At 35.2% G+C, this 101239-nt stretch overlaps 7 protein-coding genes, 1 long non-coding RNA gene and 3 pseudogenes across 15 annotated transcripts; 9 read left to right on the plus strand and 2 right to left on the minus strand.

Annotated features, from left to right (window-relative positions):
* Positions 1 to 2942: 2942 nt before the first annotated feature.
* LOC132192048 (glutathione S-transferase U8-like) lies at positions 2943 to 4035 on the plus strand. Its single transcript, XM_059607236.2, has 2 exons — positions 2943 to 3369; positions 3499 to 4035. Exons 1-2 carry the CDS (start codon positions 3058 to 3060, stop codon positions 3850 to 3852), a joined length of 666 nt encoding a protein of 221 aa, XP_059463219.2. The 5' UTR covers positions 2943 to 3057; the 3' UTR covers positions 3853 to 4035.
* A 1765-nt stretch (positions 4036 to 5800) lies between these two features.
* On the plus strand, positions 5801 to 7122 carry LOC132191993 (glutathione S-transferase U8). Its single transcript, XM_059607164.2, has 2 exons — positions 5801 to 6252; positions 6534 to 7122. The coding sequence occupies exons 1-2, from the start codon at positions 5941 to 5943 to the stop codon at positions 6885 to 6887; spliced, it is 666 nt and encodes a 221-aa protein (XP_059463147.1). The 5' UTR covers positions 5801 to 5940; the 3' UTR covers positions 6888 to 7122.
* Positions 7123 to 9788: 2666 nt separating this feature from the next.
* On the plus strand, positions 9789 to 10861 carry LOC132162642 (glutathione S-transferase U8-like; annotated as a pseudogene). Its single transcript, XR_015909310.1, has 2 exons — positions 9789 to 10157; positions 10283 to 10861. The product of XR_015909310.1 is annotated as a glutathione S-transferase U8-like (transcript).
* A 58-nt stretch (positions 10862 to 10919) lies between these two features.
* On the plus strand, positions 10920 to 11968 carry LOC132162448 (putative glutathione S-transferase; annotated as a pseudogene). Its single transcript, XR_015909382.1, has 2 exons — positions 10920 to 11309; positions 11439 to 11968. The product of XR_015909382.1 is annotated as a putative glutathione S-transferase (transcript).
* Positions 11969 to 18846: 6878 nt separating this feature from the next.
* On the minus strand, positions 18847 to 20039 carry LOC132192327 (Adenine nucleotide alpha hydrolases-like superfamily protein). Its single transcript, XM_059607625.2, has 4 exons — positions 19665 to 20039; positions 19469 to 19578; positions 19219 to 19337; positions 18847 to 19119 (listed from the first exon to the last, which is right to left on the minus strand). The coding sequence occupies exons 1-4, from the start codon at positions 19837 to 19839 to the stop codon at positions 19032 to 19034; spliced, it is 492 nt and encodes a 163-aa protein (XP_059463608.1). The 5' UTR covers positions 19840 to 20039; the 3' UTR covers positions 18847 to 19031.
* A 17053-nt stretch (positions 20040 to 37092) lies between these two features.
* Positions 37093 to 39789, plus strand: LOC132161811 (TIP41-like protein). Of its 2 annotated transcripts, none has more exons than XM_059572007.2 (5): positions 37093 to 37714; positions 37811 to 38146; positions 38240 to 38618; positions 38921 to 39043; positions 39153 to 39789. In XM_059572007.2, the coding sequence occupies exons 1-5, from the start codon at positions 37370 to 37372 to the stop codon at positions 39263 to 39265; spliced, it is 1296 nt and encodes a 431-aa protein (XP_059427990.1). In that variant the 5' UTR covers positions 37093 to 37369; the 3' UTR covers positions 39266 to 39789. The 2 variants fall into 2 exon arrangements, with proteins under 2 accessions (XP_059427990.1, XP_059427991.1); XM_059572008.2 differs by having other exon boundaries at positions 38243 to 38618.
* Positions 39790 to 43932: 4143 nt separating this feature from the next.
* PAS1 (FKBP-type peptidyl-prolyl cis-trans isomerase family protein) lies at positions 43933 to 52908 on the plus strand. Of its 2 annotated transcripts, XM_059607205.2 has the most exons (21): positions 43933 to 44082; positions 44364 to 44490; positions 44600 to 44684; positions 44954 to 45023; positions 45598 to 45695; positions 46077 to 46199; positions 46565 to 46597; positions 47245 to 47303; positions 47412 to 47496; positions 47763 to 47921; positions 48445 to 48502; positions 48745 to 48893; positions 49083 to 49180; positions 49373 to 49442; positions 50116 to 50175; positions 50413 to 50469; positions 50990 to 51058; positions 51236 to 51313; positions 51709 to 51810; positions 51894 to 51965; positions 52055 to 52908. In XM_059607205.2, the coding sequence occupies exons 2-21, from the start codon at positions 44417 to 44419 to the stop codon at positions 52319 to 52321; spliced, it is 1866 nt and encodes a 621-aa protein (XP_059463188.1). In that variant the 5' UTR covers positions 43933 to 44082; positions 44364 to 44416; the 3' UTR covers positions 52322 to 52908. The 2 variants fall into 2 exon arrangements, with proteins under 2 accessions (XP_059463188.1, XP_059463187.1); XM_059607204.2 differs by lacking the exon at positions 43933 to 44082 and having other exon boundaries at positions 44249 to 44490.
* A 1316-nt stretch (positions 52909 to 54224) lies between these two features.
* On the minus strand, positions 54225 to 55055 carry LOC132161729 (copper transporter 6 pseudogene; annotated as a pseudogene).
* A 4382-nt stretch (positions 55056 to 59437) lies between these two features.
* LOC148583485 (uncharacterized) lies at positions 59438 to 70877 on the plus strand. Of its 4 annotated transcripts, none has more exons than XR_015909335.1 (4): positions 59438 to 59711; positions 60083 to 60166; positions 61783 to 61854; positions 61973 to 70877. It is a non-coding gene; the product is annotated as an uncharacterized LOC148583485 (long non-coding RNA). The 4 variants fall into 4 exon arrangements; XR_015909337.1 differs by having other exon boundaries at positions 68996 to 70877; XR_015909336.1 differs by lacking the exon at positions 60083 to 60166.
* A 12122-nt stretch (positions 70878 to 82999) lies between these two features.
* LOC132162450 (protein NUCLEAR FUSION DEFECTIVE 4-like) lies at positions 83000 to 84752 on the plus strand. Its single transcript, XM_059572687.2, has one exon. The coding sequence runs from the start codon at positions 83000 to 83002 to the stop codon at positions 84707 to 84709; it is 1710 nt and encodes a 569-aa protein (XP_059428670.2). The 3' UTR covers positions 84710 to 84752.
* Positions 84753 to 92280: 7528 nt separating this feature from the next.
* Positions 92281 to 93618, plus strand: LOC148583486 (uncharacterized). Its single transcript, XM_088510859.1, has one exon. The coding sequence runs from the start codon at positions 92434 to 92436 to the stop codon at positions 93616 to 93618; it is 1185 nt and encodes a 394-aa protein (XP_088366985.1). The 5' UTR covers positions 92281 to 92433.
* The last annotated feature ends 7621 nt before the right edge of the window (positions 93619 to 101239 follow it).

The raw sequence follows: 101239 nt of genomic DNA on the forward strand, positions 1-101239 counted from the left end.
TTACAACTACGTCGTTTTGGCAAGGGTAAGTTACCAAAATGCCTTTTTTGGGAAAAAAAAAAAAATCATATTGAAACAAGCAAGCAAAACAACGCCGTTTTTGCTTGAAATTAGGGTTTCCTTACACTTACCAAAATAGTGCCGCTTTGGTAAGTGTTAAGAATTAAAAGAAAAAACCCTAGACCCTACGCAGGTGACCCACAAAAAAACCCCCAACCCTAGTTTATCTCTTTCCCCAAAACACCGGCCACCACGTCGTTCTATCTCCGGCAGCCTGTAAATCTTACCCATAACTCAATTTTTTTATTGTATTTCGTGGTATAGCTGTCGGATCGGTGTTGTTTATCTACGAACGTAGTTTTTTTGTTTAATTTCTACAATGGGTAAGAATTTTTCGGTGGCGCTTTGTAGCCACTGGATGGTGTAGCCGGCGGTGATAGATGGTGGTGGCAGGGGCAATCGGTTTTGAGAGAGAGAGAGGGGCGTTGCGTTTTTTTCACTTGAGGGAGAAGGTTGCCGGAGATAGAACGATGTGGTGGCCGACGGTTTGGGGGAGAGAGATAAACTGGGGTTGGGGATTTTTTCTGCGTGGGGTCTAAGGTTTTTTATTTTAATTCCTAACACTTACCAAAACGGCGATGTTTTGGTAAGTGTAAGGAAACCCTAATTTCAAGCAAAACGGCATCGTTTTGCGTGCTTGTTTTAATATGATTTTTTTTTTCTAAAATGGCATTTTAGTAACTTACTCTTGTTAAAACGACATAGTTTTGAATTTTTCATCATATTTGATAGTAATTACTAACAGAATTGCCAAATTGCAACTGTTTAGTAGTTGGGGGGCTAGTTTATCACTTTCTGAACATTATGAGGCTAAAATGAAAATGGCTGGTAGTTTGGGGGGCTTTTTTATATTTTTCCCAAAAATAAAATTTTCATAAAATGGCATTGTAGTAACTTACCCGTAACAAAACGACGTCGTTTTGCAGTTTCCGTCCAGATTGACGGTTTTGACTAACGGAGTGGCCAAAATGCAATAATTTGGTAGTTTGGAAGGCTACTTTATTACTTTTGGAATATTATGGGGTAAATCGAAAACGACTTGTAATTTGGGAGGCTTTTTTATATTTTTCCTATGTTTTTTAATGAGATTTAGCATCTAAAAGAGAACATTCCGTCAAATTTAACGAGTTTGATTAACGGAATGAGAGTTTTGGGAAGAAAATGGTAGTCTAATGAGGTCGGACAATAAAGTTGGCAGTTCATAGAAAAAAATTGACAAGGAAAAAGGTAATTTCAGTCTAATATGACATGAGAAGGCTGCATCATCTGCATATGGAATTTCCCTCTTTATCCAGCATATATTTTATTCTCCCTATGATCCTATCTAATTTTTTTTTTTTTTTGTTTATTTGGCTAACATACTCTATATATAATATATGTTATCATGTAGATAAGAAAAAATAAAATAAAAGGGTTCTGTTGGGATCGACTGGGATTTGCCTAATGTTCAAGGATTTGCTCATTTACTTTTTTATCTTTTTTTCTTTTTTAATTGGTTCTAATCATTCAAGCAATAAAAAAATCATTCCTAAGAGGTAGTTCAATCGGCTGAAATTACTCCTAATAAAACAAAAATTACTAGTTTGAATCTTCCTCCCCTCCACATCAGTTACGTCTCTTGCAAGCATAAAAAGAAAATCCATCTCCTTCCACAGGTCTTTTGCTAAAAGTAATAAATTAAAATTATATTTTATTATTATTATTGAGCGAAGCCTGGCCGGTGTACTATAATGGTGCATGGTTTGGTCCACTGCTCTAGAGCATTCGGATATGTGATCGTCGGTAGCTGTCTAGCTGACATCATCCCTGATCTCAATTTCTTCAGACGTACAACTTACAAGAGACCAGTCAACGTTCTCCGTGTGAGTCGCCATGAAGTACCGCTAGCCGAGGACAAGTATACATTCATCTTTTTGGATTTTGGAAGAATTGGAGGAAATTTTTTTTTTTTTTTTTTTTTCTATGTACAGTTGTTTTGTTTTTTTAAATATTCTTTTAAAAATAAAAATAAAAGTTGCCAAGATTACTCTAAGAATTATATATTGTAGCCGAGATGGAAGACTCTGCATGCCCGAAGAGTAAACTAATTCTATAATAGCTCTAAGAGCGTCATCAATGAGCGTATAATTTTTTTTTTTTTTTTTGGATGTTAGACTTGACTCTTGAGTAATACATAAGTTTTGGGCCCAAATGTAAGAATTCAAAGAAAGAATATGTTGAGCGTTGCGAAATGATCTAAATTGATCTAAATTTTATAAGTTTTGGGCCCAAATATAATTTTTATTTCTACAAGTCCTTATTGATCTAAATTGTAATTTTTACTGTCACACTATCATAATTTTATAACAATTATATAAGAATCTACTAAATAATGCGTATTAAAGTAAAAATTGGTTTGTTTGATAATAATAAAAAAATAAAAAATAAAAACACAAAGAGTGCCAAAATACACTTATAAAAAAAATGAAGCTTTTAGAAAGTTATTAAGACACATATTTTTCAACGCAACCGACTCTAAAAATCTGAAAACATAAAATAAATTTAATGATTGGCTTTTTATCCAAGTCTTTTGTTTGTTTTCTTTGTTTATGGATAAGTACTGCTTCCTCCCCAAGGCAGTAACTAGAAGTCTCCATGCTGCGAAGTTGCAACAACCACCAACTCCAATGTTTAATCATGAATAATGACCATGTAATAAATTTAATGACTAGCTTCTTCCCCAAGTCTTTTTTTTTTTTTTTTTTCTTTGTTTTTGATAAGCTCTTCTTTCCCAAGGCAGTAACTAGAAGTCTCCATGGTGCATGCGGCAACAACCACCAACTCCGCGATCCAATGTTTAATGAATAATGAATATAATAACAAGCGTAGAAGCTTATCGGCTAAGTAAGCTCTTGGATCGTGGCTCTATAAAAGGGCATCACACCCAAAAGAGAGCCAAGCACCACAAAAATTACACCACAGTACTACTCTTTAAACTGAAGTTCTCCAAGTCTCGTAATGGCAGAAGAAGTGTTGTTGTTTGGTGTGTGGGGAAGCCCCTTTAGTCGCAGAGTAGAGTTGGCTCTGAAACTCAAAGGTGTTGACTACAAATACATAGAGGAAGATTTGACCAACAAGAGTCCTTTGCTTCTCAAATACAATCCCATTCACAAGAAGATTCCGGTTCTTGTACACAACGGAAAGCCTATCGTGGAGTCCCAAGTTATTCTGGAATATATTGACGAGACATGGCAAGGCTATCCCATATTGCCCAAAGATCCGTATGAGAGAGCCATTGCACGTTTCTGGGCCAAGTTCATAGACGACAAGGTAATTAATATCTTTTCGATCTCTTAGCTTCCTTCAATTATAGTGTTTGTTTGCTGGTTTTTTATAATCTTTCTTCAATTCAGTCCACCAAGAAAAATTTTGAGTTTTTCTTTTTATTTCTTTGGTCAGTGCTTGCCGGGGACATTTAAAGCTTACTGGGGTGAAGAGAAAGAGCGTGAGAAGGCTGTGGAAGAAACGTGGGAGGCTCTTAAGATTTTAGAGGAAGAGTTAAAGGAAAAGAGGTTCTTTGGAGGAGAAAGTATAGGAATGGTAGACATTGTCGCTAACATCATTGCCTTTTGGGTTGGAGTTTTTGAAGAAGCTTCGGGAGTAAAGTTGTTGACAAGAGAGAAATTTCCCAAACTTACCAACTGGAGTCATGAGTTCGTGAGCAACATTGTTGTCAAGGAATGTCTGCCTCCAAGAGAAAAACTAATTGCCTATTTGCGAAATCGCTTTGGGGGCGCCAATGCTTCGAAATAGACGAATTTACTATCAACACTCACAGTAAAGTGAAAATCGCTCACATAATAATCCACCATTGTAAATTTGTAATAAGTGGGCTTCTACCGTGTGCTTGTAATTTCATCTTATTTTCTGTCATTGTGTCAAGAATTTTTTTCTTTTCTTTTCTTTTTGTTTTGTAATTTTCAGGCTTTTAAAGTTCATGTGTGAATAACCTATCTTGTAATTCCATGGTTTCTCATTTCTTTTATCTTAGATGAATTTATGTTTCAAAGATTTGGGTCCAAAGATTACCAAATAATACTTAAAATGAATGGTAAATTATAAGCGCCAAAATGAGGACACTACAAGAAATTTGGTCATTAGCAACCAAACTATTAGTGACGACCCAAATGTTGCCGCTAATGAGGGGTCATTAGCGGCAACTTTGAAAGTCGCCGGTATTTAGTTTTACCGTCCACTTACTACCAACCACCAAATAGCGGTCGCGTGTTGCCGGTATTTGTAAATAGCGGCAACTTTTTCCTCATTAGCGGCAACTTGGGGTCGCCACTAATGACCATAATTTTTGTAGTGGGAATTTGTTCTCAAAGGTCGAATTATGCATATTGGAATCCACTTTTTATGGTTTATAAATAAGAATTATAATTTGGATGAATCTTATAAAATGATATTGTTAGGCATTTACCATGCATTAATATTTAAATCATTTATTCCATTAAGCTTTTTATCTCTTTAGGGGTGGGCTGCATGGGTTGTCTATCTTCAATGAAAGACTTCAAGACAAATTATAATTTTTCAGAAATGTATCCGATGGAAACTAACTACAGCGTCGATAATTACCCTTATTTGTAGCACAAATGTTGTACGTTGTAGACTAGCCTCAGTCTTTTTTTTTTTTTTTTTTCCTGAGGCCAGAATTGAGAAGAGATAGATAATATTTCATTAAAAAAGAAAAATAAATAGTTTATAAACATACCAATTTCAACCGATTATTGTGGGATTACCTCGTGTAGAATCTATTGCCTATTAATTAATGGTATATGGATATCATACAAATCTGTCGAGGGCTTGAGAGCCAAAACTCCCTCCTCCTATGGCAGTTTGTGTATTTGGGTTTTCTTAAGAGAGAGACATTGGGGAAGACAAAATGATTCAATCCCGTTAAATATTTGTTAATATGTGATTAGAAAGAGAAATGCACTCTATTTAATTATGACCACAAGCTAATAATTATTTAACAAATGTGGTGCACAAAATTATGGACAAAGTTATCATATAATTTACATCGGATAAAATTTTTTTACCCTAATCTATTAAATTAATATTTGTCTTTAAAGAAACGTAGGCATTGTAAAAAAAAAATAATAATAATAATAAAAGAGTACAAAACTGGATTATTTCAATTTGGAGAAAAATTTTAGTCTCAAAATCATACTAGTATTCAATGTACTTTTCATTTTTGGTAAGTTTTGTATTTAAGATATCATTTAATAATATAGTTGTTTTAGATGCTATTTTTTGTTAAAAATAAAAAATCTACAATATTTTGAATGGTAGTTGGTTTCAATGGTTTTGAGTGGCATGTGACCGTCGGGATGACGCATTCTACGATGGTTCTGAGGTAAGGAATGACGCATGAAATTGTCTACCTTCCCGGAACCTAAGCTATTGTTAGATCTGTGTGATTTTTGGCTTTTGACAAATGGAATCTGAAAGTTGACCGTTGACGGATCCATTTTATAGCATCACTGGGAATTTCTGTATGCAACCACCGACAACTCCACGATTTAGTAGACCATGTGCTTAGAAAAAAGTTGTTTTTATTGACTACGTGACAGACACAAAGCCTTAATTATCGGCTAACAATAACAAAAAATAGTATTTAGAAAAATTCATAAAAAGAATATCATATCCCCAAGACAATAGCTACAAGTCTTCGTGCAACAACCACCAACTCCAGAATTTCATGACCATATAATAACAAGCGTAGAAGCTTATCGGCCAAGTAAACTCTTGGATCGTGGCTCTATAAAAGGGCATCACACCCAAAAGAGAGCCAAGCACCACAATCTTTCAAAGCGCAAGAACTCGCAAGTGTCTTAAATGGCAGAAGAAGTAGTGCTGTTTGGTACGTGGGGAAGCCCCTTTAGTCGCAGAGTAGAGTTGGCTCTGAAACTCAAAGGAGTTGAGTACAAATACATAGAGGAAGATTTGACCAACAAGAGTCCTTTGCTTCTCAAATATAACCCCATTCACAAGAAGATTCCTGTCCTCGTACACAATGGAAAGCCTATCGTGGAGTCCCAAGTTATTCTGGAGTACATTGATGAGACATGGCAAGGATATCCCTTGTTGCCCAAAGATCCGTACGAGAGAGCCATTGCACGTTTCTGGGCCAAGTTCATAGACGACAAGGTAATTAATATCTTTTCGATCTCTTAGCTTCCTTCAATTATAGTGTTTGTCTTCTAGTTTTTGGATAATCTTAGCAGCTCATATGTATATGAAAAAGATAAATCCAAAATTCCTTTCTACATTGCAGTCAAAAATATTATAGCACATGGGTCCGCTAATGTTGGAATTGTCTACCAATTTTGCATCATTTCTATAAACAAACGTTAAATAATCAATCCACCGAGAGACATGGAGGGAAAATGCAGCTGATCAGACTAAAATTTGAGTTTTTCTTTTTTCAGTGCTTGCCTGTGATATTTAAAGCTTTGTGGGGTGATGAGAAAGAGCATGAGAAGGCAGTAGAAGAAGCATCTGAGCTTCTAATGTTCATAGAGGAAGAGCTCAAGGAAAAGAGGTTCTTTGGAGGAGAGAGTATTGGAATGGTAGACATTATCGCTAACATCATTGCCTTTTGGCAAGGAATTTTTGAAGAAGCTTCGGGAGTAGAGTTGTTGACGAAAGAGAAATTTCCCAAACTTATCAACTGGAGTCATGAGTTCGTGAGCAATAGTGTTGTCAAGGAATGTCTGCCTCCAAGAGACAAACTAATTGCCCATTTACGAAAGCGCTTTGGGAGTCATAATGCTTCCAAATAGATGAATTTATCATGGACACTCACAGTTGGTGAAAATCGCTTGCATAATAATTCACCACTGTATAGCAAATTGGCTTTTGCGCCCCATGTGCTTGTAATTTCATCTTATGTTTTTGTCTTTGTGTAGTGACACTGTTTTTCTTGTTCTTTTCGTTTTCTATTTTTCAAGCTTTAAGTTTATGTCCGGCAAGCAAAGCTCAATCTTGTAATTCTTCAAAATGATGGTTTCTCATTTCTTTATCTTGGATAAATTTATGTCATGTTCAATGTTTTGGGTTCAAAGGCCGACTTACGTATATCCGAATCCACTTTTTATGGTTTATAAATAAGAATAAGAATTTCGATAAATTGTTTAAAATGATTTGTTAGGCATTTACAATGCATTAATATTTAAATAAGTTATTCCAACCCAAAAAAATAAAAAATAAAAGGAGTTAACTGTGCTACAGTATCATAGAACACGTTAAATACTTGTTAATATGTGATTAGAAAGATGTACTCTATTAAATTATTTTAAAAATGTGATGTACAAAATTATGGAAAAAGTAAGGGGAAACTTCACTAAGGACCTCCAAATTTCACCCGTTTTGAAATACCCCTCCTGAACTTCAAAATCTCTCAATTTAGTCCTCTGAACTTTCAATTGCTTTCAATTTGGACCCCTCCGTTAGATTTTAAACGTCACATGATGTTTATACCCTTGACTTTTGTATAAAATTTCAACTTCTAAAATGTTTTTTTTATTTTTATTTTTAAAAAAAAAAACAAAAATTAGAGATATTTTGGTCTTTTTTGAATTTTTAACGGCTAAAATTAATGGAATGGTTCAAATTGAGAGCAATTGAAAGTTCAAGGGACTAAATTAAAAAATTTTGAAGTTCAGGGGATATTTCAAAATGGGTGGAAGTTTGGGGGTCCTTAGTGAAGTTTTCCCAAAAAGTAATCTATAAATTAGAGAAAAAATTTTACACTCCAATCTATCAAATTGATTTTGGTCTTTAAAGCAAGTAATAGTGACCTGCATTTTTACTTACATGCTCTAAGAATAGAACTAGGTACCGAAAAAAAAAAAAAAAAAAAAAACTGTCTCGAAAATATACTTGTATTCAATGTACTTTTCATTTTTGGTAATTAGTTTATTGTATTTTGGGTTTAAATAGTTCATAAACAAGGAAGCCCAATGCAGAAATGGATCCAAGACCAACTTATTTGTCAGAATCCGATAGAAACTAACTATAGCATCGATAATTATCCACCTATTTGTCGCGGAAATGTTGTAGTAGACTTGTAGTAACAAGTTATACATGAAATATCATAAAACGTTTAAAATTATTTTAAATTTTGTCGCATCAAAACTAAAATGTAAAAGAGGTAACTTCACTGAAAATTCTTGAACTTTCACTTGATTTGATAAACTTCCTCCTAAACTTCAAAATCTCTCAATTTAGTTTCATAAACTTTCAATTGCAATCAATTTGGACATCTTCGTCAGATTTAGCCATTAACTTTTAACAGCAAATCCTAAAAAGACTAAAATACCCCTAATTTTCATTTTTTTTTTTTTAAATAAAAAATAAATAAAAAGGAAAAAGACCACGCAGGTCAAGCTGGCCAAGACCCGCGTGGGTCCCTGCCAGAGACCTAGAGACCCTTTTTAAAAAAATAATAAAAATAAAAAATAAAAAATAAAATAAAATAAAAAGTGAAAGTGAGGGTAAATTTGGATTTTTTTTTTTTTAAAGTCATGGGTATAAACATCATTATTTTACTTTTAACGTTTTAAATCTAACGAAATGGTCTAAATTAAAAGCAATTGAAAGTTCAAATAACTAAATTTAAAAATTTAAAAATTTAAAAAGAATTTATCAAATCAAGTGAAAGTTATTGTTGAGCCACTACACTAGGGCATTGGGAATGATAATTCATACATGTCATCGTCAGTTGCTGACATCATCCCTTATCTCAATTTCTTGAGACGTATAAGAGATCATCACTGACCCCTCTGCAGTCAACGTTCTCCCTCTATTAAGTTGTTGCCCAAAAAAATCATCTATTATTAATTGGCGTATAATTTTATTTTAGAGTTGACTCTTGAGTAATATATTTTGGGCCCAAATGTTACCGACACTTACTAAAAAGAATTCGGTCATTTTATGGCCATTTTATGAGTGCTGTGAAAGGACATTTTATGGCCATAAATATTGGTCATTAATTTTTATTTTTACAGATTCTTGTTAATTTAAATGTTGATTTTTATTGTCACATTATTATAATTGTACAACAATTATATAAGAGTCTATCAAATAACACAATTACTCTGGATGTAAATTCTTTCCAAAGTCCATATCGTGAGCCGTGAGGGGTTTGTTCCCATGTTTGACTTGCTAGTAAAGGGGATCAAGCTTAAAACAAAAAATTACTTTAACAGTTTTACTTTTCAACATACTTTCAAACATAATCTAAAAGTGAATTACTTAAAGAATTTAAAAAGTGCTTTTAATACAAAGTTAAAATTGGTTTGTTTGATAAAAAAAGAAAAAATTATAAAAAATTAAAAAAAAAATAATGAGACCTATTAAAATACACTATTAAAAAAATGAATCTTGTAAAAAGTTATGAGACCTATATTTTTCAACACAACCGACTCTAAAAATCTAAAAACATAAAATAAATTTAATGATTAGGTTTTTCTCCAAGTCTTTTGTTTGTTTTCTTTGTTTCTGGATAAGTACTGCTTCTTCCCCACGGCAGTAACTACAAGTCAACAACCACCAACTCCAATGTTTAAATGTTTAATGAATAATGACCGTGTAATAACAAGCATAGAATCTTAACCGCTAAGTCAACTCTTGGATCGTGGCTCTATAAAATGGCATCAGACCCAAAAGAGAGCAGCCAAGCACCACAAAAAATTACAGCACAATACTACTCTTTAAACTGAAGTTCTCCAAGTCTCGTAATGGCAGAAGAAGTGTTGTTGTTTGGTGTGTGGTTAAGCCCCTTTAGTCGCAGAGTAGAGTTGGCTCTGAAACTCAAAGGTGTTGACTACAAATACATAGAGGAAGATTTGACCAACAAGAGTCCTTTGCTTCTCAAATACAATCCCATTCACAAGAAGATTCCGGTTCTTGTACACAACGGAAAGCCTATCGTGGAGTCCCAAGTTATTCTGGAATATATTGACGAGACATGGCAAGGCTATCCCATATTGCCCAAAGATCCGTATGAGAGAGCCATTGCACGTTTCTGGGCCAAGTTCATAGACGACAAGGTAATTAATATCTTTTCGATCTCTTAACTTCAATTATAGTGTTTGTTTGTTGGTTTTTTATAATCTTTCTTCAATTCAGTCCGCCAAGAAAAATTTTGAGTTTTTCTTTTTATTTCTTTGGTCAGTGCTTGCCGGGGGCATTTAAAGCTTACTTGGGTGAAGAGAAAGAGCGTGAGAAGGCTGTGGAAGAAACGTGGGAGGCTCTTAAGATTTTAGAGGAAGAGTTAAAGGAAAAGAGGTTCTTTGGAGGAGAAAGTATAGGAATGGTAGACATTGTCGCTAACGCCATTGCCTTTTGGCTTGGAGTTTTTGAAGAAGCTTCGGGAGTAAAGTTGTTGACAAGAGAAATTTCCCAAACTTACCAACTGGAGTCATGAGTTCGTGAGCAACATTGTTATCAAGGAATGTCTGCCTCCAAGAGAAAAACTAATTGCCTATTTTCGAAATCGTTTTGGGGGCACCAATGCTGCTAAATAGTCGAATTTACCATTGACACTTACAGTAAAGTGAAAATCGCTCACATAATAATCCACCATTGTAATAAGTGGGCTTCTACCGTGTACTTGTAATTTCATCTTATTTTCTGTCATTGTGTCATGAATCTGTTTTTCTTTTCTTTTTGTTTAGTAATTTTCAGGCTTTTAAAGTTTATGTGTGTAATGACCTATCTTGTAATTTCATGGTTTCTCATTTTTTTTATCTTAGATGAATTTATGTTTCAAAGATTTGGGTCCAAAGATTACCAAATAATACTTAAAATGAATGGTAAATTATAAGCGCCAAAATCAGGAATTTGTTCTCAAAGGTCGAATTATATATGCATATTGGAATCCACTGTTTATATCCGATAGGAATTTGTTGTTTGGTGTGTGGGCAAGCGCCTTTAGTCGCAGAGTAGAGTTGGCTCTGAAACTCAAAGGAATTGACTATAAATACATAGAGGAAGATTTGACCAACAAGAGTCCTTTGCTTCTCAAGTATAACCCCATTCACAAAAAGGTTCCTGTGCTTGTACACAATGGAAAGCCTATAGTGGAGTCCCAAGTTATTCTAGAATATATTGATGAGACATGGCAAGGATATCCCTTGTTGCCCAAAGACCCGTACGAGAGATCCATTGCACGTTTCTGGGCCAAGTTCATAGACGACAAGGTAATTAATATCTTTTCTCTAATTACCTTCCTTCAATTTTAGTGTTTGTCTGCTGGTTTTTTATAATCTTCCTTCGATTCAATCCACCAAAAAAAATTTTGAGTTTTTCTTTTTTATTTCTTTCGTTAGTGCTTGCCAGCGACATTTAAAGCTTGCTGGGGTGAAGAGAAAGAGCGTGAGAAGGCTGTGGAAGAAACGCACGAGTTTCTTAAGTTTCTAGAGGAAGAGCTAAAGGAAAAGAGGTTCTTTGGAGGAGAAAGTATTGGAATGGTAGACATTATCGCTAACGCCATTGCCTTTTGGCATGAAGTTTTTGAAGAAGCTTCGGGAGTAAACTTGTTGACGAGTAGAAATTTCCCAAACTTACCAACTGGAGTCATGAGTTCGTGACTAACAGTGTTGTTAAAGAATGTCTTCCTCCAAGAGACAAACTAATTACCTATTTTCGAATTCGCTTAGGAGGCGCTAATGCTTCCAAATAGACAAATTTACCATCGACACTCACAGTTGGTGAAAATCACACACATAATAATCCATATTGTAATAAGTGGGCTTTTGCCGTGTGCTTGTAATTTTATCTTATTTTCTACCTTCGTGTCATGACTATTTTTCTTGTTCTTTTCAGGCTTTTAAAGCTTATGTGTGTAATGACCTATCTTGTAATTTCATGGTTTCTCATTTCTTTTATCTTAGATGAATTTATGTTTCAAAGATTTGGGTCCAAAGATTACCAAATAATACTTAAAATGAATGGTCCGAATTTGATTGCGTTTTTTTTTTTTTTTTTAACAATGACTAATTCAACAATTAATTGTAATCACCATATCAGCATTATAAAATACTTTATAAAAAAAATATAATTTTTACTATTACTCTTATATTTTAATAATTTATAACATTACTTTTTTTTTTTTTTTTTTGAAAAGAGAATCCAGACTTGTATTGATTAACAGCATTCCTGCTCAACAAGAACAATCTCCTGGATACATATAGGACATTCCAGAAACCAAACTTGCTCTACAGTGGAAACAAAAGCAAACTTAGCTAATAAATGGGCAGCCTCATTGCCAGTTCTTCTAACATGTTTAGCCTCCCAGTGGGCTGCCGTGTTAAGCAATAATTTTGCCCCTTCAATCAGATGTCCATAACTCCGCATGCAAATTGAATCTGTACGTAGAGATTGTACAATCTCTAGTGCATCACCTTCCACCTCAATCTTATGGAAACCCCTTCTAGAACAGAAATCAGCCAACTTCCACGCACCATAAGCTTCTGCAGATGAAGGGTCAAGCTGAGCAGAAAAAAGAGTACTAAGCGCTGCTACAACCTTTCCTTCATAATCACGAATTACTATACCAATACCTATCTTCCCTCTATCTCGATCAACCGCAACATCCCAATTTGCCTTGACTGAACCCATATTCGGCGCCTTCCAACTAGCTTCCAGCGAGATGTTTGGCTTGAATAGGTTATCACGACGGACTTGGTCAGCAGAATTGGAGGCCTCTTGCTGCTCTTTTGCTCTACGAATTAACAAGGAAGGAGACAGAAATTCGCCACCAAAAACAACATCATTACGTCTAAGCCAAATGAGCCTTGCTGTAATAGCAATAAACTGTAAGTCTTCCATTTCAAACTTGTCATGCATCTGTTTAAAAATGTTCAAAAAAGAGTCCTCAATCACAGCACATTTTTGGATCCGGGAAGGGCATTCAAACCAAACATCCGAAGCTGCTGGACAATTCCAAAGAACATGACTTACTGTTTCAGGTTCCATCTTACAAATGGGGCATATAGGATCTTCAATCACACCTCTTCTATGCAGATTCTCCCTTGTAGGTAAGATATTAGCACAAGCCTTCCAAATAAATGACATTAATACTCGAGGTCCCCTTACACGCCAGATATCCCTCCAGATTTGGATGCTATGGTCTGTATTGGAGCTACTGCCTATAGTACTTTCCATCATGGATTTAGCAAAATGATAGGCACTTCTCACACTGAAATCTCCCTTAGAAGATCCTACCCACACCATACGATCACTTTGTTGTCTAGGACATATAGGCATACTACATATAGTATCTGCTTCTTCCTTCCTAAAAATGCTATAAACCAGTGCCTTTTTCCACCATTTAGTATCTTCATCAATCAAAGAACACACCCTAGCATCATACTCAAGAGTATTAACAGGAGATTGTACTGCATAAGTAGTTGGTAAAGGGATCCACCGATCCTGCCAGACTTTAATTGACTTGCCATCTCCTACTCTCCACATCATACCCTCCTGAAGTAGTTTCCTGGATGACCAAATACTTCTCCAAGCATATGAGGGTCTTCTCCCTAAATTGGATGTTTGAAAAGATGCCTTAGGATAATATTTCTCCTTAAAAATCTGAGCAACCAAGGAGTCATTATTATGAATGAGCCGCCAACCCTGCTTAGCAAGAAGAGCTAAATTAAAACATTCCAAATCTCGAAACCCCATCCCACCTTTCTCCTTTGCCCTTCCAAGCTTCTCCCAACTCATCCAAGCCATTTTAGTGTCATTCTCCTTATGCCCCCACCAAAACTTAGACATCATGGAATTGATCTCATGGCAAAGCGTTTTAGGTAGCAGAAAAACACTCATCGAATATGTAGGAATCGCCTGGATAACTGCTTTAAGCATAATTTCTTTCCCAGCTTGAGAGAGAAACTTCTCTTTCCAGCCACTCATTCTATCCCAAATCCTCCCTTTTATACTAGAAAAAGCAATCCTTTTTGATCTACCAATTAAAGCAGGAAGCCCTAAATATTTCTCATACCGTTGTGTGGAAGAAACCCCCGCAAGAGATAGGATATGAGCTCTTGTATCTGCCGGAGTATTCCTACTAAAAAACAAAGAAGTCTTCGTCTTATTCAATTTCTGACCTGAAGCTCTCTCATAGGTCTCCAAAATCTCCTGAATATGCTCCCATTCAGTCCTATTCGCTTTACAGAATAGAAGACTATCGTCAGCAAAAAACAGGTGGTTCAGTCGAATGCCCCCTTTAGTAACCGGGAGACCTGTGATTCTTCTTCCCCGTTCCGCCTTTTGTAATAGGAAACTCAGCCCTTCCGCACATAGTATAAAAAAATAAGGTGAAAGTGGATCTCCCTGTCGGATGCCTCGGGTCGGTATAATTTTGCCATAGGGTTGCCCATGAACTACCACTGAATACGAAACAGTACGAACACAAGTCATGGTCAGATTAACCCACCGATCATTAAACCCAATCTTACGCATCATCAACTCCAAGAAATCCCACTCCACCCTGTCATAGGCTTTGCTCATATCCAGCTTAAGTGCCATATGACCCTCCCTCCCCTTCATTCTACTATCCATGGTATGTAGAGCTTCAAATGCCACCAATATATTATCTGTTAGAAGTCTACCTGGTATAAAGGCACTCTGGGTAGAAGAAATAATATTGGGTAACACCCTCTTCATTCGGTTAGCTAACACTTTAGCAATAATCTTGTAAATAACATTACAAAGACTAATTGGCCGAAATTCTGTAATTCTAGTAGGGTTGCTAACTTTTGGAATAAGAGCTATATTGGTAGCATTGATATCCTTATCAAAAACATCAAAATTGAGAAAATCAAGCACTGCATGACATACCTCTCCTTGCACTGTTTGCCAAGAGTTTTGATAAAAACAAGCTGAAAAGCCATCCGGACCCGGTGATTTCAACGGATGCATTTGATGGAGTGCACATTCCACTTCAGCAACTGTAAAAGTCCTAGTTAGTGTGACATTCATCTCCTCCGTCACTCGGGCACCCATACCCTCCAAACACTCATGCACACCTTGGACTTCCCCTGCCGTAAACAAGGCTGTATAGTAATGAACAAAAGCTGCTCCAATTTCATCTTGCTTCCTCCACATGGTCCCAGATTCATCCACAACCTGTTTAATCTGATTAATTTTCCTTCTATGGCTCGCCCACGCATGAAAGAAAGAGGTATTCCGATCCCCATGTTGATACCAATTCTGTTTGGCTCTTTGCTTCCATTTGAGGTCCTCCTGCTCCATTATAAAATCAATCTCATGCTTCAATATTTTAATTGACTCACAATTTGCTGGTTCCTCATCCCGCTGCAGCAACTCCAGCTGTTTAGTTTTATCTTTGATTTTCTTGGTAGCATCTCCAAATTTACGTGAACTCCAAGAAGATAAATCAGCTTGACAGTTAGCCAATTTCTGCTTTACCACCTGCATTTTGGACCCTCCTAACCCGCCACTGACCCAAGCTTCTTCCACCACCTGCTTATAGTCTTCGTCTACCATCCATGAGGCTTCTATTTTAAACTTCTTAGAATAAACTGTACGCCTCATCTCTCCACCACCCAGCCGCAAGCAAAGTGGTTTATGGTCACTGGATCTCGCCGCAAGTACCCATACTTCAGACATCTGATGCCCTTCACACCATTCACGGTTCCCCACAGCACGATCAAGACGCTCTTTTGTGAAATCATCCCCCTCTCTACAGTTGGTCCATGTAAATAAAGACCCTCTATAGCCTAAATCAGACAATGAGCAGTCTTGTAATACCTCCCTGAAAGCTTCCATCTGCCCCTCTCTTGTCATAACCGTCCCGAATTTCTCAGATTGTGACACAATCTCATTAAAGTCACCGATCACCAGCCATGGTTCTGGAGTGAAATACTGCAAATGCCGCAAGAGTGCCCATGACTCATATCTTTTTGTCCAATCGGGATGCCCATAGAAGGTCGTAAGCTTCCAAGAACTGTCACTGTCTTCCTGCATGACTATGGAGTTAATATGTCTTCTTGAAAAGTTTTGTATTTCCAGCTTAATATCATTCCTCCAAAAAAGAGCAAGACCCCCGCTACTCCCCACCGGGTCCACCACAAAAAGACCCATGTAACCCATTTTCACCCGAAGAAATTCCAGCTTATACTTCTGACACTTTGTTTCCATAATAAACAAAATGTTGGGATTATTCTCCTTTACCAAGAGGCAAAGGTCACGAACTTTCCGAGGGCTCCCAATTCCCCGGCAGTTCCAACTTAACAGATTCATAATGCTAGGCGGGGCTGCTCAACAGCCTCCGCCTGTGTGGATTTACTTTGGTAAGAATCAGCCATTATCTTTCTACTTTTCTTACCTGCATTCACCCCCTGCTTTTCAACCACTCCGCCTACTGCTTTCCGCTTCTGCTCACCAAAGGAACCCGAAGCCCTTCCTTCTTCTGAAAATTTCTTAAACCGAGCTTTCTTCTTCCAAGTGCGTACACTCTTCAAACCTGGCCGTGATATCCCTTCCTGTGGTACCTCTGTAGTATCTCCTCCATTCGGTTCCATTTCATCACCACATGATATAGACTTCTCTGCATGCAAAGTATCTATTATCAAAGCACTAGAAGGGGACACGTGAACCATAGTTTCATCCTCCATTATGGGAATCTTCTGGACCACATCTTGGAATGTGGGAGTCACATTGGTGTTCTTGAAGATTGGAACATTTCCACACGTGCCTTTCAACTCTGTTTCAATTGAAACGTGGCATATTGGGGAGACTTGAGTTAAAATTTCCTTACCCTTACGTGGAACTTTATCTACCAACTTACTCTTTTCAAGCATTCTAGCACGAGGTACATGATCTCCCCCACATGACCCGTAATATCCTAAATCTTCTCCACCCTCATCACCACGTGTATGGCGATTATTCCTCACGTTCCCGGTAGAAGAGGAGCTACGTGAATCAAACTGCTGCTCATCACAACCGCCGTCATCAGAATTCTGCTCCTCCCCCATTTTGGAATTCCTAGGCCTACCACCGCTGCCATTTGAAGAATTTTGCTTACGCACCTCCGCCCTCAACGAGGTTCCCCACTCTTTCTTGTCCTCTGCCGCATGCACCCTTGAATCTTGCCTTGCAGGACACCCCAACCTACCATGGACCACCCTCCCACAGAAGAAGCAAAACATTGGGAGTTTTTCATATTTAAAAACTACCCAATAGGACTGATCACCCAAATGCAAAGCTCTCCCACGCTCCAATGGTTTTGAAAGATCAATATGCACCCTTAATCGTAGACAACGTCCCCAGCCAGCCCCATCCCCTGCTAAATCGACATCCTCCAATTCCCCCATAGATTCACCAATCTTTATGCCCACCGCCTTAGACATGCATAATAACGGCATCTCATGAACCTGAATCCATATAGGAGAAGACATGAATGTCATCTGTGATGGAGGAGTCTTCCCGTCAAACTCAGTAATGACCAAAATCTGTCGATCAAAAGCCCACGGCCTTCCTGCCAAGACCCTCCTCTTATCAATGGCATCAGAAAATTCAAACAACCATAGATTGTCTTGAATTTCTTTGAATACTACAGTCCCTATAGTCCTCCAAATCCTAGTAAGGACAGTTTTAAAAGCCTCTTTATTTGTAGACTTCTCTGACCATAATCTGCCCACCAGACATTGTTCACCTTGCTTCCTTACAACAGAGACCTCCCCTTCTGTGATCGAAATCCCTTTCTGTTCTCCGCCAGTCAGTGTTATCCGACTACATAAATCTTCCAAAGCTTCGACCATCTTCTTTCTCCACACCCAACTACTCGAACTAACCACCCAAAAAAACCCCCCTCCTGTCAAAACAGAGAGAGACTTTCCCCTCACCTAGTTGTGCCACTCCAAGAAACCCCAAAAAGAATCCCAGAGAGAAACCTAGAGAGAGACGCCAGTTGTTTTTTTAGTAGTGAACTTGATTTATAACATTACTTTTATACTGTACAAGTTGAATGTGGAGTCCAGGAAGTGCAACTATTGTTTGGACGTGTAGGATCTAGATCCTTCTCACCCTTGCAGAAACTTCCAACAATGAAGAAAATCTAGTAAGTGGATCTGGGGTTGAATTGATTGGTGGAAGGGACTAATCAAAGTCAACGCTGTGGTAATAGCTATGAAAATATTTATATTTTTAGCAGGCAGGGACCTCGACTAACATCTTTCAAGCACTATCTTTTGTAAATATTCTCTGTAGGCTTGCCGAGATAAGAAATGATACATGAAATTCAGATTTTTGTTACAAAAATAAAAAAAATAAAAAATATAATAACAAGCAGAGAGGCTTAATTATGGGCCAAGTAACCTATGAGATCGTTGCTTTATAAAAGGGCATCAACAAAAGGTTAAGTTGATTAAAAAAATTGTAAACTTAACCATTTAAATCTTCAATTTCAAATCCTATCAATTGCAATATTGGAAAATGGTTTAAATTGTTATTCATCAAATCTTGTGTATATCATAGTGCTAGCTGCATCTTCTTATCTTCATCATAGATAAGAAGATGTGTGTTATTTTTGAAAATGCTCACAAAGATTTCTTCAACATTAACAACAAAATGAAAATTCACGGTAATCGGCATATACATATTTACAAACGACAAAGAGATTAATAAATGACAAGACAAGGACCTTAAACAGCCCGTGTCTTATGGCCATTAAAAATCTGCAGAGTGAGGCCGAATTAAATACGCCAAATATAAGTATAAAATATTCTTCATAATTGATGAGCAGAGGAGTACATATCCATGATCCATCCATCTATTTAGTGTTCAATTGTCCTCCAAAAAGGAAATTCACATGTATTCAGGAAAACATAAAATGGAAGCAGGGGGCAAACGTAAATGATAACAACAATAGATATCGCTCAAAATCAAGATCCAAATTACTTGCCAAAGCTTGGATCCTTGACTATGGTGACAGGACAAGTAGCATTCACGATCACATAGTTGCTCACACTCCCAAGCAGAATCCTGTTCCACAAAGGCACGATTACAATCACCCCAGAAACGACACACGATTGATATTTTGATTGATTTGAGAAAAAAAAAAAAAAAACTCCATGTTTTTACCTTCGGATGGTACTGAGTCCCCTGCTTCCCATTACCAGAGAGTCCAGCTTCAGATCTTCAGCAGCATCTACAAGCTTTTCCCTCGCATCTCCCCAGTACAGTTTCGTCAGAATGTTCACCTAAAAATCACATTCATACCCACCCAATAAAAGCCATAAACATTAACACTAACATGCTATTTAACAAGAAAAGAGAAATTTTTTGGATCCCACCAAAGAAAACTCAAAAACAGAGGAAAAAAAAAAAAAACCTCTTTCTGTCTCGCAGCGGTGTCAAGGGTATCAAGAACCTCGATATCAGGCTTGACATCGTACTTCTTCATAACCTCCGGCTCTCTGAACTCAACCAGAGGAATCAGAGCTACAAAAACCCCATATCAAATTTCAGATCAGATCAAAGCCAGGAAAAAAGAAACGAAAGATCGACAACATGAAGAAGACACTTACGAGCGCCAGATTTGTCCCAAAGCTGGCTACGAGACTCGTCGAGTTTGTTGGGGTTAATGTGGATGATGAAAATGGTATCACCTTTATCGGCTAAATTATCTACAGCCCATTTCAGGGCGTTCTTGCTGCTCTTTGAGAAATCCATGGCCACTCCTATTTTCCTATCCTTCACCATTTTTTCTGTCTCTTAGCTTCTTCTACTTCCCCTTTCTGCTACCTCTGGCTTTTGTAATCAGAGGAAAAAAGAACAACGGCGCTTAACGCGTGAGTAACGTCAAAAAGCTTGAAGATTCCCAGAAGAAAAATTGGTTTTGGTTCGTCTCGACTCTTTTACAGGGACAGGTTTCTGATGCCTTTGGGCTTTTGGTTTAAGCAGGTAGTAAAGGCAATAAGATATGAATACTTGTACGCTTCAGTTTGATCCAACGATTCGGTTTAATTGAATCAGAGCCGTCTACGTTTCCAGTCGGGTCCACTTGATGGTTGGTCCGGATTCACCGACAGTTGATGGGTGCCTGCTCCACATTGTTTCCCACTACGGCACTACCCCAAATCCGCGTGGCTAGGATTTCTTCTATCTTAAAGTTAGAAATGAGAAATTTATTTTACTAACAAAAAAATAATAATAAAATATTATTTTATATTAAAAATAAAAAATAAAGAGTGGTTAGCTACTCTAATCTTTTAGCTAAGGGTGGTTCTCAAGCCACCCTCAATGACCGGCTAAGGGTGGTCCAACTATCTCCTATAGCCAAACTAAAAAAAAAAATTGTTTGGTCCTTGGGGGTAGGGCCATATGAAGCCACCCTAAACCAAAGCCACCTCCAACCTCAAATGAGGTAGTTTGTGTACTCTTAATTTTTTATAATTTTATTTTATAATTTTTTTAAAATATATATAATATTTTATTATTATTGTTATTAATGGGACAAAAAATAATAATAAATGAATATAAGAAGAATAAAATTAAAGACAATTCAACCGGAGATTGAGTGGATGAGAAGGCATAGGATTTTTTTAGGAATAGAGATTATTATACCCAAATCAGAAGATCAGCAATAGGATTGCAAATGGAAAACGGAGAGCAAGATAAGTACAAAATTTAAAACAAGAAGCTACTCGGAACCTTCCCTATTCCTTTTCATGCGCATAATATTTACACGTAATCACATGTGACTATCTCATCCTGAATAGCTCCTACAATTCCACGAATAACATTTAGAGAAATATGAATATTGCAAAATGCTACAAATAACTCTTGGGTCAAAATTTAAAGATGGCAATTTGTGTTTATTGTCTAATTGAGATAAAATCAGGATTTTTTAAAACTATATAAGTTAACATTAATACAACTAATTTAATTAAACAGATCAGACTCTTCAATCCTAACTTGCTAATTTGATGTTTGGTTAATGCCGTAACACAAATCATGTCATAAATTATCAATTCTAAATGTCATGAGTGGAGTTCATGCCTTATCGAAGTATGAATATAATACTATATATGGGTCAACTATAATCCGATTCGTTTAATTAAATATATTGAACTCGTCAATTCTAACCCGCTAATTTATTTTAAACTACAGCTTTTATTAGGTAAAAATATATCCTCTAATCCCATGCAATAATCTGAATTTTTTAAGTTTTAATGAGCGAACAAAGAAATAGATGGGATTGATTGGTGCTCTAAGAATTTAGATCATGTGAGATGAAGTTGTCCTATTACATTGTAATAAAATAGCCTCATTGTACAAAATCCCCACCCTGCTTCAAACTGGCATAGCAAAATTGGCATCATCAACCTGCCTATTAAGCACGTGGTCATAATTTAGGCAGATGGTCCTCCACGCAATTTATTTCGTACAGAATATGCAATTCCCATGTCAAGAAATACACAATTTGTAGGAGAAAATATCAAGAAATAGTCGGAGATTCCCAAGTGTGTGGCTCTGGCTTAGGGAGAAAAATCATCGATATTAATGTCGCCATGAAAAATCAGATAACACAACGTCAAACCAAGGATTTGAAGATTAGATGAGATATTAAGCAATAATATCTTATCCAACTACTCCATGTTTTGAACGACTAAGTCTTATGATTTTTCAACTCTACATAAGAAGAAGAAGATGATTCGAACTAGTGACCTCTGTTTTATACGATTTCTTGTATCCTAAGAGGTGGTGGCGGGAAAAAAATAATTTTGAAAAAATTCAGTTATTAATTTGTAGAACAAACATAAGTAAACATGGGAGTTTTATATATTTAATAATTGATTTTTAAAAATATATATAGAAGGAAAGGCAAAATAAAGATAAATAGCAGTTATCAAAATAAGAAAGTACTCGTACGGGATTATAGGTGGAAGAGTTCGTCTAATATCTTTTTGTCAAATACAATTTACAAAGATTCGTGTCAACCGTTTGGTACCCGTACCACCATTGAGACCCTGACATCCATCAAACTCACGTGGTTGAAAACTGTCATATTAGTCTCGGGTAAAGATAAACAGCACGCGTACAAAAAATTTAAAAAAAAAAAAAAAAAAAAAATTTGCACGGCGTACCACGCACGCCGCGTGCTGTGAATCAGTGCTCGTTAGTCCCCACCACTAACCGTTTTTCTTTTTCTTTTTTTTTAAAAAAAAAAGAATGTTAACCAAAAAAAAAAATCTACTTGAACTTTGGCCCATCTATTGAATTTAACGAAATGTTAGAAATTATATCTTTATTTTGTAATTATTTTATACTAAAATGGCAGTAATAAACTATTGAATTAGTCTGTATAATGTAATGCTAAAAGGAGAATTATAGTTCTTTTTGAATTCTCTCAAATTTTTTTTAAAAAAAAAAAGATAATTGATGGAAACGAGAGAGTGTTCAGTGTTGGAAGGCGAGGATACAGCGAAGAAGTCGCCTTTTGAGGATAATGTTGTCAAGCTTGTGATCAAAGAGTGAAGATACAGCAAACAAGACCCATAGGCCTATTGGGCCGTCTGAATTTGAACCTAATTGGGCTTGTGGGTTGAGTTGAACGAAGGCACACCAAAAGATGACCGATACCAAGATATTGTTCGGTTGGAGGCCTCTCTTAAACAAGCCAGAACTAGCCCCAAACAACTCCAGAAGAGTTTGGGCCTTACTCGCAAAAAAAAAAGCATTTTGTACGCCTGTTTTTGTTTTTGTATTTGTTTATATATATATATATTGAAGTAATTAAGGCAAATATAATAGTTTCATTATGATGCTAACATAATTATATTATAACATTACACATTAAAGGAAACAACCATTGGCAAAACACAAAATAAATTACCTACGTTGTTCAATCAATTGTTTCTAGCTTCTAGCAATATAAAAAGTTTAACCAGGTTATTTGTACCACGCTACACAAAAATAAATAAATAAAAAATAAAATAAAATAGAAGAAGAAAAAGAGGCCAATTTTCTGAAGTCTAAACTATATTTTTGATTAAATAGTTTAGTTTTTAGCGCCATATACGAATGAGTAACTAGAAATAATCTTTATACACCAATAAAAAAAAAAAAAAAAAAATTTGAATGTTAAGACTTTGTTCTTTATTGAATATAAACAACAAGAAGTCTTTTGGTGCACTAAACAACTATTAAAAATATATAAGAAATTTAACATTGCAATTTAAACTGATTTAAGATAATGAAGAAGAAAGAACATTTGTACAAAAGAGAGTTTACAATACTAAAAGAGATAACTAGCAAAGTCACCAAAAGAAGAGAGAATGATGAAGAATGTTTCATATTTAGATGAAAAAAGTACACTAGCTAAAACACTTCAATTTAACCTCAAAATGAATGAAAAACACACCTAGACTTATCCCATATATATAGCAAAGAATAAGCGCAATATGTCTTAAGCAAATACCGTAATATAAGGAGAAGAATATTGTCCGTTGAAATCTATAAGTGATTCATGCATTTGGAAAAGAATATAATCTTTTTATATAAATCTAATATGCCAATTGGAGCATTTTCTTTTATTTGTAAAATTTATTTTTTTTGTTATGAAAATAAAATCTAAACCATTAATTCAGTTTTTTATTTGGTTTCTTTCTTTGCCTTGTTATGAGAATGGAACATTTCAATGATTTCATCATCTTTAACTGTTTTTCCCCATTTTGAACGTATAAAGGAGATGAATTCTATTTTTCCCATCTCCTTAGCATTTATTCCAATATTCAAAAATGACTTTAATATTATTTGATTCCCTTATTTAATGTTATCGATTTTTTTAAGCCTTATTTTAAGAATGTAAGGTTGTTGTCCCCAAGAGGTAGTTCAATCGGCTAGAACCACGCCTAATGAAACAAAGGTCATTAGTTCGAATTCCCCTCCCCCTCTTGTGTGGACATGTCAAAGAAAAAAAAAAAAAAGTAAGGTGGCATATAATTAAATTTTTAAGAGAATCAAATAATATTAGTGTATTATCTAATTACTTGTTTACCAAATTATTGAATAATAAATATTTATTAGTAATAAAATCGTATTCTTTTATGACCATTGGGATGCTATGTTTTTTTCACTTCAAAAATTGTTCCATTAATGGTTAAGAATGATACAAGTTACAATAGGACCGTAGCCAAAATGGTCCCGAGTAATAGTTACACAACAAACGGCTGTCTGTTTCTAGGGAAGATAAAAGAAGGATCAGATTCTTTCAATTTTTAGAATAATTTTATGATAAATTCTTAAAATACTATTTTTTAAAAAAAAAAAATTAAACAGCTAAATTCAATGGTCTTATGTTAAGATAGAATGAATCAATAAATAATTAATAGTCTTACAAAGATGATAGATATTAATAGTGAAATTGGAATAATTATATTATATTATATTAGAAAATTTAAAAGGATTTTGCTCGATAATAAGAAAATGTTGGTGGACCGCCGTTTCAAGAAAAGTGGGGTGGGGGGGAATGACTTAACAATTTTTAGTGATGGCACGGAACACTCTAGCACAATAGCAGGCAGGGTATGCCTCCCCGCTTTGAAATTTTTCTTTAAATTTTATACATGTAATTAAATAAATATATTTTTTGGGATAAAACTTAAACCTTTTTTATAAAAAAAAAAAAAATCAAAAAAATCAATCTCATTGAATAGGATCACGAGTATAACGCTCTTACATCACAGAGTAAAAAACTCTGAAAAATCATAGCCAAAGCTATGAGGTTACAAATCATAGATGCTTATATAAAAATCAAACATTCAAGATCTATTTATGATATCTACATCTGTTAACCACTAATTTTTAGTTGTAACACCAGATCTGTTCCAAACAAACTCAACTCAATGCATATGTAACTTATCTTCCTCGCTCTAAAAACATATCACATCCACAACCCAAAGGTTTGAACAATCCTTATTCAAACAAAAATACAGACAACAAAAAACAAAGAAAACCCAGCCTCAACAAAAAAAAGCCATAAAAGCATAGATTTGCTCCTGAGAAGACTAGATCTATTCCTCATCAACCCAAAACGGTCGGAAAACTACATCATTTTCCTCATAGATCACTCACGAGAGCAGATCTAAAGATAAAACTATTATTCAAAACAAACAAAACAAGCAACACAGCTAGCAAATCAGTAGTGACCGGAGTGGAGGAGATATTGAGCACTGGCCAACGTTGGCACGTGGTGGAGTGAATGGAGGAGAATGGAGGCACAACACCTTGGAGGGTGGGCGGTAGCGGCTGGAGTTGCTAATTTCTAGTCGAAAAATACTTATAAAAACAAAGAAAATTATGGAAAAACGCGCAAAAGGCGAGGGGGGATTAGGAGGGGGGAGAGGGAGAGGAGGAGGGAGCTCAGGATAAAACTCAAACTGAACCCACTTTCGTGAAAAAAAAAAAAAAAAAAAAAAAAAAATCCTACCCTTATTAAAACTAAGCTTGATTTTTCATTTATACTTCGACTTTTGAAGAAATCGCACACCAAATCTTAAATCGATAGAACTTTACGAGTGAGCTTCTTTCTTTCTTATATTGTGTGTTTTCTTGAATTTGGTTGGTTTTAGATGAGGGTTCATGAGAAAATTGATTTCATTTTTCTATACAAAAAATTCAAATTTTATATCAAATCAATTACTTTTTATTACTATTCAAACCAAAAATTCACTACACAATTATTTACCAAACACACCCAACATATCTCTATTACTTATGCGCTCGTCCATCTAGACTTGGCCGGATTCGGTCAGTCCATAGGGTTAATTAAAAATGAGTTTACTCGGGCAAACCAAATGATCCGAAGAGACCCGCATCCAATGAGTTTATCATTGGATACACCAACTCCGACAAAAGAAAATTATCATTTCATCCCCGCATGAATGGATGTGGTCAAGCATATAATGGATGGTTTTATAAACAGATAAAAAGACAGATATATTGATACGACAATTAGCACCAAGTAAAACAGGATTAAGGAAGATTGGGTTTAATTAGTCAGGTTTCCACTAAAGAGAGACAATGGCAGAAGCCAGAATCCCTGTTGGGTTGTGTTAGTCAAAGTGGTAGCTGCCAATTGAGGGGGACAGATGGTCAAACTTCTCGAAAAGAATCTCCAGAACACTTAGATGGACAGCCAGAGCCAGACAGACACTCACACCATCAAAAGGTTAACGACACTCTTAGGACACAAAACCCATGCTTCACCGCTAATCAAGGGGACATGTTCCTCGATATTCTCACACCCATGCTTCCTTTTTCTAATTAACATATTTAATCTATATGATTAATATTGGATCACTTGGACTTTTATAAGTTATAAAGCCTTATTTTATACACACGCCACCACTTTACACTCACTAATCTATCTACCTGAACAGAACTACGAGATTAATTTACTATTTTTATTATTATTTGTATGAGCAAAATAATTAGACTCTGTTTTTTTTTTTTTTTAACAGGAGAATTATAAAATAATTAATAATAAAAGTTCAAAATCTTTTCTTAAAAAATTACTCTTCGTGTCATATTAAAACTTGTAAACAGAATTCTAGATCTATTTCATTAGAAAAGTGAGAATAATCTAAAAGAATGATAAAATAATTTTTTACAATTTTTGAACATTTAAAAATAAGAATATCATATTCATTTGAAGGCTGATAAAATATTTAATTTATATCATATGTAAATTAGGGAAACAAACAACGTAAAATGTCTTTTGTTGATAAATATTTTCAATGAAATTATTTTTCATAAAATATGTTTGCCTCGTACAAAAAATGAGTGACAACGAAAAACGGTCGATGGCTTCAAACAATCTCTGTTGTAGCTCTAGCAGTTTTGAGAATAAAAAACTCAAAATCAAAAAATATTCAATGAAATTTAAAAATATAAGCCATTTTTTTTACACTAAAGAAAGTTTTTTAGTCAAATCAAAAATCGAAAAATACCAAATCATCTGAAAACCATTTTTAAAAAATATTTTACAACAAAATAAATAATACCAAACTCATCCAAAATTAACTAATGATGTTTTTTAAAAGTGCATGATCGTGTATTAATGAGTATGGTGACTAATTCACGTAGCCACACACTGGGACCTTTAAGCCATAACTTGTTAACCACGCTTTAATGATAGAAAGACTGCCCCACCCCCACTGCCTCATTTCTCATCTTTCTACTGTATCCATTACTTTATTACCTCATCGAGATGGAATTGATCATTTGCTTCGCATAAATTTATCATAATTATATAGATTAATCTGCTCATACGATTAATTGGAATAAAATAGAGAGCTGAGATCGATTCTTACGTGCCAGCTCTTACAGAGATCGGACGGTGGCCGTGGCCCCCTGAATTCCCTAATCAATAAAGATGAGTAGGGGCTAGAGGCCTGCAAAAAACAAAAAGGTTTAGCTCTGTTCACTTAGATGATAATAATTGGATGAATTGATTCCCATGTGCGACTCTTTCTACGTACCATAACAATAATTGTGTATGTTCTTAGCCTTCAATACGTGGATGGATTCTGCAAATTGAGAGGAAAAAGAAGAGAATAGAATGAGAAATGCTTCATCTTTATTCTCTTTTATTTATTTATTAATGTAAACATTATATATACGTTAAAAATGCCTACTAGGTTTGACTCATCCGCATCCTTCTTTTGGCCGCCCAATTAGCGTTTATTGTGATGATTTCCTTTTGATTGCATTCACCACCCACAAAATCTTCCTTGGATCCACTTTTAAGACATTCCTTTGATGAGCATAGGCCGCTAGAATCATATGTCAACTATTATCAATTCTTGAATTAAACTCAATTTCTTAATTGATTAGAAATTTTTGTTACGTACAAAATAAACAACTCTTTGAAAATCACATGTAAAGAGTTGAAAACATTGTTTTAATTCAAAAGTTGAGTCATATCAATGTCAATCCAATAATAGAAACTTAAATAGTATCCCCATATGTATAGACGATATTATCCAAGATAAAATCAGAGGAAAAATATCGTGATCATTGTCATTGTTGTTGCTTTCTAAGATTTAAAATACATAAAATCACTCCCCCTCTCTTGGAATTTTTTTTTTAACTACAAGAAATGATTGACATGCATGTAGGTTGAGAGAAAGGTCATATCTAATTAAAAATATCATTTAAAAATGACACATCAAGGAAAAAACAAAACCAAAAAAAAAAAACCTATAGAGGAGCATGGTTTAGCTGCTTCTAATAGCCTTTGGGGGTTGTGAAACGATTCAACTACCTTCAATTAACCCTTTGAGAATATATCAACCACCCTCGTTGAATTTTGAGGATAGTTCGATTACTCTTACCAGGTAGTCTCTAAAAATGGTAGTCAAACTAACCTCAATAATTTTTGGAGGTGGTCAAACCACCTGTATAAATCAAAGAAAGTGGGTCGAATCACTATTAAAAGTTACTAGGGTCGAACTACCCCAAAGGTGATGGTTCAATCACCTCCAATTACCTCTCTCGAGCATAGTTGGGGGTACTGACTATAATATATGTACACATTTCGAGCTATAGTCGGATATAACATGGGTATGAGCATAGTTGTCATTACTCGTAGTTAAAGCCATATAACCGAGTAAATGTTGAGGAGATGTTAATTTGATTCGTTTAAAACTTTAGATAGTAATTTGATAAAATATCAAATAACATGGATCTATACAATAAAACAATTAGAATAATTTATTTATTCCTCAGCTTTTATTTGATGCGTTGTATATGTGTAACCTGCCTTGCATGAACACCCATCACAGTTCACACAAGAGAATTTGGGAAATCAAAAAGGTTGCATGTAAGAACATTTGAAGATAAGATCCGCGTATATCATTATGGCGATTCAACCAAATCACTTTAAATATCTTTTTTCTCGGGTCCTACATTAAAAGAATTCTAGGAACAAAAGATGTCTCTACTCCAGCCAATAAAGTGGGAAATTTGAAGCCAACGAACAGGGAATAGGATCCTTCTGTTTCATTTTGGAATACTCATGAGTTATTTCACGGTAGATATTATATGTTTTGTTATGTATTTATATTTAAAGGTGTATGTGATGTTACGTGAAGTAGTTAACATTATTAAATCACCACTTGTCACAAAAGTATGAGTTTAAGCTTTATTTAATAGGTCAAAGTTTGAATTCATGACTGCTAATTCCGATACTATGTTAAACGACAACTTACTCCAAAATTTTTGTAAGAAGAAATTTATTTAATCATTTATTTATTAAAGGGGACACCTATTAAGGGTTTGAGCCCTTAAATGGGAATTGTCTCGTCTAGACATATTGTCTTCCAAGGTTTCATTGGTGTAAGACACTAACTTGAAACGATGTAGAGCAACAGAAGACCCATGGCACCGGAAAAAAAATGCAGAAAAAGGCAGGAGAGTAAGGAAAAATGTGATATAGAACATGTGCACTAAGACTTTTTTTTTTTTTGGTAATTACCTTTTTCCTATCAATTATAATGCATTGTCACTTTGCTCTTATGAACTGACAACCATACTACCCGACTCTATCAAATTACCATTTTGTGTACAAAACCCCCCTTTCATTAGTCAAAGGCGTTAACTTTGACGGTCAACCTGTTACGTGTGCCTCACATGCCATCTTGAAATTTTCTATCTCACTTTTGTCCACAGTAAGGTTGTCAGTTTATGGAGGCAAAGTGACAATGTATTGTAGTTGATGAGGAAAAATGTGGGATATAAAATTTCAAGATGGCATGTAGGGCACACATGACGGGTTAACCATCTGAGTTAACGCATTTGACTAATGAAATGGGGGTTTTGAGCACAAAATTGTAGTTGTTTGATAGAGTCGGACAATAAAGTTGTTGGCAAAGTAATAATGCGTTGTAGTTAATGGGAGAAAATGTAATTATTTTTATTTTTTATTTTTTGTATTGAATTCAATATAGTATTAATCTCAACAAACATTTTTGTTTTGTTTTTTGTTTTTGTATTTAAAGAGAACACATGAACCAATGTAAAATACATATGAAACACAAAAATAAACACAATGATTATAAAATAGCTCTCATTTTTATCCGAGGTAAGGTAAAGAGGGGTTCCCTACTTTTACACAGCAAGGTTGGAAAAGCTAGAAAGAGAAGATGGAAAAGGAAAATAAATTTTTTTTTTTTAAAAAAAAAACAGAGAAAAAGCAGTGAGGAAAGAATAAAATGGTAAAAAGGCAGCAAGCTTAACGGACACTCAAAAGACCCAAATAATGAGAGTAACACAACACACACACATTCTCTCTCCCGTGGCCCTCCCAATGAGCCGGCGCCCATCTGGACTCCACTCAGCCACCGACTTTGCCACCACTCACGGCTTCAATTATAAAAATCTCAACATAATATGTCTCTCAAAATTATCCTTCTGTCACGTCAATAAGATCTGACCAATAATGAAAGATAATTTGGGGGCTTTTTTTTTTTTTTTTTTTTTTTTTTTTTTTTTTTAATTCAATTTTCAATAAATAATTAATTAAACACGATAAATGTCAATCACGCGCCGTTGAAAGCGTAAATGGGATCTCAATGGTGGGATCTTGTGTCATCAGTAGTTGATCAGAGGAGTTCACTCATCATCTCTCATTGCTTCACCTTGTCCGCTGGTTCCACCAAGTTTATTGCAGCTTTTTGACCTACCAATGTGGATAAGCAGACGTTTCCTTTTTAAGGTTACCACTTTGCCCAAAGAAAAATGTAAAGAATTTTATGCAGTGAAATTGTTTATATGAAATTTACTTTTCCCCAGCAGATAATCCATTTATATTTACTTTCTGAATTACCGAAATTGGGATCGTCGATCCATACCTTTTTTTGTTATCTTTGCGATTATGGAATGATAGATGTGTGTTGGTTATTGGTGTTTGTTGGTGCCATTTATTGTGTTTGTTATTCAATGATTTCCTTGATGACTAAACTATGAATAACTTTATCTATAATAATGAGGTTCTTGCAAAATAAAAATAAAGTTAGAAGGTCTTCGATTGAGGTCGAAAGCTCTCAAATACTTAAGTTAATATTTTTATCTATAAACCAATATGTGTTTTGTGAGGTATGCGAGAAATGACTCATTACCGTAGATATACGAGAGAGAGAGAGAGAGAGAGAGAGAGATCCTTTTAAATAATGAAATATAAGAGCAAGACTGCAAGAGAGATACAAGAGAGAGAGAGAGAGAGAGAGATGCGCATGAGAGCAAAAGAGATCCTCGGGGAAGAGAGGATGCATGAGAGAGAGAGACTTCAGGGAGAGGAAAAAGATACCCTTCTTCTTATTTAAAAGTATAAACAATGATATCTATACGTGTCATTAAGTGAAATGGGTGAAGATATGTTTGTAAATAAGCGTAAATTAAAATGGAGCCCACTTAGAGATATTTTCTCCCCAATCGTGTTTATTTTTCTTTTTTATATATATATGTCAACTTTTAATTTCATGTAAACTAAAATTTTCGTTGGTCCTTCTTATTCTTTCATGTTAAAGTTATTGTAGAAATGTACTTTGTAAAAATGGCATGATTTTTTTTTTTTTCAACCTACTTAAATGAGTTGAATTGGAACTTTTCTTTTTTCCTCCTTAAAAGGGAAATTACATGAATCTTTTCCTTGTCTAATTAGAGTGAAATATATCAAGAGTGTTGAGGTGTATTAGTACTTCCGAGATTCTTCAATTACAGCATAGCTATCATCAGAAGCAGTACTTTCGAGTCACTCTATAACTGAGAGCTTGTAGTTGGGGATTTACCAGATCTTTAAGATAGAGTCTATCCAACGTATCACCCGTAATTGGGAGTTCAAACGAGGCCTCAACGTAGATGCTGGATGGGAACTTTTATTCTACTTGGCTTATTTCGTGGACGATTCTTAAAACGTGTCTCGCGGAATACGATTTCAAATGCTATAAAAGGCTTTAATTTTCTATACTGAACACCAATTAAAAAACAAGATGATCAAAGACTCGATCCTACAAAGAGAGATGATGAGTGAACTCCTTCTACACACGACAAGAAAGCAGCCCATTTTATTAATTATAGAGTTACATAGAAATACAATGCCCATTTTTTTATACGATGTCATATATATAATTTAGGAAAAATTTTACTTTACACTTCTAAATTATCATATGTTTTGAGAAGACCTTCTAAATTTTAAAATCTCTTAATTTAATATCCTAATATTAATAGTAGAGATATGCTATAGTGCAATAAAAAAAACCATTTTTAGCCCATAAAAGTCCTAGGTGTTAAGAGGTCATAGGCTTATCAATAGGTGGGGCCACAACAATTATAGATGTGACCTATGATCTCTTGCCACCTAACACTTTATGAGCCAAAAATAATCATTTTATTGCATTATAGCATTTCTCTTAATAGTAATATGGCGGAGTATTTTTGACACTTGTCTTAATTTAAACCTAATATTAATGGGGATATGAGAGGGTAGATTATTAAATTTGTACCCTAGAGAACACCTTTGCAAGTGTCGTACAAGATGTTCACTAAAGAGGCTTTCCACGTAATCAAGAAAGGTAAGTCAACGGTGGATCAATTTGGTGGTGAAACAAATCAATTCCTTTCGCATCGAAAACTTGGATCATAGGGTTCAATTTTTTTTTTTTTAAACTCCTGTTAGCTACGTTAGAAAGAGTGGTTTTGGAAATGTTATAGTTTTTTTGTTTAATAAAAATATTTAGAAATTGATATAGTAGTTAATTTATAAGTTGTAAAATAATTAAGTGAAAAATATAGTTTATCAATTTTTTATAATTATTTTACAAATTATAAAAATGAAGTAATTGTTAATTTACCTCATAAATTGTGATATATAACCACCCGTATAACGAATTGAGATCCCCTCTAATTGGAGATAAATTAAAGATTCTCTAATTGTTAATCGTGGCCCTTCATTTTAAATTCAATGGTATATAAAATACTAGCTACTTTTGTATCACCTCGACATTAAATGCTAGCTTTTATTTTTCGAAGGTTTAAATGATTTTATAGACCATTGAATTTAAAACGAAAGGCCACGATTAACAATTGAAGAATCTATAATTTCTCCTTAATTGGAGGGAATCTGGATCCACATATAACTTGCTACAAATGATGAAGAAATATAACTTAATAGATACAGTTTACTTATTTTACTCCTACTATTCCATCTCTTCTTATTAATCCTGAATTAATATACTCTCTGAAAAAATTATTAACAAAAAACTAAAACACAAAACATTCTTAAAATGATAAAAATTTCATACAAACTTAATTATTGTTTGTAGGAAATTTATCTTCTTCAAAACACAAAAAAAAAGGGTTTCAATATTCATGTCATATTATAACAATTTTTCAAGTAAAAAACAAAAAATAATGTCAAAACATATTAACAAATACTTTTTTTTTTTTTTTTATTGAGAAAAATTGTAAGAAGAAACTGAAATTTTTATTTTGTTTTTTCTAATAAGAAGAAACTGATTGATCATTGCAATCTATATTTCTATATAAGGGTTGTTGATGCAACGTTCAATCACGGTTACTTATTAAAATAGAAACAAACAAACAAAGAAAGTCCAATTGTGAATGAGGTCACAACACCACTCTCTTAAGTTAACCAAATAAACTCATTAAAAAAATAAATAAAATTAACCAAAACAAGTTATTTTGTGTTGACACGTAACATGTCAAGATCAACATTAAATTAATAATTCGAAGAATGATCAATTATCAAACCATGCTTTTCCCATAATTATCAACTCCGATAATGCATGCCATTGGATTTTTTTTTTCCTCCTTTAACGCATCGACAGCAGATAGACATGTTAGTAGTTGTTACCCACAAATTATGGACAAAAAGAAGGGCGCACGCCTCCTTTTAGCTACTTATGCTGTTTATGTCCTCCTTAATTCCCACCCAAACGTGACAAATCTAACCAACATACCCTAATTTAATCCGAGGTGGCTGCTTGGTCTAACTTCCCACTCATACTTTTACACATAAAATAGTGTCATATTATAATCATATGCTGTGCTTTTTCTTGAATAAGTACCTCGGAAACAAATAATAATATATTACAGTTTCTATTATAGTTTTCTTTTCTTTTCTTTTTTTAATTTTTTTTTTTTTACAGATTTACGTTATAAAATTTGACATGTTTTCGTAGGTTAATTAAGTGGCAAAGTCACTGAGTTTTCAGTGATTAGACTCACGTTGTGCAGATAGTCAACGAATGTGAAGATTACGTTTTAATTCGATTCTCTCTTTCGGCGGCCAAAGCTTTGGAATTGCACGAAAACCAGAAGCAATTTGTTCTTTTACATTAATTTACACAAGGAAACAGAGAAGCCGCTTTTTTTTTTTTTTTTTCTTCTTTCTTCTTTTTTCTTTCTCTTTTTTCGCTTTTTCTCATTTTTCTGCTTCGAGGGACAAAATCGTGCTCAGCATGCCGATCCCGTCCGACTCCTGAATGCATCACGTTGTGGAAAAGCGAGTGTGAACACGAAACGATCTTACGGCCAATAAAACTATTATGGACGGCCAGATCTGCGAGTACGGAAAACTATTTCGATTTCAGCAATCTGCTTCTTTTTTCATTGGGACGTGTCATTGTGCTATACCTTTCCGCAGGTAAGCACGTCCCTACCACGTCCTCCATTTCTTTTTCACTGTTTTTGTCAGACACTTTTTAATCGAATCAATTTAATTTACGATTTCTAATGTCTTTTTTTTTTTTTGTTATATAATCGAGAATATTGTTTTAAATATTAAATTACATAATTAAAATTTGAGAGATTAGTGTTAAGTGATTTTTTGATTACGAGAATGTGACTTGCATGAGCCTTACAAATGGAGTTCTTGATTATGGAGGGGGTGTTGGGTGACTTGGGTCCACGACAGGGAGAGAGGACAGCGCCGACCAACGACGGCAGTTTGGCAAGTGGATAACGACACGCCGTAAAGAGGTGCACAGTAGACGACGGCCGTCAAAACAAACGGATGCAGCTATGGCTTTTGAGTGGGTTTGACCAGAGCAATGAGAGACAGTTGAGCTGCCCAAGTATCACACCGCATGTCACCACGTCACCCAGATTTAGATTCCCTCTCATTTATTAAATAAAGTTTTGGGTATTATATTATAATATTTGTTCATACTTGACAAAGATCCCATATGCATTTCGGTTCCTGATATATTCATACTTCTTTGACCATTACTTTACAGACCATATTTTTAAAAGAATTCGTGTGTCTTAAGTTTTACATTAAAATTTTATTAACCGAAATTTAATTTTATGAGTTATTATTTAAAGAACTTTTATTGTAATTTTTTGTTTTTTATAAGTAGTTTTAATTGTAACTAGCAATTTTTTCAAGATTCAAAGCAGATTTGTGCTGAATGATGGGGGGTTTTTCCAGTAAAGTATTGAGAATGCAAACAATGATTCACCTTTATGCATTACATTCATAGCCTTCCTTGCATATACGATACACTGATTCTCTTGATGAACTTATCATGTTATAATGCCATAAATATTGCACTAAAACGAATGAAATGTTGGGAAAAGAAAAGAAAAATAATGTTAAATTATACAATTTTGTAATAGACTAATGCTACAAACTACTTTTTTATTCCAAAATTACCATACCATGATGACATGCCAGTCAAATATTTTTTAGACTAATATTATATACTATGTTTTTATCTCATAATTATCTTGTAATGCTAAGCTGGTAGTCTTAACCAATCTTTGATTTTATTTTTTAATAAAAAATAATCCAATGGTTGGTTATGATTTTCATGTTAATTACTATTGTGGAATGAAAATATAGTTTATAGCATTATTATTATTATTATTATTTTTAATAAAGGCTAATACCAAGGTTGATTGAAAATATAATTAATAAAGACTAATTACCAAAATCTTATTATAGATAAGACATTGATTCGGTTTTTCAGTTATTAGTCTTATTTGTACTTTTGGTAATCTTATGCACAAAAATTGTCAAGATTATGCTCCTCCTTTGCCCCCCCATTCAAATGTTTTTCTCCCCCACCCCTTCCTCTTATAGTCTTACCCTATGGGCTAAGGAATCTTACTATTATTGATAATTATCTCCTATGTCATTTCACATGTAGACTAATTAAAAAGATAGGGAGAATTTTTGATTGTTGGACAGACAATCCCTGCCAATCGCATTGTCCACCTTGATGCCTCACAAAATGTTTGCTCCTTCCGGAATCGGGATCTAGATCAGCTTGTAATGACACCAAGAACAACTGTATTTATCCAAAAGAACAAAAACAGAGAATATTTTTTGGTGCCTAATAAAAAAACTGTTTGCAATGTGCAGGACAGCGAGGGCAAAAGAGTGAAGAGAGGTGGTGGTGGAATATCAATGGAAACCGGATAGGATGACTTGTAGGACAAGGATGAGGCCCTGGAGTGCCATGTGGCCTGCGAGGAAGGACAAATGTCTTCTACTCCGCAACGCTCTCTGCCTCAACCGCTAAGCAAACGAGGGGTGAGTGGGGAGTGGGGAATGGGGAGTGGTCAGTCGTCAGTGCCGCCCACGTCGTGCAGAAAGAGGGTTGTTTGTGATTGTGAGAGAAAAAAAAACTAGTCCCACTCACAACTCACTAACGTCCCCCAAAAAAGGCAAAAATTTCTCAAAGGCGTGGCTTGGAGAGTCACATGCAGGCCAAGTGCCCTCCTGTTGTCAGATGGCCCCACCGCGTTCCGTCTAATATATCTTACCTGGCGGCAACTTTCCCATCCTGTGGAGTCGGCGCGTGATCCACTTCCCTATTCATCGCGTATGATACGCCACTTTCCCAGGCTCCTCCCTAAAAAGCACAGATTTTTCTCTCTCTCTCGTTAATAAAGAAAGAAAGCAATTAACCAAAGAGCCAAATCACTCTACTCTTGACTGTATTAAAAGGGGGCTTGAGGCCCTCGTAAGCCCCAGTTTCCTTCAATCACTCTCCTTCTCTTTCTCTCTCTCGCTGCTTTTTGATTTGGCTGGGGCCCCGAGGTTGCACATCCAGCAAACCCCAACTGGGTTTGTGATTATTAAATCTTAACCAAGCAGCAATCCCGCCCATCTCTCAGCTCATCAAGACCCTCAAATATCAGATACTCTCTGTGTTTGGTTTCCGTATTAGCTGCTTCTCTCTTCCTTTGAGTCTTGAGGATGGCTGTGAGTTTGGACGACGCCGAGTTTTGGCTCCCGCCTGAGTTTCTCACTGACGACGACTTAGCCGTCGAAAAGAATGGTAGCGGCAAGAATGAAGGAAATGGAGTCGGCTCGGACACCGAGGCCATGAGGGCTTTGTTCCCTTACGACTTCCCTTACCGGTTTGGGTCTTTTGGGTCTTCCTCTGATCTCGGTTCTCCGGTTGAGTCAGTGGTCGGTTCCAGCGAGACGGAGAGCGACGAGGAGGACTACCTCGCTGGATTGACACGCCAAATAGCCCGCTCAACTCTCCTTGACGATTCCAGGAACATCGACCCTGTTTTTGCTTCTGAGAAAGCCAAGGCATGAGATATTAAGAGGTTTTTCGTACTTTTTACGCTAATCGACTCCTATTGTGGTGATTTATGATTTGGGTTTTTGTTGTTGCTCGTTTTGCAGGCTTGGGTTGTGTCCGGTTCGCCGCAATCGACTCTGTGCGCGGTGGGGAACGGATGCGGATGCAGACAGGGCTCGAGCCATGGAAGCCCAAACGGGCCTTCCCAGGCCTCTTCCCCACCGGCGACCTGGGATCTGCTTTACGCTGCTGCGGGGGAAGTAGCTCGGATGAGGATGAGCGAAGATGTGTACGGATTCAACCATGGCAGAGGTCTCTTGGGTCCTCTGAGAAAGCCCTCTCCAGTTGTTCTCCCTGTGAAAAACAACCCCAACTCTGATGTTGGATTTGTTCCGCACCAGTCACTCTCTCACCAGCAGTTGCAAATGCAAGCCACTCAAGTAACCTCTCGTGCACTGTGCTTTAATCAGACCCTCGAAGCTTTTTAATCTTTGTTGATTATTTATTGGACTGTTTCTGTGTTTTTATTGTAGCAGTTTCAGCAGCTGAGACAGCAGCAGATGATGAGGCAACAGGGCTCGGCGGCTTGGGGAGCACAGGCGAAGGGGACTGGACGATACCAACAGCGCCAGACAACCCAGCAAATGGTCCAGAACCGAGGGAGGAACAGCGAGTACGTCGGAACCAGAAACAGTCGCCCTCTGGGTTTGTCCCCTTCTGCATGGCCCCCTCTGCAACAGGCTCAGCCACAACCACAGCCACAGCCACAACAACAGCAACAACAACAGCAAAATGGGTCTGGCATGAGAGCTGTATTTCTTGGTACTCCAGGTGGCAAAAGGGAATGCGCAGGCACTGGTGTCTTCTTGCCTCGCCGAGTCGACGGCCCATCTGAAACCCGCCGGAAGCCAGGTCGGCTCTCTGACTAGCTTCTTTCGCAGTATTTCACGGACTCTTGATTGGTTTTGTTTTGGGAAGTTTCATTTAATTTCTGTATTTCTTTGGCTCGAAGTTTTAATTATTTGTATGGAATTTGACATGTTTAGTATTTAGAAGTTTTGGGTGTTGGGTGGGTGTCGAATTTGTTGTTTTATTTTATTGTTTGCTCTGTATTTCGTCAGATCTGGTCATGTTTGGAGTTGCTGTTAATCCTTTCTGGAAGTTGTTTCGCTTCAATATCGATATGCTGATTGTTTTTCCCCAATTTTTTACAGCGTGTTCAACTGTTTTAGTCCCAGCGAGAGTGGTGCAGGCACTGAACTTGAACTTGGAGGAGATGATGGGCGCTCAGCCTCAGCTTCAGCCGCGGTTAAGTGGGACGCTCACTCCGGACGGTGGTATATTTCTAGTGGCTCCCATTTCAATCTTTTCAGCTCATTTAATACTATTAATTGGTTTTTACTCGCTATTTATCATTTATTTTGTTGCTGGCGTAATTGATTGTAGATGCTGCTTTGAGGCTTAGGAGTAATAATGCCTTTCCACATCAGAAGCGCAACCTACGGCCTCAGCCTGAAATCAACCATGAGATCCGGCTACCCCAGGAGTGGACCTATTGACCCCTAATTTGGATCTTGGGTCCTTCAGTAGTTTCGTTGTTTTTGTTGGTTGTTTTTAGGAAACGAAAGAAATTGGAAGATTTTAGTTTTGCTATAGCCTATAGGGTTAGTCTTATAAAGAAACAAAGTAAGAAAAAGACGGTGACGATGAAGAACAGCAAGAAGGAAAAAAGGTTTTTTGGGTTAGGCGTAGATGATAATAAATGTCTACATTAGGGAAAGTGAATGATGCTACAGCTTTTGTTCTTTTTGGTTTGGGCTCAGGGAAGGAGGAAGTGGTGGATGGAGAAGAAAAAAATGAACTTTTTTTTATTTGTTTTATGTATTTTGGGAAAATAAGATTGGGGAAAATCATAGGGGAAGAAGAAGGGTTGGGCTTTTGTTTTGTGAATCCACGACCCTTCTCTATTATGTGAACTAGTTTGTTACTTTTAGCATGTTGTGTCCCTGGATTTCGATTCCACCCTGTCCACCCGACATAGCCAGGAAGTAATAATAATATCGGATTTATATTTTTTTGCCCATTTCTCCTCCTCCCTTGTATGCTTCAATGGTGTTGAGTTGGCTGCCATTATTATTGTTTCTTGCTTTTTTTGACCATTGGAATTGTAAAAGGATTTTGATTCTGTATCTCGAGCAACGTGTGGTGCATGGTCCAAGATGACATTTTCGTTGCAAGTGATTAGTCTAATATATGTTGCTACTAATTAATTACATGATTGAAAATTAAGCGCTGTTTGACTGTTCTAAATTCTTTGGAAGAAGCTGTAAACAGTAGAAGTAAGAAAAGACTTGTGTTTTTCCCCGAGGTCTGGCAGCTGGATTTCTCAGTTGCTTCTGTACTAGGTACTTAATTTTATGAGTTAACAATAATAACTTTTTGGGTATTAAACTAATCAGTTGTTTAACTTCGGTCACAGTGAGGGTGAGAGAAAAAGAAGTGAGATTTTGCTTAAGAGTGAAGTTTCCCCGAGTAGTCTTTTCTTTTCCTTGTCTCTCGCTTTATTTATAGCGGTTCTTTTTATATTTTTTTGGAATCCCTCTTGGAACACTCGTCTCGTCTACAGGATGTTGCTTTCACTTCTGCGTTAACGACAAACGGCGCGTGGCCGGCACTTTTTTTGGGTTGGGGTGATTGGCCAACGGGCTTCATTTGCCGGCTAGTTGAAAGGTGAACAACATCAACATGGCGCGCACTAAAGGGGGTTTGGGAACTCCTGGCGAATAGTTTGTGGGTGCATTGGGAATGCGCCTTATCGAGTCGGTTGATGTCCTTGGTGCTGGCTGGCTCTACATCTTCCGGGGAGGGGGAGGTGTGTGTTTGACTCGGTCGTGCCATGTCATATTTTCTTGACGCCCATTCATATTTTTCTCCTCTTTTAAGCACAAAACAAACCAAACCAAAATGTTCAAATTAAGCGGTGGTTGAGGTTACTCAACATTTAAACTTGCAGATTAATCTTTAATCATTACTCTTCATTAACATGGTCAGTGACAGAAGCATACTGATGGGCAAAGTTATTTGAGGTTAAAACTTAAAACTTAAAACCCTAACCTAGTATATTGAAATTTTCAATATAAAGGGCCTTTGTACTTCTTTATTCAGAATATGAGCCATGATGTTTAACAAATTGGACTTTTAACCATCTCTATCTCAAGACCCTCCATTTGTTCCTGGGTCCACAAAATGTGGGAGGCTCATCTCTTTTTCTGTCTGCACACAAGGGTTCCTATTCAAAGGTTGCTCAACAAACCCACCCATTTTGGGAGCACAACAAGCCGGTGGTTAATGGGGACACATAGAAAGTAATTTGAACCTTCCAATATCGTAGCTTTTTATATTCCCCTTTGCCTTTTTTTTGCCTTTCACTATCACTAAAGATTGCAAATTTTACCGACGTGAGTGTTAAAGTTAGTTGATCAAGCATGTTATTCAATTAAATAATTAGATTAACTATTTTTTATTAGCTTAAACTTTTAAGATTAATGACGATTTATGGTATGAGAGTAAATGTCCAAGTCCAAACATTATTTTTATGATTCACCTCTTATTTCAATTTGTTACAATTTGTTAGATTGGACATTTGATCATTTTAACTGGAAATCTATTGGTGTCCAGTCGCACCATACAAGACATGTTTTAAGAGCAGTTTGAGAGTGTCTTTTATCCGGATATGGTGTAAAACCTTTTTTTAAACCTTCAATAGAAATTTGACATATCAGGTAAAAACATCAAATACAATAGAAATGAAAATACTGTATCTTTAATTCAAATCAATCTTGTGGACTTTTCCATTCATTCTAACTCAACGCCCCCACCACCCCACACCCACCTTCGAGCCCCCGAAACCAGAGTCTCCAAATTCCAAAATCAACTAAGATGGTCGCTCTAGTAGTTTTGTCGATGAGTATTTTGTTTATGAGGTTTTTTGTTAAGAAAATGAAAATTATTTAGTGGGAATGTTTCTATTATCTTTTGATGTTTTAAGCATCAAGTGTCTATTTCTGACTAAAAACCCAGTTTACACCACGACCTAATTGAAATTATTTTTAAACCGTTTACATAAAAAGAGCCACACTGCTACACATTAACACATTTCCTCGATTATTGGTCAATGTTTGGGTTGGAAGGGACACTTTGTAAATCCATGGAGAAATTTAATTAGAGTAGATGAAGTGGGCTGCTACTGCTACATATATAATTGAAAAAAGTTCCTACTCTTCTATCTACTATTTATAACAAATAGCAAACACTTGAACCTAATTTTCGCCAAAAAGATCGTTTTGGTTCTTCTTTATCTTCCCATTTATTGTTTGATTATGTTATGGGGATGAATCCTATATCTATCGATCGTCACTCTCAAATCTTATCTGTACACATCATCAGACAAAGGAAATGAAATGTTTGTTTTCTTCAATACATAATAATTAAAGACATTATTACCTGGAGTCTACAATTAATGATCTTAGGGGTAGGCAAATTAACCGTTACCGTTTAACCGGCCGTCTACCGGCTTCGACCGAACCGATATAAACCGTAGCCGATATGCCGATATCCTTATCGGTTAAAAAAAGTATACCGGAATTCGGTCCGGTCCGGTCCGGTCCGGTTAAGCGGTTCTTATCGGTTAACCGGTTAACCGATAAGAAACCGGAATTTTTTTTTTATTTATTTTTTTTTTTTTTTAAGTCCTAGTCCTAAAACGGCGCCGTTTAGTCTTTTAGAGAGGTTTCCAAATTCCCACAAGTGACACAGGTTTCTGAATTTGTGTAATGGTGTTGCCCATGACTTATTTTCCTTTTGCTAAGTGACTTTAATTAGTTAATACTTTGTTTATTATTCATTAATGAATTTTATTTTAATTTGGGTTTGGGTAGGTTTGATGTTTTTTTTTTAAGTGATGGCATTTGATGAGATTTCTTTGCCTTTGGTAAAAGCATTTTTCATTAACTAGTTTTGCTAGTCTAATTAGCATTCATTATGTTAATTAGTCCATTTGCTTTGGAAAAATGTATTTTATAATATTAAAAAAAAAAAAAAAAGTTGAAGTGGATGATCAATATAAAAAAGCTTCAATTTTTAGCTCAAAAAACAAATATTTGGGTCCCAACAAAAAGTATTTGATCCCTAAAACAACTTATTTTTAATAAATTATTTTAGCCCAACAAAAAGTATTTGGGCTCTCAAAAGTTAAAAAAACTCATTTTTGGTTTTTGGCTCAACAAAATAAATCAATATAAAGCTCTCGGTTAAATCGGTTAACCGGTTTAACCGGACCGTTTAACCGTGTACCGTTTTAACCGAAATTATCGGTTAAAATTCTTATTGGTTCGGTATCGGTTAATAAACCGTTTAACCGAAAATTATCGGTTAATAACCGATAAGGTCCTTAACCGGACCGTTTTGACCGATACCCAGGCCTAAATGATCTTCTTCCTCGGAGTTGTGATGTTGGTAGCCAAGAAAGTCTGGGGTGTTGAGGTTAGGTGAACAAATTAAAAGCACCTGGAAGACAGACAATGGAGGCGCCACATGGAGTAGTTGTATGCCTCACCAAACCCTACTTTTGTGTGTTACCATTTACTTCAACTAAATTCATAATTTTACTAATTTGTTTCTTGTTTAAAAAATTATTTATTATAGTTGGCATAAGATTTGTTTTTCACCTTTAAAGAAAACAAACCGTTGCTCAATTTCTTTATAAATAAATAATGATTTATTTAGGTTTTAATTTTTTAATTTTTTAGAACACGTGGCATTTCTATGTGATGACACGTGTGACAAAACCTAACGAAGATGCTAAGTTGGTATTTTTCTGTAAATCAAGTACTAAAAAAAATAAAAATATGCAAACTCATATACTAATAAAATATTTAACCCATTATTTTATTTTATAATTTGTTATTTGAAGATAGAATTATAATTTAGTAATAATTATGTTTGAAAAGTTGACAAAATTTGCACCAAAGAATGGATTTGATCGATCCGAACATATCACGAGAATTTTGCGTCATAAAAATGAATTTGAAATAAATCCAAATATTAACATCAATTCACTAATTTAACCTGAGAAAAAAAAAAAAAAACTAATTTTAATTTGAGAAATGATATACAGATATGGCACTGAGTGATATGGTGCGGGACGTACCACAGAGTGATCGATACACCCAAGAAGCTATGATTGAAATCTACGGTGATTAATGAGCCCCTCTAGTATTCCCTTGTCGACAAAACCGATGCAATTGGACAGCGGGGTTAGAAGTTCAACGACTTTTGAATGAATCGGTTCCGATTCGTCTTCAACGTCTAAATTCAGGTTATTGTCCTTTCAATTCATTTTTCAATTATTCCATCAGTTTGGTTACCGAGGAAAACGAAAGTTCATTTCAATTGCGACCCATTTGAATTGTGCTTAATGGTGTGAGAGTTCTTGCTCTGCGAGCTCCCGAATGCAGAAAGAGTAGGATAATTACTATAAAAGGCGTTTCGTTTAGCTTTCTAAGGAAGTGGAGCATTAGGGTTTTGTGTCGCTTGAACTTAGTTATAACTATCTTTGAGCTCAATTCACTGTGTGAAACTCTTGTAATTGATATCTAGGGTCCGGATTATATTACACTGTTCGTCGATTTTGCGGCAACTGGTGATTGACTATGGCTTTGGACGAAGATACGGCGCAGGAAGTTGCACCACAGAAGAAGAAACCACCTACTGAGGATGAGAAAAGGTAATAATTATCTTTTTAGTTACACCTTTATTTGTTTTCATCATAAAAAATACTTTGAATGAAATTCTATTCGAAACATTTTTTGATGTTTTCACTTTGTGATGAAAAGGAGAAAGAAAATTGTGCCTGGAAGTTTGATGAAAGCTCTGATGAGACCTGGTGGGGGTGATTCAACTCCTTCAGACGGTGATCAGGTTACTCTTTTGTTTATTACGCTCTAGTTGTGGTTGATTGTATTCCTTCTATGTTAAATGTTGTAGCCGGTGTAACACGAGGGAATGAAGTAACTCCCGTACAAACATGCTCAACTATGTATGTTGGTGGTGCTAAATGTTTCAATATGTAAATGTAGTATGGCCTACTAGATCATCACAGAACATGGGCCATCATCATCACGGAACATGGCTATTTGAGAAATTGGGAGGTGAAATTTGAGTTCTAAGTTGTGTTTTATGTTTTTCAGGTCATATATCATTGCACCGTCCGGACGTTGGATGGAGTTGTCGTCGAATCTACTAGGTCAGAATCTGGAGGTGAGTTGATTTTATGCTTCTAAGCACATTTTTGGGTAGTCTGAAAATTATGCTACTATTTTTTCTTCTGGTTACATATTATATGTTTTCTTTGCAAAATTGATTGCTATTCCATCCTGTGTGCTTCTAGTACCTATATGGTCAAGTCGATTTCTTTTGGTTCAGTTATACTGCATTTTGCTCTTATGACTGCCGAAATCACATTGTCGGGGATGGGTTAGAAAATTGCATTTGACTTCTTTGTGTAATACTTTATGGCTTTATGGTTCAACTGCATTTCAAAATTCCATTTGAAGTTTCAAAATATTTGAAGTGAAGTTATTTATTGAGTTGTTATTTTGCATATAGTCTGTATGAATGCGCTGAAGTTGTATAACAAAGTTTTCCCATTTGAAGCTTCAAAATATTTTAAGTGATTTATCAAGTTGTTGTTTTGCCCTGTATGAATATACTGAAGTTGTGTAACAAGCTTTTCCCTTAGCCTCCAACACAATATTGATCCTATTTGATTTCATTGTTAAAATGCCTTCTACTGCAGTTATTGGCTTGAATAAATATTTACTTTACATGACAGGAAAAGGTACCCCGATAAGACATGTTTTGGGGAAAAGCAAGATGATATTGGGATTGCTAGAAGGAATTCCTACAATGTTGAAGGGTGAAGTAGCAATGGTAACGTTTTCATGGTTTCCAAAACTCTGTGTATGCCAAAAAAGATACACAAAGATACGGCTAAAGCTGAAGTAAAATAAACTTAATGTAAACCTATATATTTCAAGACAAGCATTTGGTATCTGTTTTTATTCCTATTAAACTTCCACTTTTAGTTGGCATATCTGACAATATTATTTTTGCTTCCTGGAAAAGGACCTTCCGAGTGGGAGGTCAAATTTCAAAAATGAATGGAGCTACGCTGGTAATTTAGTTCATTGATGGCAAAATAAGAAAAAGAATATAATAGACCAAGATCTTTTGGGAAAATTAAGTTCATTGATGGTTCAATTATGCTTGTAATTTTTACCCACTTCAAGAATGTAACGTGTTTTATTTCAGTTCAAAATGAAACCTCAATTGCACTATGCTGAGGATGATTGTCCGGTTTCAATTTCCAATAACTTTCCAAAGGATGATGAACTTCATTTCGAGATTGAGATGATAGATTTCTTCAAAGCCAAAGTAAGCCTGTCAAATTTCAATTCTTTATCTTGTTGATCATCTTTTAAATCATAATATTCCCTTATGGAACTTTACTCCTAGCATGCAGTGATTTTTTTATTTAAAGGGTTATTATAAGCAATATCAATTCGGGTTACTGGAATTAATTTGTTCAAGATCATGGAACTTCATTTGGTTGGTGATTGTTGCTCCAGACCTTTGACATATATGGGCCTCCATATCTGTATTGGTGTTTTCTTGTCAATATATATATTAAAAAAATCTAATTTTGATTATTTTAAATCTCAGGAATCATTCAATAGTTGCAACTGTCTTCTATTTAGAGCTAATCTTTTGTTTTTTTTTTCTTATGTGCTGATTCTCAGGTTGTTAGTGATGATTTGGGAGTTGTAAAGAAGGTATTGACAGCCATACGATTGTTGCATTATTTATGATCTTGTTAGGAACATCTCATTATTATTTTAGGGACCTGTATTGGGAATTTGAGATGCTTTCAGACAATGAAAACACTGAAAATTTCATTAAGAGTAATCTCTTTAACTTTTATTGCCTGCATAAAAAGGTTGTGACTCTATCCGATGCTGGCTGCAACCTTTTAAATTTGTGCTTATTTCTTTTTAGTTCAACAGTGAGAGTATCTGTTCTGAATTAGTGCATTGGCTTTATCATTCCTATATTGAAGTTAAGGAGAAGCCTGAGGACATTCTATTATATCATTAGGTCAGTAATAATTTTGATTAAGATTTTTTTTTTTTTTTGGTAGATTGTAGAATTGAGAGAACACAAAAATTCTATTGGGTCAACATGTTTTCTATTGGATTTTTGTTTAAAATATGTTTTGCACCAAAAAGAAACATAAATAGACGTAAGTGTATCTATGTACTTTCTGATAATAACCATTTTAATTTTCTGTTCACAAAAAAGAAAAGGAAAAGAAACGTGCTGGCACTCACATTCTCTCTCTCTCTCTCTCTCTTTTATTTTTTTGTTTGTTTGTTTGTAAGCATGCAATATCTATAGACTTAATAGACTCCTATATGAACAGGTAATAAATGAAGGGCAGGGTTGGGAATCACCAAGAGAACCCTATGAAGTAAAAGCTTGGTGGGAACTTATTCTTGTCTCTGTATATATTTTCCTTCTCCTTCTGTGTTATTATTGAACTGCAAAATGGAATGCTTGAAAATTCTAGTAGAATATGATTATTTCCAGGATTTCAGCGAAGAAAGGTGATGGGAAATTGATTATGTCACATCTGGAGGGAGAGCCATATTTCTTTACTTTGGGAAAATTAGAGGTCAGTAACACGTTTCCCATCATTTACTTTATCCAATTTGTTTGTTCTTGGTTTTCTTTATGTGCGTAATTTTCGTTGAGTTTTATATTTGGCCCCATATTTTAATTCAACCAATTTGTTGAGATAAACTTGGGAAAAGTGGAACTTTTTAGCTGACCAGGAGAACTATTTTCACTGGGTAGAGCTTTAGAGGATCCTACTATTTTTTGCACACTAACTTATGCTATTTTCTGTTTGGTGTTTATCATTGCTTATCCATAAATTAGGTACCCAAAGGTCTTGAGATGGGAATTGGAACGATGACACGGGGAGAGAAGGCAGTTATATATGTCACTAGTCAGTACTTAACCCAATCCCCTTTGATCCCCATGGTAGATGGTTTTGAAGAAGTTCATTTTGAGGTGGAGCTTGTCCACTTCATTCAGGTCTGAAGTTCTTTGTCATTGCAAATCATGGTTGTTTGTTCATCTTTCTGTATGCTAACTCTTTGCTGTAAACAAGATGAGTTCTTGAGAATACAAGTCTTTAATTTGCAACCACTTAATAGTGTGGCTTCTTTTTTTTGATAATAGTGTGGCTTCTTGGTGATGACTCCTTTTGCAGTGGTGCATTAAATGCTTTAACAGGGATAATTTTTCCCTTTTCTTTATGCATAAGTTGTTCATAGTGTGTCCCCTCCCCTTGTGTGGACATGTCAAAAAAAAAATTTGTTCATAATGTTGTCTCGTTAATTTAAAGTTAAATAATTAATTAAAATCTCCATTTTATTTGAAACATTAGATTCTTCTCTATGTCTGAGGTCTTAATTTATGATATTAATTTTATTTATTTTACTGTTCAATTCCTGCATCACATGCAATATAATTTGATTCAGCATTTTTAAGTTAGCCCTAGATACATAGATCCTACTGGAAAAGATGATTTTACTTTCTACTTATGCATTGTCAGGTGCGGGACATGCTTGGAGATGGCCGCCTAATAAAACGCAGGATTCATGATGGGAAAGGTTGGGTTTCAGAAATTTTCTTTTCCCCATTGGAATTGGTCTAAAGAATGCTACATGATTTGTCTAGTTTCAGATAGTTTAGATTTCTGTTACTGCTTTTCAGCTACTTTCCCAATTCTCCCAATGCTTCTTTTTCAAGTGGTGCCCTTGAATTATCTGATGCATGGGCTCTACTATTTACTTTTATTATAATTTTTCTGAATCAAATGTGATGCTTTTTCTCTATTGTTTGAATCAATTAGGCGAGTTTCCAATGGATTGCCCTCTTCATGACAGTCTTCTTCGCGTTCATTACAAGGGTATGCTCCCTGATGAAGAAAATAGGGTCTTCTATGATACGAGAGTTGATAACAATGGTCAGCCTTTGGAGTTCAGTTCTGGAGAAGGGCTTGTGAGTGCTATGGAGAATTTATGCTAAATTTTGATCTTCAAGTTGGGATTTTTATAGCATTGAAGATCACATTGTCATTATCAATCAACCAACCACCAATGCCTCATCACACAAATTTCACCAAGTTGTACTAAACCCTTGCTTCTGTTATGCAATTCAGCAGACTGAGAATCTGATTGTGTATGCTAGGTGCCTGAGGGATTTGAAATGAGTGTTCGTCTGATGCTGCCTGGTGAGATAGCTCTTGTGACATGTCCACCTGATTATGCATATGACAAATTCCCAAGGTTACTTTCAAAAATCTAGTTTTCCTCTCTGTTCACTACCATATTTTGACAAAACAAGACATATAGAGTAATGTGGGTAAAATTTGTGACTTGTTTAATATTTGTGTTTATCATTAATACATCATTTCTATCTTCTTCTTCTTCTTTCTTCTACTTCAAAATATGTGCTGATTTTTCCCCTAATATCATCAGGCCAGCTAATGTACCTGAAGGTGCTCATGTTGAATGGGAAATTGAACTTCTTGGTTTTGAGATGCCAAAGGTAATGTACAAATATCTTTTTTCTTGCAGTAGATCGAAAAATTGTTTGAAGCGACTGTAAGAAAAACCCTATCATGGCAACCACAGCATATTTTCAAGGATGTTGCCAGAAGTGCTATTGTTGACCATTAGACTAGTGCTTACTTGGACATTAGAACTCTCTCATTGTTGATAATGTTCAATCAGATTTTTCAACAGTTGAATATACGTTTGGCCCTGAAATTTGGTCGAAGTTTGATTTTCGTCCTTTGGATTTAAAAAGTTCCAATTTCGTTCTTGAAATTTTTTAAAGGTAGCAATATTCTCCTACCATTGTGCATCCCACATCAGATTTATACCATCCAAATCAGCCTTTCTTCAGTCATGTGCAATTTAATTCACAGTTGATGGATGAGAGGACGGGATTGCTAGTTATTAAATTTTTCTGGGACAAACTGAAACTAATAATTTTAGAATTGAAAATCAAAGACTAAATGTCAAAGACCAAAAGTGCATCTCAGAATTTTTAGACACAAATTTGACTAGCATCTGATAATGAACCATGGGTGCTTCGAGATGTTTACCCGGTTAATTGATAAAGCACCTGATACTTATAGTGCATCAATTTTTTTTTTTTCCTGATGAATACTTATAGTGATTGCGCTTTTTATACGTGACTTGAATTCACATTGCAGGATTGGACTGGCTTGAACTTTAAAAGTATAATGGATGAAGCAGAGAAGATCAGACACACGGTATGCCATTAAATGTAATTTTGCTGCATCTGGCCATCTAGGAACTGGATTTTTTTTCACATATTTTATCACATCAAACTTACATATATGCTATGGTTGCAACGTGTCACAAGTCTGTCTATTGATACAACCCATGTTTTGTCATTCTGTGGTGATGAATCACATTATCATTTTAGTGAAAGCATCTAACTTAGGACCAAAGAACGTTAGATCCCTAATGCTATTGTTCATTTTCAGGGTAACAGACTCTTCAAAGATGGAAAATTTGAACTTGCTAAAGCAAAGTATGAGAAGGTAAATATTGTTTTCACTTTTCTTTTTAGTATTTCAGGTGGGACCATTCTGTTCCATGATTTTGGTAGATGTTATCAATCAAAAGGAAAACTTGCATTGACCTCAACCAATGTTTGTGGGTGAAATTGCTATTTTCATGTTGAAATTTTGATTATCATTTGAGTTACTTTAATTGCTGATATTCGGCAACTCTTTTGCCCAATTTGGCTGGTGCCATACTTCAATATCACAAATAAATAGCATTTATTAAATGTCAGAAAATCCTCTATGGTAATGAATTGACTTTTATGTGACCTAGAATTGTTAATTCTTTCAACTAGCTGTTTCAGAGGCATTAAAATGCTAGGACATACTTAACCACTAAGTTCATGAATAATCTTTTTAACAAACTTATGAAAACTGAACCATTAATATAAGAAGTTAATCTGAACCAAGAAGTAGAATTGGTGCTTCAATAGGCTAAGATTATATCATTTGTTCTCTCAAGTTGTCATATAGTTGTATGGTAGTTGGTCTACAGGTGCTTCGGGAGTTTAATCATGTCAATCCACAAGATGATGATGAAGGGAAGGAGTTTGCAAATACCCGAGTAAGTGTTTTTTATTTTTTCAATTGAGGAACGAAAAGGAGCTGCAGTTTGATTTTTGCGTCATGTGTTAGTGTGAAACATCTTTTATTCATCTTCTGCTACGTTAGCTACCTAATGTTCAAGTTGGATTATTGTGTATTTATTTAAGATTATTTTTCTCATTTTATATGTTTGAAGAATCTACTACATTTGAATGTGGCTGCATGCCAGCTGAAAATGGGAGAATGCAGAAAGTCCATTGAGACATGCAATAAGGTATGGTTCGTGACTTCTGAATGTGAGTAGGGCTTTCTGTCTCATTAGAAAGAAACAAACTTAAGCAATTAAAATCATTTGCTTAGACACAGAAATTGTTGACAATGAAGTGTCCATCTTTTGCTGGGAACAACAAATCCTTTGCTTGGCTTTATCAATCTCTAATCTCATTGACAATTAACATCGGGAGATTTAGTTGATCAGTGAATAAATGGAAACAATATCTAATGAGGTAATACGTTAGAAAATTCACCCGACTTTGAAAGGAACCCATCATGCTTATAGGTGTACCATCCTTACGTTGTACATGTCCAACTGGTTTTGGCAATTGATATACAGGTCAAGTTCTTAAAGTTTTGTTTTTTATATTTATTCCTACTGATGGGACCATGTAGGTTTTAGATGCAAACCCTGCACATGTGAAGGCTCTGTATCGCCGTGGAATGGCCTACATGGCAGCTGGAGATTTTGAGGAAGCAAGGGGTGATTTCAAAATGGTAATGCTTGTAATTCAGTTAAAGTGGTGGTTGAACATTAAATTCTTGACACCATTTTAAAACTTGCTTCTGAATGCTATTAGATGAAGAAAGTTGACAAGTCATCTGAAGCTGATGCAACAGCTGCTCTTCTAAAAGTGCAGCAGAAAGAGCAGGTAGGTTGGAAGACCCTCAAATTTTCTATTCTAAGATGGAGTTCAAATGCTTTAATATCATACTATATTTCAAATCACTTGATGCACAGGAAGTTGAGAGGAAGGCTCGGAAACAATTTAAAGGACTATTTGACAAGAAGCCAGGGGAAATTGCTGATGTTAGTGAGACAGAAGAAGATCATAATACAGGTGAAAACCAGAACAACGTTGATAAGGATGATTCAGATACAGAGAGTTCAGAGGAATCACACGAAGCTGCAGCAGATGCTGGACGAAGGGGTTGGTTCTCCCTGTTCGGGCCTACTGGTAGAAGACTATTTTCAGGTCTTGGACTACAAAGATGCTCCATATTATGATTTTACTGCCCCAATAATATCCCGGGATTAGGCATCTTACTTGTGTCCGAGTTGGTCCTAGCCATTGGTTGCAGTGGTTCTTTAATTTGGTTGGCTGCTGGAGAAACCAAGTACACTAAAGAATGAAGTGGAACAAACATAAATATAATAAGAAATACAAAATAGCAAGTTAATGGACCATCTAATATGTCAGTGACTCCTTTTAGATTTATGCATTCGAATGATGGTTGGTAGCCGAAGATCCATGTTCGGCGCATTTCTTACCATACTTCATGAGTTGGGTCACAGATTTCCCTTCTTTTCAACAAGTAATAGATTCGTTGAGCTCCAAACACCACAGAAACCTCTAAAAGGTCTGTTCAAACCTTCTATCTTTTTATTTTTTTTTTAATTTTTTCCTGTTCAAACCTTCTATTGATTTGGTTACCACTGTAACAATAGCCGTCAGCATGGTTAATTTCATTGTGTACTGCTGCTGGTTATGCACTCCCTTAGTTTAGGTAAAGTACTCCTTTGGGGCAAGAGTAAGATAAAAGATTACATAATGAGGGTTCTCTTTTCAAAAATGAAGTTGATATTTCACGACAGGTTTTGGTGCGTTTCGTTTTGATGTGAGATGTTGTAGGCTTCAAAAAAAGAAAGAAGGTTGTAGGCTGTAGCTGCAGAAGGCAGATGTAAATAGTACTAAATACTGTACCCCTGCTGACGTCCATCAGCTATGGCTTTTATATACCTTTTTTTCTTTGCTTTTCTTTCTTTGCTTTTTTTTTATTTTTTATTTTTTTTAAGGAAACCATGTCACATTAGCTTTTGATTGATAGTTGATACAAAGGTGATGTTATAACATTAATCTTTCACAAATATTCAATAAATGTAACGTAGCAGAGTAATTCTCTTCATCATTCCCCTCTTTTATCACCCAAAAGTTTATATGACGTGGTCTCTCAACCAAAAATTAATTTTTATGCATCAAATGTTATAGAAGATCACGTGGCGATGGATAATGATGTATTATAGTATTGCTCAATGTAGCGTTGAATTAGCCATTGTTACAAAAAATAAAAAATCCAATGACTAATAGACCTTGTTACTTCAATTTTGTAAAATATTTGTGAGGTCTTTGTATAGTATATACTCTTGCATTACATTTTCAATTTTGTGCTGGGGATGCAAAGTGAATCAGTCATTGGAAAGGTTATGGTTCATATTAGATTTTACGAATAATGCTGCTCATCACACTCATGTGATACGGTTAACGTATTATGTTTGAAGTAGTTTTTCATGTCAGTTACTTAAAAATAATAAAAGAAATGCCACTTTAAAAAAACAAAAAAAGATAAAATGAAAGCCAATTAATTCATCATGTCAACCAATGTGATATGAATGTAAGAAATAGTCATGAAGAGTAACATTACTCTTGATTTTATAGATGAGTAATGCTACATACAAACCACACAAACATTCTGTAAATATTCTACAATATTAATGTCGTAAGATTTAGTAGTCATTGGATCGGCTATTGTTAAAAAAGAAAAAATTAAATGATTATTAAAATCCTTAAAATAAAATGTTTATATATAAATATGATATGTAACATTATTTGTAGGTGTAAATGACGTGGCATCAAAATAATAATAATTTTTTTGTCTATTCCATTTGTACTGAAATATAGAGGAAGAAATCCTACCCGGCTACCCGTGTTGATCACTTTGCAGTTTGCACCAAACTAGCAAAACTGGAATAGGAAAGAAAAAAGTAACATCGTACACTGCGTTGTTTGTCACGCCTATTGGATTTTTTATCTTTTCCTTTGTCTCATTGAAGTCTTTCCAAAGTCTTTTTTTGAAATAATAACCATATAAAATAAACAGCTGCAAGTTGTTTAACAATGGCACTATGGCAGTGACGATGACGATGATAACAATAATATTGAATACAAAGTACTCCACATTACAATTCCACAATACCCACCAGGAATACTCATGCAAATACAGACTTGAATTAGATTCTCACATCCAAACAGAGAAAAGAACATTACAATTATATATGTACAAACGACACTGAAAAGACAACATATTCTTTTGAGAGAAGACACGTGGGGGGCATCGACATAAAATCAAACTTTTCGAGTGATACCGGTGGGGGAGGTCAAGGTCTCCTCACGTCCGGCGGTGGCAAGAGCCCGAGCCTTGATAATAAAGAACCCAACGGCGTGGCCGGCCACGGCGGCGATGAAGATTCCAAGGTTGAAGGACATGACAGAGAGCATGACTAAGTAAGCGAAACCCATCCGAAAAGCGTAGACGGTAGCCTGAGTCAACCCGCCAAGAATCGGATTCGTGCCCGGCTTCACACCCGGCAAGATGGACAAGACCTCGACAGCGAGCGCTAGCAAAAAGACGAAGAAAAGGGACAGCACGTACATGCCCAGCTTTTGGTCAGGCCACCCAGAGAATAGGACTATGGCAGCTTTACCCCAGTAAAAACTCATCTGCATCATCATGTTCGTGCTACAACCCGACATGGAATCCGGAGGAGTCATTTCCATGTCCATGCCAGCACCATGATAATGTTCTTGAGACATTTCTCAGAGAAAGAGAGAGAGAGAGTTGGGAGAGAAAGGATGATTTGGCTCTGGGAAATGAAAGTCAGGATGATAATTATGTATATGTGGAGGAGCTAGAACCAATGACTTTGGAGGTGATGGCGAGGTCTGATCGAGAGGTGGATAGCCGTTTGACAGCTTTGATTAATTGTTCAATTTTTTTTTTTTTTAAATATATTTTCTAGGCCTATTTATTACGAGGGTTCAACGAAATTGGTAAAGGAAGTGTTTGAAGGTTTGTGAAGAGTGAAATTGACTGGACGGGCCTCTAGGAATTAATGAGTCTTTAATTGGTCTTTCACGGCCACGTAAACAAGCACGCTAGGAAAAGTCCAAAAAAGATAGTTTATATCATTCAATGGTATGACAGTCCTTACATGGGTAACTTTATATATATAATATTCTCATATAAATTATGCACTAAAACAAAAGGCTTATTAACAAATATTAGCATGCGGGCTATGAATTTTGCTTTCATAAAGTAGTGATGTTAATTTGTTTATATATATATAACTCTTCATAAATATATTGTGATATTCAACCTTAAAAAAAAAAAGAAAAAGAAAAAAGGAAGTATATATGGTTGAAAAATTAGCATGCATGTAACGGCAATTCACTTGGGCCAAGTAAGTACGAGAGGTTAAAAGTATGATTACTATATATAATCAAAAGATGTGTTTATATATATATATATATATATGGCCGATCATGTGAGTGCTAATATATTATTAACAATATATCAAAATTTTCTTTATTTTTTCGATGGAAACGTTAAATGCTCTCCTTCGGAAGCTGATAAATAGAGAGGGCACTTCATATATATATATATATATATATATATAAAGGGACATCTGGACTTGGTCAAGGAAGTGAAAAATAATTTGAGAGACCAACCAGTTACTAATCAAAGATAAAAACAAAATGAATTAAATGAATTGAAGTTCCACATTTTCGTGCCCGAAAAGGAATCCTCTCATGTTCATTTCATGTAAATGGGAGGATATAATTGTAATTTTACATTTTTTATTAAACAATTTTACTCTCCTATTTACATGGATTGGATCCTCTCCGGTTCAATGATCAATTAATCTCCGGTTTAATGATCAATTAACACGAGATGATCCAAATACTTGGTGCCCCGCCATTTGCCTTTTATCTTTGGGCATTTGCTTAAAATAAGCAAAATCTTTTAAAGCTAGGTTGTTATGGTTACTTCCTAGATACATAATTTTTTGAGGGTTTTTCTTGGCGGAATGGAGTTAATTAAATTTTAAAGGATAGAAGACGAGAGCTTCCCCAATGTATCTATATATATATATATATATATATAAACCCTGGATCTGTTTTAAAATGATATAATTAGCAAGCGAAAAATAATTAGATTGACATGCCATCGGACTCCAACAGATGCATCTAGCTCGATACTCGGAGACTGGGGGATTTGTGTCGATCTATATCCTCGAGTAAAACCAGGCCAACAATGAAACCTATATAGTAACTGCCTATCGATTTCTCACGTTGGATTTTTGGACTTGTCTAGTTGTTGTTACTACGAGGATCCCCATCTCGCCTCCAACACTTCTTTCACAATATATAACTAGTTACTGCCTACGTAACTCTAAAAAAAAAAATAATAATAATAAAATAAAATAAAACTTCACATGATTTGTATCCAAGTTGCAAGTTGCCTTAAAATACTGAACACGATTAAGGTGATTTCATTGTTAGTTAGTTGGAACAAACCTGCGGAGCAACAAAAGATAATAAGCTAGAAACACAATATTATATTTTGTCAACAATTTAGAATCCAAACACATCCATATCAATTACATTAGCATTTCATAAAAGGAAGATCGGACAATTTCTCAAAATGCGAGCCAGGCACACTAGACTTCCTAAAAGCACGACTCCCAAAGACCAAGAATCCCACCATGCATGCGTTCACCAACCGTTGCAAGAAATACGCCACCGTTGAACGACATCATGGCGAGCATATATGAGCATGTAGTCTGCCCTTGAGCGCACCGTATACAACATAGTCTAAACCAATCCTGCAACGATGTTGTTTGTCCTTGGCTTTATGACTTTGCAGTGGGAGCCACTCGATGAGCACGACGATAGCGAAGACAAAGACCAAGGTCAGAGCATACATTGCGTGGCTCGTCCCTGACAAAAGAGGACCTCGATTTTACAGCCCCAAAAGAAGGACATGTGTATTATCATTCTCTTGCGGTACTGCGCGCCGCCACCGGTGGCATTGGAAGCTGTGAATATGTGATGTGACAACGTTTCCATGATTGCAATTAAAAGTTGGATGTGGTATGTTAGCTCAGAAGTGAAAGCAAAGAGGGTTTAAGAACTCACAGATGAGGAAACAGTTCACGCTCTTTTGCTGGGGAGTGTGGACTACGAATTCGAGGAAGCGTGCATAAATGCTATAAATTAGAAATGTTTTTAAAAATATATTTTAATATAATGATTAATATTATGTTGATATAATTAAATTTTATAATTAATATCTAAAAGTTGATGTAAAATAAATATTTTAAAATGGATTTAAGGATGTAACCTTAGTGGAAGAGGAATGCTATTGAATTATTAGGAGGGGGCTGTGCGTGATACAAGCGCGCCACAGATAATCCCTAGACAACTCTCGCTCTGTATCATTATCAAATTAATGGGGCTTTAACAGCAATAAAATTAAGGAAAAAAGGCTATAGTAAAAGCTATAAATTATTATTATTTTTTTAAAAAGCTATAGAAAAAAGAGAGGCTATTAATGGGGTGAATTGCCATTGTGTCGGTTGAAATAATATTTAATATTTAGTTAATTATATTTGAGTGATATTTTTATTTCTTTTACTTTCTCCGAATTATCCAGTTGAAAGGGAGAATATTAATTCAAAAATGAGCTGCTAGCCTACTAGACCTATTGTACGTGTTGGAAAGTGAAACCTGTAAATATATTCAGGGCTATAAGCCCCCACAAAAACCTAAATAATAATAAAGACGAAAAGGCTGAGTGGACCGGCCAAATGGCTCCATATGCAAACAACTTAAAGCCACAGCAAAAGCCAGGGAAGCATATGCTATCAACAAGTTTCTCATTCCTAGTTTCGGGAGGCATTGTTTGTCAAGTTAAATTGCATTCCCAGATTATTCTGCATTCATTATATACTGGTGACACAGAGAATTTCAATTGTCAATTATCAGTTTTTTTTTTTTTTTTAAGGCTCAGGTTGGATTTCCGAAGGGCGAGAAATGATCAATGGCAGAGCTAGCTAGGGTGTTGGTATTAATAATTAATTAATATAAAATAATAAAATATTTTAATAAAATACCCTAAAATAAAGTCAACATAAATACTTTATTTATTCTAAACACCGTCTAATATTTATTTATCTGGTATGCAATTATATTTTGGACAATATTTTTCTTTGGGCCATGATACTAAGAATGACAGTCATGCACACCAAGCTTTTTTTTTATTTTTTATTTTTATTTTTATAATAATTATAATAATAAAATATTATATTTTATTATTTTAAAATATTAAATCACGCCTGGCGTGATAAATACTTTATTTATTCTAAATACCGTCTAATATTTATTTATCTGGTATGCAATTATATTTGGGCTATATTTTTCTTTGGGCCATGATACTAAGAATGCTGGCGTGCATGAACAGTCATGCACGCCAAGCATTTTTTTTTTTTTTTAATTTTAATTTTTTTTTTATAATAATTAAAATAATAAAATATTATATTTTATTATTTTAAAATATCAAATCATCACGCCGGGCGTGATGTTTAACATCACCCTTTTTCTTTATAATAGCATCTAATAACAAAAGACACGTGGTTGAGGAATTTTCCGACCCAAATCCAACATTTTGTAAAGTTCTTTATATTTCTAGAATGTATTTGAATGCGTATTTGATATGTGGTTGAGGAATGAAATGAATATGTGTTTATTGATAGTTCTCTATAAGATGGTTGTATATGTGGATGATTCATGAGATGGATAGAATGAAGAAATGGTAGTTTATGAACGAAATACGTATTGAATATTGAATTAAGTAATTGGAGGAACTTGAGTCTAATGAATTACAAATTTTCTTGAGACCTTTATCATCTGAATTCCTTTTATAACGGCCCACTCCAACTATTAACAACTCTAGCCCTATTCGCTTATTTATTACTCCGCTAAGCTCAAAGCCCAAGTGACATGCATTGTATCTCGCATTAATATTGCAAGTGCAATATATATATATATATATACTTAAAAGATGTATAAAAAAGTGGCAAAGCGGTCTGAACAGTAACTTTTATTTGATAAGTGGTAAATTACAATTATACCCTTCATTATTTGACTGATCCTTTCAATTGGTGACGGATAAATGATTTTATTTCGGTTTGTTTTGTCTTTTCATCCAAAATCTGCACTAGCTTCTAGAATGTAAACTCACGCTCGATTTTTGTTTTTTCTGTTGTCCTTCATATTCAGTCTTCTTCCCTTGTTTCGTCCTCTCCCTTTTCTTCTGAGCAGCCACGCCGAGACAGAGAGAGAGAGACGATCTAAGAGAAAGAGAAAGAGAGAGACTCGGGCGCAGAGAAGAGAGAGAGAGAGAGAAAACACAAGTCTGATAGAGAGAGTTGAGAGATAGAGTTTTCGAGTCTGAGGTGTTGATCAGTTGATGGCTGCTGGTGCCATCCCATAGCAGCTCTAGCCACCGATCGACGAATGAGAGGAAAACCAGTGTGTAGGAAGAAAGCTCGAGACAAGGTAAGGATTTTTCCCCTTTAATTGTTCTGATTTGAGATGTAAATTTAGGGTTTATATGGAGATTTACATTGTAGTTTAAATTAAGTTGATTTATAAAGGTTTGGAGGTTATGCTTGCTGTCGGACGATTATTGTTGGTATCGACGGGGTGTTTAAGAAAAGATTACATTTTTTTTTTTTTTTTCCCATAGTTCACGTTTTTTCTTGCTTAATATTTCAACTTTTGGCCTCTCTTTCTGAGTAATTTATTGTCTCGTTGATTTTGGTCTTTGGGTTTTTGACTCCCTTGACTAGTTTTTTTTAGAGTTTATGGTGGAATTTTTTGCAATTCCAAACTTTGTGGAGTTGTTAATTACAACTCTTTCCCCACAGTTATCCCTTGTTCGGCTCAAGCTTAGTGAGAAAGAGATTAGCCGATAGAGGAGAAGAACAATGAGACATGATTCAGCTAGAATGGTAATGTTAAAGTATAAAACATATGTGAAACTTTTTTTGTTCTCCAGAGTTCAAGTTTCTTCTTTTTGTATTTCAATTTTGTTTTGGGTTTGATTTGTTGGGTGTGCGGATAAGGTTTCTTCCTTTTGTATTTCAATTTTGTTTTAGGTTTGATTTGTTGGTATGCGGATAAGGTTCCGAACATCACAAATGTTGGTTCTGTTTTTAATTTTTAATTTTTTTCCTGTTTTCTTTGGCATGATGTGTTTTGATTTTGGTATGTAAGATTGGATCTTTTAGCAATTTGGTTGTAATTGGTCTGATTTGTTGTAAATTTATCTAAAATAAATGCTTTTGTTGATCTGGGTCTCGTGAGGACATCATTTTCAGACCTGTTCTGTTCATGTAATGTTTTTCTAATGCATGTTATGAGGGATGGAGGTTTGCAATCTAAATGAATTGGTGTATGCTTCTTTTGTTTTTATTGGCAATTCCTCTATTCACATTTGTTTTGTTGGGAATTTTGAGTTTCTCATCGGGGTCCTCATTTCTGTTGTTAATAATTGATTTCTATGTCAACACAAGGCACATCAGCCTTGTTTGTTAACCCCCTCCCCTTCCCCTGTTACTGGTCATGAGTTATGTTAAAAGAATGAGAATAATGTTTGGTATAGAAAAGTGAAAAAGTGAAATTGAAAAATAGAAAAGTTTTGCTTTGTAGTGATTTTTTTGTTTGAATAGTAGTAACAAGTGAATGATGTAATATAAAAAGTGAAAAAAGTGAGAATATTTTGATGTTGATTTTTTTGGAAAAAGGAAGTGAATAGTATTGAGGGGAGGGGAAAGTGTTTAACAAACATAGCCGTCATTTTATAGCCTTCTTCTTTGACCTGGATATGTTTGACACCCTATATGATTTAGTTTTGGTTTATGTCATGGTGATGGTACGCTATCATGGTGTTTTTGAGCCTATTAATATAACCAACGATGCACTGGGCAGGTTTAAAAGAAGAGAACATTCGTGGACATATTGCATTGCAATGGCACACACTTTATTATCTTTGTCAAGCACTCATGTCAAGTAACTCATTTCTTAATTATATTGTCATAGCACATTGACTTGTGTCTGGCTTGATAAACGCAATTTGTTTCTATTTGTAAGTGAATTTTCTTCTACAATTGAATTGTTGGATTGTTCACTTATCAGCTTCCACTTTCCTTGGTAGGCTTGATTCTTTCCCACATTGGTTTGATATCTTCGTTGTAGATGAGTCGTCCTCATGGTCCGTGTGAGCTATGATATCTTGATATAGACGAATTTTGATACAGAAAATCAAATATTTTCTATTCTTGTTGAATTTTTAATGCAAGTATTAAAACAATATCAATCATAAAAAATCATTTGTGTTAAATATTCACTCTTACTTAGTTGGGTTTCTTTATTATTAATTTCTCTTATAATTATTCGTTAGTGGTTGAGTTCAAATTGTGTCTGTGCTATTTGGATTTTGATTTTTGGTTGTTTTCTAGCATTAGACCATCTTTAGCAACTCTCATGTATAATAATCTTTTTTTTATTCTCTTTATCATAAATAAATGTATTATTTATATGTTTTATTCTACTTTTTTTTTTCTAGGTTCACATAAAATTTTTAAGTCTCCAATCATTATTGGCCATATCATCTCCATTGGCTTTGTTACCTTTTAAGGTAAATTTACTTAAAGCCTCTTTTATAATTAGTAATCCTTGTTTTTGCTGTTTTAGTTTGAACTTGAATTTTCTACAAACCCTATGATCTCTGTTTGATTTTTTTTCTTTCTCTTTAGTGTGAAATGTTAATCAATGATCGTTTTGGTAGTCTTCAGCGACAAAGGAGAGCGACTTGCCTATGAGCCCTCAATTATTTCTCTAACATGTGATTATTGTAATGTGATTGTGAATCTTAGGATCTAGCTTTAATTGAAAGCGCAGGCTTGATTATTGTTTCGATTAAATATACGAGAACTCAAAGTAGGGGAATACGTGTAGCTGATTTTTGCTAATGACTTGGCTTATCCATTGTGCTTGTTTCTTTTGTTTCGTTAGATGTTTAATTTAGGGTTTGATTTGGTATTTGTGTAGAGTATTGGTTTGATTTGGTATTTGTGTAGAGTATTATTATCTTATTACAGAGTGTAGGGATAAATAGAAAGACCTGCTGGCCCTTTGTGGCCATTATGGAATAATTTTAGTGTTGAATGATGGTGATCTCTTAGCTTCTGGGTATTCTTATTCCCAAGACAAGCTACCTTATTGCGATTTCAAAATGATTTCCAACTTGGTGCGCTGAGTAATAATGTGCTCTCCTAGCTGCTAACATGTCCATTTTAAAATGTCGAAATTATTGGTGAGTTGTTAATAGTAAAGGGAGGAGAAGTGGAGGAAGAGGGAAGAACGGGGAGGCCGTTCTTCGTCCAAGGCAGAAGCAAGGTTGGGAGATTGGTTTTCTCTTAGGCTAGGAAAGAGACGCTCTCCTTAAGTTGAAAGCAAGCTCATCTAAGGGTAATGTTTTTTAGCATCTTTTAAGAGAAAGGAAAAGAAAAAGACACTTCTGCCTATATATATTATATCTAGCCTTGTCTTCAAAAGGACAAATAGAGCAAATAGCCCATATGCTCTCTCCCTTTTGAAGCTAATACTCTCCATTCTTAGAACTCTCTCCTACTATTCACACCTCTTCTCATATATATATATATATATATATATATATATGCATGTTTGAGAGAGAATATTTAGTAGGTGAGAGTGAAGGTTTTATTTTGTATCACTCAGTTTCAACTCTCTAATCTGTTTATTATTTGAAGGGAAAAAATGGAGATAGAGGAGGAAAATATTGTTCCACCTAATGAGCCTGAGATCAGGTACATGGAGATATAGGAGTAGAATATTGTTCCACTTGATGAGCCTAAGATCAAGTATATAGGAGTTAAAGCCGTAGCCTTTATCATCTGTAAGATAGAGAATGAGAGTGCTCTAGTTTTTTGACTTACACTCTTCTTTTTCTTTTTGTTTTAATCTTAAAACATAGAGAAAAAGATTGCAAGCAATGAAGCATGTGAGAAGCTTGGTACAATTGGATTTTTAGCAAACTTCACGCTTAATTTGACCACCTTCTTCAACATGAAGGTCGTGACACTTACAACAATCATTAACATCTTCAACGGCACAACAAACATAGTGCCCTTGTTAGGTGCCTTCCCCTCCAATTCTTAATTTGGATGTTACAAGACCTTGGCCATTGCTTCCGTGTCCTCTCCTTTGGTACCCCTTGCTCATAATTAATATGAATCCATTGATTTACACTATGACAATTGTCATAACCCTTTAAATTTGGATAATTTTTCTAATTTTTAGATCGGGTTTCCCATGTGTCATTTCAATTTTAGATCAAGGATCTCAAAATTGTATGTATATCTAATGTCCCCTCAACATGTTCTTCGTTACATATCTACAACAATCAATAAATTCATGCTAATTTTTTCCTTTCCTGGGTATGATAGGACTAATGTTAATAGCGGCAATTTTTGAATTGCACCCTCCACAGTGTGACAATAGCACGTGTTAGGCCAACGGCTTGGCAATTGGCTGTCATGCTAGTCAGACTCAGTTTCCTAGTTGTTCGAGCTGGAGGTATTTGTCCATGTAACCTAACCTTTGGTCATGACCATTTCAATCTGATGATCGAATCCGACAAGAGGGGCATTAATAGTTTTTTCAATTGGTATTATTTTAGCTTCACATTTGTCGTGATTGTATCAGTGACGTTCATGACGCATGTGCAGAGTAAGAATTGGGTGATTGGGTTAACCATTCTTGCGTTTCTTGTGCTCATTTTATGTGCATTATTTATTTTGGGTTCAAGGTTTTATGTTAAGGTAAAACCCTAGGGAAGTCCCCTAGTTAGTATTGTACAAGTTGTGGTGGTTGCCACTAGGAAGCGTCGATTAAAGTTGCTTGAGAATAGACTATTTAACCTTTACAACTACTTGCCCAACTGTTCCAACAACTTCAAACTACCATGCACATGTTAGTTTAGGTAAGTGTATTCCACAATTTATGTTAATTTTTTTAAAAAAATATTTGAGTGATCTAATCTTAAGTGATCATGGCCTCATGTTCCTTGACAAGACTGCAATCCTTACTGTAGAAGACCAAATTAATTTTGAGATTGGCTTCCAACCCATGGAAACTATGTAGCATACTACAAGTTGAAGAATTGAAATGTATAGCAAGATTAATTCCTATTTTGGGCATCAAACATTGTTTTCCATCTTGTTAAAGCCCAACAACAAACCTATGTAGTTTTCCAAGATTTTTATTCCAATAGACGCCTTGGCAAAAGCGGATTTGAGGTGCCTCCAGATGTAGTCTTTTTCATGGTAATCCTTGCTATGTGATTTTCAATCTACGACTGAGTCGTGGTTTCTTTCCTTCAAAATGTTACTGGCAAAGAAGGGGACATCACACTTCTCCAAACAATTGGCATCGGAATCGTTCTCTCAATATTGACTATGGTCGTTTCTAGTTTGGTTGAAGTGTGAAGAAGCTTAGCTCATTATCTTATGATGCCAATACAAAAAGGAGGTGTCATATCATCTATGTCTGGCTTATGGCTAATCCCTAGCTTGCACTTGTTGGGCTGTGTGAGGCTTTCAACTTCATTGGCCAAATTGAACTTTATTATAAGGAGCTTCCAAAGAACATGAGGAGCTTTGTTGGGGCTTTCTTCTCTTGTAGTGTAGCCTTCTCGAATTTTCTAAGCGGGATTTTTGTTTCAGTCGTTCATAAGATCAAGCTTGAGTGATCGGACTGGATATTGGTTGCCGGAAGATCTTAACAATGGGAGATTGAAATACTTTTATTACATGATCGCTGCTCTTGGGGTCACCTCAACTTTGGATGCTTTTTGGTGTGTGCTAAGTAGTATAGATATAAAAAGAATGATGTAAACGCTAGGATTTAGGAAGGTCGATAAAGAACGGAGAAGATCAAATACTATAAGCAGATGATTGTTGAACAAGAATGTCTTTGAGAATTTTTGAAGATGGTGATGCAAACTTGAAAATCAACTTGTTTTCTGATCTTGTAATTAGGGGTGGGTATCGGTTCGGTTCGGTAAAGCCATTATCGATCGGTTAACCAAAATTGTCGGTTAAATCGGTTAATTCACTGATTTTATTTCGATAACAAATATTTCAAAATTTTTGGTTAATTTTGGTAATCGGTTAATTGCGGTCGGTTAATCGGTTAACTATGAACTTTTTTAATTGGGCCAATGCTATTTTTAAATGGACAAAAAATTAGTTATTTTGGGAGCCCAAATTGGTGTTTTATTTTTTTGGGCTAAAATAACTTATTGAACATAAGATGCAAACAATTAGATTATAAAATGTAAAAAATTTACCAAATACTTTCAACAAAAATCACTCCTCTAAGTCCATTTGTCAAAAGCCTTGATTCGTGTCAAATTTTGCGGTTTGGTTAACCGACAACAAAAATTTTATACCGATTAGCTGAACCGATGTCGGTATAAAAAATTCATATTGATTTTTGTCTCGCATGAGTTAGTTGATGGTTAATTTCGGTTCGGTCGTAATCGATAAGCGGTCGGTAATTGGTAGGCCGTTCATTTTCCCACCCCTACTTGTAATTATAAAACAAGTTGATTTTATAGTTTGCATCACCATCTTCAAAAAAATTTCAAAAACATTTTTGTTCAACAGTCATCTGCTCATAGTATTCATCTTTTCGGTTCTTAATCGACATTCCTAAAGCCTAGTGTTTCCACCATCCCTTTTATATCTATACCTCTTAGCACACAACAAAAAGTATCCAAAGTTGAGGACCCCAAGAGCTGCGATCAAGTAATAAAAGTATTCCAATCTCCCTTTGTTAAGATCTTCCGGCAACCAATCTCCTATCCGAGCTTTCAAGTTGATCTTATGAACGACTGAAACAACAATCCCGCTTAGAAAACTCGAGAAGGTTAGGTTACAAGAGAAGAAAGTCCCAACAAAGCTCCTCATGTTCTTTGAAAACTCTTTATAATAAAGCTCAATTTGGCCAATGGAGTTGAAAGCCTCTCATAGCCCAACAAGTGCAAGTTGATGGATTGGCCATATGCCAGATATAGATGATATGATACCTCCTTAGTGTTTGCCTTAAAAGATAATGAGCTAAGCTCCTTCCCCGCATTTCAACTAAACCAGGAACGACCATAGTCAAAATTGAGTGAACAATTCCGATGCCAATTGTTTGGAGAAGTGTGATGCTGCCTTCTTTGCCAGTGAGCTTTCGAAAGAAAGGAACCATGACACGGTCGTAAATTGGAATTCACATAGCAATGGTTAGCTTGGAAGAGACTCCATAAGATGCTGCAAGCACCTCAAATCTGCCTTTGCCTAGGCGTCCATAGGAATGAGTAGCTTGGACAACTGCATAGGTTTGTTGTTAGGCTAAAGCAAGATGGAAGACAATGACTTATGCCCAAATGAGAATTAATCTTGCTATGCATTTCAATTCTTCAACTTGTTGTATGCTGCATAGTTGCCATGGGTTGCAAGCCAATCCGTCAGATTTAATTTGGTCTTCTGAAGGAAGGATTGTAGCATTGTCAATAAACCTAGCCATGATTTAGACTAGATTACTCAAATATTTAAAACTTTTTTAACATATATAAAGTGTGGAATTGTGATTTCTTACCCAAACTGATCCGTGTAGGTTAGCTTGAAGTTGTTGGAATGGTTGGGCATGTAGTTGTAAAGGTTAAATTGTTTGTTCTCATGCAGTTTTAACCGACGCTTCTTAGTGGCAGCCACCACTACTTGTGCCATACTAACTAGGGGGGCATGCCTGGGGTTTTACCTTAACATAAGACCTTGAATCTCAAAAAAATAATGCACATGGAATGAACATAAAAAACGCAGGAATGACTAACCCAACTGCCCAGTTCTTGGTCGGCGCATACGTGATGAACGTTGCTGATACAATCACGGTAAATGTGAAGCTAAAATAATACCACGAATACCCCTTTTTGCCGGATTTGGTCATCAAATTGAAATGGCCAACACTAAAGCTAGGTTACATGGACGGATACCTCCAGCTCCGATAACTAGGAGGTTGAGTGCGGCTAGCAAGAAGGCTAATTGTCAAGCCGTTGGCTCGACACGTGCTATTGTTACATTGTGGAGGGTGCAGTTTGAAAATTGCTGTTGTTAACATTAGTCCTATCATGCCCTTGAAAGAGAAAAAAAAATAGCATAAATTTATTGATTGTTGTAGAGATGTTGCGAAGAACAAAGTCAAGGAATTATGGGCAAGGGGTACCAGAAGAGAACACACAGAAGCAAAGGCTAAGGTCTTGTACTATGTTTATGAATCGGAGAGGAAGGCTCCCAACATGGGTACTATGTTTATGATGCCGTTGAAAATGTTAATGATTGTTGTAGTTGTCAAGACTTTCATGTGGAAGACGGTGGTCAAATAAAGCTTGAAGTTTGCTAAAGATCTAATTGTTCCAAGCTTCTCAAAATGCTTCATTCCTTGCAATATTTTTTCTTTTATGTTTTAAGATTAAAACGAAAAGAAAAAGATGAGTGTAAGTCCAAAACCTAGAGCTCTCTCATTCTTTATCTTACCGATGATTACGGCTACGGCTTTAACTCCTGTGTACTTGGTCTTAGGCTTAGCAGGTGGAATAATATTCTCCTCCTCTATCTCCATGTACCTGATCTCAGGCTCATCGAGTGGAACAATATTCCCCTCCTCTATCTCCATGTACCTGATTTCAAGCTCATCACAAGTGGAACAATATTCTCCTCCTCTATCTCTATTTTTTTTTTCCCTTCAAATAATAAACAGATTAGAGAGTTGAAACTGAGTGACCCAAAACAAATCCTTCACTCTCACCTGACCTACTAGTTACTCTCTCTCAAACATATATATATATATATATATATATATATAACCATGAACGATAGCATAATTACATATATGATGAGAAGAGGTGTGAGTAGTAGGGGGAGAGAGTTCTGAGAATGGGGAGTGAACATTAGGTTCAAAAGGGGGAGAGCATATGCCTATTTGCTCTGGTTCTCTCTTTTCGAAAACAAGGCTATATATATATATATATATATATAAGCAGTAATGTCTTTTTTTTCTTTCTTCTTTCTTCTTTTTTCTCTCAAAAGATGCAAAAAAACATTATCCTTTAATGAGCTTGCTTTCAACTTAAGGAGGAGTGCGTCTCTCTCGTAGCCCAAGAGAAAACCAGTCTCCCAACGGCCATAAGTACTCAACTTGTTTGGTTTCCTTAACCAAATCAGCTACCTCATTTGGTTTCTCTTTTTAATATTATATATATTTTTTTAAATCACATTTGCACATTACCTAAAAGCCCTCCTTATTTCCTTTAATTACAAAACTGTCTCCATTTTTCTTTTTCCCATCTACACAGACTACACTATCATTTCATATTATTACTATTTAGCACTGTTACCATTATAAGTAACTCCCTTAGCCCTAATAAAATTCTTTGATTTTTAATTTACCCGTCATAAAAATTAGAGCTTAACAATAAAATCAAAGCTAGCCTCTAAACTAAATTTCATAAACAATAATTCATTTCCATAATATCTCTGTCTCCAAAAATTTCTTCAAAATTATTACTTTGTCCAAAAAAATATATAATATGGTCTTAATCTAAAAAAAATTATAATCTGATCTTAATCCAAAATTTAAAATCTCTTTATTTGAATATTAAAATTTGGGGCATTGTTAGTACTTCAAGGAGAACGCCTTTTCTATTTCAGCAAAACAACTAAAAGCCATATGCACCTCTACCTCAAACAAAAGCCAAGAAGTATTTGGCTTTTAACAAATTACGACTTGTCACACAAGCAGCAAAGAACCTTCTACAATGCTATTTCAGAACCGAAGGTTTCCCGCAGTTGCAGTCTCACTCACATGGTCGTCACTCGTCTCGACCTCGTCAAATGCAACATGCAGGTCGGATTCCTTAAGATCCATCACTTTCTCCTCGCATTTCTTCGATTTGATGATGTTTCCCTACATTTCTTATCGGATTAGATCTAGAGATATGCGTATGTGTGGATTCTACGACACAAACTCAAACACACATAAAGATACTCACAAAAAACCAGTTGTTCTCTCCCAGCCACCCGTCTTTCTTGTTGAAGTCTCGGCATCATAACTGCTAAGGTGTGTTTGAGATCTTTCTATGACTGTATATGAAAGATCTTTGACAACGGCATTAATCTCTTCGACTTTTGTATTAATTTTCTAGGTAATCTTGGATATCATGTTTCTGTATTTTTTGCTTTCCAGAAATTAATCTCAACTTAACTTAATAGTTGCAAATAGTATAGTTCACTGTTGGTTTATGTTTGATATGCTACATTTTAGTGCCGACCAACATGTGAGCCCGAGCGAACTTTGTTGGCCTTTTGTGAACGTGATTTCAATCCCAGTAGTTGTTCTTGATCTAGATGAAACAGAAACTGAATGAAATGGTATTAATTTCTCTGTTTTTTAAAATCTCTTGTTTGGTTTCTGGGAAAGCTATACAGGAAAGAAAATAATTGATGTTGGGTACTGTTCTTGCACAGAGAGTGACAAAAAGAAGACAGAAATGAAAACTTTCTGTGAGTGATGAAAAGAAAATCTGAGCAAATTAATCACCATAACAGAACTCTAGTGTTTCTTGCTCAAGTTTAGCTCTTCCTTGCATGATAGGCTTAGAGAATAGTTATCTTGCTGGGTAAGAAGCTTTTGTTGGTTCAAACTGTTCCAGTTTTGTTAATTTTAGCAAATTGGGATTTCTTTTATTTAAATTGGGTCTGATTTGCTTTCAGCTTTGTTTGGAGATTTGCTTCGAACCTAGTACTTCTCCTTGTAGAAGCATAAACTCCCAGTTAACTTAACAAAACCTACAATTTGAATATACCAATTATATCATGCATTTGTTTCTTTTAATTTTTTTAGGATGAATTTGTTTCTTTGGTTTCTCATTCTCAAGTCCAGAAGTTGATCAATTAGTTCCTGAGTGGTTCTCTTCAATTGTAGCTTTTGCAAGAAATGTTTGAGCGGACAAATGTGGGAAAAAGTGCCCCAATGCATACAACTAATAAATTTCTTTGGCTCATGAATGTCTTATTGTTTTGTATGTACTAGTTTGGTGAGCCTTGTCATCATTTCTTGCTCTTGGACTTAATGATATGTTGTAGCTTGGCATTAAAGTTTGACTTTTCTAGTAGATTACCTGAAAAAATGTTTCTATCTCTCTTTTGGTTCGAGAATTTGTCAATGGCCACACACTTCTGAGAGAAATGGGATTTTCGTCGAGCAGTGTTGCCGAAGCCGTAGTTATATGTATGACGACACAGGCAAGGCACTAACTCATTTCCTTAACAGTCCATCATGAGAATTCTAGAAATGTATTGCTGTTTGTACTAGTGAATATTAAGTGGTGATTTCTTACTAACAATAGTGTTTTTGTTTTAGAACTCTGGCTTTAAAACATCATGGTGTTTTCTACGACATCAAAAGAATAGTGTAATTCAGTGCATTTTTGTGTTCCTTCCTAGTATTAGGATATATCTAAATTTGTATCTGCGTTATCATGCAATAGAATTCCTTTATATATGTCGAGAATAAATTGAACATTTTTTGTCTGACATCAGGATTTTCCTCTTTCTTTTCATGGACAAAGATTATATATAGTCTGAGTCACCTAAATCACACAAAAAAGTTAAAATTGATATCCCCACAAGACATTGTACTTCAATGTTCCAAAAAAAAGGCTTAAGGAACAAATATCAAAGTCCAAAAAAGAGTTTATAACTTTATATCATACAATGGTATATTGGTATAATTGTATAAATATTTATTTATTTATGTATTTTTATTGCCATATCTCTCTCTCTCTCTCTCTCTCTCTCTCTCACACACACACACACACACACACACATATATATATATATATATATAGGATAAAGTCTACGTAATCCCTTCAAACTATCATTCCATTGACAATCTACTCCAAAAACTATCAATTGTGATAATTTACTTCATAAACTACAAAAACAATGATAATGTACCCTCAATTTTAACAAAATGATGAAATTAACATTGCTAAAATAAATACTAAAATTTATTTATTTTTTCAAAATTTTAAGGGGACTTTTGTCTTATTGAAAATTTTGTAAGGGTAATTTTGTTAGTTTGCTAGCATTGAGGGTAATATTGTCATTGTTTTGATAGTTTGGGGGGTAGATTGTTATTTGAGGGGGTTAAGTGGACTTTATCTATATATATATATATATATATATATATATAACTCTTCATAAATATATTGTGAAATTCAACCTTAAAAAAGAAAAAAGAAAAAAAGAAAAAAGTATATGTAGTTGACAAATTAACATGCATGCGTAACGGCAATTCACTTGGGCAAGTAAGTACTAAAGGTTAAAAAGATGTGTTTGTTTTGTATGTGCATGGCCGATCATGTCAGTGCTAATATATTATTAACCATATATCAATTTTTTCTTTATTTTTCCATGGAGACGTTAAACGGTCTCATTCTGAAGCTGATGAACTGAGAGGGCACTTCATATATATATATATATATATATATATATATATACAAGGACTTGGTCACAGAAGTGAAAATAAATTGAGAGACCAACGAGATACTAATCAAAGATTAAAACAAAAAGAATTAAATGAATTGAAGTTCCACATTTTCGTGCCCGGATTTCAGGAGCTTGTTCATGTAAATGAGGGGGTATAATTGTAATTTTACATCTTTTTTAATACAATTTTACCCTTCCATTTACATGGATTGGATCCTCTCCGGTTCAATGATCTTGGTGCCCGGCCCATTTGCCTTTTTTCTTCTTGGAGGCATTTGCTTAATTTGCATGACAATAAGCAAAAACTTTAAAAGTTACGTTGTTATGGTTACTTTCTAGATACATAATTTTGGAGAGTTGTCCTTGGCGGAATGGAGTTAATTAAACTTTAAAGGACAGAAGACAAGAGCTTGAAATAAATAATTAGCAAGCGAAAAATAATTAGATTGACATGCCATCGGACTTTGACAGATGCATCTAGCTCGATACTTGGAGAATGGGAGATTTGCATCTATATCCTCCAGTAAAACAAGGTCAACAATGAAACCTATATAGTAATTGCCTATCTATTTCTTGCCTGGGATTTTTGGACTTGTCTAGTTTGTTGTTACTACGAGGATCCCCATCTCGCCTCCAACACTTCTTTCACAATATATAACTTGTTATTGCCTACGTAACTATAATCAAAGAAAGAAAAAAAAAAAAAAAAACAATAAAACTTCACATTATTTGTATCCAAGTTGCAGGTTGCCTTAAAATACTGGGCATAATTAAAGTGATTTCATTTTCAGTTGAAACAAACCTGAGGAGCAACAAAACATAATAAGCTAGAAACACAATATTATATTCTGTCAACAATTTAGAATCCAAACACATCAATATCCATTACATCAACATTTCACAAGAGGACGATTGGACGGTCTCTCAGAACATGAGCCAGGCACACCGGACTTCCTAACAGCACAACTCCCAAAGAACAAGAATCCCAAGATGCATCAACCAACAACTACAAGAAATACGCCACCGTTGAACAACATCACGGCAAGTATGAGCATGTAGTCCACCCCAGAGCGCACCGTATACAACGTTGTCTGAACCAGTTCTGTAGTGACATCGTTCGTCCCTGGCTTTACAACTTTGTAGTGGGAGAGCCACTCAACAAGAACGGGGAGAGCGAAGACGAAGACCAGGGCCAAGGCGTACGTGGCGGGGCTCATCCTAGGCTAGCTCGAGAAGAGGACCTCGGTTTGATTGCCCCAGAAGGACATGTGCATCATCATTCTCCGGTGGTAGTACTTGCCGTCGGTGGCGTTGGAAGCTTCGAATATGTGATGCGGCAACGTTTCCATGATCGCAATGAAAAGTTGGATGTGGTAAGTTGGCTCCTAAGTGAAAGCAAAGAGGGTTCAAGAACCCACCAATGAGGAAACAGATCACGCTCTTTTATTGGAGAGTGTAGACTACGAATCCGAGAAAGTGCACATAGGTGTTGTAAATTAAAAATGTTTTTAAACATATATTTTAATATAATAATTAATAGGGTAAAGTTCACATACCACCCTCAAACTATTACCCAATTGACAATGTCGTCCCCAAACTTTCAATTGTGACAATGTCCCCTCCAAATTACCAAAACATTATCAATGTCCCTCCCAAAACTAGCAATAAGACAAAAATGCCCCTATAGATTTCTCAATAAGACAAAAATACCCTATAAATTCAAAAAAAAAAAAAATGATTTTTTTTAAAAACAAAAAATTTTAATTTAAAGATAATATTTATAAAAAAAAAACAATTTTTTTATACAAAAATTTTTAATTTTTTTTTTAAACAGAAAATTTTATTTTATTTAGTTTTAAAAAACAAAAAATTTCATTTTATTAAACGAATTTTTTTTTAAAACTTTTCATTTAAATAAAATTATTAAAAAAAAAAAAACTAAAATTTTCAATTTTTATAAAAAAAAAAAAATTGAATTTTTTTAAATTTTTTTCTTATAAAATTGATTTTTTTTTTTTTTTTTTTTTTTTTTTTTTAAATGGCCATCGTTTGGATATTTTTTTTTTTGGTTAGTTTTAGGTTTTTTCTAGAATTTTTCTTTTTTCTAAAAAAAAAAAAAAAAATTTACGAAGGGTAATTTCGTCATTAGGGGAAACATTGACAATTTTTAGTAGTTTTGGGGGGGGGGGGGGAAGGGGGGTGGACATTGTCAATTGAGTAATAGTTTGAGGGGGTTATATGGACTTTCTCCTAATTAATATTATGCTGATAGAATTAAAGTTATAATTAAGATCTGAAAGTTTTTGTAAAATAAATATTTTAGAAGGGGTTTAAGGAAGTAACATAAGTGGAAGAAGAATGCTATTGAATTATTAGGAGGGGCACTGCGTGATACAAGCGTGTGTGGGATTATCAAATGAATGGGGCGTTATACAGCAATAAAGATAAGGAATAAAGGCTATAGATAAAAGCTTTAACTTTTTTTTTGAAAAAAAAAAAAAGAGAAAAAAGAAGAAGCTATTAATGGGTGAATTGCCATTGTGTCAGCCCATGCATGGCCGGTGATTGGTGGGTGGAAAATGAGCTACTAGGTCTGTTGTGTTGGAAAGTGAAACCCCTAAATATATTTAGGGATTTCAATAAAAAATAAAATAATAATAAAAAAAAAAACGTCTGTTAATGGGTGAATTGCCATTGTGTTAGCCCATGCATGGCCGGTGATTGGTAGGTGAAAAACGAGCTACTAGGTCTGTTGTATTGGAAAGTGAAACCTGTAAATATATTCAGGGCTTTCAATAACTGCATCGCCCTTTCCTCCCCTGTAAATCGTCTGATTAATGCCTTCATCAGCTGCTCACAATCTTGGATTATCATCCTTTTTGAAATCCTTAGACTTGATTTTTTCAAAGTTAGATATATTCATTTCAGAAAAGATATCCTGTTCACGCTCCACTCCACCTTGCTGGTGGGCGTCTCCGCTATTGTTTGCCGCCAGACCCGTCCACATCTGACCACCACGCGCCGGACCGTGCGCAACACGCGCTTGTGAGTAGATCTTACTCGCGGGTGTGTGCCCTCCATACAACGTGGTTTGTCGACTGATCTCCGCCACCTCAAATCTCCTCTGTCGGTCTTCGAGGTTCAGATGTTGCGTCTTGACGTCCCTCACCAGCACGTGGTCTTCACGCGCCGGGCAGTAGCTTGCGCATAAGGACCACCATCAGCATCCATGGGGCCTTCCACTGCCCTTTCATCCATCGATGCTACTATCTAGTTTGTTCTGGGTTTTTTATTTTGCATTTTTGTTATTATTTTATGTATTTTTTAGAGTTATTGTCGCCGTTTGTAATTATATGATCTTTGTGGTTTTGAGAGGATTGTGGAACCTTTTTGGTTATGTTCTTCTCCTTAGATCATTTGGTTGTGCCATCTCTAACACACCAAGTCTTACCGCCTTCATTGGCAGCCAATTTTCTTGATCTTCGCACCAAGAAAGCATAGGCTCGCGTCAGTTATTTGATGCATTGCCATTTTTTTTTTTACTTTTTTTTTCCTGTTTACCTATCCTATTTCAGTGGTTTAGGAACTTTTTGTCTAGGTTGCCCAGCCCTTAGCTTGTATTATGTTGTTTCTTACTTATAAAAAAAAAAAAAAATTGAATTTTTTTTTTTTTTTTTTTTTTTAAATGGGTGGGATGGAGATGGTGAGAGAAACCCGGTTGTGATTGGGGTTTGAAACGGTAGCTGGTATATGATTTGGGTCTGGTAAAGGTTGGGTGACGGGTCGCTTATAGTTGGACACAAGGGTGTTTATAAATAGGTGCTAGATGGTTGTAGGTTCGGGTTCATCTCTAAGGGAAAGAGTGGGTTTTATTTTCACAAAACCTTTCTGTTAGCAATTTGACTGATAGGGCCAATTTGAAGGGCTCACCAAGCTGTTCAATTTGCTTACGTCATGATATTTAAAGGCCCATCCTGAAACTCCAATGAGTTCTGCTTCTCCCCCGAACCCTCAACTCAAGCCCTTATGAGGTTTTTATTTATTTATTTTTTTTATTAATGTTTTGTTAGGTTATATCATCTGTTTTAAGATCTGACTTAAAGGTATAAAACAATGTGTTTTAATAATATTAGAGCATTTCCAAATACACCTTTATCTATTTTAGCTAATAGTATTCAATACAAACTCAAACAGATCATGCATTTCACTCTCTATTTTCTTTAAAATATTATTTTTAATAATTTGTTTATTATTTTTTAATCCCATAATTTTCTTCGCCTCTCTCTCGTCTCTCTCTCCATACCATTGGAAGAAACTCTGGAAACCCAAAATTCTCACAAACAAAAGCCAGAGGCAACAAATCAAAGTTATTCTAAACATCTTCACCATTGTCTACAATCTCAAACTTCTGCGAAACGAAGCAATCTCAACGAAAAACACAAGAAAGCCTCTAAAGAATAGCAACTACCATCAACTAGACCAACAACATCCCTGCAAAATTTCACACCAAGAATTCCACTCTCGTCTCTCTCCAAGATCCCATGCTCTCCAACAAAACAAAGACCCACAAAATCAGAACCAAACAAATAGAAAACAAAAACAACCCAACAACTTAGACACACCAGACGAAAAAAAATCAAACAGATCACCCAACATATCGTCTCCCTCTCAAGACCAGTAGATTCGACTCAGTGGCGTGGGTCCAGTAGCGGCAGCAGCACTTGCAGAAGTGGCGTGGCTGGAAAAGATTGTAGTTGTTTGGGTGGAGGTGGAGTGGCAGCGTGGGCAAGGGAAGGGTTGGGTTTGCGGAAGATCCTTGTTTGGGTAGAAGAAGAGATCAATAGAGGGGGAGTGGGACTGTGGGAGAGATAGGGGAGAGAAAGAGAGAGAAACAAATGATAAAAAATGGTTTCTAGTGTGAACAATGAATAAGCTTTTTTAGCCTATTTACTATTCACGTTGGAAGGAAAATCTACAATCTACCCATTCTGTTGGAAGGAATAAAAAAGCCTCATAATAGCCAAATCTGACTATTATGAGGCTTTTGGCTATACACTTGGAGATACTATAAACACCTTACTCACGAAAAAAAAAAAAAATTACACGTTGGATAATGTGACACATTATGTACGTGCTTTAAATGTATAAAAAATAAGTATTCACTGTTAAAATTTATTTATGCGGATCCGATTAAACTACCACACCTATTTTGTCAATATCTTTTGCAAATTCACTTTTAAATATGTGAGAACCAAAATCTCACAAATTTTATGATAGATTTGTACATCTCTTATACGAAAAAAGATGTGTTAAAGAAAGAAAACAAACATTTAACAAAACTAATACATGTTTTCTTGCTCGTTTTTCTCGGAGATGGTGTGTGTGCATTCTAGGTGTTGTTTGTTAACAACCCAGTTGCACATCTCTTATAAGCAATTTTGCATTCCAAAAAATGAGAATAATGATTTTTAAATAAAATTATAATATTAAATTAAATATTATTTAATTAATATTTAAATTTAAGAAAAATGCCTCACTAAAATTTCTCGTTTTAACTTTAAGCCCCAAAATGTATTAAACTGGCCCTGATTCGAAGTAGGGAATGTGAAAAACCTTCTCAGCTTTTCGTGAATAGCGGCAATGCCGAGTACGTTACGAATTCATTGTGAGTTTAATTATGCAATCCTTCTTAAAATATGGCTTAAAAATATCCATAACAATAAATAAGGGAATCATACAATATTAAAGTCATTTTTGAATATTGGATTATATTTTAAGAAAGAAAGAAAACAAATTAAAAACTGATTTGTTAGGCTTCAATTTTCCTTCTATGTTATTAAATTTCTTTTAAATATCTTTTATTGTCTGATATCCTTCCCCTAATATTACCATATTTGCTTAAGACATTGATATTGTACTTATTCTTTGCTATACATATGGGATAAGTTTATGTGTGTTTTTCATTCATTTTGAAGTGTTTTAGTTTACTTTTTACATCTAAATATGAAACATTCCGCGGCATTCTCCCTTTTTTTGGTGACTTTTCTAGTTTTCTTTTCTGGTATTGTTAACTCTCCTTTATATAAATGTTATTTCTTCTTCATCATCTTAAATCCGTTTACATTGAAATATTAAATTTCCTACATAATTTAATAGTTGTTTAGTGCACGAAAAAACTTCTTGTTGTTTATATTCAATAAAGAACAAAGGCTTAATATTCGAATTTCTTTATATATATATATATATATATATATATATATATATTTGTGTATAAAGATTCTTTCTAGTTACTTATTTTTTTTTTTTAAAAGAAATACATTCCAATTTCATTGATAATAATCACGAACATAAAGCTCTTACATCGCAGGAGCACAAAACCTTGAAAATGCAAATTATAGCCGAAGCTATAAGGATACAACATCACCTAAACGCTAACCTATGACTAGTTTTCAATTGAAATAACAGATCTGCATAAGACATACGCAATCCAATGCATAGGTAGCGCAAATTCCTCCTCGACCCAAAAGTCAGGATGAAGTTCACGTCCACAACTCGAAGGTTTGGACTACAATTCACATCCACGACCTAAAAGATCTGGACCAAAGTTCAGTTCACATCCAAGCAGGCAGATCGAATGGCCAAGCCTTATTACAAAACAAAAACCTAAATAAAACGTGGGCGAACCAAAGAGGTAGGGCCTTATTACAAGCAAATAACAGGAATGAAATGCATACAGGAAAAAAACATAAACAAAGACAATACGAGGAAAATAAAACAAGCGGGAACAGGCACACATAGTGTGGATGCTGATTTTGCACTCGCCGGAACAATGGAAGCTCGACGCGGAAAAAGTCCAAAACAGTGGACGGAGGGTGGCGAAACCGATCGCCAGCTGGCCGAAAAACCGTCGCAGCAGGGGACGTTGAAGCTCATCGCTGGAGGGGCACGAGGAAAGACCCAGCATTGGACGGTGGGCGGCAGAGTGGGCGGAGGAGATCGGCGGCGAACACAAAACAAAACTGGGGGGAGTTTGAAAGAAACCCCCAAAATCAGCACCCACACCGAGTGGCACACAAGCAAGGCTACAAGAACATCACACCAAAAACACAGGAAAAAAAAAAAAAAAAGGAAGGAAAGGAGCAGAAAACAACTAGAGAGCCCTGCCAAGGACAAAAGCAGAACAAAGAGGAAGGGGCGGCTGAGAAAGGGTAGGGAAGAGGCAACCTGAGCCAGGGACATCAAGTAAACTACTGACATCTGGTGCAAGGGCCAGTGAGGGGGAGGAGGGAGGCAACAAACGGCCATCCCTCCTCCCCTCACCATAGGGGAGGGGGCAGGCTGCAGCACTAGAGAGAAAGGGAGAAAACCCTAATGCTCTAGAGAGTAATACATTTCTAGTTACTTATAATTCATATTTGGTGCTAAAAACTAAAATATTCATTCAAGAATATAGTTGAATGAATATAGTTTTGACATTTGGACTTAAAAAAATTGGCCTTTTTTTTTTTTTTTTTGGGTGCAGGGCGGTACAAATAACTTGCTTAAACTTTTTATATTGTTAGAAGCTAAAAGCAATTGACTGACCAACGTACGTAATTTATTTTGTGTATTGTCGGTAGTTGTTTCCTTTAATGTGTAATGTTATAATATAATTATGTTAGCACCATGATGAAAATATTAAATTTGCCATAATTACTTCATTTTTTTTTTTGTCCTCAATAATAGGACAACAAATTCATAAGTCATGCGTTAACCTTCCTAATTGTACTGAAAACAGTTGCCACCGTTTTTGTGGCATGGGACTTGTTTCAAACTGTGGATCTCCGGGACAATGTTGTTGCCTTGTAGTCAATTTACCTCCATGGCCACCTGTCGTTTAGCTTGTGGATTTTATGGATTTCAAGTAGATGAGGAAAAAATTAAATAAAGTGAAAAGGAAAAGGAGGGCTAGAGAGTATTGTAGCGAATAAATTGAAATGAATAAGACAATGGTTTGATAGTATCAACAACTTATAAGTAGATTATTTGTATATAATGTAGAATATTATAAGAGATGACCCCAAAAAACTCGAGTCCCTCTTTTTTTTTTTTCGTAAAAGAAAAATATGCCTTCTTCGTTACTTTTATCATTACCCATCCTGTAGGCTGCACAACTAATTTTCATTCGTGTGTTGGTCAATATTCATTAGAATTATGGTCAAATGCTTTCTAAGGAGCAAATAAACATCAGATTTTGATCAACACAATTGTACTGTTCTACAACTCCTACAAAAAACTTTCATCCGTTACAATAGCTGGCCTACATACAACATCACATGAAATTTTTGGAAACTAATACTCCAACAAGTCCTCAAATAACTTTCATCCATTAATTACAACATAACAGAAAAATTAAACCTTAATCAATCACTTTGAACCCTAACCAAGCTAAAATCAAAATCAAGAAGATTAAACCGAAGTGGATGGCATTCAGGTGGTTAGCCAATCACTAGGGAATTTTCGCCTTCTAAAAAAAAAATAAAAAATAAAACTGGGCATTTTAATTATTTTAGCATCATTCGTTAGAATTTAACAGAAAATTTTACAAAATAAATTAAATTAAAAGTGAGTGAAAAATAAAATACTCAAAATTACAACTTTTAATAATACAAAGTTAACATAATTACAATACTTATTCACGATACATCGAAGGAATATAAAATGTTTTCCCAAAATATTTCACACAAGCTAATGATCATTAGCTGCTCAAAAATCATGCAGTTTTCACATTTTTTAATGATAAAAGAAAACATGTATAATTAAGTATAAATAACTACATTTTTTCCAATATATATATATATATATATATTTTCAATCTCAAGCTTGTGAAGACGGTGGAAACAAGATTGACTTGGGCCATTTGAACTTTTATATGCCTAAATTTTTCTGATTTTTGCATCCTGAAGATTAGTCCTTTGTCCGATGTTCAAGAAAGGGACAGTGAGAATTCACTTTCTGTGGGACCCTTTCTGTGACAGATAGTGCGCTGTGTCTTCTAGCTTACACAAAAATAATCCATTTTAGGAAAGTTCTGTCATCAGATTCTTTTCCCTGCAGCTGCTCTGAAGGGGAAACACTGAAATGACAAGTTTTCCCTATACTGATACCCCCATGTGAAGAAACTGATACCTCTATTGCTATTGGGTTTCACAAAGGATGAATCAATATAATTTATATATTTTGAACGGAGGAATTCTACTGGTTATGTCGATGAGATGTCGTTGTCCAATGTCTTATATAGGACATTGACAGGGTCTGCTTTAGCTTTATGTAGTGGTTGTGTGGAATTTATTCTGTATGTAATGTGAATGTGTGATGAATTTTATATCATCATGGGTAATAACTTGTTTATGATTCTTGATTGTTAAATCTCAGTAATTTTAAGTTGTTTATGCCATATCTTTCACTGTTGCGGGGATACACCAATCACCATATATAATGGGCCTTTTTTAGGCGAAAATTATTTTTAACATTTTGGTTGGATGAAGCTGTTTTATGATTTACTTAAAGCTTTTAATCTTATTCTTTGGGCATTTAAACAGGCTCGTGTTGAGTAAGCCAAAAGTGACAGGCCGACGATCCCATGTAAATAGTGTTGTTTTTCTGCACTTAACTTCATTGATTTATAGCAGAGAACGACGTCGCACTCAACAATAATAATGGCCAGAGCAAAGAAGCAAATATATATATATATATAAAAACATAACATTAAAGTAGTGCGATTATATGTGTGCTAACTGACAAACTTCCCCAACTCGTAGACAGACCAATAGTGCACCTAGGCTTTATCTTCTAGCTTACACAAAAAGTTAAAACATTGTTTTACCACTTAAGGAAGGTTCTTCTATGCGGAGACGAGTGCCAAATATCCCAAAAGCCATCAAAAGTAAAAGTTACTAGTTTTTTAATATTATGATTATCCTCTTAACGCACTCATTGATGCCATTATATTTCTTGGTTTCTTTGTACCCTTATTTTTTAGTTCCCTCCTTAAGTTTCATTCCCCCTCCCTTTTACTTTGCTCTCCTTACCCATATCTCTTTTTTCTTCTTCACACAGCCAGACAAAGACAGAAACCCGAGGTAAATCTTATGGCAAATTTTTTTGTGAGTTTTTTTTTTTTGTTTGTTTATTTCATTTTGCAGTTGATTTCAGTAACCTGTTCTCATTGCTATACCATCATTGATTCTGAGTTCTTTCGAACTCGTGCACTTACGAGAAATGCATGACTATTATTATTTGTTAATCCCAAAAAAAAAATTGATTTTCCTATCTTTTCTTTCGTTAGTTTTCTGAAACATGTTCCACACACCCGCACACTAAAAGTTTAATTTAATTATTATTATTATTATTATTATTTTTTAAATAAAAAAAGACAGAAAATTTGAGGAGTGGCTGTCGGTGGCAGCCACCCCAACAACAGGGATGGCCCGCGAGCCACCCCTGAAAGCCACCCCCATCATATACAAATACAAGTACATGATGGCTGTTGTTCCTGTTCCTCCTGAGCTCCTCATTCCCGTTAGCAGGACTTCCTCAGACCCGGCTGCTTCCCACTCTCCCTGTAATGACCCTTAACTCTTGTTGACTTTTTGTTCTTCAATCTCTGCTTACTTTTATGATGGGCTGCTCCTTTCTTCTCCTTTTTTAACTGATCTGATGTGGGTCTAATTCTCTCTCTTCACACACACGCACACAAACACACAATATGCTACCTGTTTCAGTCTCTCAGTTTCTTATCTGGGTTTTGCCATTTGATGTGTGTTTGTGGCTGTTTGATGTGGGTTTGCTCAGTGTGTTGTGTGTGCGTGTTAAAGTTTGTGCCTTTTGTTATACACTTGCAATCTTTTCATGATGGGTTGCTTTCTTTTCCTACCATTTATGATGGGCTGTGCCACCACAGGGGTGGCTCGCGGGCCACCCCTGTGGTGGGGGTGGCCATTCGGGCCTCCCCCAAGGGGTGGCTCTCACCGGCAGGCACCCTCAATTTTCTGCTTTTTTTTTTAAAAAAAATTATTGAGAATTTCTGTCTTAGATGGAATCTCTGCTATTTGTCTACGTATTTTTGTACTGTCTCAATTGAAATTTTTGATTTTTCTCCTGTTTGACCAGTCGTGATTTGGGATGGACGTGGCTGGGCGAGTTAACCGTGGTGATGGTGCTCTTGGCTGTGCGAAAGTGAAGGGCTTCCTCCTCCAAGTTGTCACAGGGCGGTGGTTTATGGTTTTTGCATCATTTTTGATCATGGCCACCGCAGGTACGACCTACATGTTCAGCCTCTACTCCAATGACATCAAATCGGTTCTCGGGTACGACCAAACTACCCTAAATTCGATCAGCTTCTTTAAGGACTTGGGCGCTAATGTTGGCATCCTTTCCGGCGTAATCAACGAGTTCACGCCCCCATGGGTAGTCCTATCCATAGGTGCAATTCTCAACCTATTCGGCTATTTGATGATATGGCTTGCTGTCACCAAAAGGATTGCCACGCCCCAATATTGGAAGATATGCTTGTACCTTTGCATAGGGGCGAACTCACAGACTTTCGCCAGCACTGCCTCGATTGTCCCCAGTGTAAAGAACTTTCCTCAAAATCGTGGCCTTGTGTTAGGGATTCTGAAGGGATATGCGGGGCTTAGTGGCGCTATAATCTCTCAGCTATATTATGCTATCTATGGGGATGACTCAAAATCCCTAATTTTGTTTATAGGGTGGTTTCCGGCTGTTATATCTCTAGTTGTTCTTCCTATTATCCACTACAAGAAGGTTATTAGGCAGCCGAATGAAGTCAAAGTTTTCTATAATTTTCTGTATCTTTCACTTGGTCTTGCTGGATTTTTAATGATCTTGATTATAGTTCAAGCAAAGGTGGTGTTTACACATAATGAGTATGTGGGGAGCGCCGTGGCAGTGATTATCTTGCTCTTTCTCCCACTTCTTGTTGTTTTTGCAGTAGAATACAAATTATGGAAGAGCAAGAAAGTTGAAATAAATGACACAGAGGCAGCTCCATATGTACCAGCTCATTCATTTAGTACAGCAAATTCACTCACTGAAGAGCCAGCTCCTGGGTGGAAAAATTTGTTTCGTCCACCAAAGAGAGGGGAGGACTACACCATACTCCAAGCAATTTGCAGTGTGGACATGATTACTATTCTTATTATATCAATGTGTGGGTTTGGGGGAAGTTTAGCAGCCGTAGACAATCTATCCCAGATTGGATCTTCCTATGGATACCCAACGGTAAGCATAAGAACTTTCATGTCGCTTTTAAGCACTTGGAATTATCTAGGTCGGGTAGCCTCAGGATATGTCTCTGACATTGTTCTACAAAAGTACAAATTTCCTCGCCCCCTCATGCTCACTCTGACCCTCCTAGTATCATGTGCTGGTCACCTTCTCATAGCTCTTAATGTCCCGAACGGACTTTATGCAGCGTCCATTATCATTGGGTTTTGTTTAGGCGCACAAGCCCCATTACTGTTTGCAATAATTTCAGAGCTTTTTGGGCTAAAATACTACTCCACTCTGTTCAATTATGCGGCAGTGACAAGCCCCCTTGGATTGTATTTGCTCAACGTGAAGCTGACTGGGCATTTCTACGATAAGGAGGCTGAGAAGCAAATGGCAGCATTGGGACTCAAAAGGGAGGCTGGGAGGGCGTTGAATTGTAGTGGGGGAGAATGCTACAAGTTATCCTTCATCGTCATTACTGTGGTCAGTCTGTTCGGCGCACTTGCTTCTCTCATTTTGGTGGTCCGGACTTGGAGCTTTTATAAGACTGACATTTATAACAGGTTTCAAGAGCAGGCTGAAGAGGCTGAGACTGAGTGAGGCTAAAGTTGTAAATAGCTGGCCTTAATAATACGGGGATACACTTTGGAGAAAGCAAAGGAAAATGATAGATTTTTAGATATAAAAGAAGCTCTAAACTGTAGAATGGAGTGATGCGGATAGTGTAATTTTTTTTTTTATTATTTGTAATTTTCTTCTTTTGTATATTTGAAAGAGACAGCTGATCAGGTTGTTTTACTCTATAGTTGATTTAATTATTTGGATGTGTTATCAATTAGAAATTTGGTACTTAATTGCTAAATGATTATTCTTATAACTCTAAGTCCATGAATGGTGTCCTTGAATATTTGGAAAAAGGACAAAAGGTCCTTAATTATCTAATGCAAGACTTTCTCTTCATCTACCCAACATTATCTTTATCCCAACGTCTTGGTAAAGGGCTGATCTGTACATGTTCCATGCTTGAGGGCCAAACATACATGATATAAAGGAATGAAAAATGAGTATGCTGTGTCTATTGCATATACTTTTAAGGGCTATTGGTAAAAGAGTAATTCTAGAATTTGATATATGATTTTTTGTTTTGAGTTTAATGAAATTATTCTTTAATAATAATAATAATAATATTCAATGCAATTGCATGTTTCAGCCAATAAGATGAAGAACTACTGCTTATGATCTTTATATTTGATGGATAGAGAAGTACTGAAGTAGTATCAATAAGCAATATTCACATTTACTTGTAATTCATTATGTATAACTGAAAGAAATTTGACGAGGTATAATGTTACAAGCTAATTTTGATTTGTTTTTTGCTATATTTTAAGATAATGAAATTGACCGAGCTAGTTAATATATAGCTTGATAGCAAGGAATAATTAATGGCCGAAACAACCCTAGGCCAAACGGGGGTAGCCGAGCCACCCCCAATAGCAATCAGGGTGGTTTCGGCCACCCCCATTTTGCAACTTGGGGGGGTGGCCTAACAATCCCCAAAGGCCCTTGGGGGTGGTTCGACTACCTCCGAAACGGTCAGGGGTAGATTCAGCCACCCCATAGGGGTGGCCGGCTACCCCTTTCCAAATTTATTTATTTTTTAAAATGTTTAATTTAATTTAATTTCTTAATGTTTTTAATTTTAAAAAACAAATTACTTTTTTATTTTTAGGGAAAAATATAAAAAAGCCCCCCAAACTACCAGCCGTTTTCGATTTAGCCCCATAATGTTCCAAAAGTGATAAAGTAGCCCTCCAAGCTACCAAACTATTGCATTTTGGCCACTCCGTTAGTCAAAACCATCAATTTGGAAGGAAATTCAAAACGACGTCGTTTTGTTGGGGGGCTACTTTATCACTTTCTGAACATTAGGGGGCTAAGATGAAAACGGCTGATAGTTTGGGGGGCTTTTTTATATTTTTCCCAATTTTTTTTTTTTTTTTTTTTTTTTCATAAAAGGGCATTGTAGTAGTTTACCCATAACAAAACGACGTCGTTTTGCAGTTTCCGTTCAAACTGACGGTTTTGACTAATGGAGTCGCCAAAATGCAATAGTTTGGTAGTTTGAAGGGATACTTTATCACTTTTGAAACATTAGGGGGCTAAATCGAAAACGGCTGGTAGTTTAGGGGGCTTTTTTATATTTATCCCTTATTTTTAATTTTGTATATGGACACATGTCAAGATTTTAGGAGCGCTAACATGGATTTTCCTCAATTTTAGGACGGGAGTTTGACGGAGGTACCATATGAGACAAAAATAAAGTTGTTAAACCAGCACTTAATTAAATCTTAGAAATTTGGTACTTAATTGCTGTTCGTAAAAAGGACAAAAGGTCCTTAATTATATATATATATATATATATATATATATATATGTGGACGAGCTAAATTACATACAAAGAGGGACAAGCTAATTTTGATTTGTCTTATGCTATATATTAAGATAATGATGCCTTTTGGAAAACGCCAAATTTATGCATGTAATGAGAGACGCTAATGGTGCTGCGTATATGCTAGCAAAATTGGCTACCACCCATGTCACTATGTCTACTTAATTGGGGGATGCCCCACCAAGTGTAGGTGATATTGTATGGAGGGAGCGCTCTTTCCTACTTGTATGATCTTTTCACGGATCTTTTTGAGATAATGAATATTCATAATATTCCTTAAAAAAATAAAATAAAAAAAATAATGAAATTTACCGAGCTAGTTAATATATTGCTTGATAGCGAGGATTATTGCTTGAGGGTTATTAGTTATTATAAATAATTTAAAACAGTGTTGAACGTATTTTGCATCGAGTATTTTTTTTTTTTTTTTAAAAAAAAAAACAGATTGTTTTATTCATTTCAATTTATTCACTATAACACTTTCTAGCCCTTTCTTTTTCTTTTTCACTTTAAATAATTATTTCATGATCGAGGAAGAATGAAACTCCAGTAAACTTTGATGCTCAATTAGCGTTGAAGTCGCAACAACACGTGTTCGGAGTAGAACAATATGACGTAGACGGGCTGCACATGGCCATGCAGTCATGATACACACAACCAGGAAAATTAAAGCAATTATGACCACTGACGATTCCTGTTATACATGAGAGAAAAAAAAAAAAAAAAAAATTAAGACAAAAATAATAGTTTCATTACACTACAAAAAATTAAATTTTTTCTGACGGACGTTTTCTGACGTGTCAGGTAGTCTGACACGTCAGAAAACGTTCCTGACGGGGCCTTCTTGACGTGTTTCCCGCGTGAAGATTATAGGTGTCAGAAATGGAAAATTTCTGACGTGTTAAGTTTTAACACGTCAGAAATTTCTGACGTGTTATAATTAACACGTCAGAAATTATTTTCTGACGTGTTAAAGAGTGACACGTCAGAAAAATTTCTGACGTGTTAACTTGTGACACGTCAGAAATTTTACTAACGTGTTGAAATTTAACCCGTCAGAAAATTTCTGACGTGTCAAATTTTGACACGTCAGCAAATAATTTTAATAAAAAAATCCAGAAAAAAATTAAAAAAAAAAAAGAAATTTTTTTTTTTAATAATTTTAAATTTCCTGACGTGTCAAATAGTGACACGTCAGGAAATTTAAAATTATTAAAAAAAATTAATTTTTCTTTTTTTAATTTTTTCTGGATTTTTTTTAATTAAAAATATTTTTTTTATTTGTGGAACCGTAGTCTTCTCCGGTCCCAGTTCTCCCTGATTCCTCCATTTTCACTCTCTCTCTCTCTCTCTTCTTTCTTCCATTTTCACTCTCTCTCTCTCTCTTCTTTCCTCCATTTTCACTCTCTTAATTTTCTCTCTTCTTTCCTTCATTTTCAAAAACCCAAACCATAAAATCAAAAACCCAAACCATAAAATCTCTCTTCTCCTTTTTTTTTTTTTTTTTTTTTCTTTCTTCTACTGCTTCGATCTCTTCTCCATCTTTTTTTTTTTTTTTTTTTTTCTTTTCTTTTCTGCTGCTTCTCTGGATCTTCTGATCTTCTCCATTTTTTTTTCTTTTTTTCTTTTCTTTTCTGCTGCTTCGTTCGATCTCTTCTCCTTCTTTTTTTTTCTTTTTTTTCTTTTCTTTTCTGCTGCAGGTTCGATCTCTTCTCCTTCTTTTTTTTTTTTCTTTTTTTTTTTCTTTTTTCTTTTCTTTTCTGCTGCTTCTCTGGATCTTCTGATCTTCTCCCATTTTTTTCTTTTTCTTCTTCTTCCTCAATCTTATTTTTCTCCTTTTCTTCTTCCCTTTAGAAGCTGGTGGCCGGATGTACAGAGAGAAGAGGCTAGGGAGATTGAGAGAGGAGAGAGAGAACTGTGTTTGGAAATAAAAGAAAAAGGATTAAAGAATATGAATATATAATAGAATTATAAAGGAAAAAGAAGAGGGAAAGAAGATAGGGAAAAAGAGGGAAAAAGTTGAAAATCCCGCTTGTTTTTTGATATCAGGTTTCTGACGTGCTAAAATTAACACGTCAGAAATTTCTGACGTGTTAATTCTAGCACGTCAGAAAAGGTGAATATATAATATAAATAAACATAATATAAAAATTATTTATTTATTTATTTATTTCTGAAACATATAATATATATATATATATATAAAATAATTCCTGACGTGCCATATATGGCACGTCAGTAATTCCTGACGTGCTATATTTGGCACGTCAGGAATTTCTGACGTGCCAAATATGGTGCGTCAGAAATATTTTTTTTTTTTTTTTTGTTTTTTTTTTTGTTTTTTTTTGTCTTCATTATTTTTCTTCTCTCCCTTTCTTAATTAATTCATTCTTCTTCACTCCCTCTTTTTTTTTTTTTTTTTTTTTTTCTCTCTCTCTGCACGTAGGCTTCAATTCTTCTAATTAAATAGTGTTTTATCTCCAATTAAATAGTGTTTTTCAGTGAAAAAAAAAAGACATAGAGATAATTAGATTTTAATTTCTATACTAAGCGAAGGGATAGGAGAGAGACAGTGTTGGAAAAATAAATGAGGGGGAAGAATAAAAAGATGAAAAAAGCGGAGGGAAAATAAGAAGAGGAAAAAATTTCAAAATTTCGGTCTTTTTTTTTTTTTTTTTCTTTTTCTGACGTGTAAGTATTTAGCACGTCAGAAAATTTCTGACGCGTCAAACTGGCGCGTCAGAAATTTCTGACGCGCCAAACTGGCGCGTCAGAATTTTCTGACGCGCCAAATTGGCACGTCAGAATTTTCTGACGCGCCAAAATAGCACGTCAGAAAATTCTGACGTGCTATTTTTTAGCGCGTCAGAAAATATTTTCTGACGTGGCATTTTTTGCCACGTCAGAAAATCCTGACGTGGCAAAAAATATGCACTGTTTGCCACGTCAGAAAATACCTATTTTTTTGTAGTGTTATGGTGCTAACATATGCATATTGCAACATTAACACGTTAAAGTAAACAATTACAAGAAAATTGGTCTTTAGCGACCATATTTTTAGCGACGACTCAAAAGTCGTCGCTATTTCTCAATATCAGCGACGACAATTTCTTGTCGTCGCTAATTCCATAAAAAAAATGTGTAAACAGCAACGACTAGATGTCGTCGTTGATATGCAGTCGCTAATGGCGAAATAATATTTTTCCCCAGGCGTGAAAAGGCGCGCTAAAAAATTTGTGACGGGGGTTCAGATCATTAGCGACGACCCCTGTCGTCGCTTATAAGTATTTCAATTGTCGTCGCTAAATAACGAAGGAAAAAATCAGAATCCTAATTAGCGACGACATAGTCGTCGCTAATTGAAATACTAATTAGCGACGACAGGTGTCGTCGCTAATTAGTTTACGAAAAAAAATAATTTTTTTTTAGGGACGACAATTGTCGTCGCTAATTCATTTTAATGAAATTTCTGGCGTGATTATTAATTTCATAAGGGCGCGGGAGAGACTTTGGCTGCCATTTTTACCCAAAATTTCTTTGATACCATTTTGGACGGTTAATGAATAATGATAATACCATTTTGAAAAGAAGCCCTAAAAGAACACCTTTCACATTCTTTTTTGTGACACAGCAGCTTCTTCCTCCGTAAAGAAACAGAGCAGCTTCCTCCTCCCTCCACGGCAGAATACCCGCTGGATTTTGGCTGAGGGTTTCTTCAGCTTTCGCCTTCCTGGTATAAAACTTCTCCATTCATATGATTTTTGTATTATCACCGAAATCTCCTTCCTTGTAATTTCATATTTACAATTTTTATGATTTTTCTTTCTATTATCGTTGCTCTTCTCTTTTTTTATGATGAAAATCGGTGCTTTTTTGGGAATATACTTAAATAAGCTAAACTGTTGACCTTTAATGAATTTTTAATCAAGCCTTTTGCAGAATCGCAGATGAGACAAAATGTGTAGGAGAAATATAATATGTTGGAATTGTGGAACCCTCTTTTTGTATGATAATGATTGATACTATTTTTTAAAACACCACTTTTTGTTTGCTTTTCCAGATTGTTCAATTTAAGCCACCCAAAATCATTGCTCTTCTCCTTTTTTTTTTTTTTTTTATATGAAAATCGGTGCTTTTTTGGGTATACACTTGAATAAGCTAAACTGTTGACCTTTAATGAATTTTTAATCAAGCCTTTTGCAGAATCGCAGATGAGACAAAATGTGTAGGAGAAATATAATATGTTGGAATTGTGGAACCCTCTTTTTGTATGATAATGATTGATACTATTTTTTAAAACACCACTTTTTGTTTGCTTTTCCAGATTGTTCAATTTAAGCCACCCATTTTGGCTCTTCAGATTTGATTCATGGGCCACCCTACCTGTCCAAGGACAATAAATTTGTGTGCCATAATATGTGTGTGTGTGTGTCTGTGTGGACTAGAAATCTAGTGAAACCACCCAAGTGTGTGGACTAGAGATCGATCTAGTGAAACCACCCAACTGAGGAGCAAAAAGCTTAAACAAAAGAAAGCTGTTGTCAACAGCAGCTCCATTGTCACAAGCATAGTGCCAAGAAGCTAAAACTATGGCTTTAGAAGAAACAAGTGGGATGATTATATTGTATTGAAGAGGCATGTTAGAGTAAAAGATTCTCAGAAAAAGAAAAAGAAATACATAAATTCCACACTTGGCTTTAGTTAGTCTAGTAAAAGTTGTTGCTTCATATGGGAACCTTGACCATTTTGTTGACAATATTTCTCTATAGCCAGATTCAAGCAATTTGTGAACCACCTTTGCAAGTGGCTCACCACATAAAAGTTTCCAGTACATTGAAAACAATGCTTGCCTTAATGCGGCAAAAGTATTTCTAACATCAAGTAGTTGATTACCCCTTGATACATATTGGTATCTTAAAATTGTTTGATGCATAGAATGAATATTTATGAAGTTCCGGGTTCCTTGTTGACTGGTGATGGAATGAAGGTTAGATAGTGTAAAGATTAAAAAAAAAAAAAGCCTGGTACTCCAAGGTTATGTTACTTGAAAGATCTAGGGCATTTAATTACAAATTTAGTGCGCTATGGTGCCTTTTGATGCTCAAATCCTCCATGGACCTTGAGTTCTCCTACCAGTTGTAAATTATATATTGTTTCTTTCATGTATGAGGAACTTCTCCACGTTTAGGCTTGTTGCAATTGTTTAGTACATGTTTACCTCCTAGTGAAATGTGGTATATAAAATTGAGCCCTTGGACCGACAATTAATTGAATTTCTCCAGATTTGTAGTGTGGCATTGTTGCCTTTTATTTTGCAATGGAGTCCCCCATCCTCCCTTTGTTGTTCAACTCCATGAAGGGTTAAACACATTTTTTTTTTTTTTTGCCTCGTCTATGCTGTTTTTCTATTTCAGGTTTATGTTATATTCCCATAATCATGTGTTACACCTAGCTTTCCATTACATCACTATCACTTTTTTTTCTCCTTTCTTTAAGAAATTTTTTGTAAGTACATTTGAAATTTTCTCCAATCTTGTATATTTTTTGTAAGAAATTTTCTCCAATTTTGTAAGTACATTTGAAATTTTTGTTTGTAATTTACCATTTAAAAACATAACTATTTGTGTAGTGATACTTTTAAGTTATGTTTGAGACCCACTACTTTTATGTTATCTATGATTTATTAGTTTTTAAGTGATATGTGTTAAAACAATTGGATAACTCATGTTAGTAAAGGCTTAGGTTTTCAATGATACGGTAGAATTTAAAACATAGATTTATTAAAAACTAATACTAATTTGATCTTTATTCGCTCCATCCCGTTGTAGCTTGCTTTATAAACTGTTACGAAGACTATATTTGAACAAACATCGAGATGGATAAGACTTGGATGCAGGAAACTCATAGATTTGGTGAGAAGTATTCAAAAGGTGTTGAACAATTTGTTCGTATGGCACGTGGTCACGTGGATGAGCTTAATAGGATCAGGTGTCCATGTCGCAAGTATGCGAATCGTTATTATAAGCCTATAGACGAGATGGAGGATGATTTGTTCATTAACGGAATTGATATGAATTACACCCGGTGGGTATTTCATGGGGAAGAAGATCAATTTCGTACAAATTTGCATGTCGATCATGATGATGAGAATGCAAGTGCGGAGGATATCGATGATGTTGAAGAAATGTTAAATGATATCCGTATGGGTAGATTTTCGGATGGTAATACAGGTGAATCATCTACTACTCCAGGTCCAACAACCAATGGTTATGAATCGAAAAATTTTGACCAACTGTTGGAAGATGCTCGACGTGAACTTTATCCAGGCTGTAAGAAATTTTCAACACTTGCTTTCACTACGAATCTACTTCATATAAAGAATTTTTGCAATATGAGTAACAAGGCGTTCGATATGGTGATTGACTTGATAAAGAGGGCTCTCCCAGATGGGGAGACATTACCAAGATCGTATTATGAGGCAAAACGATTGAGGCGAGGCTTGGGTTTAAGTTATGCGAAGATACATGCATGCAAGAATTCTTGTGTGCTTTTCCGAAAGGAACATGCAGATAAAGAAAAATGTCCAACCTGCAATACGCCAAGATGGGCAAATGTCAAAGGTACAGGTAAGAAAATTCCTCATAAGGTCTTACGGTATTTTCCAATAAAACCGAGGTTGCAACGGTTGTTTTTGTCGAAAGATATTGCCAAAGATATGAGGTGGCACAAAGATGGACGTCGAGATGATGAAAATCTAAGACATCCAGCAGATTCAATATTGTGGAAAGAGTTTGATAAAGAACATGTTCAATTTGCTAATGATTCCCGCAACGTGCGACTTGGTTTATCAAGCGATGGTTTTAACCCGTTTGGTAATATGAGTACATCATACAGCATGTGGCCAGTAATACTTGTGCCGTATAATTTACCTCCGTGGAGGTGTACGAAAGATCCGTATTTGATGATGTCCTTACTTATCCCTGGACCTAAGGCACCTAGAAATGAAATTGATGTGTATCTGCAACCATTGGTGGATGATTTGCAAGAATTATGGAATTAGAAGTTGTTGGAAATTCATTTTTGTTGTGGATCAGGTTATTAGTTATTTTGCTGGCTGGGAAATCAGAAGAGAGTGAATGGGATTTTTGAAATTATGATTTGAGTAATGAAATGGAATCTAATTTATAAATGGATGGTGATGGCTTGCTGGTTTAAATGACATTGTTAGTGAAATTGTAGTATCTCATCAATTGTTAAGGGCATAGTTTTGAATTTTCTTATGGGTCTTTTGTTTTGAATTTTATGATTCTATGCTCTCTAGGTGTCTATAATCTGTTACTAGAACCTTTGAACGTGAGTCCTTATTTGACACGCTTGTAGTTTTTAAGTGAGTTTTCTTGTCTAATATATGCTCTTCTTCTCTGTGCAGTTACATATGGTATTGATGAGTCGTACAGGTAATCAGTTCTTACATCTGGAAAGCTTTTTTTGTAATCCTTTTTTTGCTGCTTAGCTATATATGAAGTTTAATTTCTCAATGAACATTGTTGTTGATGTATGCCTTCTTTGGCACTTGCTTAAAACTTGACAATTATGTAGTTTCCTTAGGCCATTTTTGAGACTTCTTCACTTGTAATTAATTTTGTTTCAGACCTTTTAGCATATTTAATTAGAAAAAGAGTTCTTAAGTAAGCTTTAATATATTGTTATGTTTAGATCGTTTATACCAAACAATTTAAAACATTAATCGGCCAAAAAGAAAAGCCTTGGATGTTAACGACGACGATCATCAGCAACGACGACATTAGCCCATCAATTAGGCATGCTAAATATTGTTGCTGAAATGTGCATCATCAACGACGACATTTGTCGTCGCTGATATGTTTGTCATCAGCGACGACAAATGTCGTCGCTGATGCGTGTGTCATCAGCGACGACAATGTCGTCGCTGATGCCAAACACATCAGCGACCTCATCGACTTCATGAAGCATTTTCAGCGACCACCTTTTACAGTTATTAGTGACGACTTTTGTCGTCGTTGTTAATACTTATCAGCGACGACATTGCATGTCGTCGCTGTTTAGTCTTTAACGACGGACTACTTGCAACGACTAGGAGCGACGACCAAAGTCGTCGCTGATGACCATCAGCGACGACATTTGGGCTTTTAGCGACGACCCGGGGTCGTCACTAAAGACTGATTTTCCTGTAGTAACTATAGTCAAAACACAATAAATTACGTTGTTCGATCAATTATTAATAGATTTAAACAATATAAAAATTACATAACTCTTTAACTCTGCCCTTCATTTTAAATCGAATAAATCAATAGTATATAATAACCCCTCTATGTATATATACACCATGACTCTATCTCTCTCCATGTCCAACTTTGTTTTTTCTAAAAAAGAAAGTTGGATATATGTTTGTGTAGAGAGAGAATTTTGTATGTAATAGGTTACAATATATCTTAAACTGAATACAAGTTTTCTCGTCGTATAATTAAAAAAATTAAGTTTAAGGCTTTAAGCAGTATATTTTTTACGACCCTAGACTAAAAAAAAAACAAAGAAAAGAAAGTGTGGCCAATTTTCTAAAGTCCAATTGTCAAAACTATATTCTTGAATGAATGTTTTATTATTTAGCACCAAACACAAATTAGAAACTACAAAGAAATTTTATACATTGATATGAAAAAACAAAAAAACAAAAGAAATTTGAATGTTAAGACTTTCTTCTCTATCGATTCATCGAATATCAACAGCCAGTCTTTTTGTGCACTTAACAACTATTAAGATATGTATGAAATTTAATATTGCAATGTAAACAAATTTAACATATTGGAGAATGAACATTTATATGAAGGAAAGGAAACAATACCAAAAGATAAAGTAAGAACTAGCAAAGTCGACAAAAGGAGAGAGAATGCTACTGAGTATTTCATATTCAGATGAAAAAGGTGCACTAAAACACTTTTCTTTAATCTCAAATGAATGAAAAACATATAGACTTATCATACACACATATATATAGCAAATAATAATTAAGCTTGATATGTCTTAAGCAAATATATACCGAAATATTAGGTGAAAGATATCCGATAATAAAAGAGAATATGAAATAAATTTAATAAATACAAACAAGGAAAAGAAATGAATTGACATGAGTAGGCAAATAAATTATGGAAATATATTAAAGAACAATGAAAAAGCCATATCTAGAAAGCTTAAGGTAAAATAAGCTGCAGAAATATAAAGAAAAAAGAAAAGAAAAGAGAAATAACAATGACGTACGTAGTACTCGTGGTTGGAATCTTTCTCAAAATAATCTTATAAATATTTTGTAATAAATGTTGATTTTGTATTCCCTAAATCAAGGGATTTAGATTATATTTGTTAACCTAATTTAAGCGATATGTTTGTATTTGAAATATTTCAAATCACATATAAAGCTATATAAATAGAGCTGTGTACTCAATATTTAAGGTTTTGATGTGTAGATGTAGACAATATGCCCAATCACCTTAATCTCGATTTTCTTTGGAAGCGGAATTAATAATGACTTATTTTTTTATATTAATTAAATAATATTAATAATATATTTTTATTTAAAAATTATTTTCTTTTTTTTTGGAATACAAAATTGCCGATTTAGTTTTGAATCCAAGATTTTCTAACATTCACTTTTCAATTGATTAATTCATTTAATATTTAATTATACAGTTAATTCATTTAATATTTCTTGTCACATTGTTGATCTTAGGTAGAATTTTATCAATTTTAATTTTGAAAAACTTCTTTTTTATTGTATTATTTCATTATCTTCTAATGTTTTGATGAATTTCTTGTCCATTACGAGTTTTCACCAAAATTATCTTTTATATTTTGTTATTGCTCATAACAAATTTATTTAGAACTCCTTTTTTAAATTCAATTATTTTTTTTTCTGTTTTTCTCTTCTTCTTTTTTGATTTTTTTTCATATCTAGATGCATATTTTTCTAGTAAACATCTATAAATAAAAATATTTACAAATTAAAGAAACATGATTTATAATAATAAATATTAGGACTATAATAAAATAAAATTTAAAAATATAACAATAAAACCTTATTTGTCGAATGAATTATTTGGAATGCACTTTAATCTTTATGATAGGATTATTTAACACTTTCAACCTATAGATGGAAAGGCAAATTAGTTATAAATGTGTAGTTCTTAATTGTAAAAATATTTCCATAATAAAAAACAATAATGTAAGTCATTTATTGAGTTTTTTGTAACTAACGTTTTTTTTATTTTTTATCACCGATTAGCTATTAAATGATTTTAATGACTTGAAGAGTAAATTGCTGGAAAATAATGTAATTATGGAGAAGAAGCGTTCAAATTTAAACAAGAGTTGAATTGAGAAATAGAGAGAAGAAATTTGTAAATTGCTGGCACATAGAAAACAATATAATTTTGTAAAAAAAACTTGAATAAGCATATAGGTCATGAACCAAACATGTTTTTTAACTGGTTGCCTGCAAAACCTCATTGCTACTCCTCATAGGAGTAGAAAAAAAAATTGACGTATTTCCCCTAAAGAATCAATTACATCCATATCAATCTCATGAACAAAAGCATTGTCCGCATATACACTCCAAGAGCATTGTCAAAAAATATGAAAAATTATTTTCAGAAATTATTTTACACCGAAACAAATGGAGTCTTGATTAGAATAATAAGTTATGTGCTTATTCACTCCACAAATGGGGAAACACTTCACGCTCTTTTATAGGTTTTAAACTTCTAATTAGAGAAAAGCTTTGTGATGTAGATCAGAGTGCTTGGGGCTTCATGGGGAAGACCGGGGCAAATGTGAGTGTGAAGGGACCCCAAGGACTCAAAACACGATCGTAGACTCAATAGTGTTCGGGAATAGCATCGGTGTCCGGACATGGGGAGTAATTTGGGGTTTTCAGAATTTGTGTCCTAACAAGGGTCCTGCATGTCCGGATATGGCAGCAACTATGAAGTCTCGGGAAAGCGCATCCGGACGGGGTCTCTAGCCATCTAGATGCATCTATGTTATTTTTACGCACGTTATTAGTGCCTGTCCGAACAAGTGGTATGTCTCGTCCGGACAGACTTCGTAGGATTTTAATTCCGATTCTATTTCGTATTACTTTTAGGTTTAGGGTTTGAGAGCTTATAAATACATGTTTTATAGACCTTATACCGTAACTTTTGATATTATTTTAGTTTTCATCAATAAGAATACTCAAAGTTGAGTTTCTTCATCTTTTTGCTTCAAACCCTAGAGTGCATCGAGCGTTTAGAGATTTCTTTGATTCGTTGATAGTATCACGATCTTAAAAGTATTTATCCCTTCCCTTACTGTTCTAATTGCATCTCACAATGTTCTACGCTCCATCACTTTGTTTCTATCTTTTTTCTATCTATTGTCCATCTTCGACTCTCCGTGCAAGACATGTATAAATCCACCATTAAATATGTGGGATTCAATGCGCGTCTCACATATTCAATAGTGGACTTACAAAAGAGATCGACTAAGGGATCCTTCCAACTAAGGGAAGCCTTTTCAAATGTAAGATTATCACTGATGCGTTATGTCCTTTTTGGTATTTGGGAGAAAGAAACATGTGTTTCATATCTTGTGGGACTGTCCTGCGACAAGGGATGCATGGGGTGTGAACCGGAAAAAATTTCAGAAATATTCTTTGTGCGGACCCATGTTCTGCCAGTTGGTGGAGGATATTTTCAAAAATTGTGATGAAGAGGAGATATGTTTGCCATATGGGGAGGCCGGCCACTACAAAGTATTCTTATTTTTTACTTTTATTTTATTTTATTATATTTTATTTTATTTTTAAAATTTAAATATTATTTTATTATAAGTGGGACATGTGGCAGGACAGTAGTCATTGGATTAAAATGGATAACCTGGATCCCTAATTCCAGAATTTGGAATTCTCCTAGAAATTTCAAAGGATCCTGATCCATTAATGATCTTAAAAATTTAATGTACATGTTAAATGTTTAAACACTTGACACCATTTTATATGAATTGAAGGATATTTTTCTCTAGATCAGTTTGGGGGAAATTTCTGTCCATATTTTAATATTTTTTGAACGAAAGAATTCTAGTGGTTATGTTGATGAGATGTCGTTGTCCAATGTCTTATATATGACGGGGTCTGCTAATTTAGCTTTGTATGGTGCTTGTGTGGAATTTATTCTTGTATGTAATGTGAATGTGTGATGAATTTTATATCATCATGTGAGTAACAACTTCTTTTTGAGTCTTCATCGTTAAATCTCAGTAATTTTAAGTTGTTTATGCCATATCTTTCACTGTTGCGGGGATCCACCATATATAATGGGCCTTTTTTAGGTGAAAATTATTTTTAACATTTTGGTTGGATGAAGCTGTTTTATTTTTGAATAGAACCTTCTTTCATTGCATTTCAAAAAAAGAAGGTTCTATTAAAAAATAAAACAGCTTCATCCAACCAAAATGTTAAAAATAATTTTCACCTAAAAAAGGCCCATTATATATTATAAATGCTACATAATTATTTGGTATTATTAATGGGTAAGAAAGAGACAAGCCACACGTCCAATGTGAATAGTTTTGTTTTCCTTGTACCGAACATCATTAATTCATAGCAGAGAATAAAAATGAATGTCGCATTCAACATTAATAATGGCAAAAGAAAAGAAGCATTATAATGTGTCACGTGAAGCAATAATGAGTGCTACGCATTTATTTGATCTACCCAGCCCTGACAATAATATATATCTGATCTCACAAATCGTATTCGTACCGCTGATACGCATTTATTTATCACTTGTGAATTAATAGCAATTCCAAATCTAGTAAATGACACACCAAATTCTCTAACTTTGCCACTAATGAATAATTTTAACCGGCTTATTTGTATTTTATTAAAAATAATATGACTATTAAAATTATTTTTTAATTAAAATTTAATAACGATTAATTACAAATTTAATGATAATTTTAATAGCAACATCAATTTTAATAAGATACAAGTAGGCCACTTAAAAACACTCCCTAATTGCCTCTCGCTTGATGCAATCATGTTCACATGAACCTCTCTTTCTCTTGCAATAACCGACACCCTTATCCCCAAACCCCCGGCCGCCTGCGCTGCCGTTCTCTCTCTCTCTCTGTGAAAAGCTGAATCCTTTTTTATACGAATGTGGTGGGCTATTACCATGTAGTACATTTATCAAAGACAAAGAACAAATGGTTTTTTTAAAGTAATGAAATAAACCAACGGTAAAAGGAATCAATGGTTTATAAAAGTTTTAACGACCAACGGTAAAAGGAATCAATGGTCATAATTAAGCCAAGATCCCGTCATAACACTCATACCATTAGCAATTCAATTGTCATGAAATCTTTTAATGACCAAATGGTCAAAATACTTTAGGATTAAAAACTTGTTAAAACTGTTTTCTTTTCCATAGAACTCATGAACATATATTAATGTCACAATGAGCTTTATTGAAAATCAGTGTAATTACTGGGATTGGTTTTGCATTTTTTTTCCTAAATATTAATTAAACTCATCTTAAGATGCAAAAATATATAACTTATATTCATAAGCATCGATAAGGGTAACATAGATCACAAACCCGTGGCTTAGATACGGGTTAACAAACCCAATAAGGGTATCAGAAAGAGAAAACTATACTCACATGTGGGTACGTATAAGTCTAGGGAAAACTGGGGTTCGTTTTCCTGGGAAAACTTTCCTAAAATGGAAAGAATGAGCTGTTGAATAAGCAAAGAAAGACAACCCACTATCCACGCAACCCAAAGCTTGCATTTGTGATGGTTCAGTAAGCACTGCCAATGCTGAGCCTTTGGCCTGATGAATAATTCACAATGCTGCCATCATTGGAATGCTGAGAGCCTTTCACATGCAAACTGACGTAAACTTCCCATTTAGCTCGTAGACAATCCAAAAGTTAGGAAGCACGGAAACACCATGCAAACAGAAAGCTACACGGGACCTTCATAAATGAACAATTATAAAAAAGAATGCGTGTGTACGTGGATCCACTGCATTGGCCAATTGACCTGATCATCATTGAGCTCTTTTAGTTTGGTAGTTGACCAAACCACTGAAAACCTGCCACGTGTATATATATATATATATATATATATATATGTGCGCATCCTTGTCACTTGTCAGGTAGGCCAAGTGGCATGGGTATCAAAATAATGCTCAAAATCAAACCAATTAATAGTGTTTAATTAGTGGACTTACATTAATCAATTTTCAGTATATGAATCAAGTACCCAAACGATCAGCTTAAGAGTTTAGATACTCATGAAAACTATCTTTGATTAGTTAGATATAGAGAAATGTTAGCCATGGATCTGACAAGATAAACACGAAAAAAAAAAAAAATCATGAGCTTTTAACCACTAAACCTTTTCTGACGATTAGGTATATACGTACGTAGCACCATCCGATGTCCCTTCCATTCCATGCATGGCACTCCAAAAAAAAAAGAATATTGCGAACTCTAAACACGAGCTGGCGCCGGCGCTTCGCGGGGCTCAGGCTGAAGCAGGGGCTCAGCCTTGACTCGGCGACGGACTTGGCGCTGGAGAAAACACCTTTCATATATGACTGA

This window comes from Corylus avellana, chromosome 10 (genome assembly GCF_965113065.1).
Source record: "Corylus avellana chromosome 10, dhCorAvel1.hap1.2, whole genome shotgun sequence".
NCBI lineage: Eukaryota > Viridiplantae > Streptophyta > Magnoliopsida > Fagales > Betulaceae > Corylus > Corylus avellana.

What these genes read in the sequence shown, in the direction of transcription:
- PAS1 (XM_059607205.2), top strand. Translation starts at nt 44,417, where the DNA reads ATGGCTTTGGACGAAGATACGGCGCAGGAAGTTGCACCACAGAAGAAG. An exon ending in TAGATTTCTTCAAAGCCAAA is followed by an intron (nt 46,200 to 46,564) that starts GTAAGCCTGTCA and finishes GCTGATTCTCAG; the next exon opens with GTTGTTAGTGATGATTTGGG. An exon ending in CAGAGAAGATCAGACACACG is followed by an intron (nt 50,176 to 50,412) that starts GTATGCCATTAA and finishes GTTCATTTTCAG; the next exon opens with GGTAACAGACTCTTCAAAGA.
- LOC132162450 (XM_059572687.2), top strand. Translation starts at nt 83,000, where the DNA reads ATGGACGTGGCTGGGCGAGTTAACCGTGGTGATGGTGCTCTTGGCTGT.
- LOC132192327 (XM_059607625.2), bottom strand. Translation starts at nt 19,839, where the DNA reads ATGGTGAAGGATAGGAAAATAGGAGTGGCCATGGATTTCTCAAAGAGC. An exon ending in TTGGGACAAATCTGGCGCTC is followed by an intron (nt 19,579 to 19,664) that starts GTAAGTGTCTTC and finishes GGGTTTTTGTAG; the next exon opens with CTCTGATTCCTCTGGTTGAG. An exon ending in CCGCTGCGAGACAGAAAGAG is followed by an intron (nt 19,338 to 19,468) that starts GTTTTTTTTTTT and finishes TGTGATTTTTAG; the next exon opens with GTGAACATTCTGACGAAACT.
- LOC132192048 (XM_059607236.2), top strand. Translation starts at nt 3,058, where the DNA reads ATGGCAGAAGAAGTGTTGTTGTTTGGTGTGTGGGGAAGCCCCTTTAGT. An exon ending in CCAAGTTCATAGACGACAAG is followed by an intron (nt 3,370 to 3,498) that starts GTAATTAATATC and finishes TTCTTTGGTCAG; the next exon opens with TGCTTGCCGGGGACATTTAA.
- LOC132161811 (XM_059572007.2), top strand. Translation starts at nt 37,370, where the DNA reads ATGGCTGTGAGTTTGGACGACGCCGAGTTTTGGCTCCCGCCTGAGTTT. An exon ending in TGAAACCCGCCGGAAGCCAG is followed by an intron (nt 38,619 to 38,920) that starts GTCGGCTCTCTG and finishes AATTTTTTACAG; the next exon opens with CGTGTTCAACTGTTTTAGTC. An exon ending in GACGCTCACTCCGGACGGTG is followed by an intron (nt 39,044 to 39,152) that starts GTATATTTCTAG and finishes AATTGATTGTAG; the next exon opens with ATGCTGCTTTGAGGCTTAGG.
- LOC132191993 (XM_059607164.2), top strand. Translation starts at nt 5,941, where the DNA reads ATGGCAGAAGAAGTAGTGCTGTTTGGTACGTGGGGAAGCCCCTTTAGT. An exon ending in CCAAGTTCATAGACGACAAG is followed by an intron (nt 6,253 to 6,533) that starts GTAATTAATATC and finishes TTCTTTTTTCAG; the next exon opens with TGCTTGCCTGTGATATTTAA.
- LOC148583486 (XM_088510859.1), top strand. Translation starts at nt 92,434, where the DNA reads ATGGATAAGACTTGGATGCAGGAAACTCATAGATTTGGTGAGAAGTAT.